Here is a 144,179-nt window from a genome sequence, read left to right as displayed (position 1 = left end):
CAAGCAACCCCTGACCCTGCCCACCTACTCTACTAAATGGCGACACACACACACACACACACACACACACACACACACACACACACACACACACACAGAGGCTCATGTGGCATGTACTCTCATATTGAAGTCCTAGACACTGTCACACACACACACACACACACACACATATCCACACATATTCACACACAACTCACACGAGCCTGTGTGAATGGAGGGGGGGAGAGGGGGAGGGGGAGGGGGGGGTGAGGGGGCGTAGGCCCACTTTAAATACCAGCTCAGCTTGTAATCGCTGGAGTTTGAACTTAGAAGACTTCTTATGCTAAGAGGTCAAGAAGCCAGAACACTCATTCGCTCCTTTCTTTCTTCCCTGCTGCCCTCTGTCAGTCATCTCTCTCAAAGGGTCTCACCGAGCCATTAACTGGTTACATACAGTTACACCAACACTGATACCCTCAGGAAATCTTATACGCCGCATTTTCAACAAGAGCACATGAGACATAAGACAAATTCATCGTGGCACAAGCTCGACTACCTCCTGTGCTCAAGCACCACAAAGTGAATCTTTTGCCAAATGGAAATTTTCATGGAGAACTGAGCCCCATTTGTGAAGCGTTTTCCAAAGGAATTTGTTAAATTTAAGACTTACGTGCCAAGGGGAATATGAAGACAATGCCTGTAAATGTATCCATCTAGTGTTGCAACAGCTGCTTACCTCAGGACATTCTGTTTACATCTGGTAGAGGGTGGATAAAAATGCCCTCCAAATTATACACCTTTATTGGACTTAGCATTTCCCAAATATGACCACCCAGAGAACGTAGCCCATACCACCCACACACTATTGGGAGGATTTATCACTCAGCTGATGAATGAAAGCGGCTTACAGTTATGGCATTGTTACCTTGTTTGATGGGGAAGTGAAACATCAGAAACTCCTATATAAATAGGCATTAGGCATTTGAAATGAAAAGGTTTTGTCTGCCAGCAACAATTACAATGTGACTGCCAAGTATAGTTCTGGTGCAATATTGTTAAAATAAATGAATAAATAAATAAATGAAGAGCCGAGGTGGAAATGTTAGTGTGTGGTACAGGCAGGTCTAACACAGGCTTCCAGTTGGTAAGCAGCATCATAGGATTATACAGATAAGAGGTAAACAGTGCCAGCCAGAGGATATGAATACTGCTGCAGCTAATTAATATTTTCACACTACATTTTTTTTTTTTTGAATAAGCCTTTGAATTTTCAGTAAAGACCTTGTGTGTGTTCTGATTAAATAAAGACTTGAAATAAAATCTTTCGCCTCTCTCAGCCATTCTCTTTCCTCTTCCAAAGCTAACCCTAACCCTAGCAGAGCAATGGAGGGAGAATCAAATCATCCCTCATTTCTGTTGGCAAGAGGGATGTCAGCTATGTCACCTGGTGTGGTTAGTTAAGGTAGCTATTCGACCTGACCAAGGATCTGTTTAAGAATCTCCTGTATTCAGTTCTAATATTATGCGATGATTTATTTATATGTTAGATTCATTTCATAAGTTTAAAAAGTTTGTGTGTCTCTATTTTGCATGTGAGGATGTGAAAAATTCTTGTTATCCAAATTTACACTAAAATAGATTATTATATTATCACAAAATAGATTCTATGATATAATAGTCATTCACATTCACTATGTCTAACTTTTTAATAGTATTTTGATAGCTTCATTAAGTACTATTTATATTGAAAATATACACTCCAGAGACACTTTATTAGGTACACCTTGCTAGCACTGGGTTCTAAACTCCCTTAATTCACAGAGGCACTGATTCAGCAAGGTGCTGGAAACATTCCTCAGAGATTTTGGTCCAAGGTTTGACATGTTGTGTTCAGAGACGCTCTTCTGCATGCCTTAGCTGTAGTTATATGAGTTGTTGTTGCCTTCCTATCAGCTCGAAGCAGTCTGGCCATTCTCCTCTGACCTCTGGCATCAGCAAGGCATTTCCGCCCCAGAGCACTGCCGCTCACTGGATATTTTCTCTTTTTTGGGCCATTCTCTGTAAACCCTAGAGATGGTTGTGTGGGAAAATCCCAGCAGATCAGCAGTTTCTGAAATACTCAGACCAGCCCGTCTAGCACCAAGAACCATGCCACATTCAGAATCACTGAAATCACCTTTCTTCTCCATTCTGATGCTCGGGTTGACCTTCGGCAGTTTGTCTTGACCGTGTCTGTATGCCTATGTGCACTGAGTCGCTGGCATGTGATTGGGTGATTCGATATTTGCATTAACAAACAGTTGAACAGGTGTACCCGACAAAGTAGCTGCTGACTGTAAATGAAAAAGCAAGGGCACTAAAACGAAGTTTTCTATTGCTCATTAGACAAATCAGTCATATCATGTCAGACACACAGTCATAAGAGGACGAGTGATAAGAAACCTATACACACACTGCACATGTGACATCAGGCAGGTGTGACAAGTTCTTCTATGCTGGTTATATACCAAGCAGAATGCACTTTGGAGAGTCTCAGATTTGGTGCCTTTAATCAATTTAACCAAAGAATTTGGCATCAACTTCAATGATATTTGTGTGAGCTCATAGGCTGTATTTTAATGATGTGTTAGGCGTGTGGCCTTTACTGATAATTGTTTATGTAGAGGAAGGAGACAGGTGTGCTGCCCACACATAGGCATTAAACATATGAATACGATGAGTTTTTTTTTACACTGAAAGATCTCACTCATGTAGCTACAGAGATATCGCTGTGCATCCAATCAACCTGATCTAAAGATGTTAACATCTTTGAAAATATGTTGTCCTATGGAGCCCCAAGTCTGCCTAATTTGCTATGTTAGCTCTGCAGATCTTTTCCCTGCTAGTGCCCCATCATTTATCCCTCTGTCATCTTTCTGTCAGCCTTTTGTAGAATGGCCCCTTTTACTTATTTGGGAAAAGTGGTGTTCATGAATATTTATTCTTCATGCATCAGTTTTTCTCATTCACCCATTCACATTTTCGACTGCATTTCTCTCCTTTTACGTCTTCATTTCCCCTCTTGTTTACTTGTTTGTGCATACGTGGATTTGCACATGTGCACAACTGCAGCACACAAGATCTGTTGGTGAGTCTTTATTAGCTTTGCTGGGTTAATGCGATAAGGAGGTGTTATTCTCCTCTTGTCGGTGTGATGATTGAAAGATATCGTGTGTCTCAAATATTATGGTATGATGAGAGTTTGCACAAGTGGATACACACATACAAACATGCATGATGTACTACTGATGTGGGTATTGTTGTGTGAGATTAAAGAAAGAAGACAGCTGAAGGACCAGGACCAAGTTCTGGAGTATTTTCCAAGAGTTTAATGTGCAAGTGATAATGGTTCATCCAAACGCTGTGTGTGTGGTCAGGAGGTGACACACATACACACACACACACATAGGCCTGCCCACACACATACTGTACTCATACATACACGCACATTGACTCTTTGATTGGAAGCCTTTGGTCTTCATCAGGTCAATCAGTGGAACCGTGAGACCTGGAGGCTCTGACGCTGGATGTCCTTCTGTTTCCAGACTTCAGTGTGGCCTGTTCCAGTAACTCCTGAGCAAATACAGACCATAAGCGTGCATGTGTGTGTGTCTGTGTGTGTGTGTGTGTGTGTGTGTTTACGTGTGTGGGAAAGATAAAGAATAGTATTAGTAGTAGTACAAATAGGAGCTGGGAACAAGCTCTGTGTGGGGTACAAAATGAAAATGAGGGGGTATGACCTCATTTTCATTTACCGTAACACACATTACACATTATCCATCCAGGTCATTAGTGCAACCATCAGCTCTGAGGCACCCATAATGCTCCTGAATGTGTGGTACATGGGATCAGAAGCTGGTAAATGTGCTCTGGATGGACTTTGTTCACTGAAGATGTAAAGATATGTTTGTTGTTACATTCACACTGAGGCCCCACCTGTGATTGTCTCATGAGCGTGTGTGTGTGTGTGTGTGTGTGCGTGTATGTGCGTGTGTGCGTGTGAGTATTATGTGCTTCATACAAACATACACACACACACACACTTAAGTAAAGCCCACCACAGGCAGAGCCCACCACAGAAGGTGAGCAGATGTGCTGCCGGCCACAAGCAGAGGTAGGTCTTGCATTCAGAAGTGATAGCTCGCATATGGCATACGGCAGTAATAGTCAAATCTGACATCATTCACATTCTGATATATACAACCAGGGAAGGGAGACAAATTGCAATCCTATTTAGTGCAAAAGGAATATTCATGAACTTTAAGAAAGCACGCACGCCGATAAGGAAAGTGTATAATCAGGCAGTTCCACTTCACTGGCAGTTTGTGTGACAGCTGGTGATTGATTTTGTTTGTGTTGAGGTTTTTCTGAAAAATATATGTTTAGCCTGAATTCAGAGTCCCGTCGATTGAAAGACCACCATCTCCCTCCTTAACATGAAGGTTAACACGTTTGTATCCTCCACACACACACGTTTGCACACAAGCATATTTGAAGAACTTGGTGCCTGAATTTATGTGTGTGAAATATTTTTTTAAAAAAGTAATTCTTGGGTAATGTTTTCATGTTTGCACATTAAATTATAGCTTGAAAAATCAATCTACAGCTCATTCACACAGGAGTAAAAACAGGACCACGACCTCCTTGTAACTAGGAAAAATCTGAGGTTGCCGGATGATTGCATTGAGTTGTTTCACATTTGGTGGCCATTTGCAAATAGTTGCATTGGCCAACTGGTCGCCCAGAGGAGCGTGCAACACCCAACACATTTGACTGTAAGGCAGTTGCACACGTCGCCTGTCTCCAAACATTAGAGGTCTAGTTCAGACTTGCAATCCCTCTCAGACAGACTGGCAAAGGTTTGCAAATAACTGCCATGTAATTTATAAACTCAGACAGATTACCAACACGTTGGAATTAATTTGAGTTAGTCTGCGCTGATGAGCGCAACTGGATCTCTTTGCAACAGTGGACTCAACTTAACTGGTTGCCAACAGGGTGTATTCTGGTTATATTCCTATATAAAAGTAAGGTAGCCCAGAGCCTATGTCATTTTGCAATTAAATTACCATCCTGCAGCAACTTTGTCACTATTTGTGGAGGAATTTCTGTTTCATACTATATGCATGAGGTTCTGGCTGGACTGTGAATGCAAGTATTTAATGTTTAAGGTGAATTTCTGTGTATGTAGACAGTAACAGATTTATAATTTTTACTGATTTATCACAATTAATCGGGGTATCACATATCATATCATATCGCTGGGTCATAAACAGATTACATGTAATTGCCAGTTTGACCCCATTCAATCATACACTGATAACAAACTGATTCCATCTTATTGCCATTTTTATCTTGATGCACCGAAGTTGCTTTGGTGCATCAAGCTTTCTCGCTGACAGGGTCATGAATATCTGCACCAAAATTCATTTCAATCCATCTCTTTTACAGACATTTCACTCAAAACCACAAAACACAAAGCAGTGGTGCTAGGAGAGTCATAATATCACTAATACAAGAATCAAATAAGATTAAGTCAAACTTATTCTTAATTGACAGGCATGTGCCCACTTTTTCCTTTGTGCCACATCCCCATTCCTCTCTAAAAGAAACTACATTCACCTCAAAGTGGAGAAGACAGTGTTGTTGTTGTAAAAGAGAAACTCGACTGCTGAAGAAAGAAAGAATTTCACCAGTCAAGAAACTAAAGTCAGAAGAGAGACATCTTTCCAAAGCCTTTCAAATCATTTTAAAATAAAAACAAAGCCTGCGCTGCAATAACCAAGGACGTGAGACACTGAGTGCAGCTGAGGTTTAACATTAATTTCAAAGGTGAATAAATGACCAGAAGAAAAAGAGGGAAACAGGCAAAGCACGAGGACCACCTGATCTGTCGGCCCGTGGTTGCTGCAGTTGTTGGAGAAATATTCAGAAGCAGGATGCTGCCAAGAGAATGGAAAGCAAGCAAAAGTGAGTGAGTGATGGGATTCACCAATGTCCTGCCCAGGATACTCTCACTGAAGAGATCCTTAATCTCTAGAGCTTCATGTTCTGGTCAAATAAAGATTTTAAAACTTGTCTGATAAACTAGTAAACTTGTCTTCTTTTTTATCTTTTGGTTACAGTCAGTTTGAATACATTTGGTTATAAAAACTGATGAATTTTAGCTTCACGCGGAGCCTATTCATTCAGTTCAAGCACAGATATACACACTGTTTGTGTGTTTTTGTGTTACCCTGGGACTATTCTTTGTGGTAGAAAGTTAATAAAAATGAAAACTGTTGCTTTTATAAAATTTTTTTTTAATGTCGTGAGGAACACACAAGGCTAACAAAGTTATGCCATCTTTCCAAGTGGATACCTAACACCACTGGAAAGTAAAGTTTTTCCTTATATTCCACCAACAAACACCTCTGAGCGAACTCAGGCCAAACGGTTTCAAACATGATGAATGCAGGAAAAAAAAAAAAAAATGCCTGGCTTCAGCTAAACCTGGGATTGCCCTGTTTCTTAAGAAAACCACAAATGTGGCAGATTAAAGCTATACCACACCAAGCCTGCCAATACCAACTAGCTTCATCTGCCATTTAAAGCCTTCTAATCCATCATTAGCAGGAAGCCAGGCCTAACCTTGCCACAAGCTTTTCTGTGCGCTGGAGTGCAACCACGAAATCTGCTTTGACTTGCTTGCTGCCAGGTTCAGTAAACTGTAACTCTCGCATACGAACAAACTGGAAATCGTCCCCTTCCCTCACAAAAGCACGGCCCTCTCGCCACCTTGTAAAACTTGTTGATCTCATTTTAAGTTCCTTCAGTAAAAATGATTTTTATTGAAAGCCTCCCTGCTTGTTTATCCCCCAAAAATTTCTTTTGATCCGTTCCCAAAACAAGAGCCACACTGAGGGCACAGTGTCAGTCTTACAGTAAATGACCGACCCAGTTTCCCTCGTTCCATGACACACGGAGCAGCCAGTAATGACCGTGGGGAGGGTCAGGGTGGAAATGGGGGTGAAGTGGAAGCAGAGCAGAGTGTCCAGCAATGCATCACCGATGTCCTGTGTGCTTTCATCTCCTCTGATAAGTGCCATACCTAATCAGGTTAAAGCAGCACATGCTGCAGAAGGAGAGGAAATTCCAGCCAAAACGGTAACGTATCTGTTCCGCTCTCATGCGTCGCATTCCTCCAGCTAATTAAGAGTATATATCTGACCCTGGAGAGAAAACGTCCACATTAGTCCAACCAGTCAGTCGGTGTGGTCCATCTGCACTCTCTCTTTCGCTCTCCTCGCCCTCCCCCCCCTTCCGTCTCCCCCCTAATTTGGCACACAGATGACAAAAAACATAGGGGAGTTCTCAGTAGGTTTCCTTCTTTCTTCTGTGGCTCCCCTCCCTTTTTGTTCTGCTGTATTAGGCCCCATCATTACTGACAGGCTATCAGTTGTTCTCATACCAGATTATCTACTGCCAATGACCTCCGGGTCGTGGCTCCATGCTCTCTGCCACTTTCTCTCTTTGCTTTGCCTTTGTCTAGCCACATATACACTTCAGCGAGTTTTAAGGCTTTGCTGACTCCAAATCAGAGATGCTACTGATCATCACACCAATCTGAGTCTTGGTGTTTAAATAAAATATAGCAATTTCAAATAAATTACAGTGTGTGTATTAAATACAGAGAATATTAGCCTCTTCTGGAAGGCATTCCTGTTGTTGCCTGTGGTTGTTCACATGGAAGGTGGCAGATGTATCACATGAACAAAGAGAGGTGAGAATGAAAGAAAAACCCACTTTCTCAACTTAGTGCAGACTTAACACAAACAACTGACCGGTTGTTGTGATGTTATGTTCAGAAATGGATGAGTTTCTAGGAACAGCTCTTTAAACTGACTGAATGACATCAGCCCAAGGATTCAGTTGCTGGGTTTGGAAAGGCTATAGCCTCTGCTGACTTCTCAAAAGGCTTAATTTTGTCCTTAATACTGCATCACAGATGAGAGAGACTGATGAGACAGAGAGCTGGGACATAGCAGCAATGGGAGAAGCTCGTCTTCAGGGCTTTCTGCCAGACAGGGTCTGTAAAGCTGTGGCTACACTAAACATGTACCATATGCCGAGCACTGGTGCAGCGCTGCACTTCTGCTATAGTCAGTGAAACTGGCTACACAAATTGTGAGATCAGCAGGTAACTGGTGTGTTGGTGTAAGTTTTGATACCCCCCAAGTATCTGCCTTTGATTTGGCGCTCACCGCCCAACAGCTAGACTACTTACATAGTCTACTAGGCTGTAAATGTTAGCTTGTCCAAATTACACCAGCCCTGTAAATAACCATAGATTTCAGAGCACTCTGCTGAGTCCAAAACAGCAGGAGACACAACACAGTCCCAAAGCAAAAGCTTGCTGTCTTCTTTTGCCTATGAAGCACACAGTCCTGCTCCAAAATGTGTCCAGCAGGTAAAAAGTGGTAAAATTCTGTGACACACATGAATACAATGCATATGTTCAGTGTAGACTGGAGTAAAATGTAGTTAGCACTGTTCAAAGAGTAAGAAATTAAAGTCCCCCCCCTTTTTTTTTAAAGAGTGGTTGCTTCTGATCACTGTTGCACAACATATATTTTGTGTTTCAAACATTCACATAAGAAATAGGAGTGGAACGCTTTGACCACTACTCTCTCTAATGTTACAGTCACGGCAGAAAGAAAGTTTTACACATCAGGACACAATAAAAAATTAATCTGGTCCTTAACAGGTCTTAAAACTGGGCAAATACAAGCTCAGATGAATAATAAAATATGGTATATTCAAGTCAATTATTTATTTGACAAAATTTGAGCTAGAATGCAAAAATAGATTGTGGAAAAACTAGTACAGCCTTACTGCTTCCATAGGAATTAAGAGGGTAAGTAGCAGTCAAGGTGCTGATGATCAAATGCACTTGTTTAATTAATCATCAGAAAATGAGAGCACCTATATAAAAGCAGAGGTTTTGGCAGTTTGCTGCTCAAGGAGCAAAGACATGAGCAATAATCTTAAGGAAGAGTCAAATGTGAGGCCGTCTGTCCAACAGCTCGAGCTTGTCCCAAATTGTGCTGTGCATGGAACATTGATCCCGAGCACACCAGCAAATCTACAACAGAACAGCAGAAAAAGAGGAAATTTGAGATGTTGCAACAGCCCAGTCCAGACCTCAACCTGATTGAAATGCTGTGATGGGACCATAAGAGAGCTGTGAATGCCTGCAAACCTCAATAAACTGAAGCATTGTTGTAAAGGAGATTCCATCCATCCATTTTCTTCCACTTATCCAATTCAGGGTCATGGGGGGGCTGGAGCCTATCCCAGCTGTCATAGGGTGAAAAGTAGGGTACAGAAGCGTGGGCCAAAATTCCTCCACAATGATGTGGGAAACTGGCAAATTCATACAGAAAACCATTACTTCAAGTTATAAAGGTGGTCCTACAAGCTGTTAAATCATGGGTACTTTGTACTTGGTTTTTTCATTCACTGCTTCTGCATTCTGGCTTAGTTTTTGTTAAATACAGTGACATGGTGTAATGGGTGGCAGTGGTGCAGTGGGCAGGTGCTCACCTTGCAACTGGAGGATTGCTGGTTCGAGTCCCCGTCTGAGCGCATGCTGTCATTGTGTTCCTGGGCAAGACACTTAACCCTCAGTGTTGTGTGTTTGGTGGTGGTGGTCAGAGGGGCCGTAGGCGCAAACTGGCAGCCACGCCTCTGTCAGACTGCCCCAGGGCAGCTGTGGCTACATTAGTAGCTACCACCACCAGGTGTGAATGAATAGTGCATGAAATTGTAAAGTGTCTTTGAGTGTCTAGAAAAACGCTATATAAGACTAATGCATTATTATTAATATATCATGTGTTATCGCTTGTTTCAGGCTGTATTTACCAGTAACACCTTAGAATTGACAGACAGAAGGTGTACTTCCTTTTTATCATGACTGTATATTGACAGCTTGAAGTTCCTCAGACCCACATAAACACAGTGCACTTTGGTATTCAGTCTGCAAACCACTTGTATACCTAGGTTTGTTTGTTTGATAGTTTAATGTCTGAAGCACAAGAAGTAACAATGAGAGGAAGCTAAGGCTTGAATGACATTTGCGTGTTTAATGTGCAATAAAATGTAAGAAACAAGCAAGCATGAAAGTCCATTTGCATCTGAAGACACCAGCTTTTTTCCTGCTTTGTTGATTTCATCAATCTGCAGGCAAAACATGTTGCAACACACAATCAGTCCTGGCTTCCATGTTCAAAGAAACATTAACTTATCCAAAACGAATCATGTCATTGTCAGCTCTCTGTCATAATCAATTTCTGCAAGAGTTTCCACGCCACACTTTGACAGCTAAATCAAAACAGTCCAAATTACTTGGTAATTTGGCTGCTTCCATCCACAGTCCATGTATTTATAACTGCGCAAACAGACTCACTTTATGTCCCATCAGCTGACGTACACAGCATGCCACACACATAGCAGCAGGAAGCAGCCCAGTGTACTACACTTGAAGTTGTTTACATTACATTGCAGAGAGAGGAAGGTGCATGAAAGGCACATCATGATCCTGACCCATGATCTTGTGTGCAAGTGGATGTCAAGCCGCAGTGCACATGTTCCAAACTGGACCGTGGTCAAGGGAAACATTAACAGAGGTTTGGCAGGAAACTTCAAGATTGTGACTGTCTACAGCAGGCAGACAGGCACTGCAGTGTGTGTGTGTGTGTAGCACCACCACAAAACCTGTCATACTGTCACCACCTCCTTTACGTAGCACAACATTTTGCAGGTCATATAGCATAAAGTGAAGCTCTTTAACAGGACTCTAAAGTGTGCAGGAGGGACAAATGTTTGTTAGGCCAATGGAGATCGGTACATGCACAGAAGCTGTCATGATCCTCGGTTGCAGATACGGCGTAAAACACCAAAAAAGGCTGCATCAGTGTAAGTGTGTCCAGCAAGGCATTAGTCAACAAGGAGAGGAGGCCAGAGTGCTGATGATATTGCCAGTTTATGGAGCTTCAGCAGCATTATGAACGCTAGAGTGTAGTAATCCACAAATGGTGCTCACACACTTTAGATTATAACGCATCTGAAGACCACATTCATCTGTAGCAGCTAGCATTTACACCAGGGTGGCTTACAATGTCTCTTTTCCCCCTTTTTTTTTACTCATATTTACTCTGCAGAAGGTAATTAGTGAGCTGATCACAAACCATATTTATTCCCCTGTGGTCAACCACAGCACTCTTTCCACTTTGAAGTGTTTGCTGAGCTAAAACAACATTTAAATGCTTCCAGATATTAAGGCAGGACCTATTCTCAGCTTGCTGTGACTTACTTGTTCTCTTTAATGGGTGGAAATTATGGCTGACTGAAATAAAGTACTTCATATGTACACATGTGTTATAAATGGACTACAAGGTGGACAGATACCATCTTTGTGGCAATCCACTCCATTCATGTTTCTGTGCGTTTCCTAATGACCACCAATTAAAGTTACAACTTCTAATTATGTTAAGCATTACTCAGTGTAGAAGGATTTTAAATGTGAAAATAGTGTTTGAAAAAAATATGCAGGCGCCCATGAAACAATTACATAGTATATAAATAAAAAATATTTTAGAAGGTTTTACTTATCAGGACAGAATAAAATAATAAATAATCATCTGATCATTACAAGTTTCTAAAATTAGAAGAATACGATCTAAGATGAACAGCAACACATGGCTCTGTTATGTATGAAAAACTAAGTACACCCAATGATTCATTAGCTTGTAGAAGTACTTTTAGCGCAAAAACATGTGGCAATCGTTTCCTGTATGACTTGATCAGTCGCTCATATCATTGTGGAGGGATTTTTCCCCACTCTTCTTTACAGCATTTCTTCAGTTCATTGAGTTTTTGTGGGCGCGCATTTATGCACAGCTCTCTTAAAAGCCCGTCAAAGCATTTCACTTGGGTTGAGGTCTGGACTTTGCCATTGCAACAACTTTGGGATCATTGCCCTGCTGCATGACCCAATTTCAGACAGATGGCTTCACATTTGACTCTAAAATACTTTGGTATACAGTGGAGTTCATGGCTGCTGACTCAATGACTGCAAGGTGCTCAGGTCCTGTGGCTGAAAAACAAACCCAAAACATCACCCGTCCATCACCATTCTTCACAGTATGTATGAGGTGTTTGTGCTGATATAGTGTGTTTGGTTTTCTCCAATCTTGGTGCTTTGTATTATGGCCAAACATCTCACTGAAAGTGTTTTGTTCAGATGCAACTTTGCAAACCTAAGCTGTGCTGCCGTTTTTCTTTTTAGAGAAAAGAGGCTTTCTCCTGGAAACCCCTCCAAACAAGCCATACTTGTTCAGTCTTTTTCTAATAGTATTTTCATGAACTTTAACATTCAACACTAGAAACACTAGAAACCTTTTTTAAATTTTGCAGTGTAATATCTCAGTTGCTATAAACCCCATGTAACTGTGGGACCCTGACTTTTTCTAAATATGTGTATATTGTATTCTAATATTGTCATTTTATTAAAATAACAAGACACAAGAGAGTTATGAGTGTTTCTACCTAGAACTCCTATAAGTGGTCATTCTGACTGCAATAGATTATTTACATGAATTTATAGTAAATAAATATGATATGTATAAATATAATTTGTAATCAATAAAAGATCAAAGAATACATGGATCTGTAATGTTACCAATCAGCTAAAGATAGTTGTGTCCATGATCATAACAGTCATATTGCCCATATGCCCGGACCTCTACACTGGAGAAACTAAACTCCACAAAGCCATAGCATAATATAGAAGATCCACTTCAGCGTGACAAGACTCAGATTTACTTCTGCACCTAAAGGATGGACACTCTTGAGGATGCCATTTTGGACAGGGGAGGTGGGGTGGTTTGAAAGAGGAGTAAAAGAAGCCATCAGTGTCCACTGTGAACAACCATCACTGAACAGAGAGTGTGGCTTACATCACCAGTTGTCAGCTACCTACAGTGCAGCCTTGAGATCCCTCCCCAGATACCTCAACTTCCACTCACACCTTACTTCAGGTGACCTCAATAGGTCACACAAAGGTTTATTAATGAATTCTTTTTATTTATTTATTTTTTATTTATTTTTTTTGGGGGGGGGGGGGGGGGGGGGGGGGGTTGTCACGCAGTGGTGGTAATGACCCACACCTTTTTTTACGCCTTAGCACATGAATAATAATGGGTTAATGACCACCTCCAAAGGGGAAAAACTCCTACGAGGGTTTAAATATCTGAAGAAGCTTCAGGGGAACTGGCTTCAAAAAAATTTTAAGAAGTACACTCGCCTTTTTTTTTAACTGTTGAGAAAATCATGACCTGGATGACTGAGAATCTACACAAACAAATGTTCCCACTACTGATGTTCCTTGCCACAACCATCTTTAGGTTATTGGTAACATTACAGATCCGTGTATTCTTCAGTGTTTTTACTGACTATAAATTATATTTATATATATGATACTGATTTATTATAAATTTAAGCAAATAATGTATGCTGGTCAGAATGACCACCTATGGGAGTTCTAGTGTTAACATGCTAACTGAAGCCTGTGGAGTCTGAGATGTAGCTCTTGGATTTCTTGCAGTTTCTCTGAGCATCTGACCTTGGGGTGAATTTGCTGGGATGTCCACTCCTGGGAAGATTGGTAACTGTCCTGAATGTTTTCCATTTGTGAATAGTTTTTCTCACTGTAGATAATCGGTAGTAACAGTTGCTTCTCTAAGATCATTGCTGATGCTCCAGACCAGCAAACTCCTCAAACGTTTGCTTTTATAGAGGTGCTCTTGATGTGTAAAACCCCAGAAATGAGGGTATACTTTCTGTTTCACATGATGGCAAACTTACAACAACTGACATATTTATAGCTCCGCTGACACCTTTATAGCTCTTTATACCTCAAGTTCATGCAGTTGGTTAATATTTAACTCCTTAATTTTCATGCTTATAATTTTTGACATTAACTGGTTTTGGTCTACACCAACTTCTGAGGTAAACATCTGGGCCTGTAGAGGCTCCGTGCTCATCAGCCATTTGCTACCCATCTCATTCTGCTGCAGTTAGGAGTAAGACTGCAAAATGATAGAGAGAGACCAGTAAAAGTCAATCAACAAAACAATGCTGTGGGCTAGTGATGTAAACAATGAGCTGAAACTCACTGAAATGTCAAATTCAGATGAAAAATCCCAGTATTCATTACAACATGTAACTGCTTCCACATTATTACATTATTTTCACAGTTTCATTTGATTAATCTTTAAAATAGTTTGACCTATTTTAAATAACAGATACTAAAAGATGAGTGGAGACTTCAGAGAAAATTGAACGGATTCGTTTGGCATGAAATGCCAAAATAAAATTTGTACTGTCTCACGGATTCTTCTCTGGACTGTGTGGCTTTTTCAAATTGCCATCAAATTTGTGTTTAATATTTGAAAGCTTTATGTATGAGTGTTTTTTTTTTTTTTATCTACTGTTTCATTTACTGTAAGCATAAAACCTAAAACATGCTGCTGTCAAAGGGGTAGAAATATACTTATTTCTGGTGCAAATTGTCGTTTACATTTCATCCTAGTGCTGGTCTGCACGTGAGAACAAGCACACACACTGGTCAGCGGTTTGTGGTTAGAGGCTTGTTGTAGTCGGACAGCGCGATGAAGTGTGTGGAGGCTGAAGAGAAAGAAAAGCACTTCCCGGGCAGTGATGCGTGACAGGAGATATCAGAGAACTGGTGCAGGGTCAACCGCTTCTGACAGTCACCACACCTCTTGACATCCACCCAAGACCCTGGGAGTTGTGATCAGCACATATGGGTCAGTGGAGACTTGAGATAAATGGATTCATCACTCAGAGAGTGTGTGACCATCAGTTAGCTTTTGTGTGTGCGAGCTCTTTTATCTTTTCCTTTGCTTGTGTGCATGCTATCTGATTCCTCCAGAAGCAGCATGGGCTACCCAGGTGGTCCCGAGTCATGAAGAGAAGAGTCGGTGCATTCAGACAGTAAGCAGGTAACCTAAACCTTCACACCCCCTGCCTGCAGCTGCTTGGTCTCCTCCCTCAGGAACCCGGGCTTCTTTTACACGTTCTGTGCTTTGTTCCCCACCCTGCAAAACATTAACACTACAATGACCTCTACAGAGAAACTCGAGTCCATAAAAACCCTAATGGAGTAGGGTGAAGGAGACAGGAGGAAATGGCTGCTGAATAGAAAAAAAAAAAAAAAAGATACAAAATTTTGTCTGTATTTCACAAAATGAATTTTCTAAGTAGTGGGTGCAGTTTGCAATGAGGGCTTCGTCATCGGTATCACTCTATCAGTGGTGAGAGGGGAGAGAGGAGGGGACAGTCCTGGTGTGTAATAATGGCCTGTCATTTTTAATCAACATTCCTGACAATGCATGACCCAGACTGGAGCCAGAACACACACTTGGGGAGGTGACACAGTGCACAGAAATACAGCACTTGGGTCAGAGGGTCGAACTGCGTCATGATTGCTGAGACCAATCGGGTCTGCATTTGTGCGAGTGTGTGTGTGTGTGTGTGTGCGTGCGTGTGTGTGTGTGTGTGTTTTGGGTGGAAGGTAAAGTCCTCTATATCATATCTGGGAGCTTTAGAGAAAAAGCAGACTGAGATGGAGATCTTCAATTGATCTCCATTTTTATGCCAGGATGCATTTCTTGAGAGAAAGTCATGCACACAAGCCCTTAAGCTGAGGTCCTCTTGGAGATGATGTCCACGCCACACAAACCCCCCCACACCCAAACGTACTCTTAGCCCCGTTCACAAATTAGATCCCAGGTCTAATCAGAGACAGCTTGGAGTTGTGGGTGGAAACTAGCCACAAACCTCATCTTCAAATGACTGTTGGTTACTGTTAGAGGCCCCCCTGTTCTGTTGACAGGGCAGGATGTAGCACTATATGAGGCGCTCTCAATTCTCTTGACCACACAATGGAAAATGAGGCAGAGACCACACAACAATGAGTGATTTTCAACACAGCGGCTAACCGAAACCCCGATTCAAAGTGAAAAACATACCAGAATAACGCCAACCAAATTCAGTGCTGTACAGTGTAATAGCTTTCTTTCTCTTGAATGACAGGTGAGGACATTAAACAACAAAGAGAGAAAAAAAAGGGGGCCTAGCATTTTCCAAGAAAAAAAAAAAGTTTGAAATGGGCTTTCGCATGTGAATGTGCAATGTTTTCTAGCTCAAGCTGAAGGAATCTCAAGGCCAAAGACGCAAGGCGTAAGTAACTGGTTTTGTGATGATGCAAAAAAAAAAAAAAGCAACTTGATTTAAATTTTATCACTGTCCACATCAAGGTCTCCTCTGGACCTCTTACAGCATTTGGATCACTTGGCCCACCTGTGTTTTCACTATCAAACTTGCAAAGAGAGCCACTCTGATATGAGTGTCCAGAAATGAGAGAGATCTCAGTTGAGGACAACAAGGCAGACCAGCAGTGTGCTTCTGTGAATTCATCCTGCGGACTGTAAACACAGATTTCTACTGTCATGTCCTGAAGTGTCTGATGGGCAACATTAAACACACGACATTAAATGTATCCACGGGTTTCTGTAAGAGCGTACGTAGGCTGCCGTGACAGACTGCTACTTCCGCTGTTCGGTTTTATACTTCCGGTTACCCAAAGTTAGAGCCAGAGTTAATGACAAAATTCGGTTACTTTGTGCTGTAACGGGCGGCTTTATTAGTTGGAACATGAGCTCGGATTCAACTTGTGCTGTTGTCGGTTGTCACTACATCAGTCTGTACATTTTTTCAAATTATTTTATTCTGGAAATTTGTTCTTTTTCCCCCAAATTATACTACCCAGTTGCACATCTTATTACCGTATTTTTTCCTTATGTTTTAAGTTTTCCTTTAATGTACAGCCTCTTATTTTTTTACGTTATTTTATGTATAGTGTGACACTACAGCATACAGCCTACACAAAGCTTAAACAATGCCTGCCTTCATGTAAACACGTAGCAGTTAGCAAGATGACAGCTGCGTGTCTCCCCTATCACAGCTTTCGGCCAGTCCAGTGTTTCTGTTTCAGTGATCTGAACACTGATATCCAGATAAGTGATATACCTTCCACAGAATAGCTGCAGCATCCCTACACGATTTCCCTAATCTGCGATACAGGAACAGCTGACTGTCGCCACCGCTCCACTTTCCCTTAGCATGAGCCATGCTAAGCGCTTAGCTTGGCCGATGCGCTGGCTCGGCTCTACAGCTGCTTTAAGGAAAACAACGTTGCCTTGTTTGTTCAGCATTACTTCATTGATTTTATTGCTTTGTAGGTAATCTGGTGCTCTTATAATTACGTGATTCCCCGCCATCAACACCTTCGGAAAAAACAAGGTAACTGATAATGTCGATGTAGCTGACTTCGGCCCATAATTTCATGTCATTTACACAAGTGATGGGTGAGGCACTGTTACCTCGCTGCTTTTTAAAACATCCTTGCAATGTATCCACCTCCAATGTGGTACCATTTAGGCCAGGTAAAAGAAACTGCAGTGTCAAAATGTTTAAATGAACGGCAAGTGTGTAAGCCCGCAACTGTAAACAACAGCGCAAACGGAAGTAAACTACCGGTTTCCGCTATGAATTATGGGTAGTGGCGCGAAGTCAGGAATACTGTGGCTATGTTTGTATAGTTTCAAGCTGTGGAAATGAGCTTCCTGAAGAGTGGCTGAGCTCTCCCTTACTGATAGGGTAAGAAGTTTGGTCATCTGGAAGTGACTCAGAGTAGAGCTGCTACTCCCAGTAACCAAAGGAGCCAGTTGAGATACTTTGGACATCTGACTAGGATGCCTCCTGGGCACCTCCTAGGTGGGGTCTTCTGGGCATGTCCTACAAGAAGGAGGCCCTGGGACAGACCCAGGACATGCTGGAGAGATTACATCTCTCAGCTAGCTTGGGAACACCTTGGTGTTCCCCCGGAAGAGCTGTAGGAGGTGGCCAATTAGTGGGATGGGCTTCTCTGTTTAGACTGCTGCCTCCACGACCCAGACAAGGGGCAGAAATTGGATGGAGAAATGGAATGACATTAAATGTGCTGGATGTTATTGTGCTGTTATATGCCACAACACAGCATACTCAAATGTGATGTTTTTTGGCCACACCAGTACAATCTTCACTCATCACATGGCCTCTTCATCAGATTGGGCTCCCTTTGATCTTGCCCTCTTCCCCATTGTGCATTGTAGTTGCATGTAGATGCACAACTGCAAGTCATCAGAACTTCATGGGCGCTTTCTTAAAATAGCAGCAGCATTTTTAGAGGTCCAGATGTGCCCAAGAAGTCCACTTTGAAAGGGAGATTGGCCAAAATTAAATCAGGTATGGACTTTTTATGGGTATAGTTGCAGAATTTTTTGATCATGTCTCATATGTGCTCTTTCCATTCAATTTTAGGTCTATCCAAAGGTCAAGAGGCCAGCCAACATCTCAAGTATCTTCCATCAGTGTGAAAGAGTTAAATTCTGAACTCCCTTGCAATGAGACAAGCTTCTTACCTTATCTTGAAGGGTGTGCTCAGCCATCCGTCCTCCCAACCCCACGGAGGATGCCAATGTTGGCCGCTTTCTAATTACGATCTTGTTCTTTTCATTAAAATCTATAGCTATAGTAGCAGATATCTGACCTTGGAAGACTTTGCAGATGTTGACGTTAGCACTAATTTAGACAGCAATCAGCCAACAATGAGGCCTCCTAAGCCACTGGGATGAAACACAGAAAAAGAAAGCAGTGGTGGATTTCTGGCAGCCTCCCCTTTGGCAAGCCTTCATGATTATCACTTTGTGTGGAAGCATTCATTTTGCTCTCAATTGCAAGACAAGAAAAAAGTCAGTTCCCCTTATTACACTGGTAATGATAGATTGCTCTGGCAGAAAGCACATGTCTGGCCAGCCGACCTGTTGCTTTGCTACCTACACCACTGATGCCAGAGCAAATGGGTCCTTATTTAAATCTTGTCAAGGGTAAAATTGGGGCCTTAGCTAGTCATTACAACAGTGGCACATAGTCTAATTTGGGTCATGCTGCGGTGGCTTAAAAGCAGTGTGAGTGCAGTTTTTACTGCTCCCCGTGTGTCATAGTGAAAATGAAACAAATGTGCTTATTTTACATCAGTGACAAATGGAAATCTGTAATAGCAAGCACTCCATCCCTAAGGATGTTTTTCTATTCCCAACCAATAAACATTAAGAAATGAAGCACTCCCACCAGTCAGATTGCTTGTGGTGGATGTGGATATTTTCACAAGAATAAATGAATGAACAATAGCTTAATGTAGACATGACAAACATTCGGTGGAGTTTCCTCATCCCCCATAAAAGTAACATCTGCTATAGATTAAATTGTGGTGTTAGAATCACCTCAACCACATGATGTAGTATCAACTAAGCAAATGTTACCATCTCAATTCTTTTTCCATTAATGAGGACTTCATCTAAAGCCAGTCTCTCTCACTCCAGAGTTAAATTATTAATGTTGACTGCTCATTACAGCTGTTCAAACACTAAATAGCCAAATGACCCATGCTCTAAGAAAACATGGTGATCTTTTCTGGCAGCATGTACAGAATAATGTGAAGTAGAGCATAATAACGTTTATCATATGTCATAGGACATGGAGGACCTGCCAAGAGAGGCCTTCAAACTCAAACACTGTGCATGAATGTTTGTGTGTATGACACAAACCAAAACAGGCAGCTGTTAACACCAGGCCAGTGAAGAGGAGCGGGTCCAATGACTGAGGCCCTCCTCAATGTGCTTGTTTCATCTGTTGAGGAGGTCCAGAGATCAGAGGGGCAGAGAGAGGGGGTGGTGAGGTGGGGAAAATCTCTTATGGGGCCGATGTCAAGGGCCAAAAATAGCGGAGTACGCCTCTTTTGCTGTTTCTCTCCCTCTGTGACTCATCTGGAGTGTGGTAATTAGCCAGAGACGGTTCACCACCACCGTGGCTGGAATCACACAGAGAGTGGCGGTGACAAGGCCCAAAACAAACGCTCCTTAAAGAGGAACAGGGTGGCAGAGGTGGGGGTTTAGAGGGGGGACTAGGAGAGCAGGAACGAGAGGATATGTCACACTTGGAACCGACCTGTATTACCAAATCCTTCCACGGAGCAGAAGGAAGCAAGAAGGAGGGAGGAGGAAACCAGAATGACAAGAGGTGAGCCAGAGAAAAAGAGACGAGTCGAACAAGAACTGTCTCATTGCTAGATGGCCATCTGCACCGCATTTTTTCCCCCTGGATTTTCCAATTATAATTGAAGTGAATTAAACTCCCTCCTCTTCTCTCTGTCCTCCATAAATGTTCTCTCCATGGCATGTAGTAATGGAAGTCTATTCAGCAGCTAACCCAGGAGCTATACCACAAAAAATCCCCACTCAACTATAATTGGCTCACTAGACCCCTGGGCATTAAATTACACTGCTTGCACATCAATTAATTCACCTCCATTTTCTCTGCAAACAAAATGGTTCGTTCACATATCAGCACAGACCCTGCTGAGCAAATAAATGCCTTCATCATTGCTGTGCTGTATGTTTTGGGTCAATGTTTTCATTGCATTTTGAGTCATATTGATTTATGTCTGGGCCTCATGGTCTGAATGTGTGTGCAATAGAAAAACAGAGAGATAGAGAAGACATGCACACAAACTATGTGTTTGTCCATGTTCACATGGGCTAAAGATGCTATAAGCCACTTACCTTACATAGTTTGCCATATAAAAACTACTCAATATGTTTTCTGGGACAGATTATTGGGATCAAAGACAGAGAAGCAGATATGAGTTTCTGTTCCTGGCTAGTCGAGGAGGGGGGTTGTCATACCAGACATGGTGAGCACATACATTTCCTTGAGCCCTGGGCGTGTGCTTAGGTTCTCCTGGGTGGACTCATTACTCACTGTGAGTGCTGAGCCTGGGGTTGACGGAGAAGCCTGTGTCACACCCACTATGCACCGACCGTTGTGTAATTCCTCCTGGGGTTTTGGAATGGGCTTGTAATGATGACTGGTTTGATATGGTTTCACTCTCTGACACACATGCAAAGACAACTGGGAGACAGTCCTGCAGACACAGACAAGAACCTGCTGTGGTGTAAGTGATACTACCCCACGAGAGCTTCTGTCCATAGCAGGGAGCACTTAGCAGAGGTTTGCATGTATAAACAAAAAAGTCAAGCGGTTAAAAATGAAACATTAACACGGGTGCACCACCAACGTGGAAAACTTAAAATGAAGAACACCACTGTAGCTTAAAAACTGTGTCAGCACCCACCTTTAGTGAATCACCTGTGTAAGTATAAACCACTCTACAAAACACAGCAGGTGACAGAATGAACTATGAGACTTAAAAACAAAAATACAAATACATCTTTTCAAGTACTCTTTACATCTTGCTATCAAGCAACCTAACAGTGTTACTAATGCCACAGTCACATAGGCCAAGAGACTGGTTACTGACCCCCTGGCAGCCACAGATCACTGGGGAAAAATATGCATTCCCCAACCAGTTGGCAAGTGGTTGCTGGATGTCGCTAGGTGAAATTGGTTGTGAAGACGTATATAGTGTCACACCAAAAATCACCTTGCAACTGCTTTACTCACTAGCATATTGTCATGGTTCCTTGTAGTTTGCGTAGGATGCAGACTTGTCTGCAAACACTGACCACCTATTTGCCGAGTGGTTGTAAAACTCGAAAACATTAAAGTCTTCCATGCAAACCAGAGGTGACTGCGGCAATCTGCTAGCAACCAAGCAATCATGAGGAGGTTTTGGTGCAGCAACCTCCAGCAGAAACTTGTCAACTGGTTGGGAAATGCACATTTTTCCCTAGCGACCAGAGGTTGTCAGGAGGTTGCTGCTGTGTAACTGGAGCCTAACTGAACAAGCTCCCATGAAATTTTTACGTACAACTGTCTAATGACCCTTAAAACTGCACTAACAGGTGTCAAAAGTCTTCACAAATCTGGTTTTGACCAGATGTTTTGGTGCCATTTACCTTTTTAGCCTCTTTTAGCTAATTGTTAGGCTTGTACTGTTCACGTGTTCAAAAAGCAAGCAAACTACCTTTGCATTCCCTAACATGAGACAGGAAAAATGGGTGTATAGTTGGTCTCTATAGTCAGTTGTAGGAGCTATGGAGTCACATACAGTTCTGAGGTGCTAAAAACTAAAAGGAAATTGAATACTGGACCTACATTTGACAAGAAGCTTGAGACAAAAGCTTGTTTTTTTTTCTTTACATGGCATCCCTACTGGGGTGGCTGTGGCTCAGGAGGTAGAGCAGGTCACCTACTAATTGGAAGTTTGGTGGTTCAGTTCCTGGCTACTCCAGTCTGCATGCCAAAGTATCCTTGGGCAAGATACTGAAACCCAAGTTGCTCTCTGATGCAGCCATCGGAGTGTGAATGTTATAGAAAGCACTTAGCTAGAGAAGAAATGCTTGTATGAATGGGTAAATGCAAATGTGTTGTATAAAGTGCTTTGAATAGAGTAGAAAAGCACTATATAAGAACTAGCCCATTTATCAAATAGCAGTTAATCCTGCTTTTCCATGGCATCTTCATGCTGACCTGGATCAGAAACACCCTTTTTGCAGCAAAAATTTTGACTTTGCAACAGCACAAGAAATATTTTATTAATGAGACTTTGCTTCATCATGTCGTCTACTAAGCTAAGCTAGTGAGCTTGTAAAGCGAGAACCCATGTGCTTTCCCTGCTAAGCCAAGTTTGATCCTTTTAATCGCTTTTTGTGAAGAAGCTCCTCTTACTGATGGACAAAAACATCAGTCAGCTCAGCTGTGATTGACAATGTTTCATCTTGGTAAAATCCTGCTGAAACACTGTGAAAGATACAGAAATAATCATGAAGTGTTACTGAGGATTAGGAATAACAATGTCATCCAAATGTTTGAGGGCAGTGAGGACTTCAGGTGTTCATTACTAGGACTCTGAAAATCAAGCAGCTAAATGGTATTAGGCCATCACTGTAGCTTATTCAGCACCCATTCAAGATTATTTTTCCAGATTCTTGATATTTGCAGCTTGTACGCAATAAAAATCCACTTTGATTCAGCACAATAGAACGACCCACCCATAAAGAGGAGTGGTATAGCTCTTTGACCTGTTCACACTCTGGCAACATTGGGCTCGCCCCCGTGATTTTGTCTCTTTATCAAGAATGTTCACAAATCCCTGTGAATGACATCATCTTGTTCTGGGGAGTTGTAGCCAAACAGACACAGAGAGAAACAGCACCAAGCGTAGCATCCAGATCCAAGCCCTCAGCAGTCACTGTCTTGAGCCAGCAGACCTGGACACCAGCAGAGAGAAATATGCCAAATACCTCCCCCCATCCACCATCCCACCCCTGTGTTGCCCCCCCCCCCCCCCCAATCTATTATTTCTGCCCCTCTCTCTGTTCCTGAAAGCTTGGTTACATCATCCTCAGTGTCCACATTTCAATAATGCCTGTGAAATCTCCCACTGGCTACAGGACACTGGGGGGGCCAGGATGGAGAAAGCTTGCAGAATGTGCGATAAAGAACAACAGCACGCATACATAACTGATCATTTGTTGTGAGACAACGGTTTAAAACATACTAGTTGAATGTAAATTTCTGTCTTGTGCACTTCTTTCCTCGTAATCCCTGAAAGCAGAAGTGTAATGGTAAGCATTTGTATTGACTCAGGCCGGTCAGCCAAGTCCCCCTCCCCTAACACAGCTCCATGCAGGCCCAGCCATAGCAGACATTTTTGTGGTGAAATCATTAAACCCACGTGCAGCTCTCTCTCTGTGGTCACTGGGGGTCGTGCTCCTCTGCCTTTAGCTGAATAAATCATAAAGTTTGCCGGGGGACCACACAAGAAGCCAGCCCAGTGCAGCCAGAGCATCCAGCCTGTGCAGTCAGTGCAAAACACATGCACACGCACAGCCCCAGACCTTGTTATTTTTCAGAAAAACACCAGCAGAGAAACAGAGACAGAGGGAAGCGAGACAGAAAGTGGCAAGGAGACAAAACAGCAGAGGCACAAAAAACATGTGATAGAGCAGTGCGCTGGAAATAATGTCAAAGAAACTATAAGTTAATAAAAAAAAAAACAAAAACAGAAAGACATAAGGGAAGGTGCAGCAAGGTAGAAAAACAGACTGCCAAAGCTAAAAAAAAAAAAGATGTCAACAACATTTGCTAGTAACATCAGCTAGGATACAAATGAAAAGCTTTTTTTCAGGATTGGGCTCAGGAGCATCATAAAGGAGAGAAATCCTCTCTCCCTGTCTGTCTGGATGAGCTCGCCAGACTGATCCTTCAGACAAGATGTGACTGCTGAAGGAGGAAACGCTGTCCTGTCTGAGGATCACATACTGTCTGGGTGCATTTTTGTGGGATGCACCAATTTATACCATAAATTACTAGAACAAATCGCAAGTAAAACAGAGAGGGAGAGGAGTTTATGTTTGCAGACACTTTGCTGTCACATTTCCATGTCAATTTATACATTAGAAAACAGACATGGATGCCTTTGCTCACGTGATGAAAGAAAATTGTTTACTTAACGCCTCCCTATATATATTGCTCAAACAATTAGTGTTTGATATATTTATTGAAAATTTTACATTACAAAAACACTTTACAAAGATAAAAATGTACAAGAAATATCCATGAGAGAAAAAAAGGGTAATAATAATAGTAATAAAAAAAACAAAACAAAAAAATCAAAACAAACAAAACAAAACAAAAAAAAACCCCCACCCCCTAATAATGAACAAACCCCATCCTCGCTGTCATGAAGTACTATTCAAAGGGTGTAAAACAGTATATACTGATGAATAATACCAGATCGATGTGTATAACTAAAGAAAGAACCCTATTCCTGAACCTGTGTTGAGGGTTGATTAAAGAAAAGAAGGAAAGATTTCCAAGTCTGATAAAATTTCTTTTCTGAGCCTCTCACTACACATCTGATTTTCTGCAGTTTTAAAGTAGCTAACACATCCCTAATCTAGTGTGTTACTGTGGGTGGGGCAGCGTCCCTCCACCCCAGAAGGATCAGACGGCGTGCCAACAAAGTTGAAAAGGCGATCACCCTGTGTCCCCCAACAGGTAATATCATCCCCTCAGGAACAACCCCAAAAAGCAACATAGTTGGATTTAGGTTCAATTTAACTGCAAGAACAGCAGAAAGGGCTTCACAAGCACCTCCCAAGAATTCTTGTATTTTAGGACAGACCCAGAACATGTGACTCAGAGTGACTTCCTCAGATTTACATCTATCACAGATTGGATCTACTTCTGGATAAATCTTAGCCAATTTAGATTTATAAAGGTGCATCCGGTGAACAACTTTAAACTGAATAAGGGAGTGTCTTGCACACATGGATGAGGCGTGAATTCTCTTTAATACTTTAGCCCAAATTGTCTCACTGATTGTGATTCACAAGTCTTGCTCCCAAGGTAATTTTACTGCAGGGATGGGAGGGAAATGCAAATGGGAAATCAGTCTCAAGATGGCAGAAATCGCTCTTTTCTTAGTTGGGTTAAATGATATCAGTTCGTCAATTATATTGTTGTCTGGTTTATCCGGGAACCCTGAAATGGAGCGTGAAACATAATGCCTAACTTGTAGGTACCTAAAAAAATGTGAAGTGGGGAGATTAAATTTAGAAGACAGCTATGCGAAAGAGGCAAACTTGTCTTCAATAAAAAGGTCTTTAAAATACTTCAGGCCTTTTTTGAACCAAATATTAAAGGTGGCATCTTGCATCGACGGAGGAAAAAAAAAATTTGATGCTATTGAATTAGAAAGGTTCATGTTTCGAAGGCCAAAGTATTTCCTAAATTGTGAATAAATTTTAATAGAGTTATTAACTACTGGGTTAGTGACTGTCCGATTTATGGAAAAAGGTAGAGATGCTCCGATTACTAATGATAAAAATTGAGGGTCATAGGACTGTTTCTCCATCTCAACCCATATGGGGCCTCTTTTATCAAAGCAGTAATATGCCCAAAATGACAGACACCACAGATTAGTTGCCCAATAATAATATCTATCATTTTGAAGGCCCATTCCACCAACTTGTTTTGATTTCTGTAGATGATCTTTTTGCAAGCGTGGCCTTTTCCCATTCCAAATGTATGTTAATATAATAGAGTCAAGCTTTTTAAAGTAGGCATTGGGAAGAAACACAGGGAGACACTGGAACAAGTATAGATACCTAGGAAGCACAGACATTTTAATCACATTCACTCTCCCAAGCATAGATAGCGGGAGGGGAGACCATTTAGCCAAATCTTGTTCGATTTTAAGTAATAGTTTATCAAAATTATTTCTTTTGAGATCTGCAAAATCCTTAGTTACAGAAACACCTAGGTAAACAAAGCTATGCTCAGCAATCTTAAAAAGCACCCTAATATTTGCAAGAACAGTGTTAGCTAAGTTTAATGGCAACAGCTCACTCTTATGCAGGTTTAATTTATACCCTGAAATTTTCCCAAATTGAGTGAGAAGGTCTAGAATAGGAGGAAAAGTTGTCTCTGCCCTCCATACGAACAACAGGAGGTCATCAGCATAGAGGGATAATTTGTGCTCTGTACAGCCTCTGATAATACCATGAATAGAACCACTAGATCTTATGGCTATAGCCAAGGGTTCGATCGCTAGTACAAAAAGAAGGGGACTCAGAGGACATCCCTGGCAAGTCCCACAATTTAATTTGAAAGATTTAGAATAAAAGGGATTTGTTAGAACCATGGCTGAAGGGTTGGTATATAATAACTTAATCCATAAAATAAATGTTCTACCAAATCCAAATCTTGCCAATGTCTCAAAAAGGTAATTCCACTCTACTCTATCGAATGCCTTCTCTGCATCCATGGAGAGAAGGCATTTTGAGTCAGCCTGGCATGTGGTGTACATAATGTTAAACAGACGCCGTACATTAAAGAAGGAGCGTCTATCTTTAACGAAACCTGTTTGGTCTGGAGAGACAATGTCTGACAAAACATTCTCTAATCGTCGGGCCAGTACCTTAGCTACTATTTTATAGTCACAATTTAACAGGGATATTGGTTGATAGGATGCACAGTCTTGCTCAAACAATTAAAGGAACACTTTGAAAAACACATCAGATCTCAATGGGAAAAAAAAATCAAGCTGTATATTTTATCTGATATGGACTGGGTAATGTGTCTGGAATGAAAGAATGCCACATCGTTTGATGGAAATGAAAATTATCAACCTACAGAAGGCTGAATTAAAAGACACCCCAAAAATCAAAGAGTAAAAAATGATGCAGCAGTCTGGTCCATTATGCTGAAATTTCATTGCAGCAGCTCTAAATGGTACTCAGTAGTTTGTATTGCTCCAATGTGTTGTATGCATGCCTGACGACATCGGGGCATGCTCCTAACGAGACAACAGATGGTGTCCTGGGGGATCTCCTCTCAGATCTGGACTAGCGCATCACTGAGCTCCTTGACAGTCTGAGGTGCAACCTGGTGGTGTTGGCTGGGCTGAAACATAATGTCCCAGAGGTGTTTTATTGGATTTAGGTGAGGCGATCATGGAGGGGGGGGGGGGGTCAATGGCATTAATTCCTTCATCCTCCAGGAACTGCCTGCATACTCTTGCCACGTGAGGCCAGGCATTGCTGTGCACCAGGAGGAACCCAGAACCAACTACACCAGTGTAGGGTATGAAAGTGGGTCCAAGGATTTCATCCAGATACCTAATGGCAGTCAGGGTGCCGTTGCCTAGCCTGTAGAGGTCTGTGCATCCCTACATGGATATGCCTCCCCAAACCATCACTGACCAACCACCAATCTGGTCATGCAGAATAATACTACAGGCAGCATAACGTTCTCCACGACTTCTCCAGACCCTTTCACATCTGTCACATGTCCTCAGGGTGAACCTGCTCTCATTTGTGAAATGCACAGATGAGACTGGCAGGTCCATCAGTTGCCACTGATGGACCTCCCAATTCTGGTATTCCATGGCAAATGCCAGTCCGGCTCCACAGTGCCGGGCAGTGAGCACAAGGACCCCTAGAGGACTGATTGTTTGGTCAGAGACATTCACACCAATGGCCTGCTGGAGGTCATTTTGTAGGGCTCTAATAGAATCCTGTTCCTCCTTGCACAAAGGAGCAGATACCAGTCCTGCTAATGGGTTAAGGACCTGCTACGGCCCTGTCCAGCTCTCCTAGAGTAACTGCCTGTCCCCTGGAATCTCCTCCATGTTCTTGAGACTGTGTGACTTGTGCTGGGAGACACAGCAAACCTTCTGGCAATGGCATGAATTGATGTGCCATCCTGGAGGATGGACTACCTGTGCAACCTCCGTAGGGTCCAGGTATCACCTCATGCTACTAGTAGTAACACTGACCCTAGCCAAACATAAAACTAATGACAAAACCATTACGAAAGAGGAGGGGAAAATGTCAGCAGCCTCCACCTGTAAAATCATTCCTGTTTTGGGAGTTGTCTCATTATTGCCCCTCTAGTGCACCTGTTGTTAGTTTCATTAACACCAAAGCAGTTGAAATGGATTAACAACCTCCTCTGCCACTGAACTGACCAGATCAATATCCCAGAAGTTTAATTTACTTGATGCTAGCCTCTGTTTAAAAAGTGTTCCTTTAAATTTCTTTTGAGCAGCATATATACAGCCATGTGGAAAAGAAAGTACATCCTCTTTCAATTCAAAGTATCACTACATAATAAAATTCTACTCCTTACTGGGTTCTAAAATTGTTGTCAGATGCACACGATATATTTTATGGAGGTAATTACAGTTTTTATGTGATCCCCAAAGCAATTAATAACTAAATATAGAGCATACAGTACAAGTATAAAGTACTTAAAAATGGGAGCAGTAAGGTAAAGCCCATCACAGCTGTGCCTATGAATTGTATGGACGTCATTGTGCCAACGCTATTGCTTTTCTTCAATTGAGACTAGCCGTTGTGTATGCGCACCATGCATTTACACCACTGCAACATCAACATACACCCTGCCACAAAAAAGATGCCATTTTTGTTTGTTTGCTTTTGTTTTTTTATCAACTTTCTCCAAGACGAATTATACACATCAGCGTATCTATACCACCAAACTACTGCTTTCTAAATTTTATATTCTAACACCCTGCCACCCTGTTTTGTTGTCCACCTCCATGAAGCCTCTATCACCTGACTAAAAGGTCGGGTCATCATGCGTGTCATGGTGAGAAATCTATGTGTCAGTACAGCCTGGAGACAGAGGTAAGGGTGAGGGTGGAGGTTGAAACTCTACACTCACCGTTAACGGAGGCCATAGTACCTCGTGACCCCAGGCCACACATTTCTGGGTGAACTTTGGCCTTGTGACCACACCGGTGGTGCTGGGTACGCCTCGTGTTAGACATGCACTTACATACACACACAGTATAACTTCAGACTCCCTCTGGCTTGCAGTCAGGCAGTCATTACCTGGAGATTGTATCAGTGTCAGTTTGTGTGGGATTCATACTCCCTGGGGTAAAGCACAGAGGGCAGGCGCCTGATCTTTCTGTGAAATGTTAATGTGGAACAAAACAGGCTGAACTCAGAGTGTAGCAATATGTGGAGCCCTGCTCATTGGTTAAGAAACTCTATCCCCTCTAGCATCAGTTGGGATGTGACCAAGCCAAAAACAAATCAGAAAGCTTTGAGTGCTTTGAGAAGTTTTTTAAGCACAGCTGGATCAGTGAAGCATGCTTTACAGCATATCTACTGTGCTCTGCCCTCATTAAACTGAGACAAAAATCTACCATTCAAGCCACAGTTAGAGTGTCCATTAGTACTGGTATTTCAATTTTGAAGACAGTAAATTGGCCAAGGAATGCAGCTTGTTGCCTTATCAAAGTCTAGAAGCCAGGGATCTGGAAATGCCTTGCTTTGTTGAGCGTTTAGTTTATCTGTCCCATAATTGCACATTGTAAAACTGTCTCTCTGGGCTTCTTGCTATCCCCAGTGGCCAATGTAACCATCTGGCCCTCGCAAAGATCTGACCAGGAAGTTATGTGAGACGTCAGAGGATAGGAACTCTGATAATGGATACTTAGCCTCACATGGAGTTGGCTGATTCTTCAACATTCCCATCATTGTCTGAAATACCTGTCACTGTGCGCACTGCCAAAGTTGTCAGTCTTTACAGTACTTTTCTGCAGTGAGATGCTCAACAAAAGGCTAACAAGTATTTCTTTTTTATTGCACGAAACTTTCTGCAGTGGTGTACAGGAGGACATGCATGCATGCATGCAGATCACTATGTTGCTCAACCCAGTATAAGTGGTTCACTGAATCAGAAATTCTGGCATCTCTTTACCCAAGTACAGGTGAATGGTGTGCACAGCCAAGTCTTTGTGCACACTTGTATTGCAATGTCACTTTGGGGAGTACCTGTTGTAATTCTGCACAAATACATCTATTATGAGTTCATGTATCTTGTGTTCATAATTCCTTCAGTTTTGACAAGATCTCCAACACCACTGGCTGAAATTCAGCCCAAACCATGACAATCTCCATCGTGTTTTACAGATGGCTGTAGACACTCAGTGCTGTACCTCTCTCCTCAACTCCTCAATACATACTGACAATGATTTGAACAAAAAATTTCAAATATGTTTTCAGTCTTTTCTGTTCCTTAAAAATGGCTTCTTGACAACCACCCTTCCACTGAAACCATTTCTGATGAGGATTCAGTGAACGGTAGATAGATCAACTCAAGGGCCAGCTGTATCCCAGGTCCTGTGTCAGGTCTGTTTCATATTTATTATGGAAATGACTTTCAGATATTGTTCATCTGCAGTAGATGGTTTTTAGGCCTTCTATTTCTTCTTTTGTCCTCAATTTGTCCAGTTTCCTGAATTTTTTTAAGGACACATTGTACGCCATGACCAAGAATTCAGCTCATAGCTCTTTGGAAATCATTTTATTGGTGTAAAAATACTATTTTATGTCTGTCAAACTGTATTATTTTTGGCCTTTTTTTAAATGGATTTAAAGAAAGAAATGGGAACAAAAGAGGAGCTTTTGTGATAGGCTGCTAACAACAAAGTGCCTAAAGATATGATTCAAAATGTGTTCTTTGCTACGTTGTCTGTTATGCGTAGACAACACTGATTCACCCCTTGAGTTAGGTGCCGTTTTTATGCTTGAATGATTGATAGGTCAGTGTTAAGTGGTTCAACAAACAAAAAAAAACATTCCTCTGAAAATGGTCAGATACAAGGACTGGACTGAAAACGAACATTTTTAAAACGTCTTCAGAAAGCCTGGAGAGCTAGTGCTCAAGACCACTTACTTAAAAATTACTGGAAAGTCTGGCTCCTTGGAAGCAAAAAGTAAAGAAATAAATGTGGCTCAAGACTTTTGCACACTATGTATGATATTGTATATGAGCAGGTGGCTGGCAGTACCAACCAATTACACAGTCCTGTTGATAGGATGGGAGCCAGTGTGATTACATCCTGCCTCACTACCTTCACAGTGGGTAGAAGTATTTCAAAAAGCTGGACTCAGACACAGTGATAGGAAGACAAGGAGGTTCAAGGAGAGTCAACCTTTGCTGGGCACCCCCTCTGCACAGATCCCTCTTTATGCTCCTGTTTATTATGGTCCCAAGTAATCCATGCTTGGTGCACTGCACCAGAGCTGCCATATGTCAACATCTTGCTGGTGGTTTGCAGGGCTCCAAACAACAGATAGGGTGCACTGAACATACCATGTAAACTTTATAAAACAGATTCAGCAGAACTATAATTATTTACAAAACCAGAGTAGGGGAATATTTTAGTAGGGGAGGCAGTTTTATTTATTTATTTACATAAAAACAACTTTACTGTTCATAGTTCATTTTTTCTCTTATCAGGAAGTAATTGATATACATTGCTGTGATGGGACTTTCTAATTCTGAATTCAAATCACTATAATCTGCACGACTGGTTAATTTGCTCAGCTTTGCCCACCACAGCTAATGCACAAATTTGTGCATGTCAACATTAGTGCCTAAATGATCTAAAGAAAGGCTCTGCAAAATTTAGTCCACCTTTCCATAGCACAGGCGTGGCAAAAAAAAAAAAAAAAAAGTGGTGGGAGGGGTTGTTAGTGAGGAGTGCGGGGTTTTATTTTTGTGAGCACCCCTACAATGCTCCACCTGTGCCTCAGCCATACCCCAGAGGACCACCCACTTAGGGAGAGAGAGGGCAGTCGAGAATCCCTATAACCTCTTTGGGTGGGCAACAAGGCCTCGTGCTGAAGTAGAGTGTTTCAGGCAACTGAAAGACTCAGGAGGAATGACTCTCAGTAAATACTATCACACTACCAGCAAAGAATAGCAAGGGCTGGTGTGAACTGAGAGAGGTGCTACATTAGGGCGGCCTGTGTGTGTGTGTGTGTGTGTGTGTGTGTGTGTGTGTGTGTGTGTGTGTGTGTGTGTGTGTGTGTGTGTGTGTGTGCGGCACAATCACTTCACACTTATATGTGTGGAGTGATTGAGTGAGTGTGTGAAGTTGTTTAAAATGAAGGGAAAAAATGAAGATTTATTGATCTATCATATTTCCTTATGCAGTTTTAATATGAATATCAATTTTTCACAAACTCTTGAACACCTTTGGACAGCCTATTCACATGATCTCCCTCCGCAGAAGATACACCAATGTCTTAAAAGTCAAAGACAGGCTCACCATTGCTGATAGTTTTGGTGCAAAGAGCACCTGTACAGAAATGTGAAAAAAAAGGGGGTAAATATACCATGAATATATAAGGACTTGTTACTGTAAAATTATATGGCAGGTTCTAACAATCTTAAACATATTGTTTTGGCTGGGTGGTGGTCTGGAGATGTATTTGAGGCTGTTTATAACCCTATGTTGTGTTCATAGGTTTTGCAGCTTCCTGAAATAGTCCGAGCTGAGCTTTTCTTGCTTTACTAAATGATTCCTGTTAAAGCTTAGTGTCCGTTTGATGTTGTGCATTTTGCCACACTCTGTGACAACTGGATTTTCTTCCTGCCTGTATGACTGTTTACTGATATTTTCATTTTCTGATCTGATTGGAAGACACATAAAACACACAAAAAATAGTTTGTTTGAAGCATGCTCTAAAAAGAATAACATATTTAGACATCATCATTTAGTTACATGTTAGCATACATTTTACAGTATCTTTAGGAGCTCTGCTCTCTGAAATTAAATATGACTCACTTATAACGATGAGGTGTGAGGATGAGCATCTGGTTGTGTTTGCTTTCATCTATCTTTGCTTAAGTCCAACTAGACAATCAAACCGATCTATCTTTGCTTATGCCTGTGTGAGTGATTGATGGCTGAGGAAGGAGGTGAAGGCCTCCTCCCCGGTGGTCTGGCTGGGCTCTTAGCCACTGTGCAATGACCGCTGCTGCTGCTATCCCTGACCCACATCACCACATCATTGACACTAAACCGACCGCCAATCTTCCGTTGGCCCATTGCCTTTGGCACAGTCTGCGCTGGAGCTGTTTACATTATAACCCTGCTACATAATGAAGACTGAAAAATAACGAAGAAGAACTCTGTATCCACAAACTACAAGATAACGCTTGTTTGTCTATCATTATTGTCACACTGACTGATGTTTTTTTTTTTGTTTTGTTTTGTTTTTTAAATGCCGTGCACACAGCCTCACGGGCCAGCACTGTGGTGCATGTGTTAAGTAGCAAACACAAAGAGGATAAAACAGTTCAGGAACACTATCCCGTGTTCAAATAAACAGAGGTGTGTGGGGTCTGAAGAACAAACACACATTCATTAGGTGTATTGGTGCCTCTAGACCCATAGTGTTTGAGCAGTGATGCATACACACACACACACACACACACACACACACACACACAATGGTATGGACTCCCTTACACTCTCTTTATATTGCTCATTTTCACACACACGCACACAGCATCCAACCAACCCCCAATTAGACAATCAAAACCGCTCTGCTGACCCTTAGCTTCTCTGGGATTTGGAGTTTACACCCCGACATAGGCCGCCCACTCCTGTTTACCCAAGAAACCTGACTGATGGATTGTATTGTTTGGCCTTTCGCAGCTATAATTGGCTTCGTTGTATAGGTTAAAGCTTGGGATATATTCTGCAGACCCCAAACATGCCACGCTTGGCTTCTGGGTCAATAACACTCATATCAGTCCAGGGCCCCCTAAATGGTAAAAGGGTCAGGAGTGAACATCACTGGCTCGCTAACGACATTAGTCGGTGGCGATGACCTCACCATCTTAACCCTCCTTCATGTCTTTGCTCGTGAACCAGAGACACGGGCTCGGCCAAGTATGCCTCCTAACCTCCACAGCACCCAGTAAATATTTAGCCAGGACTCCACACTGTGATACACAGCCAGTCCAAACAACCTGCTAAACAATTATCATTGGCATAATCTGTATACTGAACTGCCTCCATCATGTATCCATGTGTCAATATAATGTTTGACTTTAAAATGCTGTGTGATATTCTGTTAGCTTGAAATGTCAAATTGTACCGGCTGTGTCGGGACTGTCATTCTGATACCACAGAACAAGAAAGCATGCATTTCAAACTGCAGAGTCAACTCTATAAATAAGTGGCTGAGGTCAGTGTGTTTTTCGCTCTTAATGGCACGTACCGTGTCCAGAGGACAACAAATACAAAAATAAAAAAAAAAAACTTGAATTTTGCATGAAAAATAAGGGAGACTGCCAGCCTCAAAAGTGGATCACACCAGGTCAGCAAAACAGAGACAGTGATGGCGAACAGTAAGCCATGAATGTTGGTGGAAGTGTTCCAGATGTGCACCAGGAGATGACCCTGAAGGGACCAAACTGAAATCAGGTATGGTTTTTGATTTGTTTTTTATTGTGAAGTAATAGCATCTAAGCAGTAAGCTGAGAAAGTCCTCCACTGAGAGCCATCGCAACAGTGTTTTGGAATCATTTTAGCCACAAACCATCAAACCTGCAGGACAAACTTCCCTTGAAACTTGATTCATGATTTAAACCTACATTAGCCAACACTGCAGCATAAAATCACTCTTATTTTTTTTTTTTTAAATGTATGTACCTGATCTTGTATTATCAGATTATCTTGTATTATCAGATAAAACTACTTCTTTCTAGACCAGCTATTAGGTTTTATGGCCTTCATTGGGGACCCAGCACATTTTGGGACAGTGTGCTAGGATGGAAAGGGATTTCGTCATGCATCTACAAGACTCATAAATGCCTGAACCACTGGTTGCTAAGCATTCAACAAAGACACTTACAAACATATGACACCTCTCTGTTTGGCCACTGGTAAAGTTGTCACACTTGAGAGTGAAAACATTTGCTAAATTACGGCTTCCTCTCCTCTGCACCTTGCTAATGAGGCTGCAGGCACGGTGATTTAAGGATGTCCAGAATTTTGAAGTTGATCTTGGAGACCACACCGTTTCCAATAAATGCAGTTATTCTCCTCAGTGCTTCATGCGCTCAGGTTTGTGTTACTCTCTCAAGTTACATTTCCGTCTACACTGGAGGTCTCAGCAGCGATGACTCAACAAGGAGTGTACAGTAACTCTATTTGTAAAACGATAGATGTTTGTATACTGTGACTGCGGATGTCCGTACTGCCAGATACTATTTTGGTCACCAGATGATGATGTTGTAGCCATCCAAGGTGGGCTAGATAGACAGAAGCTTGTAAGCACAAAGTCTGGAATGAGACAAAGTAAAATATGGGACTTTGTAGTTAATGCTGATAGCAAAACAAAAAACATTCAAAGAGCATGTGGTGCAAAAGAAAGGGCAAAGTTGTGCCACTGTGCCATAGACAACTATAGAGCAGTCCTGTCCTCACTTGGATTATTGTGAAGCTGAGTAACACGAATAAAAATATTGGAATAGCTGAGATCCAAAAGGAACGCTTTTGTTTCACACACTTTTTTTTGTTTGTTTGTTTTGGAGGGGCAGCCAATTAGAAGAAAGTGGACAAAAATAAGGTTAAATTAAGGTGACCTTAAATAGTGCTCAGGGTGGCTTGCAGGATGAAATGAGGGGCCGCACCAAAATCTAGCTTTAAGGTAAATATGGATCACCTCAAACTGATCAATACATAACTATGTACTATCTTACTGCAAGCAATGAAACTCAGTTTACACTGAAAAATATTGAATCAAATGATCACGGTGTTTAGTTAAAAAAGCAAAAATTAGACACAAAAGACAACAAAAATAAAAAACCTCTCCACTAAATTTTTGCCCTTATTTTACTTCCTGAGGCAACAACACTTGAACACCACAGTGTAAAACATGAAGTGGGTTCAAGTTTGTTTGAACATTACTAATGTGATCCGACTACACAGTACTATCCAGATGACCACACAAATATTTGGAGCTCGCAGTGATACTTGGCAGCCTCTGGCTCTTTGAAATGGTGCGCGAGCCACAGGTTGTGAAAGACGGGTAGGAAAAAAAAAAAAAATTCACATTCCCGAAAAAAGACAAGTGTTGAAATTCATCTGAATGTTTTATGATCAATCCATCCCCTAATTTGCTGGCTGGTTTATCTCACCAGCATTGGTGAGTTCCTTCTCTTTTGGTGGGCCGAGTGCGCCACAAGAACATAAAGGCTCAGTTCATTTAGCATGTTAATAAAAAACATGCCACATGGCTTCTATGGCTTGGACTGTAGACTCATAACAACCTTATAATCAAAAGCATTGTGTGTAAGGAATACTGATTCCAGTTGTGGCCTGATGTTGGCAAGCCCCCCCCCCCCCCATTTACTTTTTACTTTGCTCTGCCAAAGAGTGAGTAAAAATAAATCCTTTTACAGCGTATTACCACAAACGGTTCATCTGTGAGCGCTGGTGCTAAACACCTGCTTGTGCTGAACATAATCTACAAAATAATACTGCTGTTCACAATTATGTACAGCACCTGTGCCAAATATACTTTATCAAAGGCTGGTTCACCAAAATTACAAAATAATAATCCTCACTTAGCTGTGGTGTTATTTAGGATGCAGATAATTTGATGTCTTTGTGCTGGTTTTGAGAAATGAGTATCTAAGTCAATCCAATGGGTATGAATCGATTTTGATTTGAAAACTGACACTTTTTTTTTTTTAATCCATAATTAATGAAAATGTTGCTGAAATGTATCTTGGGGCACGTGAATTTCTTTATCATTTTTTCACTGAAGACACAGCTCCTAAAAACTGTCTTTATGAGGCACAGCAGAATTCAAAGTTCTTCTTTAAGACTAGCAATTTAGGAGATGGCATCAGGGACAACACTGCTTCTCTGACAAGGAGAGGATGGATAAGCAGCAGAGGGAAACATTTTATCAGAGCCTTTGTACATATCAAGTCATGTAAGTATACTTAAAATCCTTGGTGGTCCAATGCTGCTATCAGCAAGTGGAATGTAGCACAGTGGGGACTGCACCCAAAAAAGTTCAGCTCTGTATCTTTGCAATTAGCTGAAGATAAACTCGGGTTTTTACACTGTCCTGATTTATACTTTGTTTCCCAAATTATTTACAAAGTGATCATTCCCACAAGAAACTGCACACACATTGCCTGTGTTTATGGTCACTGACTTTTGTTAATTTGTTGTCTGCTCTCGATGGCTGTGAGGGGAACATGAGGATAATGAAGAAGTGTTTATGTTTTTGAGTGCTTAGTGGTAATGGGGCTGCGACTGTGTGAGTATTTTATGTTCTCGTGCTGATTGGTCTGCATGTTTGGAGGACATCAGTGAGTTTCCGACCATATGAGCCTGTCTCACAAAGCATGTGGACCTGCCTCAAACAGTGTGAAGGTTTGAGGAATGGGAGGGGGCATACAGTGGCAGACAGGGCACTGACCCCATTCATCTGAGATGAACCCCGCTGAGAGTCTAAGGCCGGGGTTCACGACTGTTCAATCACACTCAGTGCGTTTACATGCACGTTCATTGTCAGATTGCTGCATTAAATTAAGTAAATGAAAATGTTGGTTTCCTCAGTCAGTTAGATTAAGAAGATTAAGAGAAACCTCTGTGAAACAGCAGGAATCCCACTTAACACTGATTGTATTTCTTTAGTGGGACTAAAGAATATGACAGTAATACAGGAGTGAAAAGAAGGTTGTTACCAGTAGGTGTGCATCCTTGAGTCTCAAACAAAAATATAAAAAGTAATGAAAGAAGTTCAACTAAAATTCAAACACTAAAACATCCAAATAAGTTTGTGCCGTCTACTCAAACGGAAAACTTCCAAGGAGTGCCAAAACCTGCAGTTCTTCCAAAAGCGAGTCCAACATAGTTTTCATGTCGGTATCTCTTTATTACAAATTGTGTTTGAGTTACGCTGTATATCAAAGTTGTGTGTTTTTTGTCCTGTGTCCCTCCGTTCACCCCCAGCCAGTCATGGCAGATGACTGCCCCTCCGTGAGCCTGGTTCTGTTGGGAGTTTCTTCCTGTTAAAAGGGAGTATTTCCTTCCTACTGTCACCAAGTGCTTGCTCATAGGAGGCTGTCTGATTGTTGGGGTTTTTCTCTAATATTGTAGAATCTTTTCCTTACAATATAAAGCACCTTGAGTCAACTGTTGTTGTGATTTGGTGCTACATAAATAAAACTGAATATTCTGTTTTATGAGGGGCACAGTTGCTTTGTGTGACATGCTGTGAACTAGGACACTAGCAGTTTGTTGGGCATCACCTTTGCTAATTTCAGTTGCTGAACTTGAATTCTTAACTGTATTTTTTGTTTTGATGCGTTTTGGAGGGTTTCTATTGCAACTGTCTGTCAAACAATATAGCTGGCTGCGCAGTTAATTGCACAATAGATTGTCCAAGAAGCCTGTGCTCCAGTTCTAGTGAATAAAATTCTAAAATTGTCTGTATGTCACACAGCGTTTATGTCAAGTAGCAGATATCTGTGTCAATGGGATCCACCTGTAAGGTCTATGAATGCACAGCGGCTAACAAAGCTTTCTAGTGTTAGCTGATAACTTAGCACTCAGCCCTCTCATTAAACTATGGTCATTTCTGGTTTAAAAAGAAAACAACAACAGCGACATGGCAATGGTGAAAATGCTCAAATTAAGGTTCCAAGCAGGAGTTCACAAACCAGTACAGTAGGTGACACCACTGTGCTTACAGTATGTTCATCAGGGTGGGGTGGGGGGGTACCTGCATGCATGCTAAAGACTTCAAGAAACGTCGTGCTGTGACAACAATGCAGGAGTCAGAAGAAAGATTGTCACCAGTAGTTGTGCGTTCTTGTGTCATAAATAATAACATCCAAAGTCCCACTAAAACTGAACCTGACACCAAAACAGATTATGTTGAGTGAATCAGTCTCCAGAGTTGACCTGAAAACTATTTGTTAAACCGAGAAACATTTAGACAGCAACTAAAAACTTTATGGGATTCTCTTTGGAGCCTGTTGCCCAACAGTGCTGTAAACCCAAATATGCATACAATAAATCAAAGAACAGAAAAAAGGCATTCATTCAAATATCTATGATGTATTACATTTAACATGCATAAAAACCCATGCTCTGATTTCCTAAGTGAACTTGATTCTTCCCGGGAATCTCTTTTCTTGCGTTGATTTTTCTTGCCTGTTTGGATACACAGCGACTGACCCAAACCTGCCACCACCGACGCCAGAGTGTAGACCACCTTCTGACACAAAGATCACTCTGCTGTTAATAAAAACCTTAAAGCCACGAGGAGGCAAAACACATCTGACTAACATGCAGTTGTGTGTGACCAATTCAAAGATTTTATAGCTACTAAAGTGTTGGGGGATACATAATGAATAATAGCTGAGGTGAGATGGAAATGCACCTGGACATAAATAATGAAACATATTTGTGTCTCACTGAGTTTAGTGCGAGTGAGGCTCACAAAAGCAGTGCCAAATCAGGCAATTTACTTTTTTTTTTCCTCCAAGCTATTAGCCTACTTCAGAACTATCAAAACTACAACCAAATACCTTCCGTGGCTGGAATGAACCAAAATCACAAAAGAGACCAGACCATGTTACATTTAGGCAAGACATATGAAAATGTATACTGTAATAACTGGGCAGTGTTTTATAGCAGACGCACCTTAGACTTAAGTGAAAGGGATTGGAACAAAAGTCTCCTGACAGGAGAGGCTGGCACATCATAAAAAATGAGTCATGCTTGGTAATCAGATCCCAGACAAAGGGGAAATTTTCACTTTGGCTTTTTGATACAGAATAAAAAGGACCAGCCGAGGAAATGAAACCTCACAAAACAAAGTAGGTTCCTAAACAATGACCTTTGTATGGGGGCATGAAAGGGGAAAAAAATAATCTCAAACTGATTCCACACTTTCTCCAAAGTGCCTGTTCCAGTCACCTCTTTTCCCTTTCCAATGTAAAACGATCCCGACGCAAAGAGACTGTGCACACTGAGATTTCACAACTGACTACAACTCCTGGAAAAACCATATAACATCCAATTTTGGGAGAAGTTGTACAGGGCACTATCAGACCAATTACACCCATGCTGAGGACCACCTTGAGAACTACAGTACTTTTCCAAATGATGGAGCAAAATTCTTTCCATTTGCTTAATCAAAATAAGAGTGGAACTGATTAATCTGGTTGGTGGGCCTGCTACTCGTTTTGTTTGACTGACTCCTCAGATAAAATGTTCACGTTTAGTGCAAATTGATGTTTTCCACATTCACCAAGCGAGCAAGAATTTGGGATATAAACTCAGCGGCATTATTCTTAACAAGGGTAGAAACTGCTGTGATGCTGTTTAGATTTGAAAGAGCATCAAAACAGTCAGTTTTGTTCTTAGCGAGCAAACTGCAGCGGGAGAGAAAATTTGTGTCATGGTGTTTGATGTCACCCCAAATTCTTGCATGTTTGTGTTTGAAATGTTACAGCAGAAACTGATCTTTCCAGAGGCGAGTTGATGGCCTGCTAATACCATTGGAAGGCCCTTATTTATCAAACACTGTAGACAGTACATTATAAAAAGAAAAAACTTGTGCAGGTGCATATGTGCAAACGCATACACATACACACACACACACACACACACACACACACACACACACACACACACACACACACACACACACACACACACACACACACACACACACACTCCTCTGCCTGGCTTATTCAGATGCCATGAGTTGAAGGAGCACTCAATGGCTCAGGCCTACCTGATGGAGAGCTTGAGAGGCCAAGCAGGAACAGATGGGCTGAGGACGGCAGGGTACTGGGAATGAGGGAGCAAAGGGAGGGAAAGAAGAGAGCGAGCGCATCGACAGTCAGGGACCACCATCATTGCTGCCCACACCAGACTACACTTACCACCAGCCGCCTGCCTGCCCCCATCTCACCAAATTCATTTTCAGCGCAGTGATTCCCCACTGTAATGAATCTGCAATTTGCACACATATGTAGTGCCTAACATGGTACTACTTTGGGATCTGTTTAACCCCGATGGAAACATTTACAAACAAGTGACCGCAAAGAGTCATCAATCTGCGCATTAACCTCTTACTTGCCTCTGGTGGGAGGATTGTGCTATTCTCTATTATAAGGTCTGGAGAATACCAAAGAAACTGGAAAAGGGAGGAAAGGGAAATAGTCCCCTTTAAAGTAGAGAACAGAGGAAATTAGACAAATACTAACAGATCAACTTTATGGTTGCTTCAATCATTGTCTGCTGTCTCCTTTGTGACTAGAAAAGAAGACTTGAGACCTGTGAAAGATAGAGTGGCTCATTATGAGCTCCCTGAGTTGGAAACCTAAAGAGTCACTCTGTTGAAACATCTGGAAAGACATCTGTCTAAAGAAATGACTGATTGGCTTGCTACATTTCCTGAAAGGAGCAATGGAAGCCAAAGATGCTGTATTTATTTCCATGGAGCTGTGTCACTGTATTTGTGTATTTTTACATACATCTGGCATTTAGTATAGCACCAACAGTTACAGGACACTCCATCTTCTCAACTTGTGCAACTCTGTATGTGTCTCGTGCCACCGCACCAGGGAGCCCTGGGTGGCTTCACTTATTCATGCCATGTGTATACTTTAGCCAAACAAGGCCTAAGGACACTCCAGGGTGGTACAGAGGAAGGAGGGGCGAGGACGCTAAAGGCGAGGTAGTGTGGTCTTATGGTTGAAGCCCGTGATTTAGAGGCTGTTGATACCGGGCAGACAGCCCAGGCTCCGTCACTGACTCACTGCAGATGACGCTGCATAAGTCACTACACTTAAAATGTCCTCATGTGTTTAGATCTGTTCAAGTGGAAATCAGGCGCACTCACACAGCTGGGAATGGCTACTGGATCTGATTTTCTTGTTTCCCCCCCTGCTTTTCCCTGAAGCTTTCATAAACAGATGGCAGAGGCTCATTAAGCTGTTGTCAGAACTATTAATGACATTGTGAACACTTTCCGAGGTCTGTATGCCTTAAGGCGAGCGATTGCCAAAGCAGGGTCGTTAAAGAAGGTGTGAGAGTAACGCAATGCTGCTGTGTGCTGCAAGGTGAGGGATGGATGCCATGAAAGAACAGTGCACACATGGTTGGACGACTGTTAACAGTGAGCTGACGTTAATGATTTCATGTTTGCGGTGGAGAGGAGAAAAATGGCATTACGTCATGTGATTTCAGCGCTGTAGGAGTGCGCCGAATGCTTTGACCCTGCAGTGAGTGCTGCATGAGCTGTGCGCGCACTGATTCTGTGGTAGAGGGGGGTTATACTACTGTTATAGCAAACACGTCATTGCTACTAGCATTTCATTCAGATAACAGCATTGTGTTCCTTTTGTAACCAAAAGTGTGCACTATTGAAGTCCAAGTAAATGGGTTGGGATAGTTCACCAGAACTGCATGTCAGAGTGATGAACATCTTCACCTCATCTGTATAACATCAGATTAGCAGGTGAGTGTGTGTCTGACTGCATCTGTAACTTTCCGAGACTGATGATATGATTTCATGATGGTCATTATTTATTTATTTATTTTTACTAGCCTTTTTATTTTGGTTATACAAATGAGACACAAATCCCTTTGGGGCTACGTCAGGAAGGCTGTTCGGTGTAAAAATCACAACCCCTTGTGAATAAGGGAGCAGCTAAAAGCTTTTTTTTTTTTTTAAATATGAATGCAGTGAATGTCTTCCAGGCTAGAACAGAGCTATACCCTAAAAATGTGCACTGCTATACCTGTACTTAAACGATATTCTGCCTGCACCCTCTCTGTGAAGGTCTCACTCTTCCACGCACCGCCTTAAATTACATATTATTTTTGATGTGGTCAAATAGCACATTATTCAAACTACCACTAACAGTTTAATTCAGGGGTGTCAAATATAAGGCCAGGAGGTCAGAATTGGCCCAGCAAAGACTCTAATCCGGCCCACTGGATGGCTTTGGAAAAAGTGAAGAAGGGCATAAATTTTGGGCTTTATCTTTATTTTCATAAGTTTTGCAGCTTTTCCTACTGATAAAGACCTACCCCTTGGCCATTCATAATACACCAAAGTAATTAAGTAATAGATAACAATTTAATGAGAGAAAGGTTTCTGTTTTTCTGTGAATTAACTTTTTTATTACTGGACAGTCTGGGCAATGAGGTACCAAAACTTTTTTTTTTTAAAAATACATTTATTTCTTATAAATGTATTTTTAGCACTGCTGCCTCACAGTTAGAATACCATCTGGAAGGCCTGGGTTCGATTCCACCTTGGCCCAGGCCTCTCCCTCTCTCTGTGTGGAGTTTGCATGTTCTCCCCGTGCTTGCGTGGGTTTCCTCCGGGTACTCCGGTTTCCTCCCACATTCCAAAGACATGCACTTACTGGGGTTAGGTTAATTGGCTAATCTAAATTGCCCATAGGTGTGAATGAGAGCATGAATGTGAGTGTGAAAGGTTGTCTGTCCCTCTGTGTTAGCCCTGCAACAGGCTGGCGACCTGTTCAGGGTGTACCCTGCCTCTCGCCCTATGACAGCTGGGATAGGCTCCAGCCCCCCCGCGACCCTTAACAGGATGTGCGGAAGCGAATGGATGGATGGATGGATTTATTTCTTATTTCTTTAAGCCCACAGAGCTGACACTTTTCTTTCTTTACTACAGCAGCATTTCTTTATCATGTATAAAAACAGGCATACTGTTTAAATTGCCCTTCTTGGATTATAATTAGATATCACAGGGTTTAAATGTGCAGTTAAACTTCTTAGTTTCACTGGCCCACTAAAGATCAAAGTGGGCTGTATGTGGCCCATGACGTAAAAGGAGTTTGACATCCCTGATCTAATTATTATGGCTTTGTGGGTCAACTTTAGAGTTCTTTGATCTAAAATCCATTTTCTCGCTTGCTAACAATAATACTAAAATGCTGATTTTAGGCAGGTGAAATGTATATCATAGTCTACTTCACAGTTTTACATATTAGCACGCCAAGTATCACTAAACCAGGTCGTTTTGACTCTCAGGGTGTCAAATGCTGCCGCTTTGTCAAACTTGCAGACGTCTGTAAATTACGCACAAGGTGTCCTTTGTTGTGCTGAGTCTAATGAACGGACCAGCCACTACCAACTCATCACATATGGATGCTTGTAAAGGACCCCTTTGTGTCACATTCAAATGCACTGGGTAAGCGTCATTTTTCAGCGTGCGGGGCAGATGGTGTGAAGGGGAATATTTTATATCCAGTCCAATCTTTTCCTAAACTCAACCAGGTCTAAACCCAGCAAACATGTTTCTCACCACAGACTGGTCACAGTAAGATGGCAAAAATTACATCGTTACCGGTGACAGGAAAGTGTTGCTTCCATGCAAAACTGTGGCCCCTGTGATCAACTACCCACACAGCGTTCACTCCACATACACAGACTAGTGTTACCTGATGTGCATTTTTTTGTTGTTTTATTTTAAAAATACACACACATAGAAGCCATTTATTTACATGCAAATATATGCAAATCAATTCTTTTCTTATTGCTTGATCATCTTACATCTACACCCCACCAGACGGTCAAAATATGTAACGATCACCTCTCTTCACTTCATGTGTCTGTAATGTAACTATTTAGTGTACCATATCAGTGTGTAGTCTGTTTAGATCAGTAGCTTTAAAAGTCAGAGGTCACAAGCACAAATCTTTATTACTTTTGTCTTTTTTTCTCTTTTCATGAGCACAATTTTTTTGTTTGTTTTGTTCGAGAAAAGTATATAATAGAAAATTTTCCTGTACAAAGACTTCTTCTTGCTAGGAAGTTTAGGAAGGATGCCCAGTCAACATTCATTTATGAAGGCGTGGCAACATTGTCAACATTACCTCAGCATCAACTTTCATTTTGGAACTATTTTTAAACCAAGTAGATATCCAGAGTGAAGGGTCAGCCAGGGGTTATTCCTGCAAAGAGAAAATGAATCCTGAGGGGAACATGGACATATGCATCAAATGTCAATAAAAAAAAAGGCCCATTTGTTACAAAGTGCTTCCCAGAAACATAAAATAAAAGAACAAAGTAGCAAGAAAATATGAAAACTATTTAAATATAAATTAAATGACACCATGAGAGACTCAAGCAAAACATCAAAATAAGAATAAGATACAGTCTGATTCTATTGTAATGAATACCTTAAAATTAACACAGAAATCTAGAGGTTAAAATAATAAGAGGGAGTTAAGCAAAGAATCTCAAAAAATATGAAATCTATTCTAAAATTTTCAAAAAGCCTTATGATGAAAACGAGTCTTTAGCAGTGACTTAAAAGAAGATGCTGATGAGGCGAGTCCTCAGGCAGATTATTACACAAGTGAGGAGCCCTAACAGGAAACGCTCAATCGCCTTTTGTCTTTAAGCGTGAGGTGGAAACAGTTAACAGGTTTCTGCTTGAGGATCAGAGGCTGCACATCGAGCTTTTTGGCCCAGGCCATGAAGGGCTTCAAAAGTAAAAAGAAAACCTTAAAACCCATTCTAAAAGTAATGGGTAGCCAGTGTAGATTCATTAAGACTGAAGTAATATGTTCATTTTTCTTGGATCTTGTAAGAAGTCTTGATGCTGCATTCTGCACAATCTGAAGTCTATTTAATGCCTTCTGATTGATACCTGTTGAAAGACCATTGCAATAATCTAACCGAGCAGAAATAAAAGCATGAATGATTGATCAAACTCTGTATTGATCGTATCCTCGTGATACTTCTGAGGTGGTAGTAGCAGGAGTGGGTGACCTTGTTCATATGTTTCCCGAAGGTGAGATTAGAATCAAATAACTCACTCAGGTTTCTGACAGCTGATTTCACGTGAATGGATAAAGGACCAAGGGAGGACTTGATGCTTGGATGCACCTTTTCTGAACCAGCGATGAAAATTTGATTTGTCTGACTTATCTGACATTTCTTAATGTCATGTTAGGCAGATCCATCCATGAAAAGATGGGCATAGCTTCAGTCTCTGAAAAGTGATGCATACACAGAGGTGTCTTTAACCTGCATTCTTTTTAACAGCCACCAGGGGGTGATACCTGTGGTTTCAAAAGGACTTTGGGTCTTTTAGAAATTGATGGAAAAAACAGCCCTTGGACTTGACCTCTGTTGGCACTTTACTGATGAGTTTATGGGCTCAGTAACTAATTTCGGGTCATACTAAATACTTTTTTTTTTAATACTGTGGCAGTTGTAAGCGTTTGGAAGTTAGGCTTTCCGGGGTAATGCTCATTGGCTAACAATGTGTGACTGGCAAGTTGTTAGCCAATGAGTGTGTGACTTCAAAGCCAGATCCACCCCATCACATCCGGTTTCAAAACACCAAGATGGTGATGGTGAAAATGCTCATCTTGAGGCTTGAGAAACCAATGGGTGATGTCAGGGTAGCTGTGTCCATCTTTTATATTGTCTATAATCAAAAAGCCTTATTAAGCTGTAGAGGAAAGATTAACAAACATAATGTATCATCATGGAAATCCAGTTAGTGTGTAATTCAGAATTTCTAATTTAGAACCATTTAAAAAATTACAGCAACAGCACAAGAAATGGAAATGGGTTGATTCCAGCTTTTTTTTGCTACACTTTGGAAAAGACATTGTGTTCTGTTCAAGTTCATAGATTATTACTCAGTGTAATAATAAAAATCAGACTTTTGCTTCCAGCTTTGCAGATGAACCCTGCTGAACCTGCAGCTAAATGCTGGCCACCTCCAACAGCACTCAGGGAGAACTTTAGGTGGACTTGTGAACTGCGAGGTGTGAGGCAGTGGTTTTGACTGCCTGGAATGGAAACACTGAAAATGCACAAGCGGAGTTCTGTCGTTACTCCGGTCGTGCACGCAGATGATCAAGACGCTGAGTTATGAAACAAGCAATGCGATAACAGACGGACTGAGAGAACAGAGTAGACTTTCAACATTTCTTCAGTCCGGGGGAAACAGTGGAGGCGGCACTGAGAGCTCACAGAGCCCCAGAGTCATGTTGTTGATGCTTATGTGGTCACACGCAAACCTAACCATCGTCCCCTGGGATATCCTTAAAGAGGGTCAGACGCTGAGCGCATTAGATTTCCCCCACTGACCCTGCAGAAAGGAAAGGGCGAAGCAGGTGGTGTCACATCAGGAAATTATTGTGCACTTTGTATGTGGATATTTTCCTAAGATCGGCATTCAGTCTGAATATGTGCTCTGAATGAGCAAAGAGAGCTTCAGAATTCAAATTTTAATACAATAAAAATTGGTTGTGAGTAATATGGAGAGCATAAACTGCAAGACAAAAACAATTTATATGGATGTCTGATTTTTTTTTTCTTTTTTCCCCATGTATACACGTGTATATGCCTCTGCCTGTGCCTCACTATGTCAGCTAAGAACTGCGGTCTGTCTAACTGTGATTCTCTTGGTCTATCTCTCCTAGCAGATGTACTCTTTTCTGCTCCACAGCTGCATCCCACATGTTTTCACGCTGTTTGACAATGCAGTTATATTCTCTTCTGCTTGGAGCTCTAATGTCAGTTAGTGGTGATAGTGGTGGTGATGGTGGTGGAAGATTCCTACTCTTCTTATGGCCCTTCCTTCCTTCCTCTTTGTCCAGAGTACAGCAGTAGTGCTCTGGCCACACTTTGGTCTTGAAAAGTCTCCAGTTGGGTAATGTAAAGAATGTAGAGGGTAGGGGGTCAGAACTGGCAGAGCCTGCCACAGCTCCATAGCACACAGAGTCATTTCCATAATTGCCCACAATCAAACCAACCCCTCCTGGATTCCACCCGCTCCAGATTCCTGTAGATAAGCTGAGCTGCAGCTTTGGTGAGGGCCGGAGACCCCCAAGTAAGAACAGGTGCTGCTAATGTAACTGATTTCAACCCCCCCCCCCCCCCCCCCCAAAAAAAAAGGCGCACGGGGGGGGGGGGGGGGGGGGGGCTGATGGTTCTCCAGTAATTGCAATGGTTGAACATTCCCTTTTGGATTGCTATCATGTGACTTTCCTGAAGAGAGGAATGAAAGAGGGTTTGTCCCACATTTGGTATTATCAGGAGACTTTAGTCAAATTAAGATGCCTTACTGTAAGTTCAACTGTACGGCAACAAATTGCTGGGCATCAGGTCGTTAGCAATTGATTCACATTGTAGCCAGTTTTCCACCGCATACAACAAAAGTACTGCTGCAGAGCGATCCAGAGTCAAACAACCCGTGACACAGTATGCAATGTAACATTTTTGCAATGCCGCAGAGATATCAGTTGCTGACACAGTAAAATCCTTTAAGAAAAGAGGAAAGTCATTGAGGGCTACATGACTGTCAGTAAGTCTAACATATGAGGAGATTCTCCATAACAAGGGAAAAAAGCACAAAAGCTGCATAAGAAGCCAAAGGTTTATAGGTTATAACAACATGTTTTAGAAACTGTGCAAATCTTTATGTGCAGAGTAACTAGTAATTACTGAGTATTAAAATAGTTAGTAGGTAGTTCACCCATCCTTAAAAGCCTGCAAGTAGCCTTCCCCACAACGGTGCAGGTACACTTTTAGTAACTGTACTTAGTTACACCCCACCACATCAGAAGAATAAGGTTTACATGGCTTATAACTATAAAAGCTTTTTCATCTTCACGAACAAAGAAGACCATCTTAGGCAGGGAATTCGGGAGAAGTTTGATATCCTCTTAAATCTCCTCCTGCGATATGATCAAAACAAGCCATTAAATTAACACGATAAGTATGGGAAGACGGTGAATAATGAGTAACAGTCGTTTTATTCGCCTCTTCTGTCGCCACTTAACTCCCCACCTCCTCCAGTCTCCGACCGCCGCTCTGCCAGGTAACCGTTTACCTCGACGTGGACGCGACTGTGGCCACACGCGCGCCCCCGCGAAGTCGTATACGTCACCGTGCTCGCTCCTCTTCTCGCGCGCTGGTTAAAAAGAAGGAGGAAAGAGCACGGGAAAACATGTGAGCGCTCTGAGGACTTTAGTGAGAGGCAACTTTTATTTTTCTTATATGTGCTTTTTTTTTTTTTTTTTTTTTTTTTTGACCCATGTGTGTGCAAACTGCCGTGCTCTGCTCAGAGAGGAATTACACCTGAAAGGAACGTCACGGCTTTTTTTTTTTCTCTTTTCACTTCACGGTGTTTTGGGGGATTTGACTTTTTTGTACTCATCAGGATAAACTGTGTTATTGTTTTGCTTTTATATTATTATTATTTCGATTTTCGAGTTATACTGTGTGACCAGAAGGGAAAAGTAGGGCTAATTTATTTTAAACACCTGTTTTCATACTAACGAATCACATTTAAGACACCTGCGTTTACACATTTGTCTTTTTTTTTAAACAGCTTCTTCCTGCGTTGAGAAATATATACATATATAAATATACTGCACTCCAGGATAACATCTCTCTTTTGAAAAAGGGACGCGTTGTATTTTTTTTATATTATTATCATCATTATTATTAGTATTATTATTATAAGCTTATTTTTTTATAATCTTTTGAGACTATGAAGCATTTGCAATTTGTGCTCGTCCTGGCCATCGCGGTCAACGTTTGGGAATGTGGGGACGCGAAGTTTGGCGAGAGGGGCGAAATGAGCCCCAGGAGGAGAAGATGTTACGACGGAAGCTTGCCCAAGCGGCTGAAGAAAAGGGAGCGAAAACTGTTGCTTGACGGCAGCAGCGGAGGAGAAGTTTGCCACAGGCTGTATCCTCGCGTATCCTGCTGCCCCACCAGGAGAGCCGCCTATCAGATCCTGCACCGCAGGGATCCCAGGGTAGGTTAAAGTCCGTCCACGCACGCTGCATTTTCAAGTATTTAAAGGACTGGCTTTTATTGCTAAGGCACCTAAGGATATGCATTTACAGCCTCTGTGCATTGTCATTCTGCTTCTTACTGCCGACAGCTGAATTTGGGGATGGTAAAGAGGAAGTTGCCTTGGGCTGTGCGGCCAAGAAAAAGTCCGCATTTTTATATTATAGCAGGAAGATATTGCTGTTACTTAGTAGTAAACGACTTTACAGTATGAGGTTTCACGCTTCTGGTGAAATCCCCATTCATGACACTTTAGCACATGTGTGTGTGGCTTCTGTTTTTTCCTCTTTTGATAACCATCGCTGTAGAATATTTTTTTTATTTTTAAACAATCTTCCGCGAACAACTTAATCTGCACCTAATGGGGGCAGGCTGTCGTTTCCGTAAAGGGGACTGAAAGTGAATCAAAATCCCGGTTTCCGCAATAAAATCTTGTGCATTTTGTTTACCAGCTTCGCGCAATGTGGCGCAACTAATTCGGTGTGTCCAATGCGCTTCGGTGTTACCATGGCAATCACTCGCTCGATTTACGTTACTTCTACGCTGGCTACAGTCGGCACCAACCGCCGGGAGAGGGAGAGAGAGGCGCTTAGTTAACTGTTGAACCATTTACCACAAAAGGTAGGAGCTCAGCCTTTTTTTTTTTTTTTTTTTTTTTAATTAATCAGTCGTCGTCGTTTTTACTGCAACTGGAAGCTGATAAGGATTTTTTTCTTTCTTTCTGTCTGTTTGGCAGCCGGTGGTTCTCGGTGGTTTTCAGAGTTAACGTTCAGACGTTTGTTTGTCTAATGTCTTAAACGTCTCGCGCTTTTACGCTCCACTCTTGACCGTTATGGCGCCAATCGAGGTAATAATGTAAGTGTTGAAATTTAATGCAGCGCAGATCTTCGCATGGGGTGGTTGGGATGGGGTGTTAATTAAACCGCTCTTCGGAAATGCAGCGGAGAAAAAAAAAGAAGAAGCGAGTGTATGCGGCCAAACTTGTAGCAGATTCCTTTGGATCCTCACCGGGCCATTCTCATGTAAACCACCCCTCGAATCATTCAGTGGCTGGGTGGTATCTCACTTTGTGTTGTGACAAAAAGCCATATTGCATCATTTAATTTGCTCAAGTCATGCAAATAGGAGGAGGAGGGGGGGGGGGGGGGGGTACTGAATAGGACGAACTCGACTTCTCCTCCTCCCCACTACACTGCCCACACACGGAGCCCTTTCTGATTATGGCAAAAGAATAACAACAACACCATTGTGTTTGTTGGTTTCACTAATGGGAGAAGCTGGAGAACATCACTCTCCCCCAGTCATCAGCCCCTGTCCAAGTGTTAATGCCTTTGAGAGGGTGTGTGTCTTTCACTATATCCCCCTGCCAACAAACTTACACCTATTCCCTGAGGACAAGTGTTTTGTTAAAGCTTAGTGTTGCCTACCTCAGTGCCACCCCCCACCCCCGACTATGTGAGGACTGTCCTGTTTTTTTTTGTTGTTGTTGTTTTTTTTTACTGCAGCTGAATCATATTTTACATTTTCAGTTTTTAAGTAAGGCATTAGTGTTAATGCGTTTGTTCCGTGAATTTTTGCTGATGAGTCATTATGCAGATGCATCATAGAAGGAACAGCTGTTCTCCCGCATGAGGCTTAGCGTTGCAGGTGTGAAGCCAGTTTTATTAAAAATGCAATGTAAACATCTGAAATGGCAGGGGAGCTAAGTTACTGACAATTTTATTTTCTTACCCCATTGTAGTTACATTTTTTCCTCTCTGATTACAGCTCTGCTCTTGACCTCAGTAAAAGTGCGACAGCTGAGCCTCCTCCTTGCTGTTTTCTCACTGCTTTTTTTTTTTTTTTTTTTTTTTGAGGAGCGTACTCACTGAGATTCAGTGAGAGACAACAAACAAAGGTTCACTTGTTCTGCTTTGGATGATGGCAACATTGGAGCCCATCCCAGCAACATATGGACACAGGGCATGGCTGAGAGCACACAAATGCTACTCTCTGTGGACCTTGTGCCAGCCTATGGCCCGCAGAATCAATGGGCAATTTAGAGCAGGAGACCAGGCATGCCCACAACACTACATGGCATGAGTGTAGAGGATACCGAGACAGAGGAACACTCTGTACATACAGGGTCACGGCCAGTGCGGAGCTCCCCTTTGGGAAAGAGCAAGAGTTAAATAAATTCTAGAACAAAATTATGATTTAGTGTAATTCTGTCTTCATTTAGGCCATTGCCTTGTATGAATTGAGATTTTCTCTTTGCATGTCTTAAATTGTATTTTTCTTTAGATCCTTATATTTTTCCAGAGGTTCAACCACCTGTTAGGCAAAATCACTTCAGTACAACTTCTAAAAAGAAAATCTATTCCGCAGCTTCAGTTCGCTCTGTAACCAAAGTGAAGTGCAAGGTGTCCATATGTTAGCCTTGGGTCCCCTAGTCTAATTGACTTCGACAGACTGCTAATTTGTTGATACCAGAGAGGGAATGATGTGCCTGTCTATCTCTAAATTGGTGTTTACACATGGACCTCACACAGAGCAAAGCACTACCAGCCTGCTGCCTCCAAGCAGCACCACTCTTGACCTAAAACAGATTACATTGTGTTTTATTATAGCTAATTTGTTATGTAAATAATCCTGCTAATTTCTTTTGGATGAAGTCTATGTATACTTTTGCGTAATGACCCCAAGTCAGGCTTTGTGGCTCTTATTTGGTTTCATTCATTTTATGCCTCTGAAATTTGTCAGACGTGGGTATCATAATTTGATTTTAAGTGTTTGTGAACTTGGTTAAGTAGGCAGAGAATGAGAAGATCTTGTTGTTTATTTAAACAGAAAGGGAGGTCAAACTATAGGCTTGACAAGTCTGTATGAAAGGAGACAGTAAAAAAAAAAAACTTCCGACTGTGTAGAAAATTTTAAAATGTCAAGTTTTTCAGCAAAAAAGTAAATCAAATTGTAGATCTTTGCTGTAATTCGCTTTTATGAATAGGATTTTGCAGTCTTCAGTGGGAGAACAAGGAAAGAAGTGGCATCTCTACTTGCTGCTGAAAATATCACAGAGATGTTGCAGACTTCAAACTGTGCAACTGTGTAACTCTTTCATATTAAATAAAGACATAAACAACTGCAGCTCATGTAGAACATTAACCGAGCCCATGGCATTAACATTAAACTTGTGTCGTATGTAGTGTGCATTATGAAAAAAGTATAGATCATATATATCTTACACCTAGCTTTGTATCTTGTAGCCAGTGTAGAAAGAGTTTCTTGCTTTATATGTATCACATTGATAGGATTGGCTAATTTCCGGTAGTTAAATGGGAATTATGTTAGGCATTTTTTATAACCTAACACTGAAATAAATATATAAACGTCTCCTTTAAGGGGTAATTTGAACTCAGTGAGATCATTTGAAATATCTCGATTTGTGTAGTTATTCTAAATTCTCTGTGTTGTCATTGTCAGGAATTTATAACAAAGATTTGAAAATGAATCTCACAATCTAAACTTTCCCTTCTTCATAGTGTAATATTTATCATGTTGCTATCACCAAATGTCCAGCTAATCCTAAACTACACGTTGGCTTGCTTGGGAAGTGTGAAGTGAGAGGTAAAAGAGAACAGCCAGCCATTCTAATCAGGCGTTGGTCCTTGTTGCGTGTGGTCTCCAGATTTTCTCCACCAACAATACAGAATGTGGACGTCTCCTGGAGGAGATCAAGTGTGCTCGCTGCTCCCCCAATGCCCAGGTGTTGTTCCACTCCTTGGACATGGATAAGATGCCACACAGGGAGCCAGACCTGCCACGACTCTGCCAGAACTTCTGCCGCGAGTTCTACTACACCTGCAGGGGGCACATACCAGGTAATTACACAGATAGTAATGGCCATGATTATAACTTTAATGTTGCCCCTTGTGGTTACCTGGTGGTTTTCAAGTAAACATACACAACTGAAAAGGTTAAATAAAAGTGAGCACGTGCTGTGTTTATTCATTTTAAATTCTCATAAATTCAAAATGATACGAAGATGTTTGATTTTGATTTGTTGAAAAATCATACCACACCACATTGAGACTCAACTTGCACATGCATGTGCAGCTGGGAGATTTTTGGACTTATGCAAGAAGTGGTGCGTCAGTAGTCTGGTCTGTGAATATTTATTTATTCAGCTCTTACCTCATCTGACCTCACCCTGATTTGCTGTTGCGTGTCTCACCCGTTTGCTCGCTTTCTGCCTCGCTTCTTAATGCATCAGTAAAATCACTTGCCACACTTTGGCCGTACGGACCCAGCACCTGATTAGCGTGCAGGTTGGCCTGGTACATTTGATTAAAGAAATGTGTAGAATGCTTTTTGTGCTTCTTAAGACACAGTATTGAGTCTAGCTGTGTTTATGTCATCAGGTGCCGGTACTGTTGTTCTCGTGTCTCTGTTAGGTCTATTGGGATCATGCAGGTTTATTTTAATTAGCACAAATTTGCAATAAATTAACTTTTTGCAGCCCTTGAAGGTAGTAACAATACACAGACATGAGACAGTTCTTGACATGTGAATGGAAAATATTAGACATTCAAAAGTGGGTGTGAAAACAAATTTCATAAATGCACTGACAAAATCCAGCCTGCCTGACCTGTGTTCCAGAAAACTTGACTGACTGGAGCAAAGTGAAACTATTTTATAACCTGTTCCTGGATACTGCTTGCTAGACTCAACTGCTGGAGTTGATTCTGTATTTGGGATGCATATGCACCCTAGCTGTGGTCTAGACATGACTGCCGGGCACTTTGCCTTCCTCAGACATAAACTGTCACCTAAAAAACTCTCTCATGCTCTGCCATTACACTGTTTTCATTTGGGTAGTAGGTTAACATGATTTGTAAACATAGCTGAAGTGTTGCTGTACTGGCCTCTGTCGTTTCTGACTATTAGATGGCAGAAACATTGGAGGGGGAAAAAAAGCCATTGATGCAACAGTTTCCCTTATGTATAATGTACTTTTAAATGATAGGAACCCCTCTACTCCTTGAAAGCATTTGCTCCTCAGAAGAATTTCCTTTGAAGGGATGCAAGATCACAGGTACCTTCAGAGTGCATACCACACATGATCAAACACTTCTTGACTGTCTCTTCTCCTGCAGCCAAGTCTTCTTCCAGTCTCTGTCGCCACAGACTGATTAGATCTGCTGAGATTTGCAGACAGAGAACAGTTTCAGACACACTTGTCTGCAAACCCACCCACATGATATGGTACAGCTCAAGTCAAAAATCAAACACATACATTCCATCAGAGTCCTTGCTCATCTCCATCTAATGGCCTGCTGTAGTATTGTGTACAACACTTCAAGTGCAACTCAGGTTGGTGAGAGGGACTCTACAGAGCAAAGGCAGAGAGGAAAAAGAAGTCTTCTCTGGAGTTACATTACTTGCTTATGAACTGATAGACATATGGGCTCAGAGAGTCAAACAAGAAAACCTCAAGAGAAGAATCCAGAGACGGATCCCCCTCCCCCCACTATACGCTCCTCCCTGTTCACCCCCCATCAGCCCCCACAGATCAGCATATGTGGTGACGAATGACACATTTATTTTTCTACAAAGGTTGTGTGTATGTAAAACTGCTGAAGTGCATCAAGATGTCAAGTACTTTGGGTGGGCCACCCAGGTTGCCTTGGAAGATAACCAGATGGAAGTATAACTTTAGCAGTGGGGAGCCAGGAATATGGACAGAGTTCTGTCTCTCCATGTCTCTGCTTCATTCCCTTGTTCTCTCACTCCTTTGCTTTCTTGCTTTGTTTCTTGCCTTTTTTCTTTTGCATGCTAACTCTTTTCCTACATCTCTAGTTAGTGCATACCCTGCAATGAAGGTAGAAGGTAATATCAAATGACGAGTCCTGAAAATCAACTACAAACAGATTAATTTGATTGAATCGTATGACAGATATTTTTCTTAGGTATATGCATAAATGATAACGATTAAGGTGGAATTTTTAATGTTTAATGAAAGTTTATTTTCCAGATCTGCATCTGAATATTTCAATGGGAGGCAGCAAAAGTGAATATAACCGCATACCTTCCCAGACAATGTCTTTAGCTAAAAAGTTAAGAAAATCACCAGTCACTGGTTTTAAATTGAAACAGTAGCCTTTACAGCATCCATAACTGTCATCCTGCACCCATGAAACTTCCTACCAACCCTTGATTAGCCCATGCACCCCTTTTCTCCATAAAGATATTTACTGCCTTGACTCTCACTTCTGCCTAGAAGCCTCCCACCTTCCCCGTACTCCTCTTCTCTCATGTCTTCCTCCACTCATTCCCCCACCCTCCACCCGACATCCCCAACCAGCATGGTTAAGATAACTGCAGACACAAGAGTGTGGGTGGTATAGTCAGAGCTGTGTGTGTGTGTGTTTCTATGTGTGTTTGATCTTCATGTTATGTTTAGATGTTTGAGGGGATATCCTATCACCTCCAGTATTTGGTGTGGTCAACCCTTGCGGTGTGGGGCAGAGGGAGGAGATAAAAGGAGGGACAGGGAGAGTCCTGTTTGTGTTTTTATCACTGGTGTATTTGCTTTCCTCTGTCCTCAGAGGGATTGACTAAAGGAAACAATATCGGTAAGATTGTTTTTAGGTTGCTAAGGACCCGAAGACCCACTGCGCACTTTGCTTATTCCCGGGAATAATGTTGTGACTGCACTGGCTAGAAGGGCACCTCTGTGTGACTGCTGTGTTTACGCAGATTACCTTCTCCTCTGGCACTAAGTCGTTTTAGGTAAACTAGCAGGCCAAAGGGAAATAAGGAATGATGTGATGTCAGTTTTACCTTGAACTTGTGCAGAATTTATGGAAATACAATCAGTCAGCATTTGGGAACATCATGTCTTTGTTTGGCAATTCAAATGATGAAAACCATTTACCCTGAAAAAAGTTTTGTTTATTCAGAATCACATGCCATATTTAACAGGCTGACTTTTTCATCAAAGAACATTTTGGAATACCTATAAATGGCAGGAATAATGAAGGAGTAACATTTTTAACTCCAGTTAAGCGAATGAACACAGTTTGCAAAGCAGAAGCGGCCAGCCAACATCACTAACTGCAGTAGACCATTTAACATGCTTATTTAATGAAGGTAAAAGCTGTGGCAAAATATACTTTCAGAAGAGTTTTGTAGTTTGATCTATAGGGTACTTTTTAAAATACTTTTTTTTTTTTTTTTTTTTTGTATCTATTGTGTTGCAGAACATATTCAAAGGGTTATATTTATAATTCATAAAATGAATTTGGTTCCCATAATTCACTGCCATGGAGACACATTGTTTCCGGTTTAGAATCAAATCCTTTTGGCATGGGATTACCCAGTTAATAATTCTAGTAATCATATATTTGGCTCTCTTTGTGTCTCACATTTTTCAAAATGATTAAACTCCTTGTGGAGTCTATATTGGGATGCAGTGTTTTTGTTGTTGTTGTTGTTTTTTTTTCCTAGAAATAGCTTTCTTAAGACCTCTTCTGTGTATGTCACAACCTAGTCAACCATCAAATGATCTATGAATCAGCTAAAAAATGATATTTTTAGTGCCAAACAGACAAAATTATATTCCTCATCATGCTGCTTCTTGTACTAGGTTTATTTCAGATTCTTTTTCATGTACACCAGCTGAGATGTGCGCTTCCTCAGCAAGCTTGATGAATCTTGCTGCCACTTGCACTGTGTTGCTGTTTGTTTCCAATAGGCTTTCATTTAGTGTACACTGACACCACACACTGGTTTTAACTATCTAAAGCAGCTATAATTAAAGGATCACGCAGCTGGAGCGAAAGCAACCTCATGGTTGCATGTTGCTGAAAAGACTGAATAGAAAGCCAGGCTCTTCTACTTGGACTAATGCACAAGCATTATTTCATAAATGAAAATAATGACAAGGTAAACTAAAATTTAGAATGCAGTCTTTCTTCTCTCTGGAAGCGGTATAGTTCACTGTAAAGCCCTATCTAATCTGAGATCCATTTGGTTTGGCCCAGTTGGTTTTCACTTGTTCTTTTCAGCCTAGGCTAGCCAGGATTTGGTTTGGCTCATCAAGTATAACTCCTGAGTCTTCCCAACACACAAGCACATCATTTCTCATCACTTCTCTCTTCTTCTGCCTCTACTTACATTCTCTGTCCTCTCTTGCACAATAGCCACAATACATTATAGGCAAACCAAAGCAAGCAGGCTAGATGAGCCAAGTATAAGAAGCCATGCAGTATCTGGTGAGTGTATGACTCTATGTCTCTGAATCTGTTGTGTTTTCTAGAACTGTTCCAAGCTGATGTGGATGAGTTCTGCCAGTACTATGGGAGGAGAGATGCTAGTTTATGCTTTCCAGATTTTCAGCGAAAGCAACCACATCATCAAGATTCTAACTACTTGGGAGATGAGAAAGTAGAAGAAATCACCCGGTATGTAGTATATTCATATATAAGTTTTGACTGTATCATGTGTTTCAACAAAGTGAGTTTCTTGGGTTTCATCTGTATGCATGAGCAACATGCATAGCTTCGTAACATGTTTTGGGTTGACTGGTCCATTTTGACATGGTCCATACTTTCAGACTGACATGCTGTGCAATTTCTCCTCTAATCCTAAAGTTTGTCCAGACTGCTTTTGCTCAGCTTTGCTAACATAATGAAAATGCTTATCCTGCGTCATTCTGTTTGCCTCCCTCACTGGAAAGGTCTGTACATCACAGGGGGCTTTGCCCTTTTGTCCATGGGGGGATGCCTTTCATCTCAGTTTTCCCTAGGGCAGGAAGGCCAGAGACTATGCACCTGAACAGCAGCAACCAACATTCAGTCAAATAACTTCCGACAGTTATAGAGTCAGGGGATTAATCGTCTCTTCTGTCTCATGTCCTTTGAGAAGTATAATCACATAAATGACAGTGAGCAGGGCTCCCTTACTTTAAAGGGTAGGTGAAAGTGCCAAAATAAAGTCAGTTGAGTTACCGACTGAGATTATGAGCTTCATTTTTGGGAATTAAGGCACAGAGCTCAAATGACCCTGAGTTCCTTGCACAATGCAGTGTGTGGCAGTTGTGCACTTAGATGGTATGGGCCAAAAATAGTCATTTATGTTATCAGTGGCTGTGGTGAATGTTTAATGGACTGATTACAGTTATAGCTTTTCATATCTGCCTCTCTTAAGTAGATGCACCCAAGTAGTCATGTCTGCAGCTGGGAAATCTGCAAGGATTCGTGCCCCATCTGACACACTTGCACTAGCTGAGGGAACATGTAGGAGGATGAGGTTAAACTTCCTGTACTGCCTTTTTTTTATTTTTTATTTTTCAAAGAGCCAGATTTGGCACACACAATTATTGCCCAGAAAAACGGATGTCTTGAATGAAGACGGAATATGGAGAGAGAGAACTGGTGGAATAGGTCATCATGAGTTTTGCAAATTTGAGAGAAGAATTAAGCCTGTAGTTGTCTTATATTATTTTATGGCTCTGAATGTCTTGAATTGCAGGTAGAGTACCCATGTGTAGATGTGTGCAGGCAAGCAGGTTGAACAGAAAATGCACCTTTATTAGGCAGTAATAAAATGAAGTAAAATCAAAACAGGAATAAACCCTCAGCCTATAATCAAAGGACTAAAAAACATACATGCACAAAGAACCCAACCATAAAACATCTAAGAAGCAAGAGGTCAAAGCTCAAAAAACTCAGAACCCTGGATCCAAGACCCAGGACCATGACACTGACTAAAATATCATAGTCCAGCTGATTTCACAGCATAAAATAGGAATTGTGGTTTTAAAAAAAGAAAACAAAACAAAACTCTGTATAACAAACAACACTCAATTTTTAATGCATCTGCACATAAATGTATTTAGTGGTTGTCAGCTGAGGCACATTGCAGACACCTGTAGCAAAAGATTTTTTAATCAGATGACTGTCTAGGTAAAATCATTGTAAATCTCATGTGTACTATTGCTGAATAGATTATATTATTCTGTTGGTGTACTTATGGATGAAAAGTTTATATAAAAACATGAACTTTTGAACCCTACAGTATAAAGCTGTAGAGTAGCATTCAGGTCTGTTTGTCCCAGTAAAAGCAAGGGTTCAGGGTGATCACCTTTGTCCTGTGATCAAGCATTACTATTTTGATGGGAGTGGACTCTTTCTGGATATAGAGCACAAGGGAGCACTGAATGATTTCACAATTCTGAAAATTATGTGAATCAGTGAATCATATGATATGTTCTTTTAAACAATGCTCTCCATCAGCACCATCAAAACAAAACCAGGAGGTATCTTTTTGAGAGAACAATGTTCTTGTAGCGTCAATGCCAAGGTTCACTGGCCCTGTTGTGGTAGGTGGTTGCCAGATATCTTACAAAGACACTTTAAAGCATTGTGTGTTATTCTGAATTTGTCTCCCATCTGTACTACTACTTGAAAATCTTGCTTTCCTACCTTATAGCTGGATTCACTACCACAGTCTGTCCCTATTTATATGTGACACTAAAATGTATTTCAGATTATCTGATCTCTGGTGGGCAAATCTATAGATAGATTTAGAGTTGAATGCACCCAGGAAACATTCAGATTCAATCAGTTAGACCGTATTCTGTGGTGGTCTGGGCTGTAAATTGCATAATTCTTTTAGCAGTACTCTAGTGATGTGCCTCCCCCCAGTGAAAAACAGCACATTTGGCAGAGTGCATGGAGTTGTTTACCTGCAGCTATCATTAACCATTTGTTTTGAATAATGTTGTTGTGCAAGGAAAAATAAAATACTTTACAGTCTTTGACCTTGCTTCGTTATGGGTCAGCTCATGTGCTCAAAACCGATCAGTCAGGGTGGTTCTGGATTGGACTCAAAGATAATTGTTAATAACAAGTGAGTTCCAGTATTCTACAGAGCACTCTGGGTGCAAGCAAAACTGAACCTGTGCAGGATTCTGGCATTTGGTCTTAGCAAGCAGCAATAATGTAGAGTACTTGTTTGTTTGCATGTGGAGTGGGAGAGTGAGATGCAGTCACAAGTGGTCACTCGATACGTATGCTCATGCCAAGTGTGAACTGACGCACTTAGCACTGTCCGTTTGTGATCAGATCACCCAAGACACATGTTGATGGCAAATATGAACAGGGTCCTTGACATTTTGTATCTTCCTTGTTACCCAGGAAACACAAACACAACTGCTACTGTGCCCAGGAGGTGTTGAGTGGTCTAAGGCAGCCGGTGGCTGTGGTGCACTGTGGAGATGGTTCCCAGCGGCTCTTTGTCCTTGAGAGGGAGGGAATTGTCAGGATACTCAACCATGACCTCGAGCTAATTAAGGAGCCTTTCTTGGACATCCACAAGATAGTGCAGAGCGGCCTGAAGGTAGGACCGACTCTGCCCTCATACTGTTACCTGTGAATTATAGAGGTAATATGTTAAAGTGTATGTAATGTGATCATAGTTGTAAACAACAAAGAGAAAAGGAAAGCAACATGACTGAGGGAACACGAAATAGTTTTTGCTACATTTCTAAAGTAAGGAAGTAATATGACACAAGTCTTTACAACACAAATGTTTGCACCTATGTAAATGTGTCAGGAATGTCTCCAGCCAAGGTAAATCCTGTGGAAGTTGTGCCTGCTCACGGTTTGTGTTCAATTATATGATTAGACCAAATAAGCATTCATCAAATGTGATTGCCCATTACATTATCTGCTAATTAAATATACATACTGTACACATTATGCAAACTGATCATTTTCTGCTACTTCTCACAAGAATGGTTAATGGTTTTCTTAATCTCTCCCATATTGTCCCTTTAAGGGTTCCAATATTATAGACTTATCTATATAATGCCTACCACACACGATAATAAGAATGACAGTTTCAAATTGTAACCTTGTCTGTACTCGTAATTAACTTCAACAAATAACTACATATTAGAGGTCTTTTTGTCCTGTCCTGTGCTCATAGTCCAGTCATGGGGGTGTTATTAATACATATCAAGACCCACAGACCTGAAAGGACAGATATGTCCACACCTGTGTAACATTTAACTGTTCTGGCTGACCACCTCTCCTGCCAGAAGTGGGAGCGTGACAGGGTAAACATATGTTCTACTTCTGTTTGGCTCTCTGCCCTATCTGGGAAAAATAAACACAGCCAAAGCAATAAAAAGGTGCACAGGAATTTTCTTGTTTATATCTTTTGAACATGATACACACTTTTGGAAATAGTTAGGCCTGCTGTGTCCTTGAGTTGATGTATTCTCAAAAATATGTGTGCCGTGCTAGTTCTTGAAAAAAATTTTTTTGAAAAGCATTCTCCGTGGATATATTATTTCTAAAGACACTTCATCTTCTTGAGATTTATTTTTATATGCATAGTCCTTAGGTAATCACAGATTTTGATTTTGGTAATTGTTCAGAAATTGTTTAGATTGCATGAGGAGATGTGGTAGCTTAGATGCTTGTGGGGGGCATACTCCCAGACAGGAAGTTTATCCATCACGCATGCCCCTCGCTCCTCCACTGACAAGGTTCTTTGCTTACAAGGAGTCAAACGGAGCACAGCATTTGAATATTAAGCTGCCCCCTGTGGGATGCTCACCCCACTCTTCTCAGCTCTCTTATCATAATTCAGTCCAAACTGGTTGTGGATAAAGTGACTGTTATGAGAATTAGATGTGGCTCAGTCCCCTGCAAGCCCCAGGAGTCCTATTCTGAATTGTTGGCTGCTGTAATGGTCCAGTCCACTCCAGGGGAGGGCTAAGGTGTTTACTGGCAGCATCAACAGGATGGAGCTGCCTTTATACATAAAGAGGAACCCAGGGCCCCGGGAGACAAGGCAGATAGTGGGTTTATCATCAACCTCATGCACATGCTTTGATTGTAATGTTCTGTGTTTCCTCCTTCTCTTGTATCCCCCTCCTTCCATGGATCCCTCGGTGCCAATTAAGCTGAGCTGCACAGAAACAATACTACACTCTGGTGTGGGCTTCTACCTGCGCTGTGGGTGTTCTCAGAAATTCTGTTTCTATACACTGGCCCCACCTTCACACTCACTTACACACCACTCATGTTAAACACAGGGGTCAGTATATACAATAATTATTTAACAACCTATATTCTATATATAAACACTTTTTTTTTTTTTAGCATAGTTCATACATTTTTAGATTTCTTACAGGCTTTGGTTTTTCCATACCAAAAAAGAGCATAAGATATCTTGAAACACTGCAGTTAGTTTGCTTGTTTTAAAAAGACACAACTCCAAATTTCAAATTACAGTTGATTGCTGTTAAAGTCCAGTTATCAATATATTCCTGTTCCAAAACTCTTACTTCATTAAACTCAGTGGGGCCTTGTATTCAGAAATCTGTGATTTAAAAAAAAAATCATTTAAATCCTACATTTGCTTGAAGATAGGACGAATACAACATAGCATTTTCAAAACTGAGAAGCTGTTATGTTTTCTGAAAAATATATGCTACATCCTTCAAATTAAAGAGAAGAGGGACCATTGGGTTTGTTATCAGCGCACAGCTCCAGATCAAGTATGTGTGATTGTGTGTGGTTACATTGCTGCTCATATCATAGATGCACATCTGTGAAGGCACCATTTATGCTGAACAATATATGCTGTTTTTCAACTAATGTCTCTTTTCATGAAAGATTTTCAAGTTCTAAAAAATGGCATGGACTCACTATAACAGATTCCAGGTGAAAAACTGGCCAGCCTGCCGTGCAGACCTGTCACCTGTTGGAAATGCTAGGTACTAGATTAAGCAAAAAATAAATAGGACAAAAGGAATGCTATCCCAAGTTTTTTTGGAAATCTGTTGCTGGCATCAAATGAGCTTATTTTTGATTAATATGTTGCACTTGTACTGTTTTTGGTTTTAAATTAATTGCAGATATATTTCTTTTTATCATCTACATTTTACATAACCTCTAGGGTTGGGTGATCTGCTCCATAGTTCCCTGTGGGATCGCCTATACCATTGCTGCCAGAACAGGATGGCAGAGGAGGTTAACATGCACAAATTAGGGCAGTGCTCTATAAAGCACATTGTGTGGTCCAAATTTTAAAAAAAATTAGCCGCTGGTGAGAGAGAATCTCACACACTAAAAGTTTATTTCTCACTTCCAAGACGTGAACACATGTTTACATGTTGATATACAATGGTGAATTATTTGGCTTAATTAATTCATGTAAATGTGCAAAGATCAACCAAACAGCTAAAATAGCGTTAAGTTATAACTTTTGCTGTCTTTTTACCTTAGACCTATAGGAAAAAAGAGTTAACATAACATAACAACATAAACAAGTGTCTTTCCAAGTGCTGTCACATTACACTACAGTTTAAAAATCAAACCAGTAGTTATAAAGGTAAAACTATAGTGAGACAGATTTAATTTATTATGAATCACATAATAATAATAATAATAATAATAATAATAATATATTTAATGCATCACTGTAAAAAATTAGCAAAAATTGCCTTAGTTGGTGAGTTGACAAATTATTGTTCATTGGGGCAACCCTAATAGCTTGTTTTTGCAAACATGGCTATGTGCCAGTAACACAAAACCAAAGGCGTAATTCCAGTTGTGTACTTTACATGATTTATGGAGAGCAATTGTTGCTGCATACAAAGTTTACATAAAGTTTTATAGAGCTGTAATAAACATACATTTGAACACTATTAAACCTGTCAAAAACTACAAATATTCTTAAATCTGTTTGGAGCTGCTCTAAAGGAAACCTATGAAAATGCAATCACAAACAGTGCTCTTCAATATACAGACTTTGGCACTAAGTTTCAGCTTTAAACCACAACAGCATCTTGCACTGAAAAACCTCAGAAATGATAATGAGAGTAGAATGTGTGATAATGGCAGTGGACAGATATGAACAGCACCCCAGAGCTGATAGTTTAGTCACATGAATCAGCCCGTGTAATGGGGGTGAGTAGGCCTCCCATAAAATATTGCCCTGTTCAAACAAATGATTCAGAGCACAATATTTTTTCTGTCCCTGCTATCAGAGGATGAAGGAGTAAAATAAAGGCAACAGCCTGTAGTGTTGGTTGTGTGAACTTTACCCCTTGTGGAGAGGACAGAAGTCAAGATATAGAAAGGACAGTGAAATGTTGTAATGATGCCAGTGGAGTGAAATCAAGTATTAAAGTCGATTTATAACTGTCCGCCATCGCCTGTGATTCTCATCCATGCTTCTTTGATCTTTGTTGTTTTTTAGGCTTCTTCATCTTTGTGGTGAATCAGCATTCAACCTACACATTGCATGTCACAAACGCATGACAGTCTGCACAAAGGTGCATCTTTCGGCTGATTGAGTTCCTATAATATACATTCCTTCCCTCTGTGTAGCTGAACAGCTACACAAACAGATATCACAGTACAATAAATCCAGTTTACACAGTGGAATACTTGCTAATAAATCTACAGTGCTTATATGAATGTAGCAGGATTTAAAAAAAAAAAATCAATCATCTTCGAATTATCTTTATGATTGATGATGGAATTTATCTTGTTCTTGGTTGGTTGGAGTGGAATTTGTGCATGGCTGTATGATGGTCCAAGAATTTAAGTATCACCAGCTGAAGGCGATGCAGTGGAAACTTGACTGTGTGATTCTTAATGAACAAGAAAAAAAAGAGAGAGACAGAAAACTGCACAGGAGGTGTGTATGTTGTTTGTGAGGGAGGTGCAAGTGTACATGCACCAGGTTGTCTTTGAGTGAAGGGTATAGACAGTGTTTTTGCTCCAGTCAACTTTAGTGGAATGTCTTTTTGAGAACTGAGGAAGGATCCAAAGGTTCAGGGTAATAATGCATGAACATTACGTGTCAGAGACAGCTGGAAAATTGGGAACTGTTGCATTTCTTGTGTCATTTTCTTCATGTTTCAGACAGGGTCAGGGTTCCATGTAATGTACCATGAGATCTCATAATCTTAGTGACTTAGTGAGAGAGTCGGTCAGAAGCCCCCTACCTTGCTTTTGAAGAATGATGGCAGTCATATAAAAGAGTACAGACGCGATGTGTATAACAGAGGGGTGGGACTCGATTAAAAAAATTAATCAAATTAATTAGAAGCTTTGTAATTAATTAATCAAAATGAATCGCATTTTGATCACATTTAAATATTTAACATGATAAATATTAATTTAAGTTTAGTTGATGAATGAATCAGTATACATAAGCTTAAACTTCAAAATGTTGTTTATTTTCCCACCAGTCTACTACACAGACCAATGAAGGGTGGAAGTGCTCCTGTGATAAGCAAACTCCTGAAATTAAAGTTAAGCATCATAACTGGATAGTTTTAGTCAACATTAATGTCTCACTTAATATAGTTGGAAATTAATCATTCGCTCAGCTGTATTCCTTGATGTTGAAACGTGTTATGCTTGTTTTAACAGCTTATTTTGAATAAAAGGTTTAAAATTCAACCACAAAAAGGAGCAAAAGTTCATTCTCCGTTTAACCAGCTGCTTTTACACAGCTGTGCTTCGCACTCATGTTGCTAGGCGACATGAGCTACGCAGAGGTGAGGGCAGGTGACGCTGATATGAAGGCTAGCCGCTACTTCCGGCCTCTGCGGTCTTCATGGGCTGCGAATGACGTGGGCATGTCCTTCGAAGGATGCGGCCCCTGAATTTGGACATTGTGCGTCGATATAATCTATATTCCTGGAATTCGTGCACCGAGAAACGTTCCACGGTGCAAAGTGCGATTACAATGTATTAAAATTTTTAATTTGTTATTTTCCCCGTAATCAATTAATCAAAATTAAAACATTAAAGTCCCACCCCTGGTATAACAAACAGTTTTCCCTTGTTTTTAGGTATATAAACTCTAGATGAAAAAACATAGCACAAGTGCACACATGGTATCAAAACTCCTTAAGTCTAATGTAAGCATAGAACCTTAAAAGCCTCAGAATTGGCTTTACAGCTGACAATATGCAAAATTTGCAGTTTGTACATTCTCTTAATGAGTTTGTTTATAGAGTATGTTAGTTTTTAAGCCTTGCCAAGAATATCTTACCTACTGCAGCTTTGGCAGCAGTTTTAACATGATCATTGCTCACAAGCCCCAGTTTGGCGCTTTGTCTTCTTTTAATCAAGCTATCTCCATGGACTGGCTCATACAGTGAAAGGCTCACTGATGCAGTGTTTGTTTCTTATGGCTCCTGTGCCAGCTCTGCTGTCTCCCTGCTGCTGAAGGAGCTAGTCATTAGCAAGGGAGCTAATATTTCAGTCCATTTACCCCTGTGTATCTTGGTGGTCCCCTTTTGGCTCCGAATCTAGGCCTCTTTGGAATCACAGCCTTTAACCCACTCACTATGATGAGTTTATTTTGGGGATGTAGGTCACTGCATCTTTAAAGCCGACATATGGATCCAAAATTTCCAAAGGTAAGGTGGAGAATTTCTCCTCCCAGTATAAAACTTTCTAACATTCTTTGGCAAAGGGCACTCACTGCATCTCCAAGTAAAGAGTGCTTCATCCAGTCCCATATAACTCTTGTTTTTATTTGACTTCAATGGTCTGACATTTAGTAATACTCATAAATTTTTGCAGAGGAACTCTGCCTTTTGGGGTGGAGACTTATTTGTCAACCTTCACAGTATTTCACTTTATATTCAGATTGATAGACCTCCTGTGGCTTATCATGTGGGTCTCTGTTTTTCCTCATTGGTACATTCCTTGGCAAAGAGTCATCTTTTTACATGTGTATGGAGCCTGCACCGGGCTCAATGCAGTGCGAACAAAACTAGGAGATCCAGTATACCAATTTCAGTATGTGTTTCTTGACATGTTAAATAAACTATACCTATCAGAACCTGGCATTGTAGTGCAAGCAAATATTTATGGGTTTTTTTTTTTGTTTGTATGTTTTTGAGATTTTCTTTCTCATTGTTATTATTTTGAGAGGTAATACCAGAAGAATAATAGTGCTGTGTCAGTGCTTGTGTGGTTACTACAGGCATTTTTTTTAAAAGCCATTATCGATAGAAAAAGACACACTCAGTTATGGATGGATACACTTGCACAAGAACCACTTTATAAAAAAACTTCACACCTAAGAATTATGTTAATTCTTTAGTCAAGAAGAAATAGTAAGAGAAAGTACAATGTAAAAAGGGCCAATCTGACTTTCCTTGCCTGGGGAATGAAACGCTATAGCTGATTATTACAGCTAACTATGACGGGAGGACCACCAAGGTAGTGACAACTGATGTAGCTGCCTCCAGGGTTAGACAAAGGTTTACATATTACACAAGCAATTTAGATGTTTTCTAAACATGTTGCCAAGACAGTGGGAGTTGGCAGCTCCTTCCTTGTTTAGGTTGTCTTTTTTCCTCTTTTACTTTATTCTGTCCCCCCTCCCCTCCTCCTCCCATCCAAGCCTCGTCTTTTGCATGGATTTTGTGTAAATCAGTGAAGAGTGACGGGATGGGGAGAGCGAAAAGCAGGGACTGAAGCACTCTGGACTTTTGTGCTCTCTATGAACTGTGAGTGAGCTAATAAATTCTTTCAGCCACTCAGCGTAGCATTCACAGATATCCCCCAAAGATTACACACACAAATCACTGCACAATGGAGGCCACCGGGAGGGTCTGGGCGTCACTGGGGCCCCCGACCCTGGGGATAGGCACACATAAGCAGGCTGCAGAGAAGACTCTGCAAAGCCGATGATTTGTAGAGAAGATGCTGCTAAACCCAGAGTTAAGTGCTTTCTAATAGTTTCTAATAGTATATGTTATAAAGGTGTGTAGCGAAACAGCCGAGAAAATGAGAGCAAAGCACGGGAGTGAAAGGGAATGTGAATGTCAAATAAAAAAGGGAAGTGGGAGAACTAAAGGAGGCTGGGGGTTATGGGTGTGTAGAGGTTGTGTATTTGTGATGATGAAGATGACCAGGGGTGGGGGGTGATTCCAACCCCACACAGCCAAGCACAAGCCAAGCAGGGACATAATTAACTCCTGGATCTTTTGTGTTTATCATCTGACTGACTGCAGGGTGGAGATGAAAGGGGCCTGCTAAGCCTGGCATTCCACCCCAATTACAAGAAGAATGGCAAGCTCTACGTCTCCTACACCACCAACCAAGAGCGCTGGGCCATCGGACCACACGACCACATTCTCCGTGTGGTTGAATACACCGTTTCGAGGTAATGGGAGAAGTGGTGTGCCAAACCACTGCCTGAAATGACACCAAAACCTCAACTGCTTTATAGTTTGTACATAAAGGTTCTGGGTTAATACAAGGCAGTTTTCATTTTAGTTAACTGTGATTGGCAGTATTGTATCTGTGAAAGCTGGTAAACATTCCCATTCAAGTTTTTAATGTCATTTAAATTCTAAGTGCTGTTAAAAGAGACAAACCTTTCTGATATCAAACTTTCTGATTACTGAATTCTTGATCTGTTGATCATACCACTAACAAATCAAGCCTGCCGACCTTGATTTCTGCAAGAAAACCATGGTAACAAAACCTTCAAGGGTGTACGGAGGATTCTTCTAGACAGGCCAAGAAATCAAAACAGATCATTTTTGTCTTTTGAGGATTTAGAAAGTAGGTCAAATCTCCAAGCAGACTAACTCTGAGTGAGAAGTGAAGTAAAGATGCGCAACACTCTCATTATCATAGCAGTGTTTTGCCTTTTCCTGTGTCAGTACCTCACACTCCCTTCACAATGACCTGTGATTAAGAAAACAATCTTTTCTCACGAACATGTCTAAGTGTTAGATTTGAATTTTCATAATCACAGTTGTATGTTTGACTTAATGATCTAATCTTAATTATGATCTTGGCGTGCAGTCTTGGTAACTGCAGCATATAGTCCTTAATTTGAGGGTTCAATAGAGAAATCACAGTTAAAGTACTTAATGGTAGTTTAAAAGACTTTTTTTTTTTTTGCTTTAGGAAGGTGCTTTATAAAAATTGCATGGCTACCCAAATTAACACATCTTGACGTATTAGTTGCTGATACCATGAAACCAAATTCTCATTTTGCACTTGAAATTGTGCAACATTTTGAAGCCTGTCTTTACATCTCCACCCACTGTCTTAGATTACATTAGACTAAGACTAAATGTCTCCAGAAAACAAAGTATTTAAAGTAATTAAACAATGGATTTTCAGCTTGTCATGTCAGCATTTCTTATCCATGCCTTGTTATCATTGTAGCCATTAAGACAGTCATTATTTAAAGCAAACAGACGGTCCGAGGCTGTTTTCACACATGCACTACTGCCGTGAGCTTTGCTAGACACTACCCGGTGAAGGTGCATATGAAAACACAACCATCCAAATAAATTGTCTTTAACCTGCCAGTTCCCCACTAGAAAGTCTGTGTGATGTCCAATTGTGCCAATTTGCATTAATGAAAATTAAAAAGCTGATAACAGTCCTGTGAATTCATTACAAAAAAACATTATCTTACATTATATATTGTAGAACACTACATTACCATACTTCTGTGGCAATGCAGTTTTGGGCCAGCAGCGGAGTAGTGGTTAATATGTTCAGATTCACAGTTCTATTCAAGAAGGTGACACAAATCCAACCTCAGGGGATTACAAGCTTGTGTACTTGTAGTGCGGGTTTCAAGCCTCAAAAATGGGAGGGTTACGTCAGGAAGGGTGTCTGATTTAAAGTTTGTGCCGAATCTAACGTGTGGATCATTCCACTGTGGACCCAGACACTTGGGGGAAATAAAGGAACAGCCAAAAGTACCTTTTTATATAAGATAGTATAAAAGTTTTAAGGTATAGGAATGTTTCAGGTACTCCTTATAATGAGTTTAGCAACTGCATTTGCAATATTTTATGATTTCCTCAGGAAGAACCCAAACCAGGTGGACACCAGGACAGTTCGAGTGCTAATGGAAGTGGCAGAGCTGCACAGGAAGCACCTGGGGGGGCATCTTCTTTTCAGCCCCGATGGTCTGTTGCACATCATACTGGGAGATGGCATGATCACTTTGGATGATATGGAAGAAATGGATGGACTCAGGTAAGATCGAAGGTCAAAAGGTCATTTTGTTTCTGTTTATATACTGCTTTGTACCCCATGATTCAGTCTTGGCCTAGCTTTTACAATTTTGATGGTGTTTTTTTGTTTTTGCTTGCAGTGATTTCACAGGGTCCATCCTAAGGGTAGATGTAGACACGGATAGTTGTACATCACCATATTCCATACCGCAGAGCAATCCCTACTTCAACAGCACCAACCAGCCACCTGAAATCTTTGCACACGGATTGCATGATCCAGGCAGGTAAGTGAAATACTCACTCTTAAAAGATGTCTGCTATGACTGATTTGCAATTTTCTGTTGTAGAAATTCTGCTCATACTAAAGGATTTTTTTTCAATACTGCTCTTGTAGAAAACACAGTTTCAGAAATGTTGAATTGCCACCTTTTATTTGGTTGGTGTTCAGGATATTACTTCCAGTTATGTTATTAATTCCTAGCACCCTGTCCTCCTGTAGGTGTGCAGTGGATCGACTTCAGACAGACAACGGGAGTCTTGTAATCCTTTGTACGGACGCCAGTGGCAAAAACACAACAGCAGGAAGAATATTGGAAATTACCAAGGGGAGGGATTATGGTGAGTTACAATTTCCATGAGAATTTCCAAAAATGTTCATAATATTTACCTTTTTTTCATGTTTGGAAGGAGTTTTAATGTAGCCATTTGTGCACAGTCTTTGCCTGAGCTTTGTTTGATTGCTTTGCATCTTGAGAAAGAAGTGAAAATACATTAACATCCTGGATAACCTTTCATATTTATTCTTCTGAAAATGACATGTGTTTTTATGAATGTCTTTCATTTTGTAAGAACAGCGTTTTGGCAACGGTTTCAGAAACACACCAGGTTGAGTGCACAAACAGTGGAGGTTAAATGTAAAAATGATGTGATCCAGAAATATTCCCCACTTGTGGTGTGTAGATTTGCCAGTGGAATGTAAGATGGTGTCCACAAGTAAGATTTAAAGCTGTCAACAACAATAACTGTCTAGATGATGGTTTAGTGCTGGTGAAAACACAGCTGAGAGGAATCTAGCTCTTCTCACATTGAGAAAATAATCAATAACAGCAGCTCCTTTTCTTCACAAAAAAGCAAATTACTGCTATTTGTTCCAAAATACATGCGGCAGGTTATCCTTGCCCTGAGTTAATCTTTTACTTTGATCTCTCACTCCGTTTGAAAATGTCACTTCTCGCCACAGACCACCTCTCTCTTGGCCTGCTGCCCGATTTAGCCAGTTACCCAAACTCCAAAGTGATTACAGTTGGGAAATGAGCAAACCTCGTCTCAGATCATAAATTTTTAAGGGCGGCAAACCTCCATTCATATTTTCCCTTGCCAAGAACCCGTAATCCAGTAAATGTGCCACATTGCCTCACCATCACCTTTTGAATAAAAGATCAATACATTCTTTCCCAGTATTGATAAAACAGGTCTGATTTAAATCTAGAATTCCCTCTTTCCTCTTTTTTGTGTCTCATATAAACAACACAGCGATTATGTCTAATGAACGTGGTCTGTGTTTTTGGTTCCAAAACAAACAAAACAACACCAGTGCATGAATAAAGAGAAGAAAAAAAAAAAGCAGTTAAGGAGATTACAATCCCTGCAACCTCAGTGAGACGGAAGAGATTGTCTCTGGGATAAAACGTGCATGCAGACAGTTTGTGATGGGGTTACAGATGATTGGCAGTAGGTCTATGAGTATACTGGAAGTGCCTAAATCAGACCTGCATCTCCTTGTCCTACTAGAAAATGAACCCTCTGCCTATGACCTGCAGTCCAGTGGAGGAGCACCACCTGTGGGGGGTTTCATCTACAGGGGCTGCCAGTCTAGGAGACTTTATGGCAGTTATGTGTTTGGAGATAAAAATGGGTAAGTACGGTAGAGGAGTAACTGATGAACACTGAAACAGAAGATTTAAGTAGCTATATGTAGTGATGTTTTAACTGAGTCTTTGTGTACATGATGGCAAAACTAGATTTTGAAGCCATTTTAACATCTTTATCCACTTGGAGTTGATTTATGACCGAGTAAGATGAACATGACTCTTCCTTGTCTTCTAATATTGAAAACGATTTCCTTTGCATGAGCATGTGCCAGTGTAAACACAAAGTTCATCCACATGGGAGGAAAACAAGCTTTGTGTTTTCCTCCCATGTCACCACTACAGCGCGGACCATTGAGTGTCAGTGGAGATTACACATTGTTCTCTGTGCTGTTCACACTTTTCTCTGGTTTGTAATTTATCCTACTTTGCTGATGTCAAACACTGACAGTTGAGTAAACAAATGGGGTAAAATGTGCCCCCTCCCCAATCATTCCAATTATCACAAGCTGGTACCATGTTTAAAACAATGTGTGGTCGATTAATTCTGTTCCTTATTACAGTTTGGGAGCATTTTGTTGTGGCAAAGTAAAGGCTCTGGCATGATGTTTGTTTTGAAACTAAAGGCTGACGTCTTAAATAACACCATGTGGGACATGGTGGGGAAGAGGAAGATGGGTCATGAACAATGCTATGTATTTGTTTCCCAATCTTAACCGGAATACACTACACTACACGGAATACACTAAACAGCATTACCTAATCTGCAGTCACCTACCATGAGTTTTTTTTGTTTTTGTTTTTTTTGCCTTAGTAACCTTCGCATCCTTCAGAAGTCGACATTTTCTACATCAGCAAGTGGTGAAGAGTGGCAGGAAAAAGCTCTGTGCCTGGGCTCAGCTGACTCCTGCGGCTCTACTCTTGTTGGACACATCTTGGGTTTTGGAGAGGATGAACTGGGTTAGTAAGGCAATTAATAAGAAAGTTTAAAATGTAAATCCCTTCTAATATCTTATCTCTTTGTCTTTTCTCTCTTTTTTCTGATTTTCACCTGAACTATGTGCTGACATTTTCTGAAGCAAGGGTTTTAATCCATGAGTCCCTTTGACTTTAAAGGGCAAATCTTTCATTCAGCCAATAGGACGTGTGACACCTCTTTTCGGGTTGTCATTTCCATAGGATAGTAAAACCAAAACCTACGTAATGTATTGTGCCACCATGACATATGTTAAGTGTTTCTCTGGTCAAGTTAAAGATTATGCTTATATATGTAGAGTAACCTCAAATGAACTGACACAAGACAGTTTTACAAGTTGAATTCCCACCAGACACTCAAAGAATTGTAAACCGTCAGCTGTGGTGTTTCTGATTAAACCGAACACATGATGTAAATCACTCGCTCAGCCATCAGAAATTTTCGATCAGTTACTGCCAGGTCTTGGAGTTATTATTTGAAGAGATATTTAAAGATTTCTGTATTTGATCAGGATTTGTAAGTGGTGCAAGAATTGCGGGGGGGGGGGGGGGCCCAAAAAAAGAGGCCCCACAGACACATGTTTACAATTTGTCCCCTTATGGAATTTCCTTGCAGGCTTGTTCCTCATTAAATTATCTGCCTGGTTCCCAGTCATGGGTATCCAATTGTCCCATTAAACTCTTTCTTAAAATCCATTGGCAAGTGCAGCAATGCAGAAGCCTGAGCTACACTCATTCTCCTTACTCCCTCATCTCCTTCCCTTTCATCTTCTTGTGTTTCCTTGTCTCGTCTTGTCTCCTCTCTTTATTCTGGCACATGGATTCACTGGATAGTTATTTGGACATGCAAGTATACACATTAGAAGTATTTCATGTATATGAGGCTAATAGGCCATTTCCATTTAACTGTTTCTTTTGCAGGTGAAGTCTACATACTGGCAAGCAGTAAAAGCATGATGCAGTCACACAGCGGGAAACTCTACAAACTGGTAGACCCCAAAAGGTAAAAGCAAGAAGTCCCTTTGCACTTTTCTGGTGGTATGTAGTTAGGAGTTTAGTGATTACGTGAGCCCTCTTTACTGGGGAGGACATTCCTTAAAAAAATCCTGCATTACGTCCACAAGAGGGCAAACCAAGACAATGAGAGACCAAACTACTTGTAAATCGCTCTCTCTGGAGCTGAGTTTGATTGTGAACTCTCTGTATTTATTACCGCACGGTTGTAGTTGAGTTGCTCACTCACGTTAGTTTGAAGAACATGTACTTTTCAGTCGCTTAAAGTGTTGACGTGTGACCCCTGTCAACAACAACACAGACTTTTTCCAGTGTATTCGAGCTGGACGGCCTCTCCAGGCTTAGGCCTGGAGTATTGGAGAATTTGGGATTTTTTTAAAAATGCTTTTTTTATACAGCAGCTATAAATGTTACCTTAATATGTTATTAGCCAATTCTTGCCGTTAACTAACACAGCCTGACAGAATTAGTAGAGATATAAAGATGTTAAAAAAATTAAAAATAAACAAAGCGAATTAACATTGTTTACCTTGAGTTGACATCAATTCATAATTACAGATGAAGCTTGGAAACATCATTCAGTAGGCTGGTAGCTGAGGTCTGAAGGAGCAAGAGTTGTACCCTCTAGGGTTGCCACAATACTTGAATTTCAAACTTGATACCAATATAATTTTTTATACCACAGGGAAAAAAGACAAAAAATTAAATCTTTTTTTTTTTTATATATTAGGACAGTACAACTAACATCAATGACGACACTATTTTTAGGTTGTCTGATGTGCAAAAAAAATACAGTGACATAACTATTATTTATTTATATATATATATATATATATATATATATATATATATATAATTTTTTTATTTAATTTTTTTTTTTTTTTAAGATTTCCTTAGTGCAACAAAACAAAAAAAAGGCTATTTTAGATTTTCTGATGCATTTTGTGCTTCTGGTGACTGGGCACCACATTTTCGTTGCTGATCAGAGTTGGTAAAACAGGCTACCACTGTTTCTGTCTAGTTGCTGGTAGACCTTTCTGAGCTTCAATCTTTGACTTTAGAGAAACACACTTTCTGATATCCTGTTAAATTAACACTGTATTAATGTTACATACAGGCAGAACTGATAATGCTCAGACGTTTATCGTTTTATTATTAGCCATAGTCGCTAGCCTCTACCTTAAAGTGTTGTTCAGTGTCAGTTAGTTCAGCTGCCAGTGAGGGGAGGGGCTGTGTGACTGTGCTGTCAAGTTGTGTGTTACCTGGTGAAGACATCACTGTTGGTATCAATACTGTTGCAAATGATTATCTAATCCAGTAGTAATTTTTAGTATCATTTAGTTGTTTTTTTATTTTTGTTTTTTTTGACAGCCCTGGTACCCACACAGCTCTGCTGTTCTGACTTGCTGCACAGTATGCTATAATGACTCAGACAGTTGGTGGAAGTCATCCTGTGAAATTCTCGAGATCATCCGTAGTTTTTGCTCTTTTCCACAATATAAAATGAATTTTCACAGTCGCGTGGCAGGTGTTTAGTTTTCATGGTTGCTTTTTGTTTTTCCTTTTGGATCATGTTATCAAATTTAGGATATCCGTTTACACCCCTAATCAGTACTTCCTATTACAGATGAATGCACTGTAGTAGGCCACCACCCTTATTTTCACGCTGATTGCTTTGCTGTGAAATTTAAATACATCATACAAGATCTTGTATTGCAAGTGACTCATGAAAGCACAGTTTATAGATATTCACATTAAACATACTAAACATATCGCTGTGACCAGAATTGCTGTGTTTATGCACATGACAGCTTGCCAGAAAGGATGCTGAATGATTACTGGAGAAAAAGAATAACATTTCAAAATGTTAGTGTAATGAAATCCTACTACCTGCACTGATTATCTGCTGTGTTGTCTTTAGTTATGTTTGTCTGCTGGTTAGATGCTGAACATGTGACTGAGGTATATTTTGGGACGTGTGATGAAAAAACAAAGAGACCTACTGTCAAGCAGAGACATTTCAACTTAGTAAGCACTTGAGAAACACATGCACAAAATCCATTTTCAGTCACGGGGTGTACCCTGTCTGTCCCAGCAGTCTAAGTGGGAGAGGCTGGGTACACCCTGGACAGGTTGCCAGTCTATTACAGGGCTAACACAAAGAGACAGACAACCATTCATGCTCATATTCACACCTATGGCCAATATAGAATCACTAATTAACCTATCATGCATGTCTCAGGAGTGTGGGAGAAAGCTGGAGCACCCAGAGTGGGCCCACGCAGGCACTGTAAAAACATGCAAACAGACAGGCCCAAGCCAGCTGGTGGATTTGAACCCTCCAGCACACACACGTCTGCTTGCCTTTGGGAGGTGAAATCCATTTCTCTGCAGTTTAATGCTTAATTAGCTGTGGAAGGAACATGTGCACAAGTGCAGCTTCATCATTTATGTGTCTGCGCATGTCACCGTGTCATAATCCTTACCATATGCATCACAGTATTAGAAATCATTCTGATGGATCTATAAACTGTGTGGAAAGGCAAGTACATGCGAAAAACATTTGTCACTCAAGATGAGGAAATATGAAAACGGAATGAATTCAACCCACAAAAATACAAGAGGGATGTATAAAAAGTTAGATCCGAAATATTTGCAATACAGAAATCACTTCAAACGTAAGAAGACTTTGTAATTCAAACCAACTGCATATGAAGTCTCATGCCAAACCCACTCAGTGATTGTGCTTTATCTTTTTTATCAGCACTTCTCAGAGAGAGCGTGAGATCCTGCAGGCCTACCTGTTCAAGTCAGTGAGTAGCTTATGATTAAGAGAGATAGATAAAGTAATCGAAGCATACTTAGAGAAAGATTCACACTAAAAACATGTCCACATCTTATTGTTCCTGGGTGACGGCAGTGCCACCCAGGCAATAGCACAGTTAATTACAACACAGATGTTTCAAAGGGGGCCCTGATGGCTTCATTCGTATTTATGTTTTCTGGCATGGCTGCTGGACGCATTTCTCCCAGAGAACAGTTCTTTCCACCATCAGCTGGACTTGTTTAGTCTGTGTGGACCCTGTGGTGTTAGAGTCCTGACTCCTAATACACTCTGGCTTCGTTATTAGGATCTTGTTACAGGGAGAATGGAGAGGGGGTAACAGGGGAATGAATGGGGTAGCTAACGTGTCTGACCTCAGCACGTTATCAAGTCTGGTGGTCCTCCCTTCTTTTCTCTTCCCTGCTTCAGGGACATCTGGACTCTGAAGCCCATTCAGACAGAGGTTTGTTTTAGAGTATGGTGGTTTTTGTGGTCCGGTATAGCATCTCGCGCTGTGTTTTAATCAACTTTGTGTTTGGGAACATAGAGCGGGGAAAAGAGGAACCGTTAGGGGGAGCGGTAAAGGCTTACAAGGAAACATCAACCATAAAATCCCTCAGCAGTGTTTGTGTAAACACGTCCTGGCCAGATGACTTCATTTTGAGGTATTTGTTTGTCAGTTGGAGTGCCCCTCCAATAATAAATAGGCCACCATGCATTTTGAAACACGCTGAATGGGTGTGGTGTGACTGAGGTTGTAAGCGAGAGAAAGAAAGAATGTGGAAAGGCACGATTTGTTTCTGGTGTAGAAATATGCATTAATATTTATCATTAATATCTTTATTTAATCATGGTGACTGTGAGTTGGACCTTAGTGGAGGTTAAGATGATTTAATGTCATTACTGCCCTTTGCCGCTTCTCTGAAACATACAAACAGTAACCCTCATACGAAGTGATTCTGCACGTCTGATTGTACCTTGATTTACTCATATACTGCAGGTGTTCATGGGCAGGTTTTGCTTCTTTTCTGTCCCGATGAGTCTACATTTAATAACAATATTTTTACAGTGAAAGCATTATATTTGTGCCAGGAACAAGCTTGTTTTATGTGCTTGTGTATGGTGTGGGAGTCATACAGTAAAGTTACTTGTTTATCGCATCATAATTCAGAATCCCCCGGTTGCACCCCCACCTTGCTCCTACAGTCAGTCCTTGGCAATAGCTTAATTAACATATAGAGCCAGACCTCCTGCTATTTTCTGGTACAAAATGCAATTTGACATTCTCTGTGTTGCAGCCCCTCATGGGAAGGTAGTATTGAGAAGGACTTTTCACACATTCAGGTTTTGTCAGCTGCAGGCTAGACTGATTGAATTACAGTGAGCAGAGACCTTAAAAAGACACAGTGAACTTCAAATAGGGTCCTGGGACCTCCTTTATGAACTGCATTAGACATGGAAGTCACAAATCACTAAATGTGCTGGGGATGGAGACCACGGGTGCTCATTTGTGGGTATATTTATCTGTATGTGTGCTTCTCTGTGTGTTGTGCGCATAGATGTAAACTGTGTGGGTGGTGGGTACACACACGAGCCTGTGTGCGTGTGTGGTACGCCAGCTCCCAGCACGCTGCAGAAAAAAAAAAGTATTTTCTTTATTTTCCTATCCCTCCTAAATCTTCCTGCATCTCCGCTGTGGTCCTCCCCTTGACAAAGCTACTTGCTAGTCCCACTGAATAGCCGTGGCTCCTACAATACACAGTAAATTTCTTACACAATTAAAACAAGGAATGAAGCTACAAAAGGATCCCCCAAACAATGGAGTCGGATGACAAAACAGCAAAAGAGACCACACTGGGCCGTTTTATTAGGCCATTGTTAGAGTGCACAATGTACACCACTCCACAGCCCTTTTCTCACATATACCTCGTGTCAATCAAACAGACCCTGTGAGCTAACAAGCTAAACACACATACACACTGACAAACAGAATAATCAAACAGGTCAGGAACAAATTTGAGGCAGAGTATCCACACTCCTCTGACGTTGAAGGTTTGAATGGTAGTCACTGTTAATGTTTAGCTGATGGAAAGAAGAGAGGGATCTAACCCTGCATTCACCTTCCGTGTGCTGTGTCTTAGCTTTGCAGATGTGCTCGTGTGTTTTATTGTATCACTTTTCGCTCTGTTTTATGTTCTGTTATGGCATGATCGGTGCCTTATGTCACACGCTGACTTTAGTCGTTCTCGTCGTCTCTCTGTCTGTCCACATGTAACTCATGTGCGAGCACTGTCACCTTCTCCCACTCCCTCACTCTCACACATACACCACCCCTCCCAAAGTTGATAAATTCCCACAGTGGCTGTTGACCCAGCTGCCTTTGTCAAGTGGTGCTACCAGCAGGTGCTGTTTTCACAGCCACCCTGGCAGTCGTACAGGCTGTTAGTAGCGCTGCTGACCCCTGCCTGCCATTAACAGTGTTAGCTACAGACCACCCCCCACCCTCCCCAATTCTCTAGGGACTCTTACTCTTTCTCCCTCTCCTTCTCTTTCTGTTTTCTTCCCTCTTTTGCTCTTTTTTTAACTACATGCAGCCTGCAGCAACAAAAGCCAGCAGAGATGGAGTATGGAGTTGGGTGCTGATGGGAGCATGGGAATCAACCCCCACCGACCCTCCATCCTCAAAATTTAAAGCAACTTTAACACATACACAGAGACAGTGTGTCTATCAGAACACATGTAGCACATTTTTCAAAGCAGGATATTAACATTTAAGACTTTTTTGGGGGGGGGGTAATTATTTAATTATATAATTAGTATACATAAAATCAGATTAGAGAAAAGATCAGAAAAGATTTTAAACAGCTTCATTACACCCAGGGTCTACTCTGAGACTACTACAGGCAAATCCGCATTAGCATTTAAACCGCATTACGAAAACTTCCTCCCGTTGCCTGTTAGGGACAAATAGTCATTCAAATAACACAAACCAAAATTATGCATTGCAATTTGGTGTGAATGCTACCCAGATGGAGGTAAGACTAAATGTGTTCTAAAAATAGTTGACTTCAGCTTCAATATACAAATTGCTGGTTGTATGTCTTCAATCTAGTTTTGGCTTCTCCTGCTGATTGACCATTTGCTCCCCTGCCATGATTGATGAGGCCTGTTCTCCCGTGGACCAACCATTACACACATACACATTCACTGACCTCACTGCTCATGCCTCTCAGCTCTCATACCAGCATCAGTCCACAAGAGTCCAGTTACCCTGCCTGTGTGCACATGTTTTAATGCCCAACAATGTTTTCTGCTTCAGTACAGCAGAAATGTTTACACATCTCTTTTTCTTCCTCTCTCTCTTTTAAAAATGTGCACACTAGCAAGTGTGTGTGTGTGTGTGTGTGTGTGTGTGTGTGTGTGTGTGTGTGTGTGTGTGTGTGTGTGTGTGTGTGTGTGTGTGTGTGTGTGTGTGTGGGCCGGTGGGTAAGAGGCACTAACAGACGCTTCACATTTGAACTTGATTACGCACTCGCTGTATTATTTCCAGATTTGTGGAGCGTGATATGAAATAATTCTGTTTCAGCCCATTTGCTGATGTGCGTGTCTGGATGTTTGTCTTAATATGGAATGATCACAATATGTCTCTCTGGTGTTCAAACTTGACACATATGGTGTGGAGATGTTTCTGTTTGTGTCTGCGTGCATTTTCCAAACCGTGTTCATATCTGTGGGAGCCCTGCCTTAACCCTGTGTGTCATTTTGTTCTTCGAGTAGGAAGTCAAAACAATAAAAACAACCACACTTGACACGGGTCAGGTCCCAACTGTACACTTTAAGTCAAGATTAACTTGCTATTAATTGGGAAAACACGGGGGGGAGGCACAATCACTTTAACAGCATGTCACTGGGGAAAAAGAACACACACACCTCCTTCAGAAGCAGATACATAAATTTTTCACTTGACAGGTTAAAAGTCTGCATATTAAAGTCCTTCTCTTCAAAAGTGCTATCCCACTTCAGTTACATATCAACAAAACCTGATAGCCTTGAAAATCATCTGAGATCATAGACACAACGTGTGACGGCAGGTTTCTTGGCCTTCCTGTTGTACCATTCAAAATAGGTTAACAGTTAATAAATCGTTACCACGATAAAGGCAAGTGTTAGATGTTTAAATAGAACACATTTCCTATAGTCCTGTCCCAAAACATGATATAGTATTAATGTGCAGCTCAGCCAGTAGAAGTTGGATGAGTGTTTTGTTTTTGTTTAGTCTCTGCTTTTTGTTTAACAAGACATGTTTTAAAAGGTTGCGTGAAACTTTGTGGAAACTGTTGTGATCTGGCAAATAAATGTGTTTGTGGGCGAGGCTCAAACTTCTAAACAGACTCATGTAAGCCCAATTAAACGACCCGTGGATGCTGGATGATTTCTGTTGTGGACATAATGGTAGTTCATTCATTTGAGACAGATGCTGATTAGTAGGTAGAATTTAAACAACATATCGCACATCTTATGACGTGCAATCATCCAAACAGTGAATTATAGCACAACTGCATGCGTTTACACCACATTTTCCCTTCATAAATCAATATAACCCTGATTACATGTTATTATTATTATTAACAGTTGAAAAATGTTCTAGAATTATTGCCTTGAAATGTCTTTTATTATTTATTTGGTTATATTAAATCCTCACTATGTGCAGTGTGGCCAAAAGTCAACAATGTCTTAAACAAGCTGTCGTACAGCATCTTAAAAGCAGTGTTTTTTTAAATTATATTTAATGAGAAACTTTAAATATGAGATTGCATTTTTTTTTTTTTTTTTTTTTAGTCGCAATGTTTTTTCATCAGTGTGACTATTGAAAGACATTCACTGATATCAGATTAATCTGGGTTTTTTTGCTGTGGTTCATGACCACATTGAGAGGCTTACTTTCTGCTGCATACTGACTTTCTCTTTTTGTCTTTTTCTTTTTTTAACAATTGCTGCAGGCCTCACACTCCTAAGGACTGCCAGCGTCAGGTGGAGCCACCAGAGCTGCTGATGACAGCTTGTTCCAGGCACTGTAAGAACGGACGCTGCACTCCTAATGGCAAGTGCTGCTGCAGCCCCGGCTGGGAGGGACACTTCTGCCGAGCTGGTAAGAGTGCATCTGTGCCTTCAGAGTACAACGTGGACCAACATCCATGTGTTCTTTCACTGTGAATTAGGTTTAGTAATATCTGCCACAATTTTCCTTATCAGTAATGATGATACGTCTGAATAAAACAGAGCACAAGCTTATTTCTTCAAGTTTGAAGTGTTTTCACTGTTACCCCCTGTGACTACAGCCAAATGTGAACCAGCCTGTCGCAACGGAGGAGTCTGCATGGAGCCTAACAAGTGCCTGTGTAAGAGTGGCTACTCCGGCAACCAGTGTGAGAAGAGCGAACGGGGTATGCCCAACGATCAGGAGGAAGACGGCATACTGGACCACATCATTGACATGACCTCGTACCTCTTAGACCTGACCAGCTACATTGTATAGGGGTGCGCAGCAGGGGCAGCTCCCCATCGTCCATCCTCAAGTCAACACACATCTACCTATCGCCCTCAGAAGACTCTTAATGAGGTTTACTTATGTGGCCTCTTAATGTCCCGCTCACATCCACACAGGCATGTACCCACACAAACACATACAGGACCCCCATGAGACTGCTTTTAATCCACATCACCATACCAAGCTTTTCCTCTCCTTACCTATAAGCTACTTTTCTTGAGCACCAGGCCTGGCATCCAAGCCGTGTTCACATTTCAAAGAGTCCTGCAGACAGCTGATTGATGAGTTCCATTAAGACATTTCCTCTCTTGCTCAGAAAATGCCTTCACACGGCTGGCTTCACAGGAACAGGAACTCTGCCGGAGCAGACTGTTTTTTCCCTGAGACTTTTCTGTTGCCTTACTTAAGACACCCGAAAATGGATTTTGAGGTATTTTAGTGGAGACAGTTGATTATTCAGGAGTTCATTAAGGATTCAGAATTGGGTGGTGTGGCCCAAGATCCAGTTTGTGTTCATGGTCCGTTGAAAACCGAGCAACGAAATAAATGTCTGTGTACTCAGACTGTGAACATGAGACATGGGTCTCATAGAGCCTGCAGTGCTTTGAGCTTTACTATTCCAAAAGCACTAATACAAGAGAGGCCATGTTGACTCATTTATGTTCTGTTTAGTTTGTGGGCACGTTGTCATAAAAAGCAATTAACAGCATAAAGAACGTATACTTTGTTTGGCATCACTCACTTGCTATCTGTGTACAGAGTGGATCTACACACACAGAAGTAGGAATGACGAGTATTCCTACTTCTGTACTTTGTCAGCGCCAGTTTCATTCAATCTGAATGGAGTGTTCGACTCCCATGCACTGTATCATTTTCATTTCATTCACTTTATTATTCAAAATGAATTTTGACATTTATTAGAAGCGCAGTGAGAGTGGTTTCACATTCACACACCACACTGTCACAGGTATGGTTTAACAAACTCCTTTCATTGCATCACACACTGAAGCAAAAGGTTGAAGTCAAAACTACAAAGGGAAGGGATGAAATGCGCTGATGTATATTTCCAATAGAGCTTACCTACTTAGCATTGCAAGAAAAAAATTTACAAAAAAAACTATAGCATTACTATTGTTATCATAGAGGAGGGTTTATTTTTTTAAGCGTAATAATATATGGGAGAATATGGTGTTTATAGAAAGCAAATTTACACTAAGCTTGTCAGTACGTCATTTTGTGTTGTACTTATACATATGCAGCTTTTATAAAAGAGACATGAGGATGTTTTTTCACCCAGTGTAAAAGTAACACATGTCCGTGCCTGCAAAGAGTAATTCGGAGCAGTTGGTGAAGCCGATCTAACTCTTCCCCCCACACACACAACAAGACTGTCAGAAATGTGTCTCTGCAGTGAGATGATCAAAGATCTTGTCGGGCCTCCAAGTCAGTGTGGAAGCAGCTCACGGTCAGAGGCAGAGCTGAGATTAACCTGAGGGAAAAAACGTCAAGCTCACATACTCTAATGAGCATCTGACTTCTCCAGTTTAAGGCAGACGGTTTAACAGATTTTACAGATGCACATACATGCATTATTTTGATGATGATCTTTTGCCACTTCACTTCTCGTAAAGCCAGTCTTCCCAGAACCACCAGCTGTTTAACAGTTTTTAAGGCAAGCATTTATCCTTGTACTTTTTCCACAGCTTTTATTTTGAAAATCAGGTTTCAAGAACCATGGTCAATTGAAGTCTAGTGTCCATAAATGATATACTTGTCGTTCATCTCCTACTGTCCTTGTGTTTGCTGAAATAAAACAACTGTACCTGGTCTTAATAAATCAAAAAGGAATTCATGCTGTAAAATGGAAAATTATAATTTTTTTAGCACTTAATGTGAAAGTTGCATTGTAGCTGCTGAGATGGCGTGGTGTGAATAGAATAACCATTTTCATTATTTAAGTAGTTACACAAATAAAATAATTATTTAAATTCTCTATGTTGTTTTTACCATTGTACTGTATGTGACAATTTTGTATTCCTGTATTGTAAATAAAAGTAGGGATAACTTGGTTTCTCTTCAGAAATATCAATATGTCTATTAAAATTTATAGCATGTCTGAAATACTTGTCTCTTGTTTTAGATGTTTACTGTCTTTTTGACAGAAATAGCATTTGTTATATATATTTTTAATTCATATATATTTTGTAAGCAGTTCATAGGGCAATACTTCATTAATTTTTAAATCAGACTAAAGGAAAAACAAGCTTATATACATCAGCTTGCTTAGTTATTAATGAAAACCAACAGCAAATACATAAAAAAAATTAATTGACCTCTGACAGATTTTCCCATGTTCATTTTATCTGCCATGAACTGAATGAAAAAAACATCCTACTGTCGCTGTGTTTGCTGGTCCTGGTTCTCCACTGTGTCACACCAGAGACTCTTCAACTTGAATCTCATAATGTGTTCCAGTTGAAGTCAGAATTTCCATTTCCCAGACAGCTTTTTTTACAAGTCTGATTTCCAACAGAAAGTCTAAACAGCCCCACCAACCCCGACTTAACAATCCAAGATGGCGGCTGCAAACATAAATAGAAGTGAAAGTGTAAAACTTGTGCCACTGCATATGTGACTGGCTGAATAAGCCATATGCGGAGTATTGACCAGGCTTTATATTGTGCTGCAGTGGCATTTTTAAGTGCAAAAAAACATGCATTGTGCTGTATTGCTAGTGATGTATGAATGGCTCTATCGTGCTAAGAAGCAAAACCCGTTTTTCCTTGCTTTTCCAATTTTACTACTGGACCATGCTCATCCAGGGCGTAATGCCACTCCCAGCTCCAACATCCGACTTCTTTGGTAAATGGAACGCAGCATCATTTTGGTGAAGAGGTAGTGGGCAAACAGCTCCTGCCTTTTCAAAGTGCTTTATGCTGGCACATAATGGCAAATAGCATGATTGCAGTTTGGTCATTGGGGACAAATATTTTAAGCAGTAAGTCACAGCATGAACACTACACTGAAAATCTGATGGTGTGGGACAAATTCATGGTGCATAACCCTGCAGATGTGGAATGTTGCGCTCCTGACACGAGGCGCAGATTGTTAGCGTGGTCGCTATGGGCTCTTCCACTGAAAACTGCTGTGTTCTGAGGTGTCCCAAAGACCCAGCTCCCATCACCAGTGGTGATTATTGATGTCAAAGTCAGGTTAGTTAACAGAAATTGATGTTTGAGCCACAAGTGCAATCTAAAAATAGTGCAGATGTGCAAGAGGACATGACCTTGAAAGGGAAATAGCCTAAATTAAAGTCAGGTTTTTGTTTCTTACAGCTGGAGTTGTTGAACTTTTATAATTGTTCTTCCTATGTCACTTTCTCCTTTAATTTGCACCAAATTTTATGCTGAACACTTCTTGGAAATTATTATAAAGTTACCATATTTCCTGTCTCTCTCTGTGTCTTTAAGTGCAGGCAAAAAATAACCGCATCCTTTGGCCTCATGCTGTGAGTTTTGGGTAAGACAGCTGCAGCATTTCCACTGTTGGTTTTTCCTCCAGCCAGGTAAAAAAGAGTAAAGAAGAGGATGCTGAGAAAATATTTTAAGTTAAACCGGAGACAGTGCGGCTACAAACCCTGGATTTTCCCTTCATTCCTGCTTTAAATGGAAAAGCTGCCTTCAGAGCTGTCCGAGCCCAGTGATGGTTGCTATGTCATCATGCAGCGTCATGCCATCGCTCAAAGTTCAGGCTGGGAAAATTCCTCATCTGAAGTGGAAATTCTCCGCTCCGTTTTTCGGAAGTACACAAACAGGTCCGAGCATGGAGGCACACACGCAAGAGCCACTGCTGATGGCAATATTAATTTTCTTCTCAAAATACCAATGAGGCTTTTGTGTTGTGTAATGATAAGCAAGCGGAGACCACCCACCTCACTCTGGTCTCACTCACTCACTCACACACACACACACACAAAAGTGTGCACTGCCATATTTAGAGTAATGCGATACTAAGTTGTCTATGCAATGTTCGGATCCAATCAAAATTGCATAAAGTGGAACTGTCCAATACTGCTGTGAGCTCCAACATATATTTTAGTTTATACACTATCAGTGGCATGAATCATTTCTTTTCATTTGGAATAGTTTTCTTTTTCCTCCCTAAAGGGCCCTTGTCTGGCTATCTTTCCCAAACAGTGTAACCCAGTACTTTGAATAAACATGAGGAGCCTGTATACCAAATATTTGCAGGACTGAGACTGGCTGGAAGTGCATGCTACAATACTGTATACATGATTGCAAGAGTCAGCACAAGCAATACTTATAGGGTAACAGAAGGAGACCCACGGAGCAGGAGAACAATAGCCCCGTGATTAAAACGAGACACATCATTCCTTTTCTCCTCAGCCAGAACAAAGTAAACAGTTCGCTGTACTCTATCTACTTGTGTTTCTATTTTGTAGTAACTCGCCAGTTACTCTTGGGACTAGAAATGACAATACCTCTATAAATAATTAATAGATGCTCACAGGAGTAAATCATACTTACTGTGCAAGATATTAACAGATGAGACTGATTAAACTGTTGTGCTAATAAATCTACTGTGACAGTCCCTGTTTAGGCTGCCAGTGTGTGTGTGTGTGTGTGTGTGTGTGTGTGTGTGTGTGTGTGTCTAGTGTGTATATTGTTGCCTTCAAGGTGCAAGAGGAGTCTGATCGCTGAGGCCCTCCCTGAACAGTCTGGAGTATCTAGGCCCAGGCCCAGTTGGTAGGGTATGAAAGCCTCAGCACTGAGCATTGCTTCATGTGCAGCTGCAGTTTAGCCTTTATTTGGTGCTTATTTTCACACTTTACACTGCACAACATTTTCATGTAGTCGCACTAAAACACAGTTATTATGCAAGTTATTTCTTAATTGCAGTTGATCATTTTTATTCAATGACACTGGTGAGCCCTTTCCCATTTTTGTCATCGAACAAATTTAATTCTAGAAAAGATAGCCTGAAAAAAAAAGATTTCCAAACCTATCTGGCCCTATGTGAAAACTTAATTGCCCCCCTTGTTAAATCATGAATTAACGGTGATTAAGCACATTCTTTGGAAAGTCAGGTTCAATTTCACTAGCCACACCCAGGCCTGATTACTGCCAAAGCTGCTGAATCAGGAAATTAGGACTTAAATATAACCTGTAAAGAAAGTAAAGAAAGCTAAAAATGCCCAATTAATGAAACAGAAATCACTTAACTAGAATCTGTCTAACAAATTGAAGTAGGCTAAAAGATCTCAAAAAGCAAAACATCATGTCACAATCTAAAAACAAACTCAAGAAGAGATGAGAGACAAATTAAATTAGAAAAAGCATTTCCTAGTGATAATGCAATGTGAATGCTGAAAGCTGAAAGATTTGAGCTGCAGTGCCTAGAAATGCTTAAGATAGCTTAAACTTAATTTGCTGAATCAGCTTAAACAGCTGAAAAAGAGAAAGCATTTAACATTAGCACTAACTGCCAATATTTGAATCCACCAATCAGAAATGCGCTGCTTCAAGCTGCTTCTTTCCCTCCTAAAAAGAGTAACACAGAAGAAAATCCTTCTGACCTACCCATAAACAACAGGTCACCACACAAAAACTGTAGGTCACAGTGAAAAACTTTTACACTATGAGCACAAAATGTTAGTGAGGCAGGGCGTGTATTTTTTTTTTTTATGTCTGTACAACTAAAATTGACAGAGTTGAGAGTTTAAAAAGTGCCTTCATTTTGGTTTTTGCCCCAAAGATAGGAGAAAAGTTAACATTGGAGTTAATGTCAGATGTGGAGCATACACTTGACACTCTCAGGCTCCTAGTTTGAATTCTGTAATTGGCACAGTTTTGAAAAGGTTGTTTTCTTAAAGAGCACAACCATAGCTACAATTTGAAGCATAAATGATGGTAGGGAACTGATAGGGAACATTTTTCTGCAGCATAATTATTTTTACTTTTGATGCTTTACATACAATTTGCCCATAATACAGTTTTATGTGTAGCGAGGTGTTTTGATAATGTGTCATTGCTTCTTTAATAACAGTAATATTATTTTACAATTCTTCAGCCAGAAAGAAGTACAGGAAGGTGAAAATGTCAGTGTAGAGTGAAGCAACATGCAAGAGGCTGTCAGGATATTTAAACGAATAAAAGACAGGCACCCCAAAATAATATGTTTTAATGTAGTCCATTCATCTTAGTGTAGGAAGATGTTTTTGTTTACAGAGCCAGCTACTTAAAATGGCCCGGCTGGTCCGTGGACAATACTTGGCCGATCCTTGGACGAAATAAGATTCCCCCTGATGTGGGCAACTGCTAATGTTTTTAAACAAAAGGTAAATTCTAATTATATTATCCACAATGCTTTTCACCATTCAGGTATTGATCTAAAATTACGTCCAAATACTTGATATGTGAGCTACATGTAATTTTACCACTGGTACATTGCACCTGAGTGGAGTTTAATTTGTCACGTTTCCTTTTCGGTACAAAAAGAATCGACTTAGTTTTGTCATAATGTAGGAAAAACCTATTATCAATCAGCCATTCTCTGATTGATTTAATTTCCTCTGAAAGCCTATGCTGAATAACCTCAACACTTTTATCTGCCACAAGGGCTGAGTCATCTGCATATAAAAGCAACTTAGAAGACACTGTTGAGGCAATATAATTTATATAAACGAAGAATAACAGCGCACCAAGAGTAGATCCCTCTATGGTATTTTTTAATCACAGTGTCTGTGAGTGCGGTTTAAGATGCAGGAACCTCCTGACGTGTTTCCTGGCTATCTTAAGACTGATGATAAATAAATAAGCACATTAATAACATGATATATAGAGAGTTACATAGATGTCCTATCACTAGTTTTACAAATAATTTATGGGCGCCATAATTTTAAAATGCAGTAAACTGCCTGCCACAAACCACTTTGTGTTATTCTTTTAAATATAAGTTGTGTGCTCTGAAGGCGGCACCCATCGACTTGTTTTGGACTCTTCATAAAGTTTTACAGCCTTTATCCGTTATCTTACAGCCTGCACTGGAAAAACGCTGGCCAGAGCATTTGAGGGGACTTAGGAGTAAAAACGTAAAATATAGTAAAATATTTTATTAAAAAATATCAGTTTTTTATTCCTGATTTATTGCTAAGTGTTGATATTAATAAAATATGTCAAAATGCAGTATGTACAAAAGGTACAAACAGTAGTAGAAACACGCTGGCTCCAAGCTCCAAGACAATACACAAGACAATATAAAGCAATACACAAAGAGACGCAGCACAAGCATCAAGAAAGTGAGGGGAAAAAAATTAAAGTTTGCAAGTAATGCTTGATCAAGCACTGGAAAGAAATATATTAATGCTAAAAGAGGAGGAACAACAGGAAGCTATGGAGTACAAGCTCCAAGACATGAAAGCAATGCACAAAGAGACACAATTCAAGCTCCAGTGAGAAAAAGAATCAAGAGCTGCAAGTAATGCTTGATCAAGCAAGGAAAAATACAGAAATGCTAAAAGAGAAGGAGCAACAGGAAGAAATGCAGAGAGATGCATCATTTAAGATTTCTCCTTTGAGAGGAGAAATACCGAACTACAAAAATTTTATAACAAAGTCAAAGACAAAAGCAGTAAAATGGAGGCAGAGGCAGTAGAAATGGAGAAATTATACAATGAGATGCCGTATAGGATCCAAGAAGTGGTGGGAAAAAAATACACAGCTGCAAGGGCTGTATGATAAAGTACAGACCAGAAACACTGAAATGCAGAAGGATGCAACAACATAAGAAAACACATAAAGACGTGCAGTGTACGCCTCAAGAAATGCAGATGAGAAATCAAGAGTTGCAAGACATGCATGGCAAAATACAACAAAGCAATAAAGGCATGCATGAGGCAAAGAAAGTACAGGAAGAGAAATATAAAGAACTGAAAGAAAAGCATGCAGAAAAGCATAAAAAGTTAGAAGAATTTGAGAAACTGTGCAAGAAACCTGAAGAACAGAATGCAGAAATTGTTTGTGAGATGAAAAACCTCATATTACAGAACAAAGATTTACAGGAACTCTGCCTGAAAAAGCTAAAGCATGCCAGGTGTTCCCACAAAGGTTCTGCTGCTTCTCCAGTTCAGCCTGGAGAAGAATAGCCTGCTTTTTCTCTACCTTTTTTTTCCCATTTCCTTCATTTTCACCTCTCCCCTCTTCTCATTTATTCACCTTTGAGAACATTGGCTGAGGAGATTGAGATTAAGATAATAAGCAAATCATATAACACTGAAAACTTGTTTGTAGTTTGTGGATGTCCCCTTATTTCCCTTTGCTTATAGTGTCTGTGCAAAGCTAGGCTAACCGTTTCCTACACAAATATTAAAGTTGTATAAAACTTGTGGTTACCTCTGGGCCAGTTTACCAAAACATTAATTCTTTTCTCAGTGGGGTTAGGTAATTGGCAGTAGGTGTGAATGTGAGTGCAAATGGTTGTCTGTCTCTCTGTGTTGGCCCTGTGAAAGACTGGGACCTGTCCAGGGTGTACCCTTCCTTGGGATAGACTCCAGCCTTTTTGCTTTAAACACAGCTAATAATATACATTAAGCACACAAGAAACTAAAATAATCAAATTCCTACACTCTTCCTACACTCCTAAATTTATACACTCAAAAAAGTGTAGGAATTTAGGAGTGTTTTTTACTGAGGACTGTAATTACTGTATAACATATACAGTAATTACAGTACTTTATTGTAAAAATTCATTTGAATTTATGATAGGTTTTTTTGTCAATCCTAAATTTCACAGTTTAGAACTGCTTACAGTAAATTGCTACACAAAACAGATGCACTGTAAACCTGTTTACGGAAATTTCCTTTTTTAAAAACATCAGTTGAATTTAGGGCTGCAACAGTTCCTCGAGTAACTCAAATAATTCGATTTTTAAAAAATCCTAGACACAAATTTGTTGCTTCAATGCTTTGTTTAAACTCTGCAGCGCCCAGGTGTCACTGTGTAAGCAGAGCCTTTCATCCACATTAGCAGCATTAAAGTCCTCCATCACTGCAATGGATTTCCATTGTTTGTAAAAATCAACTCTTTAACACTGATCATCGCTGACACATTTTTTTCATGCCTCTACTACCTTCTACACAAGTGTGTGTGTGTGTGTGTGTGTGTGTGTGTGTGTGTGTGTGTGTGTGTGTGTGTGTGTGTGTGTGTGTGTGTGTGTGTGTGTGTGTGTGCTCACTGGACTGAGAATTTCAGCTGTTAGCGATCCGTGCCGGTAGCTATCTCTACAGCTTGCTAGAGCGCAACGCATTAGCACTAGTGGTCGTTCTGTATTTTTTATGCTTTAATACCTGATTAGCAACTAAAAATAGACCTGCAATAGAAATGTATTTAGGAGGATGCTTGTGAATACAAAGCATTACAACATTAATCCCATGCAGCCCTCAGTTTTTCAACAAAAACACTGCTAACGTGCAGCACGCACAGAGGTGGAGCCGTTACCAAAACGGTGAGCTCAGGTGGAGCGAAATGAAATGTTTTTCTAGTGTCCAAAGCAGCAGCACTTTTTCCTGTAACCACATTAAAACCACATTAATGAGAAACAGCTGGAGGTACTTCATTAACCACCCGATCAGCAAGTGTCAACTTGAAGAAAAGAGAACTTTGTAGCTGCTCCATCAACCGCTGTTTGTTTCACACAGTAAAAGAGCTGTGCTGCAGAAAGTTAAAATTTTCAGATGAACTGTTAATAAGACAAAAGTATTTCTTATCCGATTACACGATTAATAATCACTAGAGTACTCAAACAATATTGATTGATTGAATTTCAGTAAAATAGTGGCAGCTGTGGATGCCAGAACTTCACCAAAGGAAGTCATTCTCCTCTCTGCAGACAGTGATATGTTTCATCAGGTCCCTATATGCAAACTCGTCCCAACCATTTATGAGGCCCAGGATAGTCCTGTCATCAGCATAATAATATGTAGATGTACAGATGCTTTTCACTGCTCCCCCAAAGTGTCTGAGAGTCCCACAGTGCAAAGTTTTTCTGATAAATAGAAAACATGGATGGTTATATTTTGTCCAGCAGTGTCTCTGTATTCCAAGTTCTCAGCAATCAGCTTTGATCAGAACACTGAACCAGAATTAAATTAAAACAAGGTTTAGAATGTCTATACAATTTTAAGTAAACAAGTCTTCAGATTTGGGTTACTTAGATTTCCAGCTAGAAGATTCTGGTTTCAGCAGAGTGATAAATGTTCTTTCCAACTGCAGTTCCTCAAATGGTTAACCGTACCTCAGCTAAGAGGTTCTCAAGGAAGTAACAAACTGCATTACCTTTAAGAAAAGTAATGAGTACTGTGTAAAACATAGCTTTTTTTGAGTAATGAGCCCAACACCAGCACTTGGTAAAAATATGCAGTTAAGGAAAGTTTAGTGCCTTAAACTTCAGATTTATAACAAAAGCTACATCGAAATGTGCCAGTAAAATATAAAATGTACAACTTATGCAGTGGAAAAACTATATATAATTTTGTGTGTGTGACACACACACACACACATATATATATATATATATGTGTGTGTGTGTGTGTGTGTGTGAGACACACAAACACACACACACACACACCACATATATATATATATATATATATATATATATATATATATATATAGTATATATTATCCTCCTGAGACCCAGAGAAAAAAAAGTTTTTGAATTTCAATTTTTTTTACACTACATGACTCTTTGGTGTGAAAAAACATCACTACAATTGAAAAAATTTCAAAACATGTTTTTATTTATTTTTTAGAGTATGTCCTTTGGAGAGGACATCGGGACTCTCTTGTGGCAAATATGAACACATTTCGAGGCATACATTTACCTCTGAACTCTGACAATCTTTAGTGCTGTAAATTTCAAATGGCTACACCATTCAAGCCAGTGGTTCAGATTTCCAGGGACCTCATTCAGCTTATCAAAAGCAAGCTGATTAGTGTAGTTTAATCAGGTGTGTTAGTTCTGTTTTGGTTTGTGGTAGTCCATAAAGCAGTTCTTCTTCTTTGAGATGCAGAGGTACATGTTGCATTTGATGCACTTTATGTAGGTTTTTCCAGTGCACCCTTCTGCTCTGCACCTGGAACTATTAGGATTGTCCATCATCTGTGGCAAATGGACAGCTCCATACTTTCTCACTTCCTTATCTGGCTGGGGCCTCCTTCTCTTCTGTGATGGAACGTACTCCTCATCATTCGACGCATCAGATTCAATTGGATTAGGTTGGCCTGACTGCCCCTGGGCAATCAGTTCCTCACCTAAGAGCAGTTTGAAGTCATGGTATTGGAGAGTTTTCTTCATAGGTCGTGCCAAAGCTTGGCTGTCTTCCTTATACTGTAACCAGGAGTTGGTGATAGCCAGATCGAAGAAGTGTAGGATTGTGCGTACAGTCCACTTCCTTGTGCGGTTAGCCATTCTATAAAAACTAAGCATTCTATCACACATATCAACCCCACCCATGTTGGTGTTGTACTCTGCCACCACTGCAGGTCTGGACACTTGAACATGCCTTTTGTCTTTCAGTGACCATCTGGTCCGGGTATCCTGGGGCTCTATTCCATGCACTGTTGATGCCATGAGTACAGGTTTATTGTCAACCCATTTTGTCACAGCCAGCTCAGGATGTTTCCTTGTCACCATTACAGAGGAGCCTCTTCCTTGTTTCAACAACTCTTTATCAGATGTAATGTTACAATCCTTTGGGAGTCTATTTTTCATCAATGTTCCACTTGCAGGCAGACCCATTTCTAGCAATTTATCCAGTAGTTTTATTGAGGTGAAATACCTAGACAGACAGACACAAACACAAAAAATAAAAAATAAGTGTCATTTGTTTACAGAGAATCATCATCAACAGCACCACAATTGACGTTTATACCTGTCAAAGTACAGGTGAGTTCCCCTGGGAATGGACTCAGTCAACCGAAGAACTGCATTTGCTCCTATTCCAAGTCCTGTGTCTCTGCCGACAAAGGTTTTTTTCCTTGGTAGACTTCAAAATCCAATACAATTCCAGTTGGAGTAGCGAGAACAAACACCTTCAATCCGGTTGGATTTGGCTTGCCAGGAACGAATTGACGGACTGGACATCGACCAGTAAAGGGAATCATTTGTTCATCAATGGAAACATTTCCTGGCCTGGGTAGGTTTAGGCAACCTTGTTGCACCTTCTTCAAAAGTGGACTGACTCTCCAAAGCATATTGAGCTTCCTCTCTTCTTCAGTTACATCAAGATCATTAGTGATTTTCAAAGAACATCTGATCTTGAAAAAGCGATCCCTTGTCATCGACTCAGCAACTATTGGCACTCTTGTTTTTTTGGCCCAATACATTTTGATTTTTGGGTAACCAAGGCATGCCATGTACACTGAGACTCCAAACCAGGTCTTAATCTCCTCAGGTGTTGTATTCAGACTTGAGCCTGACACCTGAATCTGTCTCTGGTTTGTGCAAAAGGACATGTCCTCAAAAACTTTGTTGTCAATGTACTGCTCAAAGTATTTTGATGGTGGCCAGTCTACACGGTTTGGGGCAGTACAGACAACCTCTCCGGAGTCTTCCAGCACAGGCAGGAATCTTAAGAGACAGACAAATACATTAAATAATTATGTCCTCTAAAAGTGATAGTTCATCCAAAAAAATACTCTTATCTGTCTAAGCTTATCTACTCTTGTCTCAGAAGCCTACGTGTTAGTTTTGGTCCAAAGTGGGCGACGGGCCCGTGCATCCTCAACTTCACTCTCCTCTTCCTCACTTGATGCCTCATCCTCTGAACTCCCGACCTCAAAATCACCGTCAATCTGTCCCTCTTGGTCCTCCTCATCTGACAAATCTATGTCTGAGTCTCCATCAATAATCCTGTTTAGGATTTTCTCTGCCTCAGTCAGTGAGCTGATTTCTATTAAAACAGGTTAAAAAAATAAAAAGCAAATCCTGATGTCCTCTATGGAGGACACACAAAACAGGTTATGTTTTATCCCAACAAATAATTAAACTGCTCTGAAAATCCACCTAACTATTCCTTAGATGTTCATTTACTAGAAGCAATCTGAATATTAAACTCACAAAGCTCATAATTAGAAAATAATATACTTACCTTTCTTCTTTCGATAAAATGTGCTCACAGGGATGGCAGCCATTGTGAAGAATCAGAAAGAAAATTCCAGAAAAGCCCCACCCCCACACATGTCATATCATTGGAAAGCCCAGGATGTCCTCTCTAAGGACCAACAGGATTTAACACAGTGGCATGTATAGTTTCAGAGTTATGAACAAAAAACCTATGTACTCCACAGAGGACAAAAATGCATTGCTGGGTCTCAGGAGGATAATATATATATATATATATATATATATTGGCCACTTTAAATAAAGCTGGTAGATCCATTTTGAATAGACCACCATGGGTGATGTCTCAAGGGTTTTTTTTTATCCCATTTTCTTGCCGGGCACTTCCGTTCTTTAACAGAGCTAAATTACACTCTGTTATTTTAAACAATGACTCAGACGATTTGTTTTTCTGATACCACCCATGACCCCACTTGTCAACTTTCTGAAAACACCTCCTGATGTTCATTATGATTGTGACGTCCCTTCCAACCTTGCTTGACTTTCCCTGCAGCATGAATAACTGTTTCCACTGTGATTTATCTGTACTCACCACAGTACCACAAAATCACTGTTAAATTTAGAGTGTGTTTTTACATTTAGCTGAGTTTGTGGTGAATATATGAAGTCGTGATGGTGTCTTGTCAAGGAGGGAGCTGGGGAGCAATGCTGATGTTTCTTCTCTTTAAATAGATTAACAAGCTAAAACGTATTGATTTACGTGAGAATTTTGGGCTCTGGAGGGTGTGAGGTTTGCTTCTGAGCCTGCGTGTCTGCAAAGGCATCGAAGTTAGTGTGAGTTCTCCACTTGTATATCTGGATTTGTCACAGCACTAATTTTAGTGTATTCTTTCACCTCATGTGTTTACTCTTGGCAGACTCACTGAGTACTACTGCTGAAACACACAACACAGGCAGCTGAAATCTTACATCCTCTGTCGCCCGATCACTTACTAATGAGGACGCGCTTTCCAACCAGGCTGCTGCTGCTGCTGCGCCTTTCCTCCTCCCTCACCAAACTCTCCATTCATCACATAACAAAACAAACCACACGCGCCGACCACCTTGGAGGAGGTTTGGGTGGATATTTATTGTTATCTTAGAGATTTTTCCAGCGCTCTCACCGTGCTGTCTTTGCACCTCTACTCTCTCATGTTTCCTAACTCCAATTTCCTATTCTCAGGCACTTCCTCTTGTATGGGCTACACCAACACTCATATTCATCCTCTTCATCTCCATCCTTTCTTCATTCCTTCACCCCACCCCACCCTTTTTCTGCTCCTGGATTCGAGGCTTGTTTACTCTCCCGGACCACAGCACTGACTCGCATCCATGAAATGATGCAATTAAGGTTCCAACTGGGGCTCAATCTGTCATGTTAACACATGCTAAACCCCCACAGAGAGTCCAGAGTGAGTGTTGGCCAACAGGTAAGAGTGACGGGGGTGAGGGATGGTGGTTAAAAAGGTGTGTGTGTGTCCGTGTGTGGGAAGGGGGGGTTATCATCTCCTGCACTGAAGAAGAAACAAAATATTCCAGAGAAATTTGGGTAATTTGTGATATCAGACAATACAGATGAGAGGATTTTGAAGAAAAAAAAAAAGGAAAGCTGAATTTTATGGAGACATCAGTCCCTTCTTTTTAATCTTTAATTACTCTCTCCTGAAAATAAGAATGACATGATGACAGCTGATGAAATGCTTCTTGATGGAGTCTGGATGCTGGTGGCGAGCTCACTGAAAGAGCTACTTGGACAACAGGTTCTGATGAGCAGCGCCGCTTTACAGGAGCGAGATGATTGGCATACAGGGACCAGGGATCAGATTTTGTTTTAAGTAAAAACTGAGAATCCTCTTTCTTATTACATCCATGTCCCTCTATATGTTAATTTCTGGGACAGCAGACTAATAAATGTTCTTTTCAACTGCAGTTCCTCAAATGGTTAACCGTACCTCAAAGTGGGTTACCAACAACATGGTGGCTGCTACGAGGTTCTCAACGATTCATCCCATCTGCTTGAGAGCCACTGACCGAAAGCAAAGTGCTCCACTGGTATTCCTTGCCAAAGATCTCGATTAAGCTTGTTATCAATCTTCAAGAGCACCGTGAAAGTTCATGCATGTGTATAAATTTGCATGCATCACATATTTCTGTGTGTGTCTGTGTGTGTGTGTGTGTGTGTATACCAGATCCAGTCTATATGAGCATTTGCATGGCTGTCAAAGATAACACACCAATCTTTGCCTGCTTCCCCTCTACGATCCTCTGTCGGGCTAGGTAAACAGCTGATGCCGGCTGGAATGGACCACCTAAGTATAAGTTTCCACGTGGGGGTATATTCTCAAAGCAAAGCAAGGAAATTTTCCAAAACACATTAAAAGGAGTTATGCAAATGGTTTACGGTAGTGCTCGTGTGGCTGTATTGTTAAATTAATCTGTATACACTGCGGCTCATCTTGGCAGGACCCTTTGTTTGTCTTCACTCTTAATCTGCAGAGCTCATCTCAAGCTTACATCACTCAGAGTCAACAGAGGGATATCCGCTGCAGTCTTACCGCTAACACTAGAGCTAACACTGGGGTCAAATAGTCTGTGTGTGCGCCGCGCACTCTGCGTGTTTGAGTGTGTAGGAAACAGTGATGTTCACAGGCACCTGACCACCACAGCAGAGCAAATGTGTTTGCTGCTATTCTGTTTGGTTTCTCCCAATTAGAAATGGCCAGAAACAATTTTCTAGTCCAGTGTAACCAATAAGCACTTCATGATGATGATGCCTTTATACATGTTTACTCTTCAAACACTGACTTCCCAACAAGAAATAGAGAGGCAAAACAAAAAAAAAAAAAAAAGTAAAAGAAAAGAAAAGAAAGTGAAGCATAACTGGGTTTTCAGTGCTTGCAATGATGTGGTTTCCTCCAGGAGAAGTGAGCCATGCCTGTCCATGTTTCTGTGTCCAGGCCAGTGAACTCTGCCAGATGCCTGCCGCCTTGTTATCTGTACCAGCATGGCCTGTTCTCCTGTGCTGCGTGCGCCAAACAGTTTATCACACACCACTAGCAAATAGGCTTGGGTCTTGCACAAGTGATAGCGTACACACAGACTCATGAAACACATTTATGTGCATCCTTGGACCAAAAAAAAAAAAACCTAGAAGGACACTCAGTAGAGCGCATACCTTACCCATCCCAAATCATTTTATGTGCCAACACTGCGCTGCAATAGATACCACCCAGTGTTGTTATACTCCATAGTTTGTTGTTAGTTGCATGTCACTGGCTTTTATTTCCTACTCTACAGGAGAGAATTATTTTTGATGCATGATGAACACATCTATGCAGACAAATGCACACCTCTTCATGTAATCATTTTCCTACTACATCTTACACTCAACAGCCTTAACCAGTCTTGCTTAGGCAATTCCTTATGCATAAAAAGACAAATGTTAAAATCTAATTACATTAGTTTAAATAGCTGTAATTAAATACACATGCAGTTAGCCTGGCTAACTGGAAGCAGAGGGGCAGGAAGAGTGAGCCTTGCTTTCCCTCAGTATTTCAGAAACTGCTGATCGACTGGGATTTTCCCACACAGCCATCTCTAAGGTTTACAGAGAATGGTGTGAAAAAGAGAAACTATGCAGTGAGCAGCAGTTCTCAGAAATTCTTTGTTGATGTCAGAGGTCAGAGGAGAATGGCCAGACTGTTTTGAGCTGATAGGAAGGTAACAGTAACTCAAATAATCACTCATTAACACCAAAGTATGCATCTCTGAATGCACAGCGTGTTGAACCTTGAAGCAGATGGGCTACAGCAGCAGAAGACCACACCGGGTGCCGCTCCTGTCAGCTAAGAACAAGAAACTGAGGCGACAGTTCACACAGGCTCACCAAAATAGAACAATAGAAGATTAAAAACAAACTTTGCCTGGTCTGACGAGTCTTGATTTCTCCCACAACATTTGGATGGTAGGGTCAGAATTTTGTGTAAACAACATGAAAGCATGGATCCATCCTTCCTTGTATCAACAGTTCAGGCTGCTGGTGGTTTAACAGTTCAGGGGATGTTTTCCTGGCACAGTTTGGGCCACTCAGCACCACCTGAGCATCTTTTAAACACCGCAGTCTACGTCCATCCCTTTATGACCACAACATACCCATCTTTCTGATGGCTACTTTCAGGAGGGTAACACACCATGTCACAAAACTCAAATAATCTCAAACTGATTTCTTGGACATGATGATAAGTTCACTGCACTCAAATGGCCTCCACAGTCACCAGATCTGAATTCAACAGCGCACCTTTGAGACATGGTGGAATGGGAGATTCTCATCTCATCAAATCTGCAGCAACTGTGTGATACTATCGTGTAAGTATGGACCAAAATCTCTAAGGAATGTTTCCAGCACCTTGTTGAATCTGTGCCATGAAGAATGAAGGCAGCTTTGAAGGCTAAAGAGAGTCCAACAAGGTGTATCTAATAAAGTTGCCAGTAGGTGTATGTCTGTGTGATCTGTCCATACAGTCACACATGGATGCACCTTGCTACTAAAGCTAGTTTGTGGTATGTACCAAATGTCAGCACGTCTTTTTACAGAGGCAGCATCTGCTCTTTCTACTCTCCCTCTCTGCTTTCAGTTTCACACCTGCTGTACAAACACAATAAACTGCTGAGTAACACTCTCTGCAAGGAACAAAACTCTACTTCCTAAAATGATTACGTATTCCTTTAAGGTTTGACATTTGATTAGGAAAGTCTTTTAATGTGTCAACGTTAAAGAACGGAAAAGCCTCTTAACTTGGCTGATAAATCAACACTGACTATATAACAAAGAGGCAAAGAAAGTCTTGGTAAACAGAAATCTGATTGTTTATGGTCCTGCTAGCGCAACAAATTGCAACCGTGCATGGCCTCTCAGTCAAACCCACACACATCACAAAATGCAATCGCTATAATTCAAACTGCAGCAACAGAATGCACTCTACAAAATGAATCATAAATTAATTCACGTCGCTTTTATGACAGAAATGGAGGATTGCAGACTTTCTTCTCTGTGAAATATTGCACTGAAAGAGAAATATGGCCCATTTCTTTACAGGAAACATCAGCAATTCATTCTCATCTGTGCCACATAAGGGGGAAAAAACACATTTGGTGTATAAATTTTCTTATTCTCTGGTGCCTTTTTTCATGTTTAAGGGTTATTCTTTGGTGCTGGGCTCACCATTGCCAAAGCCTTAATCCTCGTTTGGTACACAGACTGCCTGTGGTGGTGGTGTACTGTGTGCATCCTAATCTCTCCAAAGCTCTGTGTCTAATGGCTGCACTGCCTCTCTGTACACTGTGTACTTCCACTTTAGCTGCAGCCTAACAGGCATGGCAAAGTGGTGACAGGAGGAAAAGACTGCGAAGGGAAGAATCTAAAACTTTTCAACCATACGATATTTAGGTATATTAAAAGTTAGACTTTGACATTTGAAATGAGAAAAATAAAACTATAATTTGAGTCAACTTCTGTTTGCAAAAGAAGCCTTGATGAGAGTTTCCTGTTAGTCCTGTCAATCAGTTTTGGCATAAATTGTAGTCTTGTGATAGGAATTATAATGTTTGGTTTCAACTTACAGTGTAATTATGAGAATTTAGTATTTAAAAGTAGAAGTAGAGAAGAATGATGTGCGTTTTTCAGACTGTTTTGTCTAACAGAAAGCTCAAAACTCAAATGGATGCAGAATCTAGGACCTCTCTCTCTCTGGAAAGGCAACTTTAGGACAAATACTCACATGTGGAAGGACTCGCCTTCCTGCACACTCTTTAGCACTCTACTCCTTGCTGCTCCCAGCATCAGTCAATATTATTCTGGCCTTTGTAAAAAGAATACCTTGAAATTCACCAACTGTCTCCGCATCTGTATTTGGGTCTGTTAGTCCTGGTTAAAATCACAACAATTTAATTTCTGTGGACAGAGCATTTGCACACATCAGTGCGCATCTGTCGTCACACATCACCAAGCTACTTCATCAGTGTTGTGCAGAAGCAGTTTGCCTGCATAGTTCAATCATCTGTAGCCCATGATGTTGTTTGCAGCTTAGTTCAAACTCAGGTTCCAGTTCCATCACAAATAAGTGCAACATGAGCAACGCTAATTTGAAATGATCTGTCCTGGATCCTCTGCAGCTGAAAGTTGCCCTCGCACAGCGCTCTGGATTTAAGTCTGCTTTATTTTCAGCAGCATTTGCAACAACAAACACATTTCAAGTACACAGTTTGACAGTTATTGAACTCGTGTCATTCAATATGAAAACATGCCGGTCCACATGAATGTCACAAAGCTATGCAGTGAAATTAGAGAAGTTAAAACATAGAGATGTGTTTTCCTGAGTTATGTTCATTGATATGTGCCTGAAAACCCATTCTTAAATACTGTGGTTTGTCAGGACCCCTGGGATCTCAGTGATATGTACACACTGTTCTTTGGTCACACATCAGAGTCAGGGAGCAAACAGTCCTTTGTGAAAAAAAAACAACAAAGTTTACATGAGAAGGAAGGCGAGGCAGCAGTGACAAAAATCAAATCCGTGGACTGTGGTTAGTGTCCCGTGTTTTCACTTTGTTTGGTTACACTGTTACTAGCTGCTTGGTTAGTTTCGGAAACCAAAACTACTTGGTACGATTAAGATTGTAGTTTTCGTTAAAATACTCTGATGTACACCATCAAACCTTCATTTTGACATATGAACCTTAAAGGTACATTACAAAAAAATACTCTAAGAGCCTAATTCTGACAGTGACATACTGTTTTCCATTAAACCACTGTTAAAATAGTTCTATACTACAGGAAAGTGCATTCTGGGAAATAGTTTCTATTTCCCATAAAATATTTCAATATACAGTGTGTGGTGTTGCATTCTGTTTATGGCAGAGAGGCTCCACATATACAGTTCACTGCCGTATTTCTACAGGTAAACACATATACAGGTTTGTGGATTAATCACCTGAATCAAGAACTTTATTATCAAATAATATGGTAAGTATATTTTATCTGTCTGGTGATGTTTTACTATTGTAGTCTCCAGAACAGCAGTACCGAAGCTAAGCTACCTTAAAGCATACTTACCCCATGAATATGCATGCGTGTCTGTGGCATCACATCCCACAACATGAGCATTTCAGTAGTGGACTGTTTTGTCTGGGTCTTTCATTTTGAAAATTGATTGTATTGAATATGCAGCTCCCGTGTCTGGGTCTGGTGACTGGGCCTTAGCCCGTGGAGTCCGAAGAGGAGACATGGGCCTGGCATGACTAGGATGCAACATGGGTACCTCTTGGGTGAGGTGCTCTGGGCATGTCCTACCTGGAGGACTTCCTAGGGTAGATCCAGGACACACTGGAGAGATTATATCTCTTGGCTGGCTGGGGAATGTGTCGGTGTTCCGCCAAATAAACTAGAGGAGCTGACTGAAGAGAGGGAGGTCTGGGCTTTTCTGCTTAGGCTGCTACCCCCACGACCTGGCCCCAGATAAGTAGAAAAAAATGAATGGATGGATTAATGAAACCATTATTTAAAAACTGCATTTTCTATTTACTTGCCTAATACCAAAATTTGTTTGATTATCTGAAACATATACAGTACCAGTCAAAAGTTTGGGCACACGTGACCAAACTTTTGACTGGTACTGTAAGTTTGACAAATGTGGAAAAAAATAAATCAGGAATGAGGCAAATACTTCTTCAAATGTAAATACACTATATTGCCAAAACTATTCTCTGGTCTGCCTTCACACACATACAAACTTGAGTGACATCCCATTCTTAATCCGTAGGGTTTAATATGATGTTGGCCCACCTTTTGCCGCTATAACGGCTTCAATTCTTCTGGGAAGGCTTCCCACAAGGTTTAGGAGTGTGTTAATGGAATTTTTGACCATTCTTCCAGAAGCACATTTGTGAGGTCAGACACTGACGTTGGATGAGAAGGCCTGGCTCACAGTCTCTGCTCAAATTCATCTCAAAGGTGTTTTATCAGGTTGAGGTCAGGACTCTGTGCAGGCCAGTCAAGTTGTTCCACACCAAACTCACTCATCCATGTCTTTATGGTCCCTGCTTTGTGCACTGGTGCGCAGTCATGTTGGACCAGGAAGGGGCCATCCCCAAACTGTTCCCACAAAGTTGGGATCATGAAATTACCCAAAATATCTTGGTATGCTGAAGCATTAAGAGTTCCTTTCACTGGAACTAAGGGGCTGAGCCCACCTCCTGAAAAACAACCCCACACCATAATCCCCCCTCCACCAAACTTTACACTTGGTACGATGCACTCAGACAAGTACCGTCGTCCTGGCAACCACCAAACCCAGATTCATCCATTGGATTGACAGACAGAGACGTGTGATCATCACTCCAGAGAACACGTCTCCTCTGCTCTAGAGTCCAGTGGCGGCGTGCTTTTCACCACTGCATCTGATGCTTTGCATTGCTCTTGGTGACGTAAGGCTTGGATGCAGCTGCTCAGCCATGGAAGCCCATTCCATGAAGCTCTCTACACACTGTTCTTGAGCTAATCTGAAGGCCACATGAAGTTTGGAGGTCTGTAGCAAGTGACTCTGCAGAAGGTTGTTGACCTCTGTGCACGATGAGCCTCAGCATCTGCTGACCCTGCTTTGTGATTTTACGTGGCCTACAACTTCATGGGTGAGTTGCTGTCATTCCCAATTACTTACACTTTGTTACCACAGTTGACTGTGGAATATTTAGTAAAGAGGAAATTTCACAACTGGACTTGTTGCACAGGTGGCATCCTATCACAGTGCCACGCTGGAATTCACTGAGCTCCTGAGAGTGACCCATTCTTTCACCAATGTTTGTAGAAGCAGTCTGCATGCCTAGGTGCTTGGTTTTACACCTGTGGCCATGGAAGTGATTGGAATACCTGAATTCAATGATTTGGATGGGTGAGTGAATACTTTTGGCAATATAGTGTATCAGGTCAGAGTGACAGAGAAGATTTGAAGTTAGTTGCACTGGCCTGAGATGCCTCATTTTCCCCCTTCAAGTCTGATAAATTGTCTTCCTTCCAGAGCCATCACTATGATCCTCATCAGCTCCTCACAGGTGTCCTCTCTGGTGACCTCATCTCCGACCTTCAGCCTTTAACCCCCTCACACCTGGCTGAGTCCTTTGCATTCTCTCTCTGAACTCTGACCTCAGACTGTCGATCATCCTGGGGTCACCTGCTAAAACCATGAACAAAAAAAGTGCAGTAGTTAGATAGTGATGAAAGTCTCAGCACAGCTACTCATAGATTAGAGAAACACCCTCAAAACGACACACCCAAACCTTTTTCTATTTTTTTGTTCTGTCTTATTTTCTCGCATAGAGGCCTTATTCTTAAAACAAATTTAAAAGCTGTTATATACACGTACAATACAGCAAATGCTGCATGGCTCTGTATGTTATCATAACCAATTTTTTCTTCAGGTCTTGAGGGAGCAGCTCCTAGAACGTTAAGGAATGTCCGCTCCTTTCATATCACGTGAAAAACATAAACATGCATAAACATTCTCATGGACATTTACGCATGCTGATATTCATATAGTCACATGTGTATTAGAACCAGACTTACTCTTACGCTTCTTTGTGTGCTTCTGCACATGAATAAAACAAGAGGAAGCAGTACACACATGCAATATGTTTACCATACATGCAGTTACAGACTTGGTTCAGACATATTACAAAATGTTTTGCAAGGTTTCTTGGTGGTCGGTACTTTATTGATTCATCCTGTAGAACAGCTAATTTATTACAGACGCACACAATGACCAAACACAACGTCATTTGGCCTAAAACCCGTGCTGCTTCTTCCCAGTTTAGCGGAAGCCTTTTAACAATAGTAAGGAACAGACTGGATATTTCACATGAAGTGTTTTCAGATATCTGAGCTTCCAGTGTGAACTGAAGCCAGTGCTGAAGTACTTTAAACTCTTCCTTATGGTCAGCAGGGGGCGACTCCTCTGGTCAGGTCCACTCCTTGCTCATCACATCTGGTTTCAAAACACCAACATGGAGACAGCAAAAATGCTCAGCTTGTGGCTTCAGTGGCCTGATTTTGAATTGTAACATGGTGCTTTGATTTTCCAATAACCTTATCCCAACTCTAATCCTAATCTAATCCTAATCTTAATACTTCTCACATAGAGAACTGCAGCAACTTCCCACTGTACAGACCTCCTGTACTTGTTCTGGTGCTTCTTAATGTGACTATATCCCACATTTAGAATAATAAGTCTCTTCATTTGTGCTAGAGGTACTTTCACTGTGCTGTCAGTCCCTATGGAAAATAGGGGTCATAGAGAAATGAGTAGACCCAAAATGCTCTAACAATAATGGCTCATGATTGTCCTTGGGTGTCATGAAAGGTGCTTATAAATAAAATGTATTATTATTATTATTATTAACAATAATGGCTCATGATTAAGTTGAAGCCATCAGGAAACCTGCCAGCAAAAAAAAAGAGACACTGATGTTAAGAGCGTGTCACTCCCAGTGTCAAATGTGAACCCCCTGGGTTAGCATGTTTTTTTCTATGTGCATGGTAACATTGTAAAGGGGGCGTATTACAACCAAAACCTTGACTTTTTCCTAACCAAGTAGTTTTGTGCCAAGGCTTATCAAAGTAGTGAGTAACAGTAAAAGTACCAAAGAGTGTATAGAACAATATTACTGTAAAAGAACATTATTTGGGGTTACTGTTTCAGGGCACCAACAGCAAATGCCCTTAGATATACACCTGTATGTGCACGACAAAAACTAGAGCAAATATTGAGGTGACTTATAGACAGTGCAAACAGGAGAAGCAGGTTTTTTTAGTGCCATCTCAGGTTCACTCAGCTGAAAACCTTCTCTCCCTATCACCTGTTTTTCTTTGATTGCTGCTGAGTAGCTACCGCACTAAGAGCAGCAGCCCACAGTTTTATATAGTTTGTGTCAATACAGATAACAAGCTGACAGAAATGTGCCCTGAGCTGCAGAGTGGGAAGTTAATTTTTAACATTGAAGGAGAGGAACTGGCAGATAATACATAATTGTAAGATCTCTGAGTTTTGCATTCAAACCTTTTGGTCTTCTTGGTCTTTCTGTGGGGAGACTGCATGTTCTTCCTGTGCCCACGTGGTTCCTCTGAGTCTGGTCCAAAGACATGTGTGTTAGGCTGACAGGCAAATCTAAATTGACTGTTGTCTTGTGGGCTGTTCAGGTGTACCCTGCCTCTTGCCCGTTGACAGGTGGGATAGACTCCAGCACCCTGCGACCCTAAGTTAATAAGTGGTTAATAAAAGGCATGAACTAGGTCGAAAATGGGTGTCTTTCAAATAGAAATGATTTTGAGGTTTTTTTTATTATTTATTTTCACAAAACTGTATAGTCACTGTCAAGTTAGTCCTCTACATATTTGGAAATTCCAGAGATTCCAACTTGGACATGTTGGTCTAAATTAATCCATTAATGGCAATTTTTAACTCCTAAATGATTACCAGCAGTTGTAAAATTAAGTTAAATTTGACTTTCGCTATGCTTGTGGTCTTTTTACTTTAAGTACTCCTCAAAAAATGCCAGAACACATCTGAGTTGTCATTTAGTGCACCCACATGTCACTATCACATATGACTAAGTACAATTTAATAGGAGCAGAAGGGCTGACTATATGTTCTGTGCGATTAACCACCAAAACTGTTCCAGGAATCTTATTTTCACTTCACGGCGATTCACTCAACTTTATCATTTATGACGGATATGCTGTACTTTTGAGCAAGTTGGGGTTGTGAAGGAGCTTTGTGTGATATCTGATCTCTTTGTGGGGCATCCTTTTTCAAGCTGAGGAATCAAAGACCACCAATGTGGCACACCTCTAATGTGGTCAGAGGAAGGGGAAGGACGGGGGTTGATCTACAGATTTGGCTCAGAGACACGCTTGAAATCTTGATCCTCTCCCACCACGTCCATGCTGGCAGATGGGGGAGAGCCGAGCTCAACTCCCCAATCAACCCCTGCACTTGCCACACACTGAGCTAGCACCGACGACGTTTATCATTCTCTCTCCCCGTTGATGGCCACTTTCTGCTTTTCTCCATTTCCCTCGCTGCTTTCCCCTTTCAGCAGGCAGGATTAAGTTTAATTGTATTGTGTGTGACAGATACGGAGTGAGGTTTGGCACTAATTTGAGGCAGACCACGCACGGCCGTTTTATGGTTTCTTTCCACCTCACTTGCTGATGTGTGGCAGTGACACGTTTGACATAAACCATCCAAGGTAAAGGGCTGGGTGTGACCCTGTGTGTGCTTACAGGGAGACTCACCCTCACCAGCACCTTCTTCAGTCCCACCCAGCAACACATATAATCTCATTCCTCTACAAGCATCATTGGCTGAATTTAAAAACAGTGTGGTTTGCAGTTTGAGGGTGTTTATGCTGGTTTATGGTCTCCTCTGCAGTGGTGACACCCGGGGGCCACCTACTTGTAGTAATCTCATAATTAGCTGAATGGGTTTGAAGGAACATGCCAAATATGTGTTACTTGTTGCTTTGGGGCCAGACAAACAGAGGTGTCAGCTGAGTGCAGAAAGGTCCATTTCACTGGAAACTGGCTGAATGAGGAGAATAATGCTCAGCCTTGGTGGGTAAATGCATAATCAGTTTGGTGTGTGCTTTAAGGGACGCTGTAGGGAGGTTAACTCATGACATCAACTTATAAAAAAAAAAAAGATTTTTTTACCAGCTCAGGCTCATCCATCACACAGATGCAGCCCTAAAGCAGGATTTGTGTGTGTGTGTGTGTGTGTGTGTGTGTGTGTGTGTGTGTGTGTGTGTGTGTGTGTGTGTGTGTGTGTGTGTGTGTGTGTGTGTGTGTGTGTGTGTGTGTGTGTGTGTCTAGTGAGCGGACCACCAGGCCTCTAGACATGGACTCCGCCTTTGAGCTTAATACAACTGATTGCACTCTGATCAGTCCTGGTAATAGTTAAGGCTTCAAAGACACAACCTCTGAGGCTGCCAGCAGTTATTTCCAACCCTGAGATCTCAGTCCCAGCCTTTAAGTACTGTAAGCAACAACGAACACTAGAGGGGAAAAAAAATGTGTTAAGCTTTGGTTGGTAGCTATTCTTCTATTCTTTCTTGTGTTTCTAGTGTACTTTAATTCCCAGTAACCCCAGTGTTTCTCTGCTCTTGCCTCCCTCTCCCTTACCAATTTGTTAGTGCTTTCAGTGTTTGCCCGTCTCTGTCACCATGTCTCAGTGTTACTTATTTGTCTTTTGGTCTTCTCCTGCTTTACTTTGATAGCTAATTTTCTGTTGATTGTCCCGTTTTTGTTTTCCCTTCCTGTCTTTGACTCTTGCCTTTGTTTCTCTGATTGTGTTCGCTTGTGTCCGATTACTATCACCTGTGCCTCATTTCCCACTCGTTTCTCGTCCCCAATCAGTCCACTGTATTCATGTGTTGTTTTTGTTTTGTTTTTTGTCGATCATCTGTTGTGCTGCTCTTGGTGTCTCCTGGGGCCTGTACTACAGAGAAAGTTCATCATACCCAGGATATCTTTTCCTTATCTGGCTTCGCTTAGCCTCACTGGCGGTCAGGCTATACGGTCACACAAAGGTGGTGATCAACTTGATAAATCAACCTGGAGATTCCCAATCTAGCTGCAAGTGCATTCATGTGGTAGCGTTGGCAGCCTGTGATCAGTCTCAAACACTGGTTGCAGCAAACAGAAAAAAAAAGAGGAATACAGTAATAAAGAAATATATATTGATTAGGAATCTGTTTTTATTAATGATGATTGTCAGGATGTTGATTAAAAAAACAACAAAAAACAACTTTAGATCCTCTAAATGCTCGCACACTAAAGTCCAGGGATCTTCCTGCATTGGTGACGTTATTTATTTTCCAGATAACTGATTGGTCAGCAGTCAGTGATTTCACACCTTGTTGATCTAGAACATAACCTGCTCTGAAAAACTATGCAGCATAAGTTGCCATGGTGACATACACCGGCAGTGAAGCGCCTTTGTAATACTGAACACCCGGGGTAAAACCTGAAGGACAAGCCAAAGTCTTTCTTCATGCTACAGGTCTTGCTTTGTGTTCATTTTGCAAATGCAGCACTTGTGTCTTGCAGTTGTGTCTCCATGGGATGTTTTCAATGTGAACTGCAGCCAGGCCAGTTTATCACTCAAACTCACTTTAACTTTAAACTCATGCATTGTAAGAACAATGACAGTAGCACAAAGTTTATATCTGCTTTTGATGGCAGTGTGATATGAACTGGAACAGGCCAGTAAGTGGCCACTGACTAGTGGTGTAATTTTTTTTTTTAGTTCTGTGAAATTCTCACAGCTCCACGCCTCTTTTATTTCTCTCTTTTCATCCATATTCCTGCCTCTCTTTGTGCGTCACTCTGTATTTTGCTTCTCTCACACAGGTGAGCTGTCACACCTCTTGCTCTCAGCACCTTACAATTACCCCCCCCCCAACTCTTCAAACACACACACACTTAAATGCCCCTTGGCATGCAAGATACTATTTTTAAAACACGTAGACACTGCAAAACGAGTGCCTCTTTAACAGGGAGAACATTTAGGAGGATAGAGGAAACTAACATGTAGTTCAAGGGTTCTAAAAGAAACTGTGGTGGAAGAAAATGACTGAAATAAGCCGACAAGTCTTCATGTTGGTGTTGCAGTTTGTTTTCTTTTCTCTGGCTGATCATCAGGATGGGTAAGAGTTTCATGGAAGTAAATCTTTTTACTGTTGAAGGAAAATTTGAATTTGTTGAACCTTCCTAGAAAACATCTAGGTTTTTAGTTTTATTTTTAGTCTAGTTGGTTAAAAAAAAAGTATATTCCAAAGAATTTTGTAAACTTCTTTTGAAAAAAGGAATGGTTGTGGCTCTTTCTTCTTGTGCAGTGTAAACCTATAAAATTAAACTGCTTGCCCTGTTTCAGATCGTTTAATAGCCTGTTATTGCAGTATATGGAGATTTATGCAGCTTTAAATGCATTATATGATGATCCTGCAGGCAATGACGTTTTAATACACTTTTGCCTATTAAAGCAAATAAGGGAGAATTTTTTTAACTGTATAGAATGGAATGACTTTTGTTGTGAAAGACTGGGCCTGAGGAAGGTGTTTCATAAGTAGTTACAGCGTACAGATGCTTTAAATCGGCACAAGTGATCTTGAAAGATCCAATAAAAGTAAGTAGATGGGCATGATTAGAATAATGTGGAATTAAAGTCGTGGAAAAAGCAAAGCCAGAGAGATACAAAGGAAACAAAAATCCAAATACAAGTAAAAGATATGAAGATGAAGATTGTCTATATTTTTGTTAAATAACTATTTTCAGTCATGTTTTACTGTGTGATCTGTAGGTACTGATATTACTGATTGCTAATTTTTGAAACTTACCTGTTTCCTGCTAACCTAGCTGTCCTTTACACTTGTCTAAAACTGATCAAAGTCCTTCTACAAGAAAGTCTTACCACTCAGCAGCCACCACCTCCAGGCAGTTATTTTAAGCTAACACGACCAATCCAAATCTATCTAAATGCATTGAGGTTTTGCACACACCGTGAACGTTAATCACATGATGCTACCTTGTCCACCATTTTGAACGTGTGACAATCATGGTGATAGTGTGCAGTCTAGTGAACAAGGTCCCGGTTACACAGGCCTACAGACCAGTCAGTGACCCCCTTGCAACCACCAGTTGCTAAGGAAAAATGTGTATTCCTCAACTGGTTTGGACAAACCTCCTTGCATTTGTGTTAGTCTCTAGTAGACTGTCGTGTAGTTTGCATGGATTACGCTAACTGGTCTACAAACACTTGCCAACTGCTCTCCAAGCATGAGACCCTTTGCCTTCAAAATAAAAGTTACACCTTTTGAAACCACTCGGCTGGTAGGTAGTAAGTGTTTCCAGACAAGTGTATGTCTTCCATGCAAACTCCAGGCAACCATGGCAATCTGTAATTTCACCTCACCATAGCCAGCAACCTCCAGCAACCACTCGCCAGTCTAATTCATGCTACCATAAGCCAAGAAAAACAGTAAGTACACTTAACCTTCATCTTTACTACTATAATACACTCCACAGCTCCTGTAGGTGTAACATGTAGGTGACCAGTACTTTCGTCCATATAATTTAAGTAGATATATCTGCCACCACACAGAGAATGTCAAAAATGGCATGCTTCAGTGCAACAACAGGACTGATTCATTTGGTTCCTGGGTCTTTCAGGATTTCTTGAGTCCCATATCTCTTTCTTAAAATTCTTAAAATGTCTCTGAGCTGATATAACAGTAACAGATTTGTCTTAAATTGAAAAAGTGAATATTTGCATCGACACATCAACATTAAAATTTTCTGACTCCAAGTGTAACCAACTATAGCTCTTAAGGTGCACGCACACAGGAAGGGAATAGTAGTGGTAACCACAGACCAGGTTGTGCTCAAATATATAAAAATTACTCATTTGGCACCAAATGTTTTCTCTTGCTTCTGGGTTTGCTTTGGCATCGCGAGGCTCCCGGCTTCTGATCTGATCTCAGAACTAGTCTGGAATTTTCTATCTTTCTATATGTTCCCCCATTCCTTCTTTTCTTTTTCCTCTTGTCTCTCGGTGTTTATGAAACAGTTTTCTGAATCCCAAGAATAGCTGTAGCTGTAAGCAGTGACATTTTGTGTCAGTGTCCCTATATATTCTATCTGAATAAATAGTCTCATGGACTCTTTGTCCAAAATCACACCCTTTTTATTGCACAGTGAACCATTTTCACCCTACACCTATTGCACGTAAATAGGATATTTTACCTAATATTTTTCACATTTTAATCTCTGTTTGTGTGTGTGAGTTTTGTCTAATATTATTATCACAATTTCACAGCTGCTTCTGGGAAAACCATCAAAGGAAGGGCAAATAGTCGACAAATTTTCCTGGTGATTAATTGCACTGCCTACCTCCCAGGCATTAGATGGGCTTTGTGCTAAAGCCCTGGAGGTCTGGTGATGATTAATAATGTGATAACCTCTTGTCCCAGCCTCCACAGGCCAGTGGAGGATGAACCAGAGCAAACTCGGGGTCTCTGCAGCTATGGTCAGATCACTTCCTGTTGTTTTGGATGGAAGAATGTGAACAATATTTGTGAGCGTAAGTCATTCTGCAATTCAGTAATACCACAACAACTATCACACATCTCCCTTATCAGCTCAGTGAAACAACATTAGAAGAAAGAAATTTGAGATGTTATGACACATACTGCATAATAAGCCATATAACATCCTGAAGCACAGTGTTATTCCTGATTCATTTTCCAATTTCAATGTGAAGGTAGCTTTTTATGTTGAAATGCATATTAGTGTATTTGTACATTTGAAGCAGCAATATTCATTATTTGTATAGTAGCAATGATCAAATGGCTGTATTGTAAAAATGTGTGCAGAGAATTAACTATTCCTCTTGGCTTTATGAGGCTTTTTAGTTGTTTTCCAGCACATTGTGTTGGTTATATGGCTCCGCAGCTTCTAGTGTTATCAACACTGTTTCAAAATGCAGCAGGAAAACATGAATAAATGTATCCATTGGCACTATGAAAAGATGTCCGATCAGTTTTGTATTTCCCTGTGAACGTCACAATTCATCCTCCTGCTTCTATCAGCAGTCACATCATCAATAAACACTAGTGACCCGGATTCACTGGCAGCCATACATGCCCATGCCATAACATTGTCTCCGCCATGTTTGACAGATGACACAATATGCTTTGGTATCATGCTGTTTCTCTCCTTCTCCAGTCTTTCCTCTTCCCATCATTCTGTTACAAGTTAATCTTGGTTTCATCTTTCCAAAGCGTTTTTTTTTTTTTATGAAACCGTGCTGACTATTCATTCTTTTTAAGATTGTTGATTTGGGCACTGTGATAGGTTTATTTTAATTTTTCAGCCTAATGATAACCTCCCTCACTGGTACTTGCATCTGTTTGGACCTCATATTGACATTTCCAGTGAACGGTTACCAAATGCAAGTTCAACACTTGGACTCACCCCAAAATCTTTTACCTGCCTAATTTGTAATGAAATAATGAGGGAGCAGGCTTCACCTGGCCGTGAAATTGCATGTCAGTCACTTGTCCAATTACTTTTTGAGCCTCTGAAAATGGTGGACTGTGTATGCAAAAGTCCTCTTTAAAAGAAAATATGTCATTGTCCAAAAACTCATGATCCTGCTTGCTAAGATGGCCACTATGAAGTTTTTTACCATTGTCCTGTTCACAAAAAAAAAAGAAGACTGCTTTACGTGGCTTACACCAAAATACTGAAGTTACAGTGTGTCTGTTGTTGTCCACAGCAATGTGCAAGAGGTCCTGTATAAATGGAAAATGTGTGGGACCAGACAAGTGTTCATGCTCCACGGGATATAAAGGACCGCAGTGCAATGACGGTAGAGTATCATTCACAAAATCATTGTCTGTCTCATGTTTTTAATTTCTTAACCATTACCTGCGTCACTCTGCATCATTTACCACAAGGATTTCTATCTGCCGCTTGAATAATGTTTCATATTGACTCCAGATGTGAATGAGTGCGGTTTGCCGGAGAGGCCGTGTTCCCAGCGCTGCATGAATACACACGGTAGCTATCGCTGTTACTGTGAACCTGGATACACACTCAGTGCAGATGGATACACCTGCACCAGTGAGTAATTTCCTTTGGAGGGGAACATTTAAACTCCACACGAAGAAAAGCCCGCATGCTCCGATCAGGTTTCTACAAAAAGCCTTCTACCGTCTTTATACCATAATAGGAGGTTTAAGTATCTGAGGACTCAGTTTATACATCCTTTTAGGCTCGCATAAATGTTTATGACTGAAATTTACAGTTTATATTATGGAAAGTGATATCATAACAAACCTTGGCGGTGACAGGTTCAAGAGCAAAGAGCATAAATTAGTGATTCATGTAAGATTTCTCTTTTTGAGTAGGGTTCAGTTATCATTTCTGTTTACATCTTTATTACTGGTCTGAGTGTTGCAGAGTCTGTACTCGTGTACTGTGTGGTGGCATGACGGCGCGTGTGACCCTCTGACCGATCCTCTGCCAGTGTTTCCCTGTCTGTCTTCCAGGAGAGGCCGCATGTTCCTCCCTGCGCTGCCAGTTTGGTTGCCAGATGGAGAGGGGGGGTGCGGTGCGCTGTCTGTGTCCCCGTGGCCTCCACCTGGCTGCTGACAACAAGACCTGTGAAGGTAGTGCCTTCTTAGAAATACCCTTAGTGTGTCATTGTGTTTAAATTCTAACTTTTCACTGTTTTTCCTTCACCTGATAATCAGACTGAACTGCTGCTTTACTTAATCCTTTTTCCACCAAACTGCTCAAATCTCTTTGATTTATAAATCATGTAGTAAATATTATCAACAGCTCTTTGCTGTAAATACACCACTACTCAAGAAAAATAACTTTGATCCATTGGTGATTAATAATTATGGACCTATTTCTAATCTTTCTTTCCTTGGCAAAATATTTGAAAAAAACCTTTATAAATAACTGGATGAATCTCAGTCACAGCACAAAAACAGCTCTTATGACCTGAAGATCAACAGCGACACACAGAGTTTGAGTCTTGGCTCTGCTTGATCTCACTGCTGCCTTTGACTCTCTGGGTCATTACATTTGAATTAAAATGCATTTTAATTCAGTTGGTTTAACAGGTCAGGTTTTCAGTTGGTTTTCATTATACCTAAAGGGTAGAAGTTTTTATGTTTCTATTGGTAGTATTAGATTTGCATAAATAAAAATTCAATCAGGGGTTCCTCAAGGGTCTGTTCTTGGTCCATTACTCTTCGACCTTCAAGCTCCCGCTTGGTACTGTCATAAGGAATCACAATATAGTCTATCATTCTTATGCAGTTCTTATGCAGTTGCGCTTATCATTTTCCTCTGATGATCTAACCCGTGTTCACAATAAGCTACATTGATTACATTAACAGCTGGAAGTCTCAAAACTGAACTAAAACAAGACTGAAATAGTTGTTGTTGGTCCAAAAAAGCCAGACAGCAAATTTGTTTATATTTACGATCCCTGTCTCTGAAGCACAGTGAGCAAGTCAGGAACCTTATCATTATTTTGGACAGTGATCTCAGTTTTGATAATCATATTAACAATGTCACCAGATCTGCTTTCTATCACTTCAAAATATATCAAAAGTTAGAAAATTCTTATGTCAAACTCATTCTGAGGTTTTGGTCCATGCGTTCATATCGAGCAGGTTAGACTACTGTAATGCTCTGTTTGCATGATTATACAAATTTATCAGTAGGACGACTTCAACTTGTTCACAATTCAGCAGCCTCACATGTATGCAGAAATTTAAACATATTACTCCAGTACTGAAATCACTTCATTTTTGTCTCACAATTGAACACAGAATCACTTTTAAAATCCTTCTTTTAGTTCATAAAGCACTCCTTGGTTTGGCCCCCCAGACATCTCAGGTGATCAGGTGGAGATCTTTCAACTGTTCCCAGAATTACCCCCCCCCCCCCCCCCCCCCCTCCCCCATTCTTTCCCCTTCCTTGTTGCCTGTCAGACCTGGCATAAATAACTAAATAAAAAGATAAATAAATAAAAATACAAACATTAACAAGAATAGCCTATAGACAACTTATAGAGCAAATATGTTTGGTACATCAGTGCATTCGGATCATCGTTCTGATTGCGAAAAATGCCAGACATGACAGGCTTAAAAAAAAAAAAAAAAAACTGTTCCCAGAATTTGATCAAAGTGTGCTGAGGGTGCTTTCAGTTACTGTGGTCCTGCTCTTTGGAGCAGGCTGGCTGCTGACCTGAGGTCAGTTACAACTGTGTCTACGTTCAAATACAGACTCAAAACTTTTTTATTATCACAGGTTTACACTTAGTAACTCTGTGTGTGTCTTTTTGAGAAGTTAAGTTAAAGGCAGACTTTTACAGATGATTTTTAATCATCAACTGACTATCAGCTCTGAATACCTAATCAGAACTATGTCTCATAGATGAATCTATCAGTAAATGTTTGTACCAAGCTTAAAAGCAAAAATAAAGCCAACACACTCAGTAGATTGTGTGTTTTGTAAAGGTAGATGTAAAGCACAACTTCTCATGCACATTATATTAACTACCTGCAGCTAGAGTTACCGGAGGTCCACTGATCTGCCCACCCAGTGGTTAAAAAAAAACCTTTAATCGCCTAAAGTGAAGAAAAACATAGACTGGCCTCTCTCCTCAGTGTCAAACCACAGGAGTCCTGTCCTGTAATGAAGCAAACTTCGTTCATAGCTGTTAAGGAGACACTCTCACACTCTCTTGGTGGGAACTATTCAACATCCAAGGTGGAGAGAATAGTGCATGGAATTGTAAAGCATCTTTGAGTACATTGAAAAGCACTATATAAGTCTAAGGCATTATTATTATTATTAAAGGCAACTAAAATCTGCAGGTGACAAGTACTTAGACATTTAACATAATTAAATGCAAAAAAAGAAAAAAAAATCCTTTATCGCTCTCAGGATTGGGGCTAAATATTAGAAATTCCTAAATTAATTGTGTGATGAACTTAACTAATTTCAGCACTTCAAGCTAAAAAGGCGGATCACCATAGAGACAGAGTTCCAGTGCTGCTTACACTTTGCAAGTGCTAGTTCAAAGTGTAGCTCAAAGAGATGTTTATGGACAACTCACATTTAGCCTTTAAAATGTATGATTTTGAATTAAGTTCACAGTCTCAGAAAATAAACTACTACACCATCATTTTTTATATAATTTTTTTTAAGTGAGATGTTCATGTTTTGTATTTTATTTTCAGTAGGATCTTCTCCTACCCATCTATGCAGCCCTCAGCTAAGAGGATGATTGTAGCCAACTCATAAGTGCCAAAAACTGCAGTTCCTCTAGTGGCCACTTGAGGCTGGCTCCAAAAGTGAGTCAATCCCTATAGACTCCCATTTTAAAATGCCCAACTTTACAGCTCTGAAAAGCATATTTACAGCCTGGTACAATGAACAGTTCTGACATGTATCCTAAAAATGAATGAAACTGACTGGCATTTATACAGCGCTTTATTCTCTACACTTTATCTACCTCTCATAGCCAATTTTGAATCACCATTTAACCTGACATGTATGTTTTTTGGATTGTGGGAGGAGTACTGGAGGAAACTCCAGAAAGGCCCCAGCTGGGTTCGAAACAGGAAGTGACCACTGTCCCACCGTGCCGAAATCCGTGCACAAGTTCATGGTGCACACCTGAATATTTATGTGCTCGGGTCATTCCTTGTCTTTTAACAGTGCACCTTTCAAAGCATCAGTACAAAGGCACGATGTCAAGGTACTCATTTGTGTCTTTTAGAAGGTAATTGCTGTTTTGAGCAAAGACAAGAAAGCACCTTGTCCTGGAAATGCTAGGGGTGGGGTCCAGGTGTTACGGTGTCGTAGTGGGGGGACTGTGTTCACATAGTCACATTATGGGGTCACATCTTCCTCACAGGGTAAAAGAAAGGTCTTTAAAATGAATACGTTTTAGGGTTAGGGTAAGATTAGGGTAAGGGTCATAATTAAGCAAGAAGTTGTTTAAATTAGAGTAAATCTCCAAGAAATGAATGTAAGTCTATGTAAGGTGTTTTGAAGTGAATGAACTGCTGTGTCACCCAAAAGGCCAAAAGTTTCAGTGTTGTGCATTTATTTGTGTTGTGTTTCAGATGTAAACGAGTGTCGGCAGGGTGCATGTCCACCACGGCGGACATGCAAGAACACTTTTGGCAGCTTCGTATGTGTGTGCAAGCAGGGCTTTGCGATGGGGACGCTGGAGGGCTCGGAGAAATGTCGAGGTAAAAACATGAACCTTAATATTCAGTACATCCTCAGTGTTGCAGAGCGTCAAGTGTGTGTAATTCACAGAATTGTGGTGCCTTTTTGTACTCGAATGGCTGGGTATGCTCACATATTGAGACAATCTGAAATATGGCGAGAGAGCGATGGCGATAAAACATTTCCCACCAAAGTGAAAACAGGAGTGATAAGAATTTTTTAAGAATTCATTCAAATTTGTTCCATGTCAGCCCCGTAAATGACTAAATGGATCACAGCACATCTCCACATGTTCTCCTCATCTGCATTAATTGGCAGAGAGAGGGATCATGTGAAGATGTGCTTTGGCAGCAGAGAATCCAGAGACCATGTTTATTTGATGATCACTCATAGCTCACCCACTCAGCTGTGGGTTCACCCACAAGCTGTTTTTGTTTTCATCTGTGTGATGAGCACTGCAAAATCATCTCTTGTGCAGGTTTCAAGCAGCCAGTCCCAAAACCTTCTCCTCTCTCCTTACTGATCAATATAATGTGTTAAGCAACTGTTTAAGACACCTTTATCAAATTCCCACCAAAGAAACTATTATTCCCTTCTCTTCTTTTACAAAGATAAGGACGAATGTTTAACCGGGTCTCACCAGTGCAGCCGCCACGCTCAGTGCTTCAACAATGATGGTTCCTACACCTGTCACTGTTTGGAGGGATACTTCGGCAATGGGCGCACCTGCCGGCCCAGGAGAGCCCCACAGTCCAAGGCTCTCGCGTACTTCAACTACAAACTCAGCAAAAGGACCGGACTCCTGCCACCACCATCTTAGCTCAACTTCCTACAAACTACGTGGGTCAAATAACAGGGGCATGCAACATAAGGAGTATTTTAATAAGCAAAAAAACAAAACAAAACAAAACCGCAACTGTAAAAACAGGCGGGAACACTTTCAGCCAAGTTATTTGTTTTGTTAAGAATTTTCAGCTCAGCTGGAAATCTTGTTGCATTTTCAATGTTCACAGCGCCATCAGTTGCCTGTTTAGTGTCGAGTGGACAAACCTTTCATTTAACAAGTGCACTGCAGCAGGACCACACTGTGTATACTTTAATAGTATGCTTGAGCCCAAATGAACAGCAGGAGGGTTCACTGCCGCGACTCATCTCAGAACCACACACTATTTTTGCATGTTGAATCGACTTTGTCCAACGCAGTGCTGCAAAAATAATTGTTATATCGCATGTGCATCATTAGTAATTTATTAGTTGTTTTTTTTTTCATGTTAATGTAAATTTTTCTCAGTTTTGTAAGGCTTCAGAATTTATTAATAAAAGGCTGACCTCTGGTGGATAGATAAGGGAAGATGCTGGGTCTGTCCCACCTTCACTCTGAACTCTGAAGAATGCTGGTGAAAGGAAATGCTGTGAAAGGATGTGGACTTTGTAAGTCTACCATGTGATTATGGGTTATAACGATGCTATTTTTTCTTAATTTCTAATTAAAATCTGTCTAAACAGATGGCACAAATGTGATGCACTCACTTTGGAAGCAGCTAAAGCACAGACTGATGTTTTCATACCTCACTGTTTATCTTCTGCCCTCTCCCTCTGTTATGCCACAGGGAATGTTTTTCAGACCTACTAAGTCACACGCAGGGCAGACTACCACACAGCAAGAGAGCACAGACAGGTCAGACCAACCAAATACCAGGAATCCTTGTCTGTCAGCAGCTGTCTGGAAACCTCTTCCTGCTTTCAGAGAGCACAAGAATGGAAATTGAAGTTTGTTTTTGATGTTTTTCTCAGGTCAATTTCAAGTTTCCTTCCGAATGATTAAGATCGTGACCTGGGGGGGGGTTGCAATACTTGAGGTTATTAACTGGAATGATAGGAGATGGTGGTAGAGGGCACTGTGTGTTGTGTCAGGGCCCTGGGTTGTAGTCCCAGAGGCTTTGATGCTCACGGGGAGTCGGGTTTGTAGTGAGAACAAGCAGCTGCTGCCTGCTGAAGGGCCCTGCCACTGACCCTATTCATCCCAACAGCAGGTGTCACATCGGGTCCCCGCCTCACCCTCACGCGCATACATTCACACATGTGCCCCGCATGCACACACGTACGACCATGTGCAAAATCACAGAGCTTTGTGCGCATTTACGCACACACAGATGAGTGTGTGTGAGAGTGAGGGGGGACCTGGAACTACTTACAGAGAACAAAGAGGGAAATCAGGAAAAAAATGCAGGCTCTTAGAATAAATCTCACCACAATGCTGAGAAAAATCCCCAACCTCACCCCCAGAAACGCAAGAAAAACCTGGTTTCTCTCTTTCAAAGCACTCAAAAGTGTCTTACAAAAGCAGAAATAGAAAACATTTTAGATAAAAGGATCCAGGCCCCTTTCTGAAAAGGACCTCACACCAAGTTGTGTGTAATTCCTACCAGAAACTGGTTTATTTACCAAAAAATAATAAGATTTAATGCCAAGGCACTTAGGCTACAAATAAAGGACAACAAGTAGTGGGTACACTGAAGGGGGCGAAGGAAGGAGAGAAAAAAAAAAAAGGAGAATGACGCCAGGGTGGAAATTTTCCCTTTTCTTGTGCTTGTTATTTTCTGGTCCTCTGTTTACACGACACACAAGATTTCTCATGGAGGAGTAGCAAAAGGGGAGCAGCGGCGCTAGAGCCACGCAGAATGACCTCGGCAAAATAAAAGACAACAATAAACATGTCAGAGGAATTTGGACGTCTGCAGTGACACAAGCTCTCACAACGAGGCCATGGCAATTTCACGAATCAAAGAGCTGCTGCCTCGGCTTACCTTATATAAAGCAAAATCAACATTTATCCTGAGAAAGTGAGCAGTGATGCTGACAAGTGCATAGAGCCAATGACAATACATTAACAGAGATGCAAGGAACAACCATGCCACCCAAGTTGCTGAAAGGCCCGCGCTTTCAAACACCACCACTGAACTGTAAAACCACTAAAAACCCCCTGTCCTTCCCCATACTGTCCTTTTCACTTTCGTTTGAAACAAGCCAGTGTTTTTCTCCCCGTGCTCCATCGGAGGAGGCTTTTCCACAGCTAATTCTCGTATTATGTTCCGATTGGACCCATCTCCTCTGACACACACTCGCCGTAAGGAAGAACACAGAGCAGTGTTTCCATGAATGAATTAAAATTCAAAATGTTGACCAGTCCCGCTCAGGGGAAACGAGCCAAAGCTTGAACCCTTGGCGTAAAATTATAAATCTTGTTAGGAAGACATTTTCTCATGCTTGCCTCTGCCTACAAAATCTGCCCTAGAGTGGAGAGAGTGTGACAGCAATCTCCCCAGGTTTCTTTTATGAACCTGACTGAAATGAGCTGAACTAAATAAATATTGGCTCCGTTGGTGTGTAGTTTAGTGTAGTTTTTTGAATTTTAAAAAAAGTGAGAGAGAGAGAAAAGAAATGAACAACTCTCATTTGTTTCACTTTCCAAATAAAAGTCACATCACAGCAGCTTGACTAACCCACTTAACCCAATTTTGACACCAGGATAATTAAAGCTTCCTGTTATCTTAAAGGCAGCAGTGTCCTCTCAGTCACTTTTAAATCACATTATGTGGAGTAAATACTCTCCACTGCGTGACCCCAGAAGGAAAAAAAGCCCATGTGCACTCGTGCTTTCTTGTAATTCCCATTCATACTAACGCAGTCCCGATGAACGCTCTGCTATGTGGTGGGTAGCGTGCATGTGTGCGTGTATGTGTGTGAGGCTGAAGGAAAACCTGATGTAGAAATATCCCCAGGACCTCAAACGTCTTAAAAGTTAACTCCCAGGCACCCTTCATTCTGCACACACCCACACTTCCTCTTTCTTTGAAATGGATGGAGCTGCAGTGTAACAGTGACCCTAATTCATGTTTCAAATCCACATGATGACTTTGAACTCAGTTTTAAGAAAACAGAGAGTTGGCCTTTCCTCCCCTTTCTTCTGTCAGCTCCCATTCTCTCCACAGTGTACGTACAAGAACTGAAACAGCCACATCATAACATGAAAGCAGAGGCTCAACCTGACCGGAATTCACTGTGCCTAAATCATTCTTAATATGAGAGCCGAGCAGCCTTGTTCGGAGGATTATCCTCGGTAGAACAGGAAAGATTTCCAGCTAATCTATATTGGAATGCCCACTCCAGAGAAGGTGAAGGGAAGTGGTTGGGACCAAAGGTTCCTCTTGGAAGCCAACACACAGGGCAGCAACCAGGGCCCGGCTGCTATGGAAGGCAATATATTTCTGTTTCTTTACAGAGTGTGTGTCCTACAGCGCGCTCAGGGAAGAGGTTGTTTTGTTTTAGTGCAGAAATGATTTGCAATAATTAGTGTAATTATCAACAATTCTGACAATCAGTTCATTGTTACATGTTATTCATCAAGCAAACATTGGTTGGTTTCCACTGCTCATAGGATATTATTCATTGCTCAGTTGTCTTCTGTGTCATCATGATGGCTCTGGGAAAAAAAAAACATATATGTTATGTTTACATAAAAGACAAAGGCTATTTTTAATCATTTTCTCACAATCCATAGACTACTGTGTTAGCTGTTGAATAACAACAAATAAGACCAGATTAATCAATGATTAAAATAAGACCTTGGGGTGTCTCACATTCTCACATTTGCAAGTCAAAGAAGGAGCCTTTGAAAGTTTTACTATATATTTTAGCTCAGTTCATACATAGAAAAGGTGGACATAGCCATCACAGTGCCATCTATTGGTTTGTGAGATAGCATTGTGAAGCCTTGACTTTAACTTTACAGTCATGACAATCTTGTACTTGGAGCCAGAGGTAATCGTATTGCTTTTTGAAAAATATTTTGGGAGGCTTTTTAGCCTTTATAATGACAGGAAAGGTGGGAGGAAGAGCAAGGGAAGGACACAACAAGCAACCCAGGATGGATTTAAACCTGGGCAGTTGCAATAGCCTTGCAAGTCATGGATCACCCACTCAACCTGTGGATCAGCTAACACTAGCTAGTTTGGTTAGCAGGCTGTATCCATAGACTGTATGAGCAGATCATGCAGACACAGATACCTGATAAAAAATACTAAAAGAATACTCTCACTCACCCAAACTGGAGCACAGTCTTCTTAGGCATGCTGCAGGACAAGTAACTCAACTCAATTCTCAACTCAATTTTATTTATAAAGCACTTCAAAATCAATGCCATTAGCCAAAGTGCTGTACACAAGTAAGAGCAAACAGGTTTAAAATACATATATAAAAAAGTAAAACCACAGTTAAAACAATAAACAATAAGAACCAACATCTCAGACTGAGTTAAAAGTCAAAGAAAAGCAATGTATTTTAAGAGAGCATTTAAAAGCACAGAATGCGTCAACCTGCCTGATGTGTGTAGGTTCGTCGCATAGGTTCACCCCACGGCCGCAGAGGTAGGGAAAGGAGAGACCTGTCAGTCGCACCTCATCCAAGCCGACCACAGGAACCAGAGAGGAGGCAATCAGATCCAGGAAGCTCCACGAAATAATGCGAAGAGATGCCGACCCAGTATCTCCAGAGAAAGCGACAGGAGAGCACGCCAAACTGGTTTTAAGTTTTATCAGCCTGCCACTGCGTGTCTGCACCTTCTGCGTGCTTATAGAGCCGGAAAACGACAGAGGTAAGCCGGTATACCCAAAGGAGGTGGAAGGTAGAAGGTCCTCTGCCTGTCTTGGCTGAAATGTTCCCAACATACGCATGATAGACGTATGTTTGGCGATCATAAACCAGTAGAGAGTTGACGTTCAGTGTAACAAGTATAACAAGCAACCAAAACAGCAGGAAAACAACCACAGTTTGTAGAGACAGAAGGCAGGCCACAGATACTGGCGCCATCTTGAATTAGCAGACTGTGTGCAACCACACAGCAAGCCATTTTAATTGTCTTATATTTAAATTAAAGATACCCCTAAAGGAACCAACACCAGAAGCATAGTTGAGAAATACAATTTTGATTCAGAACTAACTATATGCAGTGCAAATATGGTCAATTCAAACATATAATAATATGGGTGTGGCCAAAATGGTGTCTTCCATCTTTTATATACAGTCTATGATTTTAACGCAGGGGCTTAACGGGGTTAACTCGTTTTTCTAACAACAAATTTGAGATGCTGGCACAGTGTTTGGTTTAATTTTTTTATAACCAGACGTTGCCATTTGGTTTTACATAGCAGATAAGATGTGCATGTCCTTCCAAAAGTGATACATAACTGACAACAACACAAGGAAGAAAAGTGAAGGATGACAAGTCACAATCGCACTAGGTAATTATGATCCAGTTATACAGTAATCCTCATTTTGTTAATCTTCTATCAGTTTTTTATTTAGAGTTTATGGCCCACATCTTAAAGGTTTGCTTTACTCTCAACCACAAACCTGAGATAAACTGGTACATTTTTGGGTGGAAATATATTGTAAGGGGCACAGACACAGATTCTGTAGATTTGGGGATGGCCTTTGAGTCTGAGAGATTGCATGTGCACTAAATGTATGCGTGAAAAGAAAGTTCTGGCAAGCAGAGAGATGGGCACAGCTTTAATTAGTGCTGTACTGGAAGCCTGAACAGTGGAATGGTTGTGAGAAAGGCCACAACAGCTGCAGTGGCTGTTTGCTGGCTATTAAACAGAGCCCCCTACCCCCCCATCCCTCCACCATGCTATCCATGCCCCCTCCTCGTTTCCTGTGCTAGTTCAGGTGTCTGGGATAGCTAAGGAAGCTCTGTGTGGCATCCACCCAGACTTGCCGAGCTGGCACCAGCCACTCTGTTGAGAAATGCATGAGAGGGTAGCTGGCAAGCTCGCTGCCTGGCAGGTTGTCCCAGTGGGGAATCACTCAGTGAGAGCAGGCTGCTGCCAATTCCCTGTCAGTGGCCAATGATCTCACAAGGGCAGAAGTCGGGGCGCATAGATGTAGACACAGAGACAGACTCTAGTCATGCTGTGTAATACCTTCCCATTCATTGTGCTTGCAATGACCCCACCCTGCCCATGGGGACACGCTCTAAATTTTCAGAGTTAAATTGGGAAATTAAAGCAGTGTGTTCTGCTAAGAACTTCAATGGATGGAAATTATTTTATTACTGCAGTGCTCAAATTGCGTGTTTATATACTTGATTTGATGTCCAAATTAACTGTTTTGACAAGCAAAACCAGAGCACAGAACAGGGTGCTCTCTGTGTTTACACTATTTAGACACACACAACCCATTTTTGACATCCTGTTAACTGATGTCCTGTCCATCTTTTCACAATTTAAAAGAACTGCATGTTGCTCAATAAGTTTCCCCATTTCCTGCTCCATTTCTAAACCCATACAAATGAGCCCAAACCTCAGTGTCCACTTAAGCTAAACTTGAGGTTGAACTGGCAAACCCCAAAAACCTCACCTCAACCTGACCGCACTGCAACCGCTGCTGGCAGTCTGTCTGAGATGTTATAAACGATCGCTTGAGATATTGTTTTACTTTAGGCTTTGCTCTGTCTATTTTGGCATCAAAGAGATCAACAGTGGCCTCCATGTTAGCTCCATGAATTACTGGCAAACCATTTCAGTTTAAAAAGCTTCTTTAAAAAAAAAAAAAAAAAAAGTATATTTTGACGGAAAAGTTTAAATAATTTGACATGGAATGTTTCTTAAAGCCTGAGTTACAGTCTGATTTTCCATCCAAATGTACCAGTGTTTAGCTCTGAGTCAGGTGCTGCCAAGTGACTCTCAAAGGCGCCTTTGAGTCAACTGTTTGGGACATGCTAACTGTTTGTAGTACAACACTGACATCTCATGGATTAAAAGAGGATGTGCAGCCATATGCACCCCAAGACAGATATGACACTTTTTTTTTTTTAATTTGATGTAACCCTGTTAAAATCTGTTCATGTAATGTATGCGGAAATAAATAAGTTCATAGTTCGTAAATGGTATTTGTTAAAAATTCGTTAAACAGCAAATGAGGTTTGACGTTTAAAATTGTTTAAGAAAGAAAAAGACAAAAGTTGTATATTTTATTTCTGTAACCTTTTGTGAGGGAAGTGATCACATCTCCGGTGAATGGACAGGAAATGAGGTGAGAGGAAAACGTGAGGGATACGTGGTGGAGAGAGAGAGACGAGCGAAAGAGATGCAGGTGTACACTGCGGACTGTTAAGCCAGCTTTTATCATCGTTCAGTGAAAGTGCTCGACAAGGACTCTTTTCCAAAACCTGAATGGTGGTGAAGTTGGTGAGTTTGAGTGGAAAACTCAACCGAGGACTGACGTTAGCCGAGTGAGCTGCTAATACAGTGGCTAATGCTTTCGCCTGTGCCATGCTAAGAAGCTAGCAACCCGCGAACTCAATTAGCAGAGCCTGCGTGAAGCTGTGAGCGGACGACGAGGACAGAGAGCCGACGGAGCTGGTCAGCGCTGTGTGTGAGGGCTGTGCCTGCATCGTCTGCTGCGTGTTTCCCCTCGTCTTCCAGGCGAATCACCTCTTCTCATCTTCTTCTCCTGCGTCCTTGACTGTGTGAGTGGTTGACTCCATCAGCAAAAGGTACCGCTTTTTATTTTGCCCTTGAGGTGAAACGGCCATTTGTTTAAGGCTACAGCGTTCCCGAGCAGCGTTCAGGCCTGCAACGATTGGACTGGAGTATCATATTATTTTGTTTTCTTGCCGGCTGTAGGTTAATTATTGGGGCCCATAGGAGATATTTAAGTTTGACGTTTTTATTGAATGTTGAATGCATTTATTGGTTCAAAAGAAACTGAACAGAATGTGTAAATAATTCCTTCTATTTTGCTAAGTAAATGTTCTATATATTTTTCAATTAATTGGTGTGTTTATTGACTGTTCTGATATTATAAGTGTATTAGTCAATGCAGGGTTTAAAGGGACATTTATTTAAATTTCGTAGAGAAACCCCAGGTTCTGTGAATACTTAAAAGAACTCAGGTTAGCCACCTCTCGTTATAGCTGTACGCACTAGAGAGGCGCTACATAAATTGGAGGCACCGCTGGGATCAGGATTATTGTGTGGGTTTCTTGTTTTTTGTGCATTATCTTGTGAAAAGTATTCTGTTGAAACCGTAAATGGTGAAAAGTTTTTCTCTTTAACATGGGAACTCGAGACGAGTTGGTATTAGAGTTAAAGGGTTGGTGCCAAGGGGAGTCAGTAGATGAGGCTCATGCAGTCTTGGTGCTCATGCAAGAAGATGTAACTGCAGCAGTTATTGAGGAGACTATGCAAACAGTGAAGAGTCTGGGACGTGTTCGTGTCAGAGGCCGAACACTAAGTTTACGGCAAAACAGATTTCTTGTCTTGTGTGAATGCAAGGAGGCCGTAAAGAGAGACATGGTTCCCTTTGAGGTGTTCCCCATTGATGGGGGAGGGCCGTGGTCTGTGGTCACAGTTGATGAAGGTCTTCGAGCTAGTGCACAAGCTCAGGGGTCATCTGGACCACAGCAGGCTAAAGATAAGCCTGTAGATGAACAGTGCACATTATTCCCAGAGGGAGATACTGTTGCTAAGTCAACAGAAGCTATTTTGCGAGCTGTGAGTGAGATACTTGACAAGAGCAAGTCTTCGAGTGAGCATGGAAGCTATCGCCGCTTACGAACCTTTTCGGGGTTGTTGCCCACCCCGGCTGGAGAGGAGCAGTTTGACCACTGGTTGAGCCAAGCACGGCTCATGGTGGAAGAGTGTGATTGCTCCCTCAAAGAGAAAAGACGGCGACTGATGGAGAGTCTTAGGGGCCCGGCGCTTGAGATTGTCCAAGCAGCACGCGCTGGCAATCCTGACGTTAGCCCTGAAACCTGCTTGGAGGCACTTGAACATGCTTTTGGAATAGCAGAAACAGGTGAGGAGTTGTATTTTGCTTTTCGTTTGTTGCAGCAACAACCAACTGAGAGGCTCTCTGACTTCCTTAGACGTCTAGAACAGTCGTTAAACCGGGTCGTGCAGAGAGGTGGCCTTCCTCCTGGTTGTGCTGACAGAGTAAGGCTAGATCAGTTGTTGCGTGGTGCTACCGCTTCTGATCTGATGCTGATTAATCTTCGGCTTAGGGAGAGAAAAGATAAGCCACCCTCTTTTCTCCAATTGTTAAAAGAGATTCGTACAGAGGAAGAATATGAGGCCTCAAGAAAAAAGCTTCATCCTGTTGTGCAAAGTGCATATGTAAAGCAGGAAGTTGTTGACAAGCAGACTGAATTTCAGAATTTGAAGTCTGAGATGAAGGAGCTCAGGTCCTTAGTTGCTGCTGCTGTGTCTAAGCCAGTTCGAGACACACTAGCTAGCACTGATCAGACTCCTCGTAATGCTGTAGCCAGTGAGTGCAGTCCTGACAATGAGATAACTGCATTGAAAAAGCAGTTAAAGCACTTGCAGCAGAAGTTCACAAAGAATGTGGCTGAACCACAAGCAGCTGTTTCATCCGTAAAGACATCAAAGCTAGCTGCTAGCTCTCCACAGAGATCACTCAAAGTCTCAGAGGAACATTTTTGTTATCGGTGTGGAGAGAATGGACATTTCGCAGGGAAATGTCAAAATCCGGAAAATCAGGCTAAAGTTATCAAGAGATTAATTCAAGCCCTGAAGTTGTCTAAGACCAACAAATCATCTGGTGATGCCCCTGCTAGCACAATGAACTGTTCAGTCGAGAATAGTACTGCAGACATGCCAGAAAATGTGAGCATTCCAGATGGGCTGGTGGGGCCGCCTAGCCTGGTCCCACTGAAAGTTAATGGGCAGCCCTGTACTGCTTTATTGGATAGTGGCTCCCAGGTGACAATCATTTTTGAACACTGGTACCAGAAATACTTGTCTGATATCCCCATTCAGCCAGTATCTGGTCTATCCTTGTGGGGCCTAAGTGAGTCAGGTGTTAGCTACCCATACACTGGATACGTGGTAGTCGACCTTGAGTATCCAGCTGAGGTGCTAGGAACTGTTCAGACAGTAACTGTCCTTGCCCTCATATGCCCTAGTCCAAGAGCTGATGACAATACCTCTGTCATTGTAGGTACTAATGCTAGCCATGTCAGACGCTTGGTGAACCAATGCAAGGACAATGGTGTTGATGTCACACGGGCCCTGGGCCTTCGTGTTTGTGTCAGTGTAGGCCAACCTGTACTCAAAGGCGTTACTGTTCCTGTCCAGGATGACGACGAGGCTGGTCGTGTCCGATGGATGGGTCCAGGCCCTTTGACTGTACCACCACACGGTGATGCACCAGTTGTGTGCAAAGTGGAACTGAAGAAGCCTGTTCAGCAGGAAATCCTCCTGATGGATTCCTCACCAGCAGTCACTCTACCTGCTGACGTGTTCATCCTTCCCATGGTAATGCCCAGTGGGGCATTAGATGCTAATAGGTTCAAAGTCCTAGTCAGGAATGAGTCTACAAGAGAGATTTCTATACCTGTGGGAACAGTGATTGGCAGTGTGTTTCACATTGATTCAGTTTCTACCATTCCACCGAAAGAGACAGCTCCCTCCAACTTTGATGTGAGCAAAATAAACTTTGGAGACTCTCCCATCTCCGAAAAATGGAAGAACCGGCTGCGTCAGAAGCTAACCCAGAAGTCTCATGTCTTCTCGATGAATGAGTGGGATGTGGGGTTCGCAAAAGGGGTGGAGCACAGAATTCGACTGTCGGATTCCAGGCCTTTCCGTCAACGATCACGTCGATTGGCGCCAGCCGACATTGAAGATGTGAGACGACACTTACAAGAGCTGCTACAGGCAGGGATCATAAAAGAGTCAAGAAGTCCCTATGCATCCCCGATAGTTGTTGTTCGGAAGAAAAATGGCACTGTCAGGATGTGCATAGATTACCGACTATTGAATAGCCGAACAGTACCAGATCAGTACACCACCCCATGCATTGAGGACGCACTGAATGCCTTGACAGGGAGTCAGTGGTTCTCTGTGCTTGATCTGCGTTCAGGCTACTACCAGATTGCCATGTCTGAAGAAGACAAAGAGAAGACGGCATTCATTTGTCCGTTAGGCTTTTTCCAGTTTGAGAGGATGCCGCAAGGCATCACAGGAGCTCCGGCAACCTTTCAGAGGTTAATGGAGAAGGCAGTCGGAGACATGAACCTCTTGCAAGTGCTAGTGTACCTTGACGATCTGATTGTTTTCGGAAAGACTCTTGAAGAGCACGAAGAGAGACTGCTCAAGGTCATAGATCGTCTTGGGGAGGTAGGACTCAAACTTTCAGTCGACAAGTGTCAGATCTGTCTGCCCAGAGTCAAGTACCTGGGGCACGTAGTGTCTGCTGACGGTGTTGCCCCAGATCCAGACAAGATAGAGGCTGTTACCACCTGGCCTATGCCAACAAACCTAAAGACACTGCAATCGTTCTTAGGGTTTTGCGGCTATTACAGAAGATTCATCCAGAACTATTCTGCAATCGTTCGACCGTTGACCGAGCTCACCAAGGGTTATGCTCCTACCCAAAAGGGAAAGAAGCAAGCCCCTGATGTCAACAAAGTCTACTTGAAAGAGTCAGAGCCCTTTGGAGACAGATGGGACAAAGCATGCACAGATGCGTTCCACCAGATTATCCATTGCCTGACCCATGCACCTGTCTTGGCATTTGCCAACCCACAAAAGCCATACACTCTGCATGTTGACGCAAGCTTGAAGGGTCTTGGTGCAGTACTTTACCAAGAGTACCCTGAAGGCCTGCGGCCAGTTGCTTTTGCAAGCAGAAAGCTGAGCACAGCTGAGAGAAATTATCCCATACACCAACTGGAATTCTTGTCTCTCAAGTGGGCAGTAGTCGACAAGTTCCACGACTACTTGTATGGGGCAAGATTCACAGTACGTACCGATAACAACCCGCTTACGTACGTGCTGTCAACAGCTAGGCTTAACGCGGTAGGGCATCGCTGGCTAGCTGCCCTGTCGACGTATGAGTTTGACATCCAGTATCGTCCAGGTCGACACAACATCGACGCCGACCTGTTGTCACGGAACACCCCAGATGTGGATGACAACGGTTGGGTGACTATACCGCAGTCTGGTGTCAAGACTATTTGTCAGCAAGTCTGTGTACCAGAAGCTGCTCATTTGACACCTGTATATGTCGCGCAGCTAGGGGCATCTGCACAGTGTGTTCCTGACCTGTATGCATATCCAATGCATATGAACTTGAAATCGCTTGAGCTCATGTCAAAGCAGAGTCTCAAGAAAGCTCAAGAAGGAGATGAAGCCATTGGACCAGCCATCCAAGCTGTCAAGCATGGACAGTGGCCTGATGAAGTGTCAAAGAATCTAGAGTTATTGAGATTGAAAAGAGAAATAGGAAAGCTTTCCATGAAAGATGGATTGTTGTACCGTTACAGTAAGAAACCATCTGGAGAAATGGTCACTCAGCTTGTCCTTCCAAGGGAGTTTCGACCGATGGTCATGCGAGCCATGCATGATGATCTGGGACACCTTGGGCAGGAGAGAACTATTGACCTTCTCCGTAGCCGATTCTTTTGGCCAAAGATGTCAATGGAGGTGGAAGAGTATATCAGGAACTGTGGAGAGTGTGTTGCTCATAAGACCCCTCCACAGAAAGCTGCTCCATTGCACCAGATTGTCAGCCATGGGCCAATGGATCTAGTGTGCATGGACTTCCTTTCCATGGAGCCTGACTCCAAGGGCATAGCTAATGTCTTGGTAGTCACAGATCATTTTACAAGGTATGCTCAGGCTTTCCCAACTAAAAGCCAGAAGGCCCAAGTAGTGGCTAAGACCCTGATGGAGAAATATTTTGTTCATTATGGGCTGCCATCAAGGATCCATTCTGATCAAGGGAGGGATTTTGAGAGCAGACTGATCCAGGAACTACTGCATCTGATGGGGATACGCAAGTCACGGACTACTCCCTATCACCCGCAAGGAGACCCGCAGCCAGAAAGGTTTAATAGAACGCTGATCTCTATGCTTAGCACGCTGGGTCGTGAGAAGAAACATAGCTGGAGCCAGCATGTTCCTTACTTGGTCCATGCGTACAATTGCACAAAGTGTGACGCTACAGGGTACTCACCCTACCATCTAATGTTTGGTAGGGAGGCAAGACTTCCTGTTGATCTGTGTTTTAAAACATCCCCAGATGGCCTAGAGGATGCATGCCACACCCGATATGTCACTAAGCTGAAAGAAGATCTGAAACAAGCCTACAAGTTAGCCTCGGAGGCTTCAGACAAAAGGCACCAGAGAAACAAACGGTTGTATGACCAGCGAGTTACCTTTCAGTCCCTCGAGATTGGTGACAGAGTTCTACTCCGAAACTTGGGTCTGAGAGGAAAGCATAAGCTGGGAAGCAAGTGGAGTACTGAACCTTATGTTGTCACGGGAAAGCTGCCCAACCTACCTGTGTTCAAGATCAAACGGGAGGATGGAAAGCCAGGGACAAAGACTATCCATAGGGACCACCTTCTACCTATTGGACAGTTTGTGAGAATGCCACTCACCAAACAGATTGAGGATCCACCTGCCAGGCCCAGGACCAGAGCATTCACTCAAAAGAAAAACCAAAGAGACCAAAGTCCAGAGACTCCAGAGTTACAGGAGTTCTCTGACTCGTCTTCTGATGTGGAGTATTTTGTCACTCACCGGGCTATGCCAAAAGACCTTGCCCGTAGAGTGTTGAATACTGCCAGGTCAGTTGACATAGATGATGAATCTGATCCAGAGCACGACGCTGACTCAGAGTATGATAATGACACGAGAGTTGAACCTGTTGATGGACAAGACTCGGATATAAACAATGATGGTCACAACTCTGATCCTGAACTAGAGGATGAAAGGGGTAAGGGGTGTGAAAGAGGAAAAGTTCCAGAACATGTCAGTGAGAATGAATTGGAGTCTGGAGAAGAATCTGTAGTTGAGGTCCGGGAAGAGAGACTGAGAACCAGAGCTGAACCCAGACCAAAAAGAACTATTAAGCCTACCATTAGACTCACCTATGATGAGCCTGGTAGATCCAGTGACAAGCCCTTGACCATAGTCCACAGGGGAATTGTTATTAAAATAGGACCACCCTAGAGGTACTAGGTGTTGTGCCCTTAGGACTCCTTAGTTTGGTGTCTGGTGAGGACACACAGACATTTCAAAAGGGGGAGGGTGTAACCCTGTTAAAATCTGTTCATGTAATGTATGCGGAAATAAATAAGTTCATAGTTCGTAAATGGTATTTGTTAAAAATTCGTTAAACAGCAAATGAGGTTTGACGTTTAAAATTGTTTAAGAAAGAAAAAGACAAAAGTTGTATATTTTATTTCTGTAACCTTTTGTGAGGGAAGTGATCACATCTCCGGTGAATGGACAGGAAATGAGGTGAGAGGAAAACGTGAGGGATACGTGGTGGAGAGAGAGAGACGAGCGAAAGAGATGCAGGTGTACACTGCGGACTGTTAAGCCAGCTTTTATCATCGTTCAGTGAAAGTGCTCGACAAGGACTCTTTTCCAAAACCTGAATGGTGGTGAAGTTGGTGAGTTTGAGTGGAAAACTCAACCGAGGACTGACGTTAGCCGAGTGAGCTGCTAATACAGGGGCTAATGCTTTCGCCTGTGCCATGCTAAGAAGCTAGCAACCCGCGAACTCAATTAGCAGAGCCTGCGTGAAGCTGTGAGCGGACGACGAGGACAGAGAGCCGACGGAGCTGGTCAGCGCTGTGTGTGAGGGCTGTGCCTGCATCGTCTGCTGCGTGTTTCCCCTCGTCTTCCAGGCGCATCACCTCTTCTCATCTTCTTCTCCTGCGTCCTTGACTGTGTGAGTGGTTGACTCCATCAGCAAAAGGTACCGCTTTTTATTTTGCCCTTGAGGTGAAACGGCCATTTGTTTAAGGCTACAGCGTTCCCGAGCAGCGTTCAGGCCTGCAACGATTGGACTGGAGTATCATATTATTTTGTTTTCTTGCCGGCTGTAGGTTAATTATTGGGGCCCATAGGAGATATTTAAGTTTGACGTTTTTATTGAATGTTGAATGCATTTATTGGTTCAAAAGAAACTGAACAGAATGTGTAAATAATTCCTTCTATTTTGCTAAGTAAATGTTCTATATATTTTTCAATTAATTGGTGTGTTTATTGACTGTTCTGATATTATAAGTGTATTAGTCAATGCAGGGTTTAAAGGGACATTTATTTAAATTTCGTAGAGAAACCCCAGGTTCTGTGAATACTTAAAAGAACTCAGGTTAGCCACCTCTCGTTATAGCTGTACGCACTAGAGAGGCGCTACATTGACATTAGACAACACAGACAGACATAATGACATACACACACATGTACTAGTACTACTATTACATGTATTTCAGGGTGCATTGTCTCTGTCTGTACAGAACAAAGGGGAAAAAGAATGCTTACTCTCTGCTTGCAGATGGTTAGTTGCCACTGGGACAGTGTGGGTGCAGTCATGACTTCCAAATGTACACCAAAAGCTTGCTAGCCTGGAGCATTCAGGTGTGTGTTAACACAATGCCACAACCTTCCCGGGACTGGACGTCCCAGCAAATTCACCCTAAGGTCAGACCATGCAATGTTCAGAGAAACTGCTAGAAAGAGACTCAGACTCTACAGGCCTCAGTTAACATGGTAAATGTTGACTCAAATCAATTCAATTTTATTTAAATAGCGCCAAATCACAACAAACAGTCACATCAAGTCGCTTCATGTTGTAAGGTAAAGACCATACAATAATTCAGAGAAAACTCTAACAATCAAAACGACCCCCTATGAGCAAGTACTTGGCGACCCTCCAATAATACAGAGAATATATTCGTGACAGCACAATTAGAAAGATTGAACAGGAGAAAACCTCTTCTCCCTAAAAAGCACATGGCAGCAGGGCGTAGGTTTGCAAAGTTGGCCATAATACACAGTGCAATGTTTGAAGAAAACCAAACACAGCATGTCAGCATAAACACCTCATACTAGCTGTCAAGCACGGTGGTGGAGGGGAAATGTTTTGGGTTTGTTTTCCAGTCACAGGACCCTTTGCAGTCTTTGAGTCAACAAAGAACTGTATACCAAAGTATTCTACAGTCAAATGTGAAGCCAGTGAATCATGTGACAGGACAATGATCCCAAGCAGAGCAGCAAATCTACAACAGAATGGCTGAAAAAGAAAAGAATCAGGGTGTTGCGGTGATCCAGTCAAAGTCCAGACCTCAAACTGAGTGAATTGTTGTGGTGGGACTTTAAGTGAGCTGTGCATAAATAAATGCCCACAAACTTCAATGAACTGAACACTGTGAATAAGAGTGGGCCAAAATTCCTTCACAATCATGTGAGATGCTGATAAAGAAAACAATAACTTCAAGTTATTGCTGCTAAAGGTGCTTCTGCAAGACACTGAATCATGAGTGTACTTAGTTTTTCACAGGAATGCACACTGTCCTGTGAAAACTTTCTTTTTCACATGACTGTCATGAACAGGTATTAAAGCTGATGAGTGCAGACTGCAGATGACTTCTTTGTACTTTGGTTTTAATAGTAACACTTTATTTTTTCCTATATTTCATATTTTTCAAGAACAATAAGAATACTTTTGTTTTACTGAGGTTTTGCTTGGGTTTTTTGGGCAATGTTTTTTTTTTTTGTCATTAACAGATCCACTGATGCAAGTCCTCATATATATCTTTCTTTCAGCAAAGATTGTAACTTTGTACATTTTAACTATAAACTTTTTCAAAGTTTAGTGGCAAACTGGACCTGTCTGGCTCACACAACTTGTCTTTTTTTATATACCTATAAATATCTTTTACATAACTCCAAATCTGCTTTAAATGGTCTCTCACTCGTTTAAGGCAGAGATGACAGTTATAATGTTCATATCACTTAATTAAACTGTTCTAGAGTAGTGCTGATTAAAGTGCATGGTGATACCTCTGGGGACACACAATGATTCAGGCCAGGGCTTTGACTCCTTCTCATGCCACTCTGTTCATCCAAACTAAAAGACTGCTTATTGTGAAGGCTAAACCTGTGTGCTGATCAGGGCAGCAGTGACGCAAGACGTTCTCTGCATGATCATCCTGTCGGAAAGAATTCACTTCAATGATATTATTGGTTGCCTCTAATAAAAGAAAAGGGAAAAAAGGGAAAGAGGGGCATTGGTGCTGTGAAGGAACATGGCTAGAGTGTGTGTCAATAACTATTCAGCATGTGTATACAAAGTTCACAATCACATTTTCTAGGATATATTGTGTGTTATTAATATATTTCATTATTTTCAATACTAGTAGGCACATGACAACAGCTGTATGGTTGAAATTTGCCCCCTATGTTCATCTGGGATCACAGTAATCCTGATTTATTTATTTATTTATTTTTGCATACAAATGCAAAAAATTGGGACTACCAAGACTGTCTGAACACTGAAAATTAAAGGTGTGCTAAAGCTATGGGTGCACCCTCAATATGCTCACTAGAAATTAACCAATCATATCACGCTCCTCAACAGAAGATACAGTTTAAATAGAAAACTGAATCCAGAGAGACCCACAAACAAGCAGCAACTGAAGGTGGCTTCAGCAAAGACCTGGCAGATCATCTCAAGTAAGGAAACAGCATTTGGTGATGGCTATGAGTTCTAGATTTCAAGCAGTCATTGACTGCAAAGGATTTTCATCCAAGTATTAAAAACATTCCTTATATTTAAAATTGTTTGTTTTTCCAATTAATTTTGAACCTCTGTTTTTAAAAATGACCATTAGTCCTAAACGTTTAATGCAAAAGTTTTGGTAAACCCCTTTTAACCACGATTGTTTGATTTAAATTCGACTGTGGTGGTGCACAGAGGCAAAACTACTCTCACCAGCCAACAAATTATGGACCTAGCTGTATGTTCATCCTTGTGGTGGGCGCCTAAGCATCATGTGGCTAAAGTGTGGCTAGAGAGTTGCGCCTGATGCTTGGAGTTTGAGCTTCATCAAGTTGAATCCTGTTTCCTATAATGTTCTGCTCAAGCTGATGTTTAATGATGGTCAAAAATGGCACTCAGGAAACCAGGAAATGACGTTGGGTATCATAATAAGTAGGCAAAGGGACCCAAAAGCAGACTCCACAGACAGGGACAATTTTTTTTTTTTTTTAAAGAAACACCCTTTATTCAGGTCAGTGAGTAGTGACGTTACAGTAGGTCTTGTACTAAAGATCCCAGGCCCGTGCCAAGCCAAAGGGGGCGTGTTCAAATGAAGCCTCTGTGGAGGCCCGTATGGGTTTGAGAAAATCACGTGACAAAAGCCAAACGAGGCCCCGTTTTCTGAAATCACGTGACTGCTTCATTATGTGATTGGAGTTGCTGAAAAAGATGTGGGCAATAAAGGAAATGTTCTGGGTGATCGGAGTCTGATCCACTGTTATAGCAGCATAATCAGAAGCACCTGCATCCTGTACAAATTAGAACTTCAGTTTCTGTGCACCGCTGCTTCTTCAGTCTTCTGTGAGAGTGTTTTCTAAGGCTGGGAAGTTATACCAAAAAGAAGGAATCACCCCAACACTGGCAATTTTTTTTTTAATTCGTGAATCAAAATCAATAAAACACCCCCCCTCCTCCGCCCAAGCACTTCCTGTAACTGTTTATCCACAAACACCACACAATGTCTAAATACAATACTTTATTAATACACCACTTAGATATACAATGATCAGCATAGATTTATTTAATCTGGTTTTACAATACCTCAGTTGGAGATTTTGACATAATTGCATAATTACGCTTAAAGATCCGCCAGCCCACATGTTACACTGTAACACAGTATTCCTGCTGTTCTGCAACAGTTACAGAACAGCAGGAATGTCTAGCAGATGTCCGTACTCCGAAATGAGCTGTTAATCAGGCTTTTGGCGAATCAGGTGGCCGGAAAGATTCGACGCATTCATGGGGCCTCATCATACTATCACTATCAATGAGTGAAAGAAAGGCCAACTAAATCTACAATGTGCCAAACACACACGGGAATGGCAACGCATTGCAACAAGAACAAAAGTAAGACTGAGGCTATACACAGACACTGAAGGCAATCAGTGAAACAGCAGGGGGAAAGAAACACAGGTGAACAGAATCAGACAATCAGAGAGGAGAGGGAAGTAGAACCAGGCACAAGACACAGGAGACTACTACCAAAATAAAACAGGAAGTAACATGGATACGTGATATATGGCTTTTTTAAATGTAGCCACGTTTCATGTGCTCATGTTTTTGAGCTACAGTACAAGCTGAACATCTGAAAAGTTGTGTTTACTGGCCACGCTTTACCACCAGGTGGTGCACATAATCTACTTTTAATTGCGCTGCACTACAGCACCCACCTCCGTTTATGTGATACTTTCAAATTAACTGATCACGAAAAGAATCTGTGCATATACAAATAGATCCACAAAAAAGGAGTTTAAAGCTCTTTATCTGGTCTCAGATTTACTTGTCTTGCTTTGGTTTATTTATTGATCTATTTAGTGATTTGCATTGTGCATCTAATAATTAAACAAGCTTTGTGTCAAAGATAAATAGGGATCATGATAGGTGATTCAAGAAAATCATTTTTCTATTTTTAACTGGGCAAATAAAGTACAACAGATGTACAGTAAATCTGGCTTAGTGCTTTTATTCAAAAGCAATGCTCATGTTCATTTTTTTTAACCCTTTTTGTGGGTCTGCTGTTTAAATCATCAGGTAAGCTTTAATCTGAAAAAAACTGAAAATGATGACGTAACTGACCAAGTGGGTATACCATATTAAAGATTTATTGTGGCTTCGTAAAGCACAGGTCAAAGAAAAGTGCTTCAGCTAATGCTGGTAGAAACTGTCACACTGGTGTCCTATAGGAAAACTGTTGTAAATGCCCCCTAACCCCCAAGGGTAAGCCAAGCTTTTAAACTGATGGTGGTGGAGAGAGAAAACGGGTGGTGCCCTTAGCCAGCTGAACATGACACCTCAAAACAGCCTCTGTGAGTTTATTCAGGAATGAACTAAATGAAAGTTGAGATGGAGGTTTATATAATAATATATTGCTAAGCAAATTCTTTCTATAAAGCTCTGATTAAATTCAAGTCCGAATATAATTTATCATGCTGATTTAACATAGATATCCACATCTGTCCTGGTCACATGACAGCTGCAACCACAGGGATCAATTAAAGATTGGTGACATCATCTCAGTGCCTGGGTGTGGTTTCCATCCCAGGGTGCAAATGAAGAGTGAATTCCCAAGCTGGCCTTGTGTATACTTTAGTTCATTTATGGCTCCTTCACCTACTGTAGTTTGAGTTTCCAGTGTCATTCATCTTTGTAAGTAGTCTTAAATCTTGTTGACAATTTAAGTTACAATAAAGTGGCAACATTCACTTCATATGCTGTCACAATACTGGAGAAGATGAAAGGCTGCCTCATGGCCCACTCACTTAGATAAGCTCAGTATCCTATGCACACAAATTCTTTCAGTAAGGGACTGGTGATCACAGTGGGTTTTTTTTAAATAATGAGATTTTGATATGTCTAAATATTTCAGCAAATACACAAAGAAAGAGGTGGTAAAGGCACCTCACAGTAGACAGTGTTGGTGGGCAGTGGGCCTACACTGCATGAGGGGCAAAGGGCCTTTCTAGCTAACTAAATGAGCACACACATCTTGGACTGACTGCTAACTGCACAGCAAGCCATATTTTTTGATGGATAACTGCATTAAAGAATGCTCCAAATGGTGTGAACACCTCAAACACAGTCGGAAAAAACTTAGGTGATGCCAAGCAGCACACAGCCGGGGGATAAAACCAACTGTGTTTGCACTCACCTGTCATTCAAAGTGGCCGCAGCCTTTATCATGCATACATTTAAGCCTTAACAAAATGTAAACAGAAGTTTTATTAAATTTAACCAAAGATACAAAAACCCTGTAAAATGCTGTAAACATGCTAAATGCCCAATGTTAGAGTTTCAAGGTCCGTGAGAATGATTGTCGTTTGGACTCAGTTTCATGCCATCATTCAAAGAACTGCAGTTTTTGACATTTCTGCATTGGCTCTAATTTTCAGCCGCGGAGTCTGCCACTTCCACTAAACACAAAGCTGAGTGAAATGTACTAGACAAGGTGAAAAATGGGTACCTGATCAAAAGTCAGAGCATCACCAGAATGAGAAATGTTCATTCTCAAAAAGAAAATGTAAAAAAAAAGTTTCAAAAAAAGTCTATGGAATACTTCAGACATGCTGCCATCATTGGGAGGTTAAAATGTATATTGTACAGCAATTAAGTTAAAAAAATGCTGATGCTGGAACTATCTGAGGACTCATAATCACTGCTGTACAGGTAATCTTGGCATGTGTAAAATAAGAGACTCTGCCCAGATGCCTTCAAGATTTGCACTGCTTTTGTGTGTCTTACATTTGATCCATTTAGCATTAAATGAATTTAACAGAATCTCACTACCCATTTACAGCACTCCTCTTTACTCATTTGACCTCATATCTCTTTGTGGTTTATCCACTAGCGTAATCATTTCTGCCGTGAACAATCAGTCATCATCTTTGTTTGAAGAGCAGTCTATTTTTGCCCTGCAGATCTATCTTCAGAGGCCAAACCAGGAAGAGGTGATGTCATGATGGCTATCGCTTACAATGCTCCAGCCAGCTCCAGATGTACCGACCTCCTCCTCTCCTGAGGTATGACCTCAGTGCGGGTGTTCACATGGAACATCTGCTTGATGATCTGGCTGGAAAGAATCAGGTTTGATCTGACACAAGACTTAACACTGGAGAAAGGTTTATTGTTTTACTGGAAATTACTGGATTAAATCAGTTAAAGGTTTGTGTGTGTCATCATATAATAAATGTGCACTAATGTATGACTACCCTTATATTTTTGTGACTATTTTACAGTTAAAAAATATATTTTTGTTTCAGAAAGTGTGAAAATCCCTTTGGCATGAGGATCTTACAAATTGCTCTTTTTAAAGTTCAGAGTAAAGCTAATAAATGGGTTTTGGGTTATTAAACAATTTCATCCAGGCATACTTCCTCTTACTGAAAACAATGTTATTCAGCCACTTCAACAATCCATCCATCTAGTCTAAATCCATGATTTTTCCTCTTATCTGAAGTTGGGTCACAGTGGCAGCAGGCTAGGCAGGGTATTTCAGACATCCTTCTCCCTAGTAATACTTTCAAGTTTCTCCCGGGGTATCCTGAGGCGTTCTGAGGCTAGATGAGATATATAATCGCTCCATCGAGCTGTGGGTCTACTACGGGCACTCCTCCCACTTGAGAGTGCCCAGAAAACCTCCAAAGGGAGGTGCACTGCAGGCACCCTAACCAGATGTCCAGACCACCTCAAAGGGCAAAGAAGCAGTGCTCTACTCCAAAATCCCTCTGGCCCTACAAGGTCCTCACCTTATCTCTAAGGCAGAGCCCAGCAACCCTACAAAGGAAACTCATTTTGACTGCTGCCGATGACCATAAGTGAGGGCTAGAATATAGTTGGACCCATAAAGCATTGCCTTTCATCTCAGGTGGAATGCTGTCTTTCCATGACAGCATTCCACCTTTTTCCAGCAGAGAACCATGACCTTAGACTTAGAGGTGCTGACTCTCATTCCAGCTGTTTCACACTCAGCTGCCAGCCACTCTAGTAGATGCTGAAGGTCACAGTCGGTCAATATCGGCTGAAATACATTTTTTTTTGTTTCCCCTAATACTTGTTATGAGTAGTTATTTATTTACTCGTTTACGTTCTACCTGTGTGGCTAATAGGGAAGTTGCAGAGTGCCCTCTGGTGGACAAGCTTTTTACATTTTCATTTATTGGCCATTATAAATGCCAATACCAAATGATCATCAAATAGCTAATTTTGGCCAATAATATCGACCCGCTAATAAATAAGTTGGGTTCTAGCAAAAGAAACACAACCAAAAGATGAAAAAATCAAACAGGTAAATATTGGAGATAAAGGCCAGAAAGATAAGAAACTTACAGGAAGCAAAAACAGGTGATCCATCAAAGACAAGAGGAGAAGACAGGACTATATATACATGAAAACAGGGCTATGTATACATGAAAACAGGACTATATCTACATGAAGACAGGACTATATATACATGAAAACAGGGCTATATATACATGAAAACAGGACTATATATACATTAAGACAGGACTATATATACATGAAAACAGGACTATGTATACATGAAAACAGGATTCTATATACATGAAAACAGGACTATGTATAATGAAAACAGAAATGGTTCAATAAGCCACAAGTGATAAGAATGAGGTTATTCCCATAGTCAAGTGTGCTGCAGCCCACTTAAAAACCAGAAAATCTCATGGGCCCCCCAATCTTAAACCTTCATTTGAATCAAAATACAACTGTATAATGAAAACTAAACATGGTGATAGAGACAGGGGAACACAGAAGGCACAGGGAGAAAACAACACTAGATGCAACTAAAATCTAACAAAAACTATGGGG

The 144,179-nt window shown here is 41.2% G+C and overlaps 3 protein-coding genes across 7 annotated transcripts; 2 read left to right on the top strand and 1 right to left on the bottom strand.

Moving 5' to 3' along the window:
- The first annotated feature begins 49,686 nt into the window (after positions 1-49,686).
- Positions 49,687-85,782, top strand: hhip (hedgehog interacting protein). Of its 4 annotated transcripts, none has more exons than XM_030732695.1 (14): positions 49,688-50,366; positions 54,072-54,264; positions 58,704-58,848; positions 61,585-61,786; positions 69,456-69,607; positions 71,281-71,454; positions 71,573-71,716; positions 71,932-72,050; positions 73,224-73,347; positions 74,115-74,260; positions 75,197-75,278; positions 78,054-78,098; positions 83,114-83,262; positions 83,453-85,782. In XM_030732695.1, the coding sequence occupies exons 1-14, from the start codon at positions 50,097-50,099 to the stop codon at positions 83,647-83,649; spliced, it is 2,142 nt and encodes a 713-aa protein (XP_030588555.1). In that variant the 5' UTR covers positions 49,688-50,096; the 3' UTR covers positions 83,650-85,782. The 4 variants fall into 4 exon arrangements, with proteins under 4 accessions (XP_030588574.1, XP_030588555.1, XP_030588565.1 ...); XM_030732723.1 differs by lacking the exon at positions 49,688-50,366 and adding an exon at positions 50,907-51,025; XM_030732714.1 differs by lacking the exon at positions 83,453-85,782 and having other exon boundaries at positions 49,687-50,366; positions 78,054-78,102; positions 83,114-83,256.
- An 8,674-nt stretch (positions 85,783-94,456) lies between these two features.
- On the bottom strand, positions 94,457-97,013 carry LOC115782527 (piggyBac transposable element-derived protein 3-like). 2 transcript variants are annotated; one of them, XM_030732735.1, is made up of 4 exons: positions 96,831-97,013; positions 96,422-96,632; positions 95,613-96,310; positions 94,457-95,519 (listed from the first exon to the last, which is right to left on the bottom strand). In XM_030732735.1, exons 1-3 carry the CDS (start codon positions 96,871-96,873, stop codon positions 95,677-95,679), a joined length of 888 nt encoding a protein of 295 aa, XP_030588595.1. In that variant the 5' UTR covers positions 96,874-97,013; the 3' UTR covers positions 94,457-95,519; positions 95,613-95,676. The 2 variants fall into 2 exon arrangements, 1 of the variants encoding a protein (XP_030588595.1); XR_004020159.1 differs by lacking the exon at positions 96,422-96,632.
- A 14,445-nt stretch (positions 97,014-111,458) lies between these two features.
- LOC115789716 (nephronectin) lies at positions 111,459-120,750 on the top strand. Its single transcript, XM_030743260.1, has 7 exons — positions 111,459-111,595; positions 113,918-114,027; positions 115,225-115,317; positions 115,449-115,571; positions 116,000-116,119; positions 119,606-119,734; positions 120,326-120,750. The coding sequence occupies exons 1-7, from the start codon at positions 111,519-111,521 to the stop codon at positions 120,532-120,534; spliced, it is 861 nt and encodes a 286-aa protein (XP_030599120.1). The 5' UTR covers positions 111,459-111,518; the 3' UTR covers positions 120,535-120,750.
- Positions 120,751-144,179: the final 23,429 nt, after the last annotated feature.

Source organism: Archocentrus centrarchus, chromosome 1 (assembly GCF_007364275.1).
Source record: "Archocentrus centrarchus isolate MPI-CPG fArcCen1 chromosome 1, fArcCen1, whole genome shotgun sequence".
Taxonomy (NCBI): Eukaryota; Metazoa; Chordata; class Actinopteri; order Cichliformes; family Cichlidae; genus Archocentrus; species Archocentrus centrarchus.
The sequence above is the reverse complement of the archived record's forward strand: the minus strand, read 5'-3'. Positions and strand labels throughout refer to the sequence as shown.

What these genes read in the sequence shown, in the direction of transcription:
- hhip (XM_030732695.1), top strand. Translation starts at nt 50,097, where the DNA reads ATGAAGCATTTGCAATTTGTGCTCGTCCTGGCCATCGCGGTCAACGTT. An exon ending in TGCACCGCAGGGATCCCAGG is followed by an intron (nt 50,367 to 54,071) that starts GTAGGTTAAAGT and finishes TGTGGTCTCCAG; the next exon opens with ATTTTCTCCACCAACAATAC. An exon ending in CTGCAGGCCTACCTGTTCAA is followed by an intron (nt 78,099 to 83,113) that starts GTCAGTGAGTAG and finishes CAATTGCTGCAG; the next exon opens with GCCTCACACTCCTAAGGACT.
- LOC115782527 (XM_030732735.1), bottom strand. Translation starts at nt 96,873, where the DNA reads ATGGCTGCCATCCCTGTGAGCACATTTTATCGAAAGAAGAAAG. An exon ending in ATTTTATCGAAAGAAGAAAG is followed by an intron (nt 96,633 to 96,830) that starts GTAAGTATATTA and finishes CTGTTTTAATAG; the next exon opens with AAATCAGCTCACTGACTGAG. An exon ending in CTTTGGACCAAAACTAACAC is followed by an intron (nt 96,311 to 96,421) that starts GTAGGCTTCTGA and finishes CTGTCTCTTAAG; the next exon opens with ATTCCTGCCTGTGCTGGAAG.
- LOC115789716 (XM_030743260.1), top strand. Translation starts at nt 111,519, where the DNA reads ATGACTGAAATAAGCCGACAAGTCTTCATGTTGGTGTTGCAGTTTGTT. An exon ending in TGACAACAAGACCTGTGAAG is followed by an intron (nt 116,120 to 119,605) that starts GTAGTGCCTTCT and finishes GTTGTGTTTCAG; the next exon opens with ATGTAAACGAGTGTCGGCAG. An exon ending in GGGCTCGGAGAAATGTCGAG is followed by an intron (nt 119,735 to 120,325) that starts GTAAAAACATGA and finishes TCTTTTACAAAG; the next exon opens with ATAAGGACGAATGTTTAACC.